This window comes from Tinamus guttatus, unplaced genomic scaffold (genome assembly GCF_059628265.1).
Source record: "Tinamus guttatus ecotype Peru unplaced genomic scaffold, ASM5962826v1 Tinamus_guttatus_pri_ptg000226l, whole genome shotgun sequence".
Lineage (NCBI taxonomy): Eukaryota > Metazoa > Chordata > Aves > Tinamiformes > Tinamidae > Tinamus > Tinamus guttatus.
The window spans coordinates 3,128,580-3,254,790 of NW_028288760.1; the positions used below are offsets into that span (position 1 = coordinate 3,128,580).

General features: G+C 47.7%; 4 protein-coding genes and 1 non-coding gene across 7 annotated transcripts; all 5 read left to right on the top strand.

The window, feature by feature from the left end:
- The first annotated feature begins 3,965 nt into the window (after positions 1-3,965).
- LOC104574200 (transmembrane protein 250) lies at positions 3,966-5,464 on the top strand. Its single transcript, XR_015913406.1, has 2 exons — positions 3,966-4,060; positions 5,267-5,464. It is a non-coding gene; the product is annotated as a transmembrane protein 250 (transcript).
- A 1,944-nt stretch (positions 5,465-7,408) lies between these two features.
- TMEM250 (transmembrane protein 250) lies at positions 7,409-8,157 on the top strand. Its single transcript, XM_088525347.1, has one exon. It carries the CDS (start codon positions 7,691-7,693, stop codon positions 8,108-8,110), a length of 420 nt encoding a protein of 139 aa, XP_088381473.1. The 5' UTR covers positions 7,409-7,690; the 3' UTR covers positions 8,111-8,157.
- Positions 8,158-20,943: 12,786 nt separating this feature from the next.
- NACC2 (NACC family member 2) lies at positions 20,944-56,176 on the top strand. Its single transcript, XM_088525349.1, has 6 exons — positions 20,944-20,959; positions 43,532-44,452; positions 51,107-51,274; positions 53,690-53,795; positions 54,044-54,141; positions 55,499-56,176. The coding sequence occupies exons 2-6, from the start codon at positions 43,594-43,596 to the stop codon at positions 55,996-55,998; spliced, it is 1,731 nt and encodes a 576-aa protein (XP_088381475.1). The 5' UTR covers positions 20,944-20,959; positions 43,532-43,593; the 3' UTR covers positions 55,999-56,176.
- Positions 56,177-70,225: 14,049 nt separating this feature from the next.
- UBAC1 (UBA domain containing 1) lies at positions 70,226-84,536 on the top strand. Of its 2 annotated transcripts, none has more exons than XM_088525351.1 (10): positions 70,226-70,420; positions 75,642-75,762; positions 77,156-77,229; positions 77,718-77,825; positions 79,040-79,157; positions 79,834-79,942; positions 80,712-80,943; positions 81,955-82,041; positions 82,951-83,089; positions 84,342-84,536. In XM_088525351.1, exons 1-10 carry the CDS (start codon positions 70,283-70,285, stop codon positions 84,455-84,457), a joined length of 1,242 nt encoding a protein of 413 aa, XP_088381477.1. In that variant the 5' UTR covers positions 70,226-70,282; the 3' UTR covers positions 84,458-84,536. The 2 variants fall into 2 exon arrangements, with proteins under 2 accessions (XP_088381477.1, XP_088381478.1); XM_088525352.1 differs by having other exon boundaries at positions 70,227-70,420; positions 79,055-79,157.
- A 12,566-nt stretch (positions 84,537-97,102) lies between these two features.
- Positions 97,103-121,154, top strand: CAMSAP1 (calmodulin regulated spectrin associated protein 1). 2 transcript variants are annotated; one of them, XM_088525353.1, is made up of 18 exons: positions 97,103-97,265; positions 104,651-104,913; positions 105,104-105,265; positions 105,856-105,936; positions 106,887-106,919; positions 110,437-110,578; positions 110,959-111,098; positions 111,189-111,285; positions 111,702-111,879; positions 112,573-112,667; positions 113,323-113,407; positions 113,797-116,230; positions 116,814-116,950; positions 117,033-117,241; positions 117,321-117,423; positions 117,727-117,842; positions 118,457-118,575; positions 119,011-121,154. In XM_088525353.1, the coding sequence occupies exons 1-18, from the start codon at positions 97,103-97,105 to the stop codon at positions 119,311-119,313; spliced, it is 4,860 nt and encodes a 1,619-aa protein (XP_088381479.1). In that variant the 3' UTR covers positions 119,314-121,154. The 2 variants fall into 2 exon arrangements, with proteins under 2 accessions (XP_088381479.1, XP_088381480.1); XM_088525354.1 differs by lacking the exon at positions 106,887-106,919.
- The last annotated feature ends 5,057 nt before the right edge of the window (positions 121,155-126,211 follow it).

The window sequence follows — 126,211 nt, forward strand, 5'->3', positions numbered from 1 at the left end:
AACAGCATGGCCATTCCGGGGAGTTTTTGTGGTTCATGTTCCCCGGCGGTGCTGATTTTTGCAGGTTCTCGGGTCTTATTTCCCCACTCCCTGCATTGATAGGATGATATTCCTGGTTGGCAGAGGTGCAGCACTGCCGTGGGGAGCTGCATTCTGCAGTTTGCATGTAACTGGAAAAAGCGGGATGTGCCCAGATCCGCAGGGAAAGCAGTGGAAGGGAGTGCAAGGGCTTTCCCTGGGTGTGCGAACAGACACCGCTGTTACACATGGATGTATCCTGGGACGTTTCATCCTACAGCTGCTCTGCTTCTTTCTGTCAGTCCCTTTTGCTGCTGAAACGATGCTGACGTGATGCCATCCCGTTCCTCGCGCTGGGAATTCTGCCCGGAAGCGGCGCCGGGCACGCGTGGATGCCGGGGGCTCCCTCTGCAGCTGCTGCCCTCTCAAACCCCTGTCCCCTGTTCCCGGCACGTCCGCCGGAGCATCCCGGCCTGGCATCCATGGGCAGGAGCCCCATGGGGTGACACCACACGGCCTGGTCCCCAGGGCTCCCTGGTGGCACCTTCCAGCCCATGGCACTGGTGGCCTGGGCACAACTCCCATCACCTGCTCTGGGGGACACAACGGGTGTCTGGGCGGGTTGGGGTGGCATTTACTCTCCTAATATTTTTCCTTGTTTTGTCTTTTTTTAAAAAAACCCTTACGGGAAGCTCCTGTGCAACATCCCGCGCAGCGTGGCGGATCCGTGATGCACTGAACCCCCTAGTGCCGAAAGCGCTGCCATGGCACCTCATCCCGGGAAGCGGCGGCTTCCCGGAGAAACTCGGGAAACACGGGCAGGTTGCTCCTTACAGCGGAAAACACCCTGCTGTGCCGCGCAGGGCCAAGCCGGCAAACCTCTCCCGCTCGCCTCGCACCAACCCTTTGGATCATTTATTGCTTTGGGAACTGCACACTGCTCTTTCCTTCCATTTCACGTAAAATACAGACATATATAAAAGCACTGCAGGAAGAGGAGGAAAAACACAGTCCGCCCTGTGCTGTGCCGCGCTGCCGTGCCCAGATGTGCAGCGACACTGTGTGTGTGTGTACCTATATATTTGATTAGTCTAATTTCCTGCATTATATTATTTACCCCATGCACATCTCTTCATACCAATAGAACTGACATTTAAGCCAAGAGTTGAGGTTTGGAAAGAAGTAATAAGGTAAAATTATTTCACGGGCTTTTACATTTTAGATTTGCAGAGAGGATTGATTAAATTTAAAATTTAAGGCCCAGACTTGACCTTAAATCTCCTTAAAGGAAAAGGGGAAGAATTAATTGCTCAATTTGTTATCATTTGGCTTTATAAACTGTGGCTCAGCAAAACCCAATGGACTTTGCAAAGGGCTCTGTTGGGTTTGAATGGTATTTTGGATACTACTGGTAGACAGCAATGAATGCTAGTCCAAAAATACCATATTATCAAATTTATTATCTTTAAGACCTTTAGAATTATGGCTTCCTATATGACTATAGACTTACTGCTCTAGTAGCTATTTCTGGTTCACTGAAGGAACCTTGCTACCTATTTTTCTGGGTATATTTCTTCAGCACATATATGTGTTATTTATTGATTTCTGCTAGTGCCCAAATAGTGGTAGGGGCTGTACGTTTATAAAGTGCAACCCATGCCAAACAAGAGAGGGCCAAAATGGTAAGTTAGCCTCTGGAAACTATATGTTGGTGAGAACGAGAGGAAGCAAGGAAAGGTGAGTCTTGCGGTAATGACTTGATTTCTGTAACAGCTATACAGGCACTTTTATTTCTTCTAAAGCAAATGTAGAAAGGTTAAATACCTAATAAGGGTCTGATTTTCACAAATCTGGTGTGTCAGAGGGCTGGATACCTCACAGCTTCCTTCACATGAGCCTGTAAGTGAGAACATATCCAAACAGTCATCTGTAGGACCCTGCTTGCACCTACAGACATCAGATGTTTAACTCTTTGCAAGGATCGGTATTGAAAGCTTTATCTATCTAACAGGGGTCAGGCCCGTTCGTTGTCAGTGCAGATCCATCCTAAGTACAAAAGGATTGAATTAAAGAACATCTGGATATTACAGACTTGTTACTCTGACTTCAGCCTCAGTGACCAAGGCCAAAGTGTGAATTGGTGCCAGAAAAAGGATTGGAATTTGCAATCCAACAAAATCAGCGAAAAAAAAAAATGCAGCGTAGCCACCAGCAGAGAACTGTTTCACTTTTTAATTCATGCCATATTGAAATGAGATGGGGACTACATGGGTTAACATGAAAGTCATGCATCCAAACAAGGTCTCTCCATGACAGGAGTCAAATTCTTTAGTGGAAAAAGTCTCCTAGCCCTTCCCTAGCCATCCAAATGGGAATAAAAATATATGTTTCCATTATAAAATGATTGTGACAACTCAGGCCCTCAGCCTGTGGAGCATTTCTTGCATTCTTGTCTCAACACACCACCTCAGCATCCCCTCATGTGCAGCACCAGAGTAATTCATCATTACCCAGTCTCCAAATTATTCTAGTGTTGATTAAATTAGTAAATGCAATCACAATCTGAAGCAAGTTAATTGAGAGAATTTATTTGCCCCTGACAGTTTTATGCATGTTTGATTAAGTATTATAAGGTTTGTTTTTGATTTTGCATAATTTAACTTTAAATCCTGCACTGGGGGGGCCCATCAACTATTAATGACCAAAATAAACTCTTTTAAGATGCATATATTTATGATTTATTTCTAAATGCAATATCTTCCAGATTTTTTTTATTCTGTTGCCAAAGTGACAAATACGTTTAAAGCAATATTTTGAGCCATTCGATTTATGCCGTAAATCTTGTGAAATGTATACAATTCATTAAAAGTTTTGAAAGAAGTACAAGTTAGCATTTATATTGCAACAAGTGACATATAAATGTGTATGTTTGTCTCCGAAGCGTGCCATAAAATATATCAGCCCTAGCTGGCTGCTCTGACTGGTACTAATGGCCCGCTCGCGGGGCTGATGATAAGTTTCGTCACAAATCTTCAATGCTGTCAACACAAAACTGTTCAATCAACAGGAATATGAGTTGTGTCTTTGGGAAAATTAGCAGGGGAGAGAAACGCAGCGGGCGCCACAGGGCCGCGTGGGCGGCACGAGGCGCCATGAGGGCTCCTCTCCCTTCCCGTGTCACGGCTGCAATTCCCGGCTGACCCCAGGACAAGGTATTTACTTATTTTTGCCCTTTTTTGCAGCAAAGCAGGCAAAGGATTTCAGGCAGAAAAGAAAACACTGCCATTGTGGAGGGTTTTGTCACTCTTGACCTAAGGAATTGTGGCTGTTTGTTGGCTCTGCGCCCGCACCCACGCGACTGGGTCAGGCTGCCCTGCCTGCAGCTGTTATTTAATATTTATTATTTTTTTTCACTGTGGCACACGGGGCAGGGGGCAATAACTGTGCATTCCTGTAATTAGGGAATGTAACTCCTAATCAAAACCAAGAGAAAATGATGGGATTTTTTTTTTCCTTTTGAACCACTTCTGATTTTTTGTCCTTTTTCCTTCATGAACTGGGGGCCCTGGGAGAGAGGCAGTGATGGGCCAGGTGACTTGTCACCCCCAGGCGTCTTTGCCTCCTCGGGGCAGTTTACAACCCGTTTATCACCACCGGGTTTATCGCCCCTGGACGCTGCAGCACCACGGGGCTCGGCTGGCGGCCCTGGGGCGGGACCGGGTGTCTGAAGGCACCGAGAGGCTCCGCGCTCGCTGCTGCCCACGGGCGGCGACGATGGCGACACCCGAGGGGGCGCCAAGGCCGCGCCGCCATGATGGAGCCCGCGCGTCGCCTAGCAACGCGCCCCCTTCTTCCCGCTTCCGCCCGCCGCGGGATGACGCCATCAGCGCGCGCCCCGGCGGCCGCTCCCTGCGCCGCCGCCACCGGAGCGCCGCCGGTCCCGCGCATGCGCGTCGCGGCGCTGGCCCGCAGGCCCGGGCCCTCCCTCCGCCCGGGCCCGGCGCGCCCGGCTCGGCGGCCGCCGGGGGCCATGGGCACCGCGGTGAGTGCGGGAGGGGGCGGGAGGGGGCGGCTGGGCCTCGCCGGAGAACATCCCCGTTATCCCGCGACCTGCGTGTCCCGGTGTCCCCAGCGCTTCCAGGCTCGGTTCGTCCCGGTGTCCGCGCCGATCCAGGCCCTGCGCAGCCCTAGGGCTTGTCCCGTTACCGGGCATCATCGCCTCACAACAGGCCCCTGAATCCCCTTTATTATTATTATTTTGGGGGGCATCTCCCCGCATTCCGCTCTGTCAGGGCGGGTAGCAGCGCGGTGACGGTACCGTCCGCCAGACCCGCTCAGGGCAACCGGGCCCTGTCCCGGGCAGCCTCCATGGGCTCCCCGCGTCCTGCCCTGCTCCCGGGGAACGTGCGGCGTCTGAGGGTCCCGTGGGATGCAGGAGGCGTTCGGGCTTCCCCCCTCGCGGTGCTCCCGTTCTGGTCCCTCCGCCCTCACCTCTGCTCGTCACTGCCCTCCCCGGCTCCCGCCGGGGCTCCGGGGGCCTCGTTGTGCCCCAGCGTTGCCGCCGTTGAGTCCTTCCTGCTCCGCCGTTTATCGCAGGAGCGAGCTGGGCATAAGGGAAAACGGCCCTGCCCTTGGGCAGCGTTCCCGTCCTAAGGAGCGTTTGTAAAGGAGAGGAGGTGGAAACTCACCCAAACGAGCAGTTCCAGCCTTAGCTTCTCCGTGAGACCTCGTCAGGGTGCCGTGATGCTCCCTGGAACAGCGGCCATAGCTGTAGGGATGCAGCCTGAGACAGGCCTGATCCAGCCTCACTAATGTTCTTCTAAAAAATAAAGGCCTAAAAGACCTCCAGGAGCAGGTGTCCAGCTCCATTTCAGGCATTTTGAGCCAATATACAGATTTAGAGGCCAACCATTAAGTACCTGCTTTAGAAACATTGGCTGTGTGTGCTCTCTCCCTTGTGTTTTGTATGCCCTGCATGAACAGCGGAGGTTCTCTAATTAAAGTAAGTGCCTGGCATGAGTTCTTTATATGTATTTTTTTTCTTTCCTCTTGGTATATGGCATGGAATACAAGCTAGCTGAATTTCTGGCATGTAGCAGTAAGATAAAATATATTTTGGAATGTTTGATTGTTTTTTGAAATTTTAATGGGATTAAAAGCTCGTGCTTGGGGAGTGCTCTTGTAAGTTTGAAGTTGATAATGAATAAAATTAGCAAATTGAATCTTAATCTCTCATTTTATTCTTTAGATCAACTCATACGTAGAATGTTGTGAGTCTATGAAGGACCTTAGCAGTCTCTTTCACTCTTCCTAGAAGGCCACGTGTCACAGGAAAACACCACGTTTCTGTTATTACAAGAATTAAGTGGCATCCTGGAAAGAAGATCGGAAAACCGACCTGCTGAGTGGATGGCAGCACCATTAAAAATGTAATATTTCAAATTTCTGTCTTAAATTCTCACAATGTCCCTGTGTTTGTGGCTGTTCCAGTGTTGGTATTTGAGCACAAACCCACTGAGGGTGTTTGTTTCTATGATGGGTGCCCTAAAAGGGAGCAATCTGCTCCGTCTCCTCAGCTGAGCTGTTTGGGCAGTTCTGCCTGATTCACCTCTTAATGATCTTGCCAGGATTACACCTCCCCTTTGCAACAAGGCAGAGGCGTGAAGCTGGTGTTGAGGTGTTTTTGTTTGGGGGTTTTTTGCCCCATCAAACTGCAGATTATGGGCAAAGCAGCTTCACACGTGGGGCCTGTGCTCTGCTCCTCAGTGTGGGCTTCTGGAGCCCTCTTGTAGTGCCCCAGCCCCGGTGTGGCTGCGCAGGGAGTCGGGCTAAGGGGAAGATGTAGGAGCTTCCTGGAAGGTTATTACATATCCATGCACTCCGTGCTCCGATAGAAGACGTTGTACAGACTGGCTGTAGCATGAGAAGTGAAAGGCTGTAAATTCAGACTATAAATTTTTGCTTAATTTGCCAATTTATTCCTCCAAAAATAACTCTGAAGACAAGCAGTGGGCGGTATGTGGCCAGCATGATCAGTCGCGTGCTTTAGATGCAAAACTGTCTGGGTTTTATGTAGTGTTGGTTTGTATCTAACCACTTGTATGTCTTGAAAAATACTATTCCTCTAAACTGCATAATATTTCCTCTTTATAGATAAGAAATGCTGGGAAAGAGGCATGCAAAATTGTGAGGGAGACCTTCATTAGCTGAGAACAGATCTCAGTTTCCTATATTCCTTAGTTGTGAGTTCACCTGTGCTCCTTTTTATTAGTTTCTGGTTTGAAGAGAGCAAAAAGATCACAGGCAAAATTCCTATCCTGAAGAGAAGGAATTAGATCCTGGGGCTGTACAGAAGAGGTCAGGATGGTTATTTCCAGTTACAGAAATAGGTTGAGGCAGGTAGCGGTGGAAAGACTTACTCAAAGACAGGAATTGTATCAGAAAATGTGTCTGATATCTGAATACAGTTTCCTGTAGCCTTATAGTTTACTCTGTAAATGCTTTTGGTACTAACAAAGTAAAAAATACTGGAGTTACTTTTAAAATATACTCAATATATGTCAATAGCAACAGTGTTTCTTGCTCAGCAGAGGAAAGATCTGCCCAGGTCTGAACGGCTGGGTGTGCGAGGAGGCTGGGGAAGTCCCTGTTGTTTTCTGGCATTATCTGATGAATCTATTGTCATTTCATAATTCCCGGAATTTGGCACATTACAAGCCTGGGGTGAAGCAGAGAGCAGCTAACGGGCTACTGCTCATCACTGTCAGATCACAACAATGAGTGCGTGGAAGGATGTTAAGATTATAAATCCTAAACACTCCTGAGGATCAAGATACTTCATTTATCTCTGTAGGTCACAAAGGGAGATATAAAATGGTAGGTACCTTTGAAACACTCTTTGCATTTGGATGCAGAGCTTGCGAGACTGCAAGGCTCGGCCAAGCCAGGGGAGGTACATCCTGTGGAGTGCAAAAAACATTATTGCCTCATTGTTCTTTCAAAACCTTCCATTATTTTCAGTTGTTTATTTGGTGAAGCTTTGCCAAGTTTTGAAGTGAGCAGCAGTCTAGAACCACCACTGTGTGTGGACTGTAGGATTCATTTGCAAAAGCACTTGGAGAGCTTCTTTTAATCAAACAAAGCCCAGTCAAATGCAAGCATGTGCATTGGTGTCACTGCCTGCATAGGGCAAGGATTTTTGCAGGCCTGTCTCCTGTTTGACTGAGGAGGCCCTCTGACTTAGCTGGGGCTGTTCCAGAACAAAGTTCTTGCTTTTCCTCCGTTAGTGGTGTAAGGGTCAACAGGTTGTGACTAGCTCTGGAATTGCATGCTAACAGGGCACTCTTTGGGTTCTGGTATAGTGAGGATGGGGAAAAAATGTATTTCTACATGTCTGCCTGGTAAATAGTACTTTGTAAAGGGGAGCTGAGTTCTATGAAGCAGCTATGAGTAGCCACCAAGCTGCAGAGTGTCCACCCTTCTTGTGTATCTCCCTGCTGGGGCTACTTAACTGTGTTTTCCTTCTCTGCCTTCCTGCAGGTCTCATCCCTCCTGGAAATCCTGCAGCGAGTCAGCGTTCCCGGGCCGCCGGATCTCTTCCGTGCTAAGGGCTGCTGTTTGATATGCGCCCCGTAAATCCTGCACTGGGACTCGGCGAGCGCTGGGCTGCCCGATGCCTGTGATCCCCATTCCCCGGCGGGTCCGCTCTTTCCACGGCCCCCACACGACCTGCCTGCACTCGGCCTGCGGCCCGGTAAGAACCACTCACTTGGTGCGCACCAAGTACAACAATTTTGACATCTATCTCAAATCCCGATGGATGTACGGATTCATTCGGTTCCTGCTGTACTTCAGCTGCAGCCTGTTTACCTCCATCCTCTGGGTGGCACTCTCTATCTTGTTTTGCCTTCAGTACCTTGGCATCCGGATCTTTCTGCGTTTCCAGTACAAACTCTCCATCATCCTCCTCTTACTGGGGCGAAGGCGCGTAGACTTCAGCCTCATGAATGAACTGCTCATCTATGGGATCCATGTGACCATGCTGCTAGTCGGGGGGCTGGGATGGTGCTTCATGGTATTTGTGGATATGTAAATAAAACAAGCGCATGTGGGCAGAGAAGTGATTCTTCTATCCCAAAACGTGTGAATATTCTCTTTTCCTTTTTTATATAAATTAATTTATTTATCAGTGCTACTTTTTATGGATAAATTAATGTACATGTCTCTGGAATTTGTAATATTTTTGAGGGTTTAGGTGCCATTTGGGTTATCAAAGTGCAAACCCAATTGGGTGGTTTGTTGTCTTTGCACAGTGAAACTTAACAGAAATGTCATTTAGTCCATAGGAGCCCGCCTTGCTGCCGCTCCTGTATTCCAGCGGGCTTGAAGAAGGCAGTGATTTATCCGGAGATTAGAATCCAGATAACTTTGCACCCTACCCTTTTAATCCATCTTCATCCCTTTTCCAAGAATGTTCCTCAATGTCCTAGGCATGTAGTAGTATCCCACCTCCCAGTGCCATCCCTTTTCTGTGTGGTTTGCATTTTGCATATCCTCTACAAAGAAAATGGGGCCAAATTCAACCACTTTTTTCCCTGGATTTGTGCAAGACGTGCATCCTAGCCACTGCATCGTTCCGTTCGCTCTGACGTGGCCATGCAGCTTTGAATGGCTTTGTCCTTTCCAGACAATTAGTGCTGAGTAATTGAGTTTTGCCCTAACAGAACAAGCCCACGGGAGCGAAGGGAGCCGAGCTCAGTGTCATGTGCCACTGAAATTCCAGTCGTAGCAAATAGGTCCTCTTGTCCTGGTGATTATGGGGAACCCAGTGCAGCGTCCTGGGATCTTGGCATTGGATTTTGACTCTTTGCTGAATTGATTTGTTCCTCTTTTTCCAGAGTTGCTTCGGTCTTGCCAGGCTCTGATGATGTGTTATCTAGGAGAGCTTGAAAGTGGAGCAGGATCTGAATGACAGTGTGTATTCCTTGGGATTATAGAAAACTGTAGCTCTCCTACCTTTCCAGGAGTAGGAGCAGGGTCATCAGAGAGCATTACTAATGGTCCAGGGAGAGAGGGTTAAGCACTAGGCTTGGTTTTACTGGTCTTGATCTCAGGCTGTTCCTCTGCAGTCAGTTATGTATCCCTTTATATAAGGAGTTCAGAACCTGTCCTAAAGTTTTCCTTGGTTCTGTCTTTCTTTCAATGCAATATTATCCCTCTCCCCATGTGCTTTAAAGAAATGTGCACTGATTTAAAAGAGGAAAAAAAAGCATTCAAAATGATAGAGCCTCTTTTTACCCTGAAATCACTGATGTTGGTAATCATGGTGGAATAACCGAGGCTGGTAATACATGACTCTTGTTATGATTTGTTTGATCCAAGATACGAATATGCTTGGGCTGTTCCCTTTTGCATCCAGATTCAGTAGTGCATATCAGGAAAAATTACATATCCTCATCAAATCATACAAAAAAACCTCAAACCGTTTACCAAGTCAAAAGGAGGAGAGAGCATGGAAAAGTTGCTTTGACACTGGAAAGTGATTTCCCCTTTTCTACAAATACTGCCAAAAGTCGACTGCCAGAATACCCTGAATCTTTACTTCAGTCTGCAATTCCAGATAGATCACTTGGAAATTGAGTAGTTGAGAAGTCTCATTCCTGGTCATCACTAGCACTTGGATACTCAGTGGTGCTCAGGTGGTGACATCCTACCAGTGTAACAGGGGAAACGAGGTCCCTTTGAAGTCATGCTGGCAAGGAAAAGGAATTAATGTTCAAATGATTTGGTTTAGGATGTAGTAATTTGAACATTTTAGCTCTATATGACTAGAGCAGTGCTTGGCACCTTTCTGGCACTTTTCGGAGCATTTTCCAGCAAGAGCTAATTAATACTCACAGCATTCCCAGGAGACTGCAAGATAACTAAAGTCTGGGTAATGATTCAGAGTTTAAATCCAATGCTTTTAAATTTAAGATTTTTTTTCGAAGATTTAAGGTCACTTTGCCAAAATATGTTTTTTCTCAAGCAGTTAAGATCTGAGAGGTTTCTTACAAGCTCAAGGGGAGCCAAGCCACAAAGGAGGGAAGGATGGAGAGACAGAATAAATGTTTCACTAAATATATGCCAAGAATAAGGTGTGATTTTTCTTCCTGTATACATTTTTTAATTGAAAAAAAATGGCATTTTATAATGGGGTGGGATGAAAGCAAGTTTGGCAGAATAGAACAAATAAGAAAACACAGACTCTTTTCAAGAGTTGAAACCTGACTTATGTTATTTGCTGGAAATATTTCATATTAAGCAGGTACTTGCAGGCTGTGCCCCCTGGGGAAGTTCATTTTCTTTAGGATTTGTTGCTCTTTCCAGATTTACCACTGCTTGAGGGGACAGGTCAGGCCCCAACATCTGCTGCGACTCTGCTGTCTTATTGTTGAGAAGGCCATAACTTTAAAATGTTTTGAAAAACCCGTTTTTAGCATTCTGCCGTGCTGGTTCCGCGCTGGACAATGAGAGCAGCTGGTTCGTTCCTTTTCATGGCTTTTTCTTTCTTGCCACGTTGGGGTTTTACTGCTGCAGTTAAACTTGGTGGCAGGTTAAAAATGGCCTCAAGAGTCATTAAGAAAAATGCTGGAAATGCCCATTGGGATGAACGTGTCCGTCCGGGATCCATGCAGGGTCTGGCCTGCCCCTTTGGAGAGCTTCCCCGGCGCTTCCCGCATGCTCCGAAGCTTCCCGGGCACTTCGGCCACCCCGGAGCTCCGGCCTCGCGTGGCCTTGGGATGGGGGTGGCCGTGTTGTGAGCGGTGGCAAAACTGCCCTGGCCTGCGTATGTACAAACAACACTGAAATTCTGGTGTTTCGACACAAAACAGCTGGTGTTTCGGGTGCCTGTTACGTTCTGTATGAAACACGCCACTTGCATTAAACTTATTTTTTTTAACATGTGGATGGCTTGATTGCTTATGAAGAAAAAGGAGCGATTTGGTCTTGTGGTGCTGCTGGATTTCGGGCCCGGCAGCCTGGACCCTCCTCTGCATCCCTTGGCACCGGTGCAAAGTTCCAGCAGAGGAAAACGGGGCCCGCAGCGGCACAGGCATCGCCGCGAGGTGAGGAAAACACCTCGGAGAGCTCCCAGAAGGGCCTTTTGGGCCGGAATTACCTGGAAAGGCCGGGATTCCGGGGCAGGTTCCTGATTCCCGGGCTCTGGTTCCAGTAAGTTGGCTGTGTCACCCGTCACGCGCGTCCGAGTGACTTGGGTTGTTGCTCCCTTCTGAGGTTTGTGTCAGTTAATTGGTTCAGTCCGTCTGTCCCACGGAGCCGTGTGTTGTTTTAGAGCCCAGTTGTGATGATTTGTTATCCCTGCAGGGAATAAAGAGGAATATTCCTGCTCCGAGGGACTTTGTAACTCCCATTGTTCGTACGTGCCAAGTCCCACAGTGATGTGCAGCAGCACAAACCCTGCCCAGCGTCTGCTTTGGGATTTCATCCTGCTCCGTGGTGCTTGGCGAGGCCGGAGCTGACGGAGGCCGGGCTTCAGGGAGCCGACACGGCCCGGCTGCATGGAAAAGTTACTGGGAAAGGACTTTGTATGTGCAAAATGCACATTCCATTACTGCTGTTGTTTTTAGGCGCATCTCTTGAACCTCTGCTGTCTCCCTGGGGAAGGAGGAACTTGTTTGCCTGATTCCTAGAGTGAATTTCTGCTGCTTCCTACCCCGGGGCACCGTTGGAAGCGGCTCTGGACCCAGGAATGAGCAGCTCCCTGGGGAAGCCTCTGGGCTCGATCCAAGCTGAGGTCCGAGCGGAGCCTTCCCCAGCACCCGCTCCCCAAGCTGAGCATTTTCCTTCCCTCCATCCAGCTTCAGCACCAGGATTTTTAGCACCAGGATTGCCCTTTTCTGTGAAAGCCAGTTCAGATGTTGACCTAATTCTATAGGTGTAATATATAGAGGCACTGCAAAAATTACCTTAGGAGAGCAGCCCCTTAGCAAAGGGGCTTCACCTGGCAGAAAAGCTCCTCTTAATCCCTCCCCAGTTTCTCCCGAGTCACCGATTTTGTACAGGTGCAAAGGGGCAAAAACGAGGCAAACTGAGCGGGGTCCCGGAGCTCTAAGCTGGCACCGCTGGAATGAAGACACGTTCCGTGTCCTGGGGGCTCTTCCCCTCGGGAAGGCAGCGATTCCTGCCGGAGCAGGGCAGCACATGGGCTTTCAGCAGGGGCCTTGGTCCTCGGCAGCTCCAGCACGGAGCTAGCTGCCATTCCGGGGAAGATGCAGCAGGAAAACATGAAGCTTTGTTACCTTTCAGCGTTTTTATTTAGCCAAACAAGGTTTGCGTAGCTCCTGGACAGCTCAGCTGCGGTGAGTCTCTCACTTCCTCCCCTGCCAACTTTCCACGTTAATTTTGCCTTCCTGCTTCAAAGCAGTCGTCATGCCCAGAAAAATGTCAGTTCAAAGCAAAGTTTTGTCCCGTCAGGAGCCGATGGAAGCTGCTAAGTGTGAGGTGGCTCCGTGCAGCCCCCAAAGCCGGGCCTGGGCGCGAGCAGAGCCGGGTCCTCGGGCTCCCTGCGCTGCGGCTGGACGTGGGGACGGCGCCGGGGCGATTCCAGGCTCATCCCGGTGGGCCCGTTATACCTAGGGACAGCTCTGAGCTAACAGAGGTGCAAGGAGCCCCCCTGCTCCCGTGAGCTGCGTTAGGGCACTGTAAATTGGGCCTTTTCTCTTTGGAGGACGCGTAGTGCGAATGGCTTTTGGAGTGGAGCCTCCAGAAGATTCAGGAAAATTAAAAAGAAAAAAAGGTGCAAACACAAAACACGGAGAAGAGACCTGGGCTTGGTGCAGCAACTTGGTGTTGTGTAAAATCTACGCGCTCGGTCGGCTGGGGAGCCCGTGCTCAGAAATGAGGGATTTTCCCCCAAATGTGAGAGCGGGTGAAGGGCGCCTGTGTCCCCGCCAGCGCGGCCTGAAGCATCACTGTGACCTTGGAGCCCCAGGCCTGCAGTAAATCAGCCTCCTGCACATCCCCAAGCCAGCTTTCCCTGCATGGAGAATACCAAATAACACACCAAGAGACGAATACCAAAGTCCTTAGCTGGTTCTTATAAGAAAATAAATCTCCCGTTGGCCCTAGTGAGAGTTTTGCCTGAGTAAGGCCGTCAAGATTGTGCATGCTAATTAAATGAACCACCCATCCCTTCAGCTTCTCCTCTCCGCTGGGAATTCCCCACTGAGTAATTTGCTCCCAGTGAGGAAAGAAGTTGCATGAAGAATTTCCCAGATGGTCAATCCGTTAGAGAAAATCACAATCTGTTTGTGGCTTTTGCAAACAAAAAAGAGCACAGGAGACGCTGTGCAATAAATTTGTTGTTGCAAACCATTTGCTCAGTAATGGGGAGAATTTAGATGGGCAAAGAGGCTTTTTTTGGGTTATGTTTGTTTGTTTTTCCATAGGAGTCTTATCTCTGTGTCCCTAAGGTGGAGCCATGGCTTAAAAAATAAATGACCCTGGTTGCAGCACAGGCGGTGTCAGCTGGGGACTGATCCTAGAGCCTGCAAAGAGCCCCCTGCAAGAGGGGCCAAATCCAACCCGGGCAGACGGAGAGGTTCGGAGGGGAGAGGAGGGTGGTCCCAAGGGGAAATGATCCTGAGGGATGATGGAGATGGTCCTGAGGGATGATGGAGATGGTCCCAAGGGGTGATGGAAATGGTCCCAAGGGATGATGGAGATGGTCCTGAGGGATGGAGATGGTCCCAAGGGAGATGGAGATGGTCCCAAGGGATGATGAAGATGGTCCTGAGGGAGATGATCCCGAAGGGTGATGGAGATGGTCCCGAAGGAGATGGAGATGGTCCCAAGGGATGATGGAGATGGTCCCAAGGGATGATGGAGATGGTCCCGAGGGAGATGGTCCCAAGGGATGATGGAGATGGTCCTGAGGGATGGAGATGATCCCGAAGGGTGATGGAGTTGTTCTTCAGCTGGGCAAAGGCACCTGGGGCCGCTCTACTAGACACGGCCAAGGCTGGAGGCGGCCTCATCGCTGTCCCCCTGGCTGCAAGGATGTCCCCATCCCCGTGAGGGACAGGGCAGGGACCTCTGCTTCATCCCTCGGAGCCCTCACCACCAGAGCTCGGCTTTGCTGCATCACTGCTGTCGCCTAATCGCATTCCGCTCAAAATCTGAATTTCATACGAAGCTCCGAGCCAAGAAAATTCTTCCAAGGTTTGCTTTTCTTCTTCTTTTCTTTTTTTTTTTTTTTTTTTTTCATTTAAACTTCAAATGAAAACTGCTTAATAGTTTCTTGGAATCACATTTGCTTGCAGTTATGTGCAATCTACATGCTGCCGCTTCCTTCTTTTCCATGGGAAGCTGGCTGCAAGCTGTCTTGAAGCAAACATGAAACTGGGGATTGTGCAACGCGGCAGGGCCGGGGTGAACGCAGCGCACGCAATTAAATGTGCTGCATTTTGGCAGCCTGAGGTTTTTTTAGCAAAGCAGGTAGAAATTCTTGAATATACATGGATTTAATCATAGAACGTCCTTGTCATAATGTGATCTTTATTGCTACGAGTTATATGAACGAATATTCTCTGTTTTGACAGGTTTGGCTTAAGAGAGTTATGTGCCTTTGGGACTGGAGTAACATGCTGAGCTTTAAGGACGGAGGGTGAGTTATGGGGGGACTTGCACAGCAGCTTCTTTTGCTCTGGACTTTCCTGACAAAACAGGCTGCCAGGGCTGACATGACAACAGATTTCCCATTTACTGTTCACCAGAGCATCAGTTGTGACAAATAAACAGGAGAAGGCAGCGTTTCCCTGAAAGCGTTTTATGCGCTGATTAAGACACAATACAAAGAGCTCCTCCGGGTGCATGCGAAGGCTGGGTACCAAAGCAGATATTGCTGCGCTTAAGGAGGCTGCTATTCCGGGCTTAACAGCGCGAGCCGGGTTTGAACTGCGGCCGTGGCATTAAGCAACATATTTCTGAAATGTGGCTGTCCAAAGCCAGTGGGATGCGCTTTTCTTTGCAGTAGTAGGAGGTCGGTTTCCACCGAGATTGTTTGAGTTGTGCCTATATTCCCGCATTATGAAAACCTTCAGGAAGGGATGAATGTGGTGCCTGAGTCTGACAAAACGCTGGGTAATTTCTGTGATCAGTAACAACACGATAGCGACGCGCTGCAACAAGGGCAAACGAATTTCCTGCTTCAAAGGCTGTGACTGCTTATGGAGGGGTTGCGGAGGGACTCGTGGCTCTTTTCCCCTTCAGTGGAAATGGGAGGCAGGCTTAAAAGGGCGACGGGGTTATTGGTGCTTTCCTCTGAAGCATCCAGCATCCACAAAGAACTGAAGCAGGAACCAAGACCTGTAACCCAATTATAGCTCTGGATGAGTCTGGATCTGCTGGGGTCGATGCAAACCCTCCACGCTCTCCGCGAGGTCAGACACTCACCTTGCCTCCTCTCAAACAAAACCGCCTCTTCTCAGCGAAATAAATAACGCGCTGCAAAGTGGTGCTCGGAAGGCCACGGTGCAACGCGCGCGCGCAGGAGAGGTGCATTGACTCGGGCCTCTGTGTCGCACAAGAAATATGAGGCTAAATCCTCAAGTCTCTCATTTCGGGCCACCCCTGGTTGCAAGGAGTGGTTGCCCAGGCTGAATTTGCTGCTGTTTTAACATGTAATTTATGGCTATGCTTCCGCTTTCCATCAAAAATATGTGGCAGTGTTTGAGAGCAGTGTGTTTATGGGATGCTCAAGGGGAAGGTGATTCCGTGCGTGCTCGTGTTTGGCCGTGGGGTGCAAGGTGCCGCTCCAGAGCAGCACCCAAAATCCAGGAGCAGAAGCAGCATTCCAGGAGCTCCGGCCCTTCCGAGAAATGGCTCCTGGGCGCTCCGTGGTGCCCTTGCAGATCCGGGGGAGCAGGGAGGGCCGGGGGAGGTGGCGCCGGCCTGGAACGTTTGTTCAGCAATTGCTGCAAAGAGAGAAAAAACTTGCCTCGATCTGCAGAGATGCCAACTGAATTTTGTTTTGTTTGGGTACTTTGGAGGCAAGCCAAAAGCAGGATGTTGTGAAGTCTTCAGCAGCTACTGCCTGCTTGTTCCATACCAAGCATAACTTTGTATATATTTTTATCGGCAAACTCGGTCCCACGCATCTCGCTGTGCAAACAAGAGCCCTGGCTGCAGAGCTGCTCTCCCAGAGAGCACAGCCATTTTCCTCGGCTCTTTTGAGCCGCTTTAAGTCACGTTCTACAGAGCTGGCCTGCAAAGGGGGTCTCTTTTTCCCTGCCAGCTGCTGGGAATAGCAAGGGGTTAATCTGACTGGAGAGGGAAGGAAAAACAAGCTTGGTACCCACTGGGTGCAGCTTCCCAGGACGGGCAGGTTTTGGTGCAGCAGGAATCTGAGAAGCATCCTGCAAATCCAGGTGCGTTTGGACACTATAAGCAGCCTGCATTGGGATGGACACAGAGTCCGGGTCACCCCAAACCTGTGTCCTGCGTCCTCCTTTGTCACAAAAAGCACCGAAGTGGCTCTGGATGCCTTTTTTACATGTACGGAGTCACATTATCCATCAGATGCATATTTACAATCATTCATTAAATTAGGATGTACGTTTCATTCTTCTTTCTTGGAATATTAATGCCTACTCCTGGCTGAAATGCCATATGAATATTCATTAAAAAATCAATCAATTCCCGTGCCAGGAATGATGTCATCTGAGCAATAACTGAAGCAGTAATCGAGCACGCTATGAAAAAACGATGAATGCCATCAGATCTAATGTTTATTGAACTCCGTGTGGGTAAATCACGGTAGGGTTTTTTCCATGCTTTTGTTTGCAGAAGCTGGTGCTCTCATTCCAAATTCCTTCCAGCACACTCCCACCTCAACTGGGGCGGGAATAGCGATGGATGGGGCCGGAGCTGGATAGGATGTTGTCTGGCTGCAGAGCTGCCGATGAAGAGCGGGTTGGAAGTTCATCTTGGAAGAACCGGGATCAAAATCTCCCAGAATGGTTGTGGGGAAAGAATGGACCAAAGTTTCCTCGTGAATAGACTTCAAGGTGTAGCGCGTTGTCCAGGGAGATGCTCCGTGCCGCCTGTTCCCCCGTTGTCCCCTCCGTGTGGAGCAGGGCAGCCGTCGGGGTGTGCGGGCCGTGGTGCACCCGGGCAGCACCGTTACGGCTCCGGGTTTTCCCAAATCCAGACTTTCTGCGCAACAAGGAGCGGTGCCCACTCTGTTTTCGTGGAAAACGTTGGGAGTTTTGGTGTGAGCTGAGCAGCAGAGCCCTCCTGGGGCTCTTCGGTGTGCGATACCCTCATGCAGTGAGAGGTCAGCGTTCGGATTTGCTTTTTACCTTGGCTGACATATAAAAATGCTCCATTATCCCTGCAAAAAGGGCAACGTGGAGCATTTATCTTGGGGTGAACTGGGTGCACGTTGCTCACACTCGGCCGCGGTCTTCTTGGGACGTTCTCACACTGCGCTGGAGTGAAATATTTAGGAATTTTCACAGTCATAAGACATTAAAATTCTTATCATGAAGTTATCCCTTAGTCATTCGAAAGAGCTGCTCCAAATAGCAATCCCGGCTCTTCTCCCATCCAGCAGAAATATTTAAAGCAATGCCTGGGTCAAGCTGGAGCCGTAGGGGAGCCCGGCAGCGCGTGAGGCTCCGGGCTGCTTTCCAGGAGGAGAAGGGAGAGGATGAGGGTGTCATCGGTGGTGACCATGTCCCGCACGGCCGAGCAGCCCATAAAGACTAAGCCAGGAAGCGGAGAAGGGGGGAAGAAGGGAAGCTCAATGCTTCTCATTTAAGTGGAAAGAGGGCTGAGAAGAGGACTGGTGTTTGCACATGGAAAACACACAGCCAAGGGGTTTGGGTCTCCTGAAGAAGGACAAGTGACTCCTTCCAGCGTCAGAGCCCGGGACATTCAGTGAAGCCAAGAAACGCTGGCACGTGAATTCACCTGGCCAAAGGGAAAATGCCTCCAGGACTGTTTTTTCTCTCCTGTTTTCCCAGTCATTGCACAATTATGTGATAAATAACTCCTTAAACTCACCAGTGACACCCTGGGTTTGCTGCCAGGCCCTCCTCTCGCAGGAGGGCAATGGTGCGGTTCTCACGGCAGGTTCTCAAGGACTTTCAGCTAAGACGGCGCAGCCTTCTCAGAGACGCCCACGTTGCTGTTTATTTTCACTTATTCCTGACCATTTTAGTGTAAACTGAAGTACACCTGGCTGTAGTCGAAATAACTCGCACTTGCAGCGTGTTTGCTGTATGGCACAGAGGTGCCTGAGCCACCCCAGAGGTCTGGATTTGAACGCTGGAGAATTTACTGACTTTGCTGACTTAATCTATAATAAAATTAATAAAAATCAGCAACTATTACAATGCGACTTGCCCATCCTGGTTGGTGCTGAGCGGTGTCCTACTCCATAACATCTTTGCTGTGTTAATAGTGACATTCGTGTAGGAAAGCCTACGTAGAGGAGCAAGATAGGGAAAAGTCTGCGGTCCATTTTCTAATTATGGGTTTACGGTTGGACTTGATGCTCTTAAGGGTCTTTTCCAACCATAGTGACTGGATGATCTCGGGGGTTTGTCCCCATTACAGGGTGGCTGAGGTGGCCGTGCTGGGCCCGGGTCACTGTCCAGGGAGCTGAGACACCATCCGAACTTGCAGCTTGGGAGCCCAGGAGGCTCCTGGAAGGCGACGTGGAAACACTCGTGTGCTGCAGCGAGGCCCTCGCTGACCCCGGAGAGATTTACAGCCGCGGGGTTAAGGCTTTCCCAGTGAAATGCATCCAGAGAGGCTCCCCAATGGGAGCAGAGCATCATTCCAGGGTGGGAAGTGAAACGAAGCCCCCGTGGAGGAGCAGACCAACCGGGCAGAGCAATCAGTGAATCCCTGTCACGGCCACGGCTTGTGTTTAACCTCTCTGCAAGTGCAGGCTGCGAATACATCTCACTTTGTCCCTTGCTCAGGAGGGGACAGCAGTCCCCAAGGAGCCGCTATGGATGTGCTGCAGGTGCCGTGGCCTCTGCTCTCTCCCATCCAGGCCGGCGATGCCGAAATCTGAGCAAAAAGCCCAGGTTTCTGCTGGGGGGCGAGTTCCTCAACCAAAGCACCAGGCCGGGGGCACAGAAGTCTCTTCTGCTTCACAGAGCTGCTGCTCGGATGAGAAAAGAGACGTCGGCTTCTGCCACGAGAGCACAAGCGACGATTTTAGCTGGTGATTTCTTCAGCCCCCGAGCTGTTCTTCAATTTGAAATGCTAGATTAAAGAAAAAATAAATAAAAAAGCGAGGAAAAGAGAGAGAAAGAAAGCACTTTCGTCAGAAGCACCGAACGTTACTGCTAATGTGGCCCATTTGCTTTCCGCTCCTCTCTGAACCACTCTTTTGCATTAAACTCGGGGTAGTAGTAAATAAACATGTTTTCTCTCGCCCCGGAGCCATTCGGAAACCTCAGCTGGTGCTTAGGAAATGCTGCTTTCTGCAGCACGGAGCCTGGCTTAAATGGCTGGGAGTAGCATGAGGGCTTCATCTCGCCCTGTGCTTTGGGGACAAATTCCTCCAGCATCGCTTCTAAAAAGTGATTTTTTTTTCTCTTGAATGCCAAAGAAAATGTGTTGGCCCTGACCCGACACTGTGGGTTTTTTTTAAAGTGTCAAGTGCTAATGAAATTCCTCAGCCCGGAGCAGTGCTAAGCACCAAATGTGGATTATTTTATAAATATAGCGATACTTTGCTGCAGATTTAAAATCAGCCTTGAAATGATAAATGTTTGGGAGCACAAGAGGGAAGAAACTTCCAGATTCAGAGAAGTCTCCCAGCTAAGGCTTGGAAATCATGGTCTGCGTTTTAAGCCATGTAAAACAGTTCCGGATAAACCAGGGACATTTTCACAGAAAATGGGCGCTTTGCTGTGGCGAACGGGCTGCATTTGTGCTGTCGCGGTGAATTTTGCAATTTTCTCAATCTCCGTTTTTGCATCGCAGCTGAAGCGCGGACACCAGCTCCCCCTAATCAGGATAGTGGCACAAGAGGTTCCCTTTGAATGTGGGAGCACCCCCTGCCGCGACGCTTTTCCTGTGATGCTGCTCTTGAAATTCATATGCAGGACATGTATATATATTTTTTAATTGTTATTTTTATTTTAGGAAAAGGGCAAAAATTATTGACATTATAAGAGACCCTTAGAGCATGAATCCCCAAAATCGCGTGTGCGTCGCATTCAGCCTAACACGTCCCTGCCCCCCCGTCGACTTTTTTTACCCCCGTTTCAGCCCCTCAAACCAGGGACAGGGGTGGAATTAACGGAGCGGGGTGGGGGGGGAGCATCCCGCGGCCCTGGGGGGACAAAAATTAATGGTAGTGAAGGAATAATATGGGAAAAATAATAATAATAGTGAGGGAATAATGGGGGGGGGCGCTAATAATTAGCGGATAATAGGGGGAAATCAGGGGAAATGATGGGAAAATGTGGGGAAATAAGGGGAAATGCGGGAAAATAAGGGGAAATGTCGGGAAAATAAGGGGAAATGCGGGAAAATAACGGGAAATGCGGGAAAATAAGGGGCAATGCGGGAAAATAAGGGGCAATGCGGGGCAATGCGGGGGAGCCGCCGGGGCCGCCGCGGCGCGGGGGGGGGGGCAGGCGGAGGCCCCGCCCGCGGCTCCCCCCCCGGCGGGGCCGGGCCCGGCGGGGCCGCCCGTCTGCGGCGCTGGGCGAGGTCAGGGAAAGTCCATGTGAGGAGCCGCTGGAATCACTTCCTGCCGCCGCCGCCGCCGCCGCCGCCGCTGCCGCGCCGGGCAGGGCCGGGCCGGGCCGGGCCGGGCTGGGCTGGGCCGGGCTGGGCAGAGCCGCCGGGAGCGGCGCCGGGGCCGCTCCGCTCCGCTCCGCGCGTCCATGGGGCTGCGCGCCCGCAGGTGAGCGCGCGTGGGGCCCCGCGCGCCGGCCCCCTCCCTGCGCCGCGCGTTCCCACGGCCGCGGCCCCCCCCCCAACTCCCCTTTTCCAACCCCCTCCTTCCAGCCCCTCCTTTCCAGCCCCCTCCTGCCAACCCCCCTTGCACCCCTTCCCTCCCCCCTTCCAACCCTCTCCGCACCCACCCCCTTACACCCCCCCCTTCCAACCTTCCCTTTCACCCCCTCCCTTCTCCCTCCCCCCGATCTCCTTTTTCCACCCCTCACCCGTCTTTTTCCAACCGCCCCCCCCCTCCTTCCAGCTCCGCTCCCAGCCCTCCCCATCCCAACTGGAACCTCCCCCCCCTGCAATGCACCGCGCCGCCGCCGCCCCCTTCCCGGGACGGCCCCCCCGGCAGCTCCCGGGACGGGACGAGACGGGTCGGGACCCTGGGGGGGACCCGGGGCAGGGGGGGACCCGGCTGGGGTTGAGGTCTCAGCCCTGCACCCCTCGCTCGGCTCCCCGGCCGCCCCGGGATGTTTCTGGGGCTCCCAGAGGTGCCTTTGCGTGGTGAGAGGGACAGGCCCGGGTCGTTACTGGCGCTGCCTCCCTGGAGAGGCCGCAGAGCTCCTGGGTTCTTTATTTTGTTTATTTTATTTTTTGAAGGCTGGCCGCGTCCCCGGCTTGGGCTTTCTCTCCCTTTCCCTGCTGAAAGGGCAGATCAGCCCTTAAAGAGCAGCCGCGCACACGCCAAAAACCCAACTAAATGCCCAAATTCAGAGTTCGGAGGGCTCTGCAGAGCGGCTGGGGGCCGCAGGCCGGGCGCCCGCTCCGCGTCCCCGTCCGGAGGCGCAGGGTGCCCTGAGAGGGCTGGCGGAGCCGGGGCGCATTGGCGGCGCGCGCTGCTGCGGCATGCGGAGCGCCGCCGCCGCGTCCCTCCGCTCAAGGACTTCTGCAAAGAGCCTCGCGGTGACAGCGGCCCCGCGCGCTCGCCGTGAGCCCGCGCTCCGGCAGGCACCGCTCCGCTGGGCTCCGCGCTCGCGAGGCCGCCGCGCGCCCGGCTGGCCCCGCTCCGGAGCCCTAATGGATGCTCTGGCACGGGCTTCGCCTCCGCAGGCTGCAATATTGAACAGGAGCAGGAGCCGGAGGCGGTAAACAAACCTGGGGATCGCTGCCCGCTCCGGCTGCCCGGCGCTGGTGCTGGCACGCGGCGGGGAGCCGAGGGCGCCGGGAGCGCGCGGCGGGACGCGCGTCCTCGCGGGCCGCGCGCCGGCCGGACGGGCTGCGCCGAGCCGGGCAGGCGCCCTTGGGATCTGCCGTGGCCTCCGTTAAATCCAGCTTCCCAGCGGGAAAGGGGGAAGCGGCACCTGCGCCGCGTTATCCTGCTCGCGTGGTAACGGCCCCGGCCGTGGGCTGAGCCCTGGCAATCCCTGAGCGCAACGTAACTAGGGATATTGTCCTTATCCCAGGATGAGCTGTCGCTCCATAGTGCCCCAAAGATGGATATAACTGTCAAATGTCTCTTTTTCTGAGGATGTTTTTATAGTTAAGGCTCCAAGGAGGGAGAGTTGTGGCCTTTTAACATCAAAGGGAAAGAACGGGTTGGTTCTATAAGAACCTCAAATTCTCCCCTTTGCCGTGCAGACCCTTCCAGGTCTCTGCAGTCTCTGCCCTGATGTTGGTGCTTCCTTCCCGGTGGGTTCCAGCAAGGCTTCCCACAGGATGCAGGAATGTCCCCTGCGGAGAAGGTCCCGGCCCAGGTGAGGCGAGCCAGGCTCTGGAGCAGCCTCCAGAGCTGTGGGCACTTCTCTGGCTTGGGATCCTTGCAAAGGAAATATTTATTTTAGACCCCCTTATTACAGAGCCCGTTTTCCCGTTGGGCCTCCCGCGCCTCCGCAGAGCGGGGCCGTGTCGATGGTGCCGGCGTCGCGGTGCGGTCAGAGCCGATGGCACCGCTGGATTGGGAATGAACGCGGCAAAGCAGCCGGGCAGGATGATGCTGCAGCCGTGCCGGTGGCTCCCGCCCCGCGATGCCCGCGTTTAAAAACACCCAGGCCTGACAAAATGGGGTTAGGAAGAGGCCTTGGTGTTTTCCCAGGTTTTATGAGCCAAAACGGCTCATTTTTCCATCGGAAAAATGGGTCCCGGAGCGCTCTTGTGATGCTGAAGCAGAAGGGGGACAGAGGCGGTTAAAGGGAAGGCTGCACTTCAGTTGCGCTTTGATGCTATTTATTTTTATTTTTGTGCATTTCTTAGGATTTATTTGGATGCAATTAGAGAAATGAAATGTAAGCAATCGAGTGGAGGGAATTCAAGGAAATCCCCAGCTTCCTGGGGCACCTCGAGGCCCGCGAGCCCGTTACCTGTGGCCACAACTCGTGCTCAACCAGCACGGAGGGGAGCCCCTAAAGGGGATGCCTGGATGGGGTTCGCTCCCTATTTATGAATTTATTTCATTTTGCTGGGGCCTGCAGCGAAGCGGAGAGCTGGGCCGAGGGCGCTGGCCCTGCCCGCGCGAGGTGGCAGCCCGTTTTGACAGGCTTTGTGTCTTTTTTAGCAAATCAAGTGTCATGCCAGGTTTGCCCGTGGATGAGATCATTTGCAAAATATGTTTCCCAGCTTGCTCCAGGCATAATTCATTGTGTCAACTGCAATTGCTCATTTGCTAGGAGCTGTGATTCATTAGCCAAATCTTTTATTTATTTATTTATTTAAGTTCAGCCTTTTTTTTTTTCTTTTTTTTTTTCCCCTAAGCAAATGTTTGGGGGCGGAAGGGAGATTTAACGTGACGCTAACCCTGGCCGTGCGCGTCGGGGCCGTGATTCCCGCAGCCAAGACGGCCCCGTGCGCTCGCGGGCACCGGGATTTGCCTGGGCTCTTCCAAGGCCTTGGATGGAGCTTTTTATTTATTTATTTTTAAGGCGCATGCCGGGTGCATTTCATGTGCTGCATTTCCCATCGAGACAAACCTCTCGGTGCCTTTTCCCCTAGGATAGGGAGGGGGAATTGCTGATCCTGAGCAGCAGCTTGGCACAGGGGGCTGGATCCCGATGTGAGGGGCTGAATAAACAGGGATATTTGTTGGGGAAAGAAAGATGGATATTTCAACTTCTAAGCGAGTATGAACTGTGCATTTAAACGTAAGTAGCTGGATGGGCTTGTATGCCTTTTCTCTCTTGCTCCTCCCTGTGCAGTGATTATCCATAAAGTCATTTTAAATTACTATTATTATTATTATGATCTCGTGTGCTGCTGTCGCCTTCCCTGGACGCGGAGGCGGCCGCCCGGCACGGTGGCCGTGTATAGACACATCCCGGCACGGGGCCCGGGCGATCCCGGCGCCGCAGCGGAGCCCGGGGGCAGCGGGGCCAGATGTTCCCACACCTGGAGACGCTGCTCGGTCGCTGCAGCGCCGGGACGTGCGCCGAGCGTGCCGGTCCTCAGCGCCGTCGGACGCTGCTGCTCCGGCTCCGCGGAGCGTTAGGGATCGGGAGCGGGGCCGGGCGCTGCTTGAGCGCGGTCAAGTGCCCCTCGCGTTCCCAGCCTGGGTCTCGGCACCCACCTGCCGGGTTTCGTTTGCTCCAACTCGCTCTTGTCCCTTCGGACAAGTTTTGTGGAGGCTGCGGGATGAAACTCGGAGGTTTTTGCATCGTTTCGGCAGCTCCAGCCTGGCCTGGAGGCCAGGGAAGGTATCCGGGTCACTTGGTCATTTGTACAAATGAGGCAGTTCGGGTGATGCTTCCTCGTCCTTTCGTTAACCGCTGTGCAAAGCTTCATCTTGCTCATTATAGCCACATTTTTCACACACGCGAGTGGTATTACAGCTGCAGTGTATTAGGCTGCAGAACAATCACAAAATCTTTAACATTCTCCCATAAACAGGGCCTGATGATCGTGGCAGGAGCCTCCTGCTTTAATTCCCACTTTATGGTCCGTGGGGACGTGCACCCGCTAAGGGCTCCGGCTCATTCCCGGGACGTCCGGACGAGCTGCTCCCGCTGCACCGGGGCTCTCCCGCCTCCCCTTCGCCCCCAGCACCACTCGCTCCCCCCGCTTCATTTTCATACATTGGTATTTTTGTTGTCAGCAGTTTTTTTTTTCCCCTATTTTCTTTTTGAAGCGTATAAAACCGTCAGCGTGGAAGGAGATTAAAAAGATACGTTACAATTAAAATGTTAATGCAATCAGCATCGTACAACTCGGGAGACCATTTAGGCATTCATCTTTTTCTTCCTTTTTTCTTTTTTTTGGCCATTGTGCCCATTAACTCGGGCAGTTCTTATTCCGCACTGACCCCTGCCGCGAGCAGAGGGGGGATGAGAGGAGAGCGGGAAGCAGCTCCGGAGCGGGAAGCGGAGCGGGAAGCAGCTCCGGAGCGGGAAGCGGAGCGGGAAGCAGCTCCGGAGCCGGAGCGGGGCCGCCGGCCGGAGCGGAGCCCCCGGTGGCTCCGTGAGGGCCGTGTCCCTGGCGGCGCCGTTCCCGGCGCTGTGTCCCACGCTGCCGCCCGTGACCTTGGGCAGCACCGGGAGCACCGTGTAAGGCGACCCGGCCGTGCGGGGCCGGAGCAGCCACGGGGATTCACCCTTTGCGCTTCCCCTGCTCCCCAGGGAGCGTTTCTGGAGCCAAAGTGATATTTTTTATTTCCTTTTATTTTTTTTTCCTTTTTTTTCCCTGCAGTTTGTGCAAGATTTGGGCTTGGGCGTCCCCCTTCCTCCCCGGTAGCCAATACAGGCCCCCTTGTCTGGGGGCACCACTGAAGCAAGTGGATGCCGAGTGCCCAAGTTGCAGGATGTTTTCTTGGCTATTGCAAGGAAATTTGGGACGTTTCCCCCCTTAGCAGCTTGGGGACGTTGAGGAGAAGGTTGGGGACTTTGAGGAGAAGGTTGGGGACTTTGAGGAGAAGGGGACTTTGAGGAGAAGGTGTCTCTGTGCGTGGCCCGGAGGGAGGGGGCTGCCCTGCTTTCTCCCCCCGCTCTGGGCAAAGCCGCCTTGCGGAAGCAGGACGGGAGCTTTGGAAAAGCCCTGGATCCCTTGCCAAGGGGACAAGTGCTTGAAAAGGCAGCGTGGCTCTTTGCCTTGGCCACAGGAAGATGGGGAACATCATCTCCAGGGGGTTTGGTGGCACCAGGGCCTTCATCTCCAGGGGGTTTGATGGCACCGGGGCCTTCATCTCCAGGGGGTTTGGTGGCACCGGGGCCTTCATCTCCGGGGGGTTTGATGGCACCGGTGCCATGTGGCCGGGCTCAGCAGCCTGCGTGAGGGGTCGTCTCCTGCCGCATCCTTGCGCTCGGAGCTGCGCTCATCCAAACACCATGTTGGCTTCGGCTCTCGCTGCCTGGTGCCCTGAGAACCTCTTCCCTCTTCCACGGTTTTATTCCAGTTTGGAGTTAGTTCAGTTTTTACCCTCTGCTTGGAGTTGCTGGGCCTTGGTGGCACCTTAAGCACCCAGCACCAAGCGCGTTGGCTTCCCACCCGTGTGCCCCTTTGGATGCAAGTTGAGGGTCACCCGTGTGAGCATCCCCTTCCTGAGCCCTCCTCGGTGGGAGCTCCCAACCCAGGGGCAGAGCCGCGTGTGAGATCCCATAGGAATGGGCCAGCATCGATCCCTTGGGAAGGATTTGCTGCAAGGGATGGGCCAGCATCGATCCCTTGGGAAGGGTTTGCTGCAAGGGATGGGCCAGCATCGATCCCTTGGGAAGGGTTTGCTGCAGGGTTTTGCAGCGTGCCGCTCGCTTGGGGACGACCACGGGCGCCAGCACCCGATGGCCGCACAAGGGACCATCCATGGGGCGCCCCATTTCGCCCCGCTCCGTCTCGGCGTCCCAAGGTTTGCTCAACGCGCGGGGCTCTTGTGAAAGCCCCCGGCGGGCGCAGGAAGGGGCTCGTGGTGTAAGATTGCAGAAATGTCGCAACGCGCAACAGTAGAATAGTGGGAAGCCGGTCAGGTGGTTCTGGGGACTTCAACAGACAGATTTCATGTCTGTGTGTTTTTGCAACACCTTTCTATAAAGGGAAACATAATTTAAAATATGATTACTTAGTGTTGTAACAGTCTTCTCAAACGTTTTTGCATTATGCAGAGATCATTATCAGAGGCTGATATTAACTTGCAAAGAATATTATGCAAATCACTCTCCTGTTCTTCTAAAAAGAAATTTCCTTCATAATGCAAAGCGTGACATAAAAAAATTGTGCAGAAGCTTTTGGCAAAATTACATTCAGAAGATGTAACAGTTTTTCTGCTTACTAGCACAATCCATTTGTGCCTTTCTGCTGGATTTTCTCGACTCGAGCTGATAAAGTATGAATTTTAAACTAAGGCTGGGGCGGGGGGATGTTGTACCCCCGGGTGGGGGAACAGGCAGGGAGACGTTTCATTTTTTTTGGATCGTTTTTCCCAATCTGTGCCGGTTGTCACCATGAGATGTGTTTAAAGTCCATCCCTCTTTGCAGAGATCTGGTGGTTTCCTATCAGGCGGGTGTCCTTGCAGCATCATACCAATGTGCAGCACTTTGTCCCCCTTAAAATATATATATATATATATATATATATATATATATAAAATATATACACGCACACATATACATATATATATATATACATACACACTAATTTTATCAATTCAGAGTTGTTCCGTCTTCTAATGTGGCAACCAAACCCTGCTAAAATCAAGGGCGTCGCTTTAGGTCTCAGACACTTTGCTCTTTTATAGATAGATGGACAAAGGTAGACTTTAGTAAATATTGTAACCAGGTTAAATTACTAAAATATTAACTGGCCACGGATTACAGTGGGAGTCAGAAAGGCTCCTCCTCTGCAGAACTCATTTTTTTTAGGCACTTAGGACTGTTTTGAGGAACTGTAGCCTTTGTGCTGGAATTTCTTTAGGCATTTTGCAATGTGAATTATGATTGGGAAAGGTCAGGGATACTCGGATACGGAGCTGTATATTGAATTCTAGCATCGTATGAAGAAAGAGACAGTCTGAAAACAGCCTGTGCTAATGGAAGCTGTTTTTGGGCAGAGTCATCTGTGTGATGAGAGCAGCAGGGCTCAGCCAGGGGCCCCCGTTCCCACCTCGTGCCGGTGCACAATACATATTGCATATTTTGGTGGCATGGAAGAGAGTTTTTTTATTTATTATTTATTTATTTATTTTAACCCCCAAAATGGCCCTGGGATGGGGATGTGACATTGGCCTTGGTGAGTGGTGCTGGCTCTGCTCCGCTTGGCGTCGTCGCGTGTGCGTTCACCCTGGAGCCTACTGACTGCACTGCAGAGAGCGGGTGAATTAAAGCGTTGTAACTAAGGTGCTTTTGGGGAACCCGGTGATGCCTTGGGACTCTGCAGTGCATCCGCGCTCTGCACTGCAGTCGCAGCCTCTTTCCTTGGAAAATCGCCCCAAATTAAAGACCCAGCTCGAGCCCAAAGAAACAAAAGCGGCTCTTGCAACCTTGAAGGATCTCGTCTAGCTTAGAAGATTTTAATTAAAATTCTGGCTTGGTTGAGGGCATTTTGTTTTAGTATGAATGTCTTCATTTCTTTGGGGAGGAAAAAAAAATAAATGAAACCCTTGGTATGTCTGTATTTTTTTTTAATTTTTATTTCTGCATATTTATTCTTGAACTTGAAGCGTTAGAAAATAATTGAGTAAAACAAAATCCACAAGGCTTCAAATTACCTCTAGCTTAATGTTTTATTTAAAAGGTTTGCTAACTGACATCCTTTATAATGAATTGGGTCACGCCGCGCCGAAGCGAGCGGTGGGTTGTCTTTTTTTTTTAATTTATTTTATTTTATTTTGTTGCGCTTGCGCCGGCGGCTGCCGGGGCCGCGCTCCGGCCGGGTCTGTGCGCACGGAGCTTCCCAATGTCCCGGCTTGGGAATCTGGCCCTGGTTATTCTCAAGCGCTCGGAGTTTGGAGGAGCGGAGCGGGTTGTCATGGCGATGCCGGGAGGTCGGGAGCGACGATCCCGATCCCGTTCACGGCCTCTCCCGGGAGCTCCGGGATTGGGTGGGTTTGTGGAATAACAAAAACGTAATTTTGGCCTCTACCTCCGGCCCCCAAAGCGGCCAGAGCACAACGGGTGCAGTGCTCAAAAGCGACCAAACCCCAAGTTTGAATCAAAGCTAAACTTTTTCCCCCGAATCATTGCAGAAGTTGTCCAAGATGAGTTTATTTTGTTTAATACCTTGTACGCAACCCTTCAGCACTAGCAACAGCAGCGACTTCAAACTGCCGTTTTGCAGTAGGACAAATTAACTAATTAAAATGGTCTCTTAGCAAATCTTCATTCAAGTAATCCATGTAATCGTGACCGTCTCGTGTTCCAAGTTCCTTTCGTAAAGAGAAGATGGCCGATTCTTCGCAGCAGAGGATGAACTAAAGCACGCTGATTTGCTGCTAAATACGTATTAAAGCTGGAATTCCTTTGCTAGCCCTACAGGGTTATTTATATATCTATTTATCGGAGGTGTTTTGAAGGCTTCTCTCCTTGCTCAGATGTTTAACCCCTTGTGCCATGACAGGACTGCGGTCTCAGGAGGTTCCGAAGACGGGACGGAGCCTTTGGTGGCAGCAAAAGAATTAATGGCAACTCCTGGCACTTCTCCACTGCTTTGAGTGGCTCAAGTTGTTCCCGGTGTTGTCTTTTGCTGCTCATTTGGTTGACTAATATGTTCCTTTCTGCTTTAGTGAAAATAACATGTGAGTAAGCAGAATACCCGAATTTCTGAGCGATGTCTTGTGGCGATTTCTTAATTTCCTGAGTGTGCACAGGGTTCTTGGGGCTTCGCTCCTGTGCCAGAGAGACTATCTGCTCATGCAAAGTTCTTCATTGTAATAGGGGAAAAAATCAATTTGATTACTTTCATGTCAGCATGCATGTCTAATGGCTTAGAAGTTATTGCAGCCATAAAATATACAGTATCATTTCTCTCTCACTCTGAAATTTGACAGGATTAATATAGTCAGCATGAAATCTTAGTCATAAAGTCGACCATAAGTGATGGTAAAATTAGCTGCTGAAATCGCCTGCTTATGGAAAGCATCTTCTGTTTTTCCTTCTGGGAAAAAATATCAAGGGAATGGCCTCTGAATTGGCATGGTCGTTTTCTGCATTTCAGACGCTGCTGCGAGCACGGGCGTTTCATCAGGAAGATCACGAGCGCTTTAAAGCGCCGTGATGGGCAGCGTTCCTGCATGGATGGAGCTGCCGAGGGTTGGCCCCGGAAGGAGCAGGGCTGGCAGGGCCGGATTCCAGCGGAATTCTGCTGCATGGAGCACCGTGGATCCGCCAGGACCCCGATTGCTCCGCGTGCCACCCGTCCCCTGCAAAGTGCTCTCTGCAGGAGCCTAAGTGAGGTCAGCAGGCAAAACTGCACTGTGTAAGGAGGGTAGTGCTGGTGGGTTGGTTTGATGTTGCCTCCACTGGGCTGCGTCGTGCAAGGAGCCCCAGGGTTCATTTTTCTGCTACGAAGCTGGTTTTGGAAAAAAGGGAGAAGCTGCTGTTGGCATCTTCACTATCAACGCTAAGGGCAGAACAAGGACAGTGTCTCGTCCCAGTGTGTCTTGCTCACTTGGTGTGCCCACCCCAGCTCCTGGACCGCGTTGTCCCCGATGTTCTCCAGAGGTCCTTCCAGCCTCCATCGGTCCGGGGTCTCCTGGTCCAGCAGATGCAGGATGTCCCTGCGCCCCGGCCCGCAGCGCGTGCTCGTCGCAGCGTCTCTCTCGTCCGTGCGGTTTCACGTATTCGTCCTCCCTTGGCAGCCGGTTGTTAGAAGTTAATATCTGGTCACTGGTCTTTGCTGCATCTCCAAGGTAACTTCATTCATCCGCTGGCAGCTCTTGTTCACTCGTGCCAATCCAGACTTGCCTGGGTGACTAACGCCCTTCTCCTCTTTCTTACCCCAGAATTGCTGTTAACTCATTCAGTGCACATAGGTCGGGATACAACCGTGGATGGGCAAGTGGAGCAACCACCTCTCTTTAAACCGTAGGAAGCATCAACCCTGTGCGTGCCCCATCACTCCATCTGCAGCCAGGCAATTCCCAGAGCCCCATCCAACCTTGAGGAATCTCCTTGCTGCTTGAGATCCTTCAAGTGGAGAAAGGTCAAGCTAAGAATGTTCCATCTGGGAATGGTTACGCTTTGTGATCCTTCCTTTTGGGCAGAGCTTTGCCTTTGGGATCTGAATTTACCTAGAAATTCCGTTTAAAAAATAATGTTGCGCCATAATAGCAATGCGCTTTAAAACACATCTGAAGTTGGATTTGGGGTTGCATGGGAACCCGGACACGAGCAGTGCTGGGAAAGCAGTATCAGAACGATCCTATTAGAAGAGCAATGCCAGATCCAAAGCTTTATGGCCTTCCTAAAGGCCAAGGAGCGACGTGGTGGCCCTGGTGACAATGTTTTGGGTGGCCTGTCCTTAGGAGGAACCACAGCTGGTCCTGGAGGCTGCAGAGGGGTCAGCAGGCAGGATGTGCAACACGCTGCAGCGCTCGCCCCGAGTGCTGCTTCACCCGTTTTAACGAAGGAAAACTGCAGTGGGGCTGTTAGACATATAGCGCCTACATTTCCTAAATTTTAATAATAGATTACCATTAGTATCGGCCTTATATAATGCACACCTCATTATTGCTTACTTGGAATAATTTCACAGCCTCCTTACAGAACCTTGGAACTTTATTTGCTGAGTATAAAATATGCAGAAATGCATGAATAGTTTTAAGACTTGGTACCCTAAACTAATACCGTGTGCTTTCTTTTTTCTCTCTTTTTTTTTTCTCCTTCTGAACCGTGATTGAAGTCAAATTAACATATTTACCTTCAGTGCTCCCAGGAGCAGCATTAAAAAATTCAGGAGGTGATTCAGGATAGTCTCCCATTTACTAGGTCTCGAGCAGGATTTCGCTCCTCAATAAAACCCTGCAGCACTCGACTCCCTTTCAGGTCCACAGGTGGTTTCCTCCCCATGCTGGGACTGAGCAGCCCCCGGGAGCTGCGTTACTACCACTGCGTTCCCCAAAAGAAGCTTTTGGGTTTAGTTTATTATTTTCCAGAGGGGGGAAATCAGGGGGGATTTTTAAGGGGGGAATTTCCAGGGGGGGAATCAGGGGCAGAGAGTGAGAAAGGGAAGGAATTATAGTAAATAACAACAACAACAAAAAGTAGCTGCTTCGTAAATTGGAGAAATGGGAAATACCAAAACTCTTGCTGAGGGTGACCTGGGAAGCTTGTGTTTTTTCTTCTTCTTTGCTTTTTTTTGCGAGTGAAGGGTTGTATTTTGACATCTTCCCAGGAAAAAAAATGTTGTGCAAGTGCAGGTAGGAGCTGCCCTCTGGTTCCTGAGAAGGAACCAAGTGCCCTGTCGTGTTGCCCTGTGCTTTCCCTATCCCTCCTGGCCACGGCCCAGGAGCCGGGATGCCCGGGAGCCGGAGGAGCCTTCCCGATCCTCAAGTCTTGCCCAAGCCACGTCCAGCCCTGCAAATTCATGCCCTGCAGCTCCGATGACTCCTACCACTGTCTTCTCCATAGGCTTCTCCAGGGAAGCTCCATCGCTTGGGGCTATCGGAGCTGCTGCCCAAGCACGTGGCGACTCCCGGGAAAGCTGCACAGTGCTGGGATTCCCAACGGGATGATTTTCCGCCTAGAAGGGCAGCTAGGAGTTTGTTTGCGGGTGCTGCAGATGCAGCAGTGGCTTTTTTTTTCCCTTTTCATACCCGCTCCTAGATTAGGAAGTTGTTTCAGCAGATGCTGTTTCCTAAGAAATGGGTTAATGCTTGGTGGTTAGGATGGTGTGGCGAAAAGAAAAGCTTATTTGTGTGAGGTTTTCTGGCTAATTGCCCTGTAAGTATTACAGAGTGTTGCAGCAAATTTCCTGGATTTCGCAACGTGATGGTTCTTGTCTAACTGGCCAGGAAGACTTACAAAAAATATAAAATAAAATAAATGGAGAAAAAAAAAAAAAGAGGAGGCAAATCACTTATTGCTGCAAAAAGCAGAAGGATTTTGTTTCTGTGGTGAAGAGGCTCCAGGTGTCCAAGTGAGGCCTCCCTTAATCCAATAATGTATCTGCAACTTGTGCAAAACATTAGGATGTTTTCCTAGATTAAAAGTCACACTGTAAGTGGCAGGATCAGGGATGCTCCTGTGATATTATTGTTAATATTATTGTTAATCATATCACTGTCGCAAAGGCTCTTCTTGGGCTTATAAAGTTCTGTCTGTTTGGCTGGGGGTGCTGCAAGCTGCTTGTTGAGTCTTTCCCATGGTCCAGCAGCTCCCACGATCCCACTTCCAGGCTCAGATCCCGCTCCAGCCGCACCTGGGCCCCCTTCGCTGTGGACACACATTGGGGACCCTGGTTCTTATTCTGCTGTTTAACCAGGCTGCAATCAGGCTTCTTCCAAGAAGCTGCACAAACCAGGAATAAACGGCCTTGACTCCACCGGCTTCGCGTTTAAATATTTTCCCAGGCAGGAAAAAAACATTTGCTTTTCATGCAAAACATATAAATCTTGGAGGAGTTCCCAAAGTTGCGTGTTTTGCTGCTCAGAGCGGTGCGCTCACAGAATAGGAGAGCTGTTTGTTCCCCGGCGTGGTTATTTTTCCCTTTAGAAGGAAGCTGCCATGGGGAGGACGCGCTGAGCGCGCGCGGGGTCCGGCCTCGCGTGCCGGGCGCGATGCTGGAGAGGCAGCACCAGCTCTGCACATCCCCTCCTGCAAGCACTGACCACAACTGCTGCTTTGACTGCTCTTTCTGGGGCATTTCCCGCTTGTTTTGTGAATTTTATTGAAATGCATTTTTTTTAATCCTATCAAGATTTAATGGTTTTTATTGGAATTTAGTCAGTGTGCTGGTGTCTCTGCATGGTTAAATTTCCAGGCTCTGCATTACAGCACACGCTCTCCCCTTCCTTCCCAGCGCAATAGTGCAAAAGATGCTGCAGCCAAAGCCTCTGTTTAATACGTTACAGCAATTCAGCCCTGCAGGGACAAGTGCAATGAGCTTGGTGGCCTCGTGGAGGATGATGTGTCCGAGCAAGACACCGTTGGGGACAATTCCCTGCATTTCCCTTGATGCTGGGGCGAGCTGGGAGTGGGACGGATGGAAGAGAGCGCTGTCCGCTTGCGTTTGGGAAGGAAGCGGGAATTAAAAACCCCCGTTTCCCCAAGCACTTCCCACGTGTGTGGCTGGCATTAGTAATAACCATTCGAGGACTAACGATGTCTAATTAATCTGTGTTCTCTTGCCCCTTGCTGTTTCCCAGCAGCGATCGCCCTGCGCTGCTGCGGTGGCCGCCACCGCTCCTTGTAATCCGGGCACAAATCAAGGCAACTTTTTTTACAAAACAAGATTCTCTTGCTGTTGCAAAAGAGCTTTGGGGAAATCTGGGTTTTGTGGTTAAGGATCTTACCCTGATGCACAAGGAAAATTATGTGTAGCTTTTATTTGGCCCAAAGGATTCTTACAACATTATCCGTATTTCCTTTAATTTGTGGGATTTCTAGTAAATGGGCTTAAAAATAGGTCTGGGCAAAATGCCAGGGTACATATGAACTGCAAAAAAGCCTTGCACACTCGGAGCAGCTTTCACTTCTCTCCCTGCACAGCCTGCGTTAACCGGGAGAAAGGGAGTAAGCGCTCACCTTTCGGAGTTAAACTTAATTACTTTTCTGGAGCTCTTTGAAGGTAGGTATTGCAGAAAAACTCCTTAATAGAGCCGATGCTGTTTGGACAACATTGGTGTTGAACTGGGGAAAAGTCCCAAAAGGAAGAAATTTAGGGATAGTTGAATTGCAAGAGCTTGGAGGAACCCAAAGGGAAAAATGTGGAAGAAGCTGGTGTAGTTTTAAGACACTGGTAACTCATTGTGCTAATAGGAGCAGACCAGGGTGATGAGATAGACATACATAGGTAGTTTATTATTATTATTATTGTTTTTCCTCTTAGCTGCTCATTCTCAGACTTGTCTTTAAGCCTTTCCCAAGGCAGGCCAGTCTAATAGGGCAGGATCTATTGCTCAGGCTGGGTGTGCGCGCGTTGCCGGCTCCCCTTGGTAATATTTGGATGTGGTTCAAGCGGCTGAAAATCGCCCTTTTCCCCATGGGCAGTGTCCGGGGCCAAGTCGCTTCTGCTGCTTCCAGAAACGTGCTGCGGTGGAAGCCGCTTTTGTCCTACTTCCCCAAATTTAGTTAAATTGGCTTTAATTAAAATCTTTGCACAGCAATCTGTAAAATGCTGTTTTGAGGACCCAGGATGGCAGCTCTGCTGCCGCCAGCAGCCCCTGGGGCACGTTGAGGAGGGAGGCTTGGGGCCCCATCCCGGCATCCAAGGGTCGCATCCGTAAGGAATCCAGCAGCCTGCACCAGTGCCCCGATAACCCCCATTTCAACTGAGGATGTTGATCTGCTTCCCACGTGTTAAGTCTCCCAATGGTCTTCCTATAAAATGCCTATTTTTAAAAACTTTAGCATATGTGTGAGAGACTCCCCCAGGGAGACCCTGCTCAGTATCCCCCACCCTCGAGTTTTCCCAGTGGGATGGCCGTTTTCCCTGGACCTGGTGGGCTCAAGTGCCACCTCGGAGGCTGGAGCAGCAGCAGAGTCTCCTCCAAGCCGATGGTCCAAACCCAAGGCTCGAGGCTCCCTCTATTTCTCCAAACCCCAGGCTGAGTCTGCAGCAGCAGCTCCAACTTTGCCCCTGGAAACCCTTTTCCCAAGGAAATGCAGCAGCAGGAGCAGCTAATAACGGAGTCCGGGCGCGTTGTGCCGGGATTGTGGCTCAGACCTGCCCAAGCCTCTCTTAGTATCAGCCCTGCTGTACATGCAGATGAGCCCCTTTGATTTTTGTCTTTAAAAAATAATTGGTTTGGGTTATTTTTTTTCCCTTTAAGATTTTTTAACTGAGAGACAGCAAATTTAATATTTTCCGTGTCTTGGATGTGTTGTGATTTACATTTGATTTTAGGCATAATTAGAAATGCAAGTGGAGCGCTTTGTGTTTTACCTCTGCTTCAACTATTTATGGCATGCTATGCAAATGAAGCTGGCTATGAATATTAAAGATTAGAGTATGTTACAAAGTATCACTGTCTTTAATGAGTTCGGTAATGGGCACAGGCTTTGCACGCACGCTAATATGGACATGTTTTATGTCGTGCTGCAGCGATTCAGCCCGCGTTTGGTCGCATCCCAGGAGAGTGGGGCCGTTGTTTAAACCGTATCGAGCCCCGGATCGGCTGCAGGAGGTAGGAGCCGTTTCCAAATGTGCCGGATGCGGCTGGGGATGGATCAATGTGCAGAGCCCGGTCCAGTTCTGGTGCGGGTCAATCCGCATGGATGGAGCTGAGGATGGGGAAGTGTTCGCCAGCCTTTCAGGGTGTTTTGCAGTGCTGGGAGGAATCTTGAGCATGGGTTTTGCATCGGTATGGAGTTTTATTGGCTTTATTGAGGCATCCAGAGTCATTCGATGGAGGATCTTCTCTGCTGGTGGCTGCAGGAAGGGGATGGCAGTGCCCAGGCTTGGCTTGCTCAGGCCGCAGGGATCTGGGCAGCCCCACTCACCTGCTTTTCTCCCCAAACCAGTGTCGCTGTTGTCGCAGAAATGCAATTTTTGGGGTGCTGCAATGTGGAGGGCGATGGGAAGCACTGATCGAAGGAACAATTTTCAAGGTGTTTCTGCATTAGGTGTCTTGGCCCTTCTTGCAACGGCTGCCCCGAGGCTGGGGAAGAATTCGGGACACGGGTCAGATGCTGGTGGGAAGGGGGATCCGCAGGCCCTGGGGAGCTGTGCTTTGCCCTGGAGATATTTAAATCGGATTCCGAGCAGTGCCGGATTCCTTTGGAGCGTCGTGGAGCTGCCGCAGGGGCTGCTGGTGCATGTGGACATGGCTTGGGAGTCGCTGCTTGGGGGTTTTCTCCCATGAAAACGGGATTCATCTGTACGCGAGTGCCCTGCTCTCCTCGGAGAAGCCGGCAGTGGCGGAGCGGAGCCGGGAAGGTGCCGGGCCGGCCCTGCCCTGGCCAGGGAAGGAGCATGAAGAGCTAGTTATGCTTAATATTAAAACTGGGAATTTTATCGTGGTGGTTGTTTGCTGCCCCTGAAGCGAACGGAGACGTAGGCCGTGCCGGTGATGTTGGGACCCCCTTGCAACGCGTTGCGCCCTCGCCACGCGCTGCATTGAGCTCTGAAGAGACCGAGGGCAAGGCGGGTGCTCCGGGGCGCTGCTGCAAGAGAGCAGGAGTCGGGGATGCCCTGGGCGCTCCGCAAGGTGCCATCCACGGGGGCGAGCGCCAAGAGCCCTTGCACCGCTCGCGGCAGCTCCGGAGGCTCCGTTCCCGCCGTTATCCCTTACGTAAAGGATAACACGGGCACCGTGGAGGTGCTGAGGGGTCTCCCAAAACCTGGCACAGCTTCTCCCCAACACCGGAGCCTCATCCCTGGCTTTGCTGCCTGCCCAGGAATGCAGAGCTGGAGCCGTGGGGTTAATTCCCGTCTGCGGGAACGCGTCCGCGTGCGGCTCCCATTCCCAGCAGGAGCGAGCCGGGCCACGGCCTCGCTCTATGGAGCGCTCAACGCCGAGTGCCTCCCTTCGCCAGAACTTCTTGGCAGCAGTGCTCTTGCGTGCTGAAATTCCCACAGAAAAAGTGGAGATCTTCATGGAAAATGGCCCTTGAAGGGTTAATTCTGGTATGCCTACTTCTATTTTATTTTTCTTTTGAAGCAGAGAGAATAAACTGTAGCCAAAAGCAAGAAGTCATTAATTTTAGGACAGAGATGTAAGCAAAGTTTCCTTCTTCTATGCAGCTCGGTAGCGGCAGGCTATGCAGTAATTGAAAAGTAAAGGCAATTGAATTGCAGGCTGCTGTCCAAAGCCGCGCGAGGGATTTTTTTCCCTTTTTTTTTTTTTTTTACAACCTCCATTGCATCAGAACTAGGAAGGATTCCTGATGTTCTCATGTGTGTTAATGCTGACTCACAGACGAACTTGCACAAGAAAAAAAAAAAAAAGCCGGCGCGCGCAGCCGGGCAGCTCCTCCATACTAGGTAATGCGCCCCAGCGAGGAGCCGCGGCCGCCGCTCCGTAAGCGACTGCCCCTGCCCTCCCGCCGGGGCCGGTTGCGGCTTCTCCGGCACCGGGGCCGCGCGGGGAGCCCCGGGCCGGGGAGCGGGGAGGAGGCGCCGCGGCTCCGCGCGCCCTTCCCGTGCGCTCGGGATGCGGATGAGCGGAATGCGGGAGCGGCGGGGTGAGGGGCTGCGGGGCACCGGCCGCCGGTGCTTTTGTGGGACCGTGAGGATTAAGTCGTGGAAAAGAAGGGTCTTTTATGTCCCGAGAGCTCCGTCTCTCCTTTACGCTTTTTTATTTTTATTTTTTCTTGTAGCTATCTGCAAAAAAAAATCCAGCGCGGCGTTCCCTGCGCGTGTCCTTGCTCTGACAGCTCTTGAAAGCGGCGGCGGATTGGGAAGCAGAAATCACGGATCGGTGATGGGCGCGCGGGGCTGCTCCTGGGGCCGCGTCCCGAGCCGGCTGCTGATCCCGATCCGGGCCAGCGGCTCTGCCTGCTCCCGGGAGCCCCGGCGATCCCGGGGGAAAAGCTGCTGGCGCCGGGCACTTGGCTGCCTCAGCACCGCTCATTTCATCGGGTTTTCCAGCTTTTCCCCGGTTCCCCCCGGGCAGCGTGTGCATCTCCGATGCTTTGGCTAACTTTCCCGGTCGCCAGCCCAGCGTGCTGCGCTCGGATGCTACTTATTAATATTTGCAGATTCCGTCCTGAGTATCTCAGTAAGGCCAGACTAATCATATTCAGCACTTGCCACTGGCTGCTGCACTAAAAATAGGGTGTCTCAGCATTGCTCACTGCTTGCCACTTGCAGCATTAAGGGAGGGGAAAAAAAAAATACTTTGGAGCCAGGGAAACAAATGCTGCAGAAGGAAAACGGAGCCTCCGTGGGGCTGCCATTTGATTACCAAACTTAACCTTGTCCTGCTGCTCCTGCCAGAGCCTGGCGTTGGATGTGCAGGCATCCGCGGCGTCTCGCGTTCGCGATCCCATCCTTTCCCCTTCCCAACCACTGGGACTTTGCCCCGCGCGGGACCTCTCCTGCATGCAGAGGGCATGCTCCGCCGCTGGCTTTTTTTTCCCTTTTTCCTCCCTTTTTTCCCTTTCTGGCAGGCGGAGTTTCCCTCCCCCCCGCAGCGTGTCCTTTGCAGACCTTTAGCCGGGTGCGAACCTCCCCGTTCCAGCGCCGGCAGCGCTCGGATGCGGGAAGGGCCGGCGCTTCCCTGGCCCTGGGGAGGCTGCTGCTCGTCCCCCCCTGTCCCCAGCAGCGATGCCACTTTGCTCTGAGCACTGGGGGCTGCCACCGCCACTTTCGTCCCCAGGCGCCAACCTGGCACACGCAGCAAACTTACAGCAGGGACCAGCTTAGATTTTTTCCTTTATTCTTCTTATATTTTTTCTCCAAGTCACTGAGCCTCTCTGTGTTGGCGAAGGAAAGGACAATTTAAATAAATTATCTAATTATTTCTGATTACTCCCGTGGGAGCCGGGACGCCAGCGCCTTATCCTAAGCTGATGCCTGTTTTTTTTCTTCTTTGTCACTGTCTAGCCCAGACCTTTGACGCGTTTGCGCAGAGAAACAGTGGAGCAAAAAGCAAAGCTACATTTTCTTTTTTCCCCAAAGCATATGGACACAAAAACTGGAGATTCTCAAACCCTCCTTATGCTCTGACAGTTGTCTCAAATACTAGCTGAATTTTTTACTGGCATGCAGGGACCAAGGCTGTGACTTTTCCCCAAATCTGCATAAATGTATGAATTGTCCTAATTTGCCTGCAAGTTCAGGAGAGCAGCTTTTTTGAGAAAAGAGAAGGAGGATCTGAGAAAAGGAGGATTTTTTTTGCCTTGCCCTGTATCTGCCATAATTAGTGGAGTTTTATTTTTTGTTTGATTTTGAATTTTTTTAGCCTGCTTTTGCTGGGCACTAGGAGTTGGGGCTGAGCATCCCGCAGGCACCGGCAGCCAAGCGGGATGGATGGAGCCAGGTGGAGGTTTGGGACACCCGGATGGGGACAGGCTTCCAAACCCTGACGTCCACCCGCACGGTGGCTCTTCCTGCAGGATGGTGGTTTTTCCCACCCCTCCGAGGCCCCGGAGCATTTGGGACCCCTCGGAGGAGCTGGGTGCTGTGGTTAGAGCCGTGCACGTGCCGGAGGAGCCTCCAGCATGGGACGTAGCGCGGGTTGGTGCCGGCAGCGAGGTGCTGCTGTTGTTTTGAAGGGCGTGAGGTCTCTTGGTGAACAGGTTCTCCCTGTCTTTCAGGACTACCTTATTTTACCTCTCAGCCTTTTTCTTTTTGTTTCTGGGCTCTTAAAATAAGAAAAGAACTCTTGGCTGCTTTAAGAAAAACTCTTGGCTTAAAGTTTCCTGGAAGAGCTTGTGCTTTGGAGGTCTCCCCGGTGCGGATTTGGTTGCGTTTCTCGGTTGGGTTTGTAGAGCAGAACCTTCTCGGGCATCCTGGGCATTATGGTCACTCTTGTCACTCCTGCTGCTCTTCATGGGACCCTTATTCCTCCTGAAAAGCTCGCGGTTGGAGCCGTCTCGCAGTGAAACGCAAGTTGCGGGCAGCAGCTGCCGACACCTGCGGGAATTGGGGAAACCAGGGCTGGGAGCGATGCCCTTCCAGGGCTGGATCCCGGGAGCGCCGTGGCAGGGCCAGGCTCTCCAAGCCCTGTGATGCCCATTGCAGTGAGCAGGGACCCTCGCGGGTGCCCCCCGGTCCCTGCTGCCGGCCGCGGCCCTGCCTGGCCGCGCTTGTTTACAGAGCGGATTCTGAGCGTGTTCGCAACGCGCTGCTATTTTGGGTTGGTTTGTTCTGCGCTGCCAGGCCGGGCTCTGCGGAGCCGCCCGGGGAGGTGGCACCGGGTGCCGCGGGGCTCGTGGCCCTCCTGCTTGGGGCGCTTTGGAGCCGGGCTCAAACCCTGTGCAAAAGAGGGAATAGTCTGGGGCCTCCAGGGATGTGATGAGAGCAGAAAGTGCAGGATACGGGGTGTTTTTTCCCTGAGATTTTCAGGGGAGATGGAGTAAAGCTCTGTGTGCCCCACAAGGCTCCTCTCCTCTCGAGATGGAGGTGGCGAAGCCAAGGGCTCGTCGCTCATGTTGCCACCTCGAACCTCCTACAGAAATGCCTTTGGAGCCCGGCTTCCTCCCAGGCTGCAGAGAGAGCCTCTTCCTCCTCCTCCTCCTCCTCGTGCTGGGCCCAACGTTCCCAACCGGCCCCGGGATGCCGGCGCGCGAGGAAGGGGCCGGGATGTATCCAGCCCCGGAGCCGCCTGCGCCGCGTCCTGCGGCGTCCGGCTTAATGCACCCAACAGATAAGGAAAGACGGAGGCGCAGGGAGCGGGGCAGCTCCTGGGCCATGCGTGGAAATGAATAAGAAGCTTCTGGGCAAGAGCAAAGCAAAGCAAGGCCCCCTTCCCACCACCAAAACCCCGAATAGCCGCAGACGCGGTGCCTGCGAGCGCGGTGCTTAAGCAAATGGATTTGCTTTTAGTGCATTCAGCCACCGCCTGCGAGAAGCTGTTCCCCAAGGGGTAAACACTTATCTAGCCATCCATTTATGTATTTATTTCCCCCCTTTCCAAGGTTTGGAGAGGAGTTTCGCGGGGTGGCAGGGGCAGCCCGGTCCCGCAGGAGCCGGGATGGGGGGGGTCGGTGCCACGCCGACTTCCGACCCGCTCGGAATAGTTGGGATGCTTGGACACCGGGCTGGCAGGGGCGGCCGCTGCACGGCGTCATTCAGATGCAAAAAGCGGGCGATAAATTTAAAAGCTGTCGCAGTTGCCGTGGCTCCCCGAAGCGCTCGGGCCGCGCACAGTACAGTATTTCTGCCATCTTTGTTTGCATTGCAGTGACTCATCAAAAGTCTGTCTTGTACCAACACTGGGAGCATTCCTCTGGCACTGATATTCCTCTGTTTTTAAAGCTTCGCTCCGAAACTGGCATTTACTTCAGGTCCCTAATCAAAGGGCTCTATTCATTGCCGCGAGCAGCCTGAATGTTAATCTGCATCCGCCTATTCATTTAGATGCTATGCACCGCCGGGGAGATTTGACTTGGTAAAAGCTTGAGCTACAGCAGATACAAACGCGGGGCTTGATACTATTTTTTTTTTCCTTTTTTCTTTTTTTTTCTTCTGCTCCTTTGCTCCTCGCGCTGCCCGGCGCTGCGGCGGCCGCGCGCATCCTGCGGCGGGCTCTGCGGCGGCCGCGCTCGAGGTACGTCCGCCCCCGGCCGCGGGGCCCTCGAGTCCTCGCGCCCGCGGTGCCTTTTCCCTTTTTCTCTCTTTTTTTCACCCTTTTCCCTCCCCTCCTCCAGCGGGCAGCGCTCGCTTTGCTTCCTCCTAGCCCATGGCCTTGCAGATAGGGCATTTTTTTTCCTCTCCTTTCCCCCCCTGCCCTGGGAACAGAGCAGCTCTTTGTGGCTTATTTTCTTTTCAGAGGAGCTTTTTTTCTTCCCCTAATCATCCTCAGATAAACTTCTTTGCTATTCCGTTCCGATGCGCCCTCGGTGCTACTTTAGGAACTAGTTTTTATTCAGTCGTGCTGCAGGCAAGCGAGGCTGGAAACCTCCTGGATTTGCGGTGTGGGGCGGCGGGGGGGTTGGCTGCGGCTGCCGTTTCGGGGAAGCGCCGGGATTCGCTTCGCCGGAGTTGCGGTGTGCCCGGAGCGCGCTCAGCCCGCGCAGGATTGGTGCTATCGCTCTGCTCCAGAGCCCTCTTTTTAATGAATTTACCTTAATTCTTTGATTTTCTGGTGGTCGGGAGGCGCGTGGGAGCGGGAGCGGCGCTCGGGGCGGGAAGGTGCATGTGCCCTTAACGCGTCCGGGCGCCGTAACCCGATGCGAGGGCAAGGGGGGCGATGCTGCGGCGCGGGGCTGCTGTCCCCTCACCCCAACGTGGCCTCGCTTTGCGCGGTGGGGAGTCACTTGGCACCTCAGGACAACTCGTCCTGCAGCCCAGGGGCGTCTGGCTCAATTCGGAGCGGTGGAGAAGGGGTTTAACTCTTGCAGCGCTGCCTCCTTGCGCCCCCGCGCAGGCTCCTTGCAAAAAAAAAAAAAAAAAAAGCCTTTTTGCAGGAGCTCAGGCACAATTCTGTGTTTATTTCGGGCAGAGCAGCACGTTGCTTTATACAGATGCCTCTTCTGCAGTCGCGCCGGGGCTGCGCCGTCCCTTATATAACGCTGCGCGGCTGCCGCACGCGTGCCTTGCCGTCCCCCGCGCCGCTCGGATTTTTCTGCTTAAAGTAAACCCGGGGGGAATAAATCAGTGGTGTTTATTTAAACAAACCACAACTTTAAGAAAATATTTGAATTTTGAAATACCCTTTGCCCTCCACCGATGGCGTTTTTCCTTCCCCCCCGTTGTTTAGAAACATCGATAAGTAATTTCATAAGCAACTGCTGTCCTGCGTCGGCCGGCGGGTCCGGCCGCTGACGTTCCCGCTCGCGCGCCCCGTTTTGTTCCCGTGCGTTTCCGTGGCTTGCTTAAAAATGCTCTCGCTCTCTCCCTGCCTTCTCCGCCTTGCAGATGTGCCCTCCTCCGGCTCTGCCTGCGTTGAATGCGTGAGGAGCTCCCGGCGCCCGCGAGCCATGTCGCAGCTGCTGCACATAGAGATCCCCAACTTTGGGAACACCGTCCTGGGCTGCCTCAACGAGCAGCGGCTGCTGGGGCTCTACTGCGACGTCTCCATCGTGGTCAAGGGCCAGGCGTTCAAGGCGCACCGGGCCGTGCTGGCCGCCAGCAGCCTCTATTTCCGCGACCTCTTCAGCGGCAACAGCAAGAATGCGTTCGAGCTGCCGGGGACGGTGCCGCCGGCGTGTTTCCAGCAGATCCTCTCCTTCTGCTACACCGGCAAGCTCACCATGGCGGCCAGCGAGCAGCTCGTGGTCATGTACACGGCCGGCTTCCTGCAGATCCAGCACATCGTGGAGAAGGGCACGGACCTCATGTTCAAAGTGAGCTCGCCGCACTGCGACTCGCAGACGGCCACCATGGAGGAGCCCGGCTCGGAGCCGCAGAGCCCGTGCGCGCCGCTGCAGCCGGCCGCGGCGCCCTACGGCGTGGCGCCCTCCGTGCCCATCCCGCTGCTGGCGCGCGTCAAGCACGAGAGCCTGGAGCTGCAGGCGGCCGCCGGGCTGCCCGGCAAGCGGCCGCTGGAGGTGGGCGCCCGCGAGGCCGCCAACGCGGCCGGCCCCGCCGCCGGCGCCCTCAAGCTGTCGCGCGTCTCCTACTACGGCGTGCCCAACCTGGCCACCCTGCTGCCCGGCGTGCCGCCCGTGACGTACGCGCAGGGCGAGCGCACGAGCCCCGGCGCCAGCAGCCTGCCCACCACCGACAGCCCCACCTCCTACCACAACGAGGAGGACGACGAGGACGACGAGGCCTACGACACCATGGTGGAGGAGCAGTACGGGCAGATGTACATCAAGTCCTCGGGAGAATACTCCGGTAACGCGCCCGCGCGGCCTCCCCCTTGGCTCCTCTGCCCTCCCCGAGGGGTTTCGCTTGGTGCTTCCTCACCCAACGGCGTTGGTTTGGGGCAGTTCCTGGGGTTTTGGTCTCCTGGGATGCTCTTTGGTGGCTGGGCATGGTTGGGTGCTCTGAGGGTTGCATGATGCCAGCTGGGTGCTGGTGGCCACGGTTGCATCCAGCCCGTGGCCCTTGTGCCATTGCTTGCACACCCAAGCAGAGATTCCTCCATAGGCGGCAGAGCCCCATCCTAGGCCACCATGTCCGAAGAGCTTATCTCTCCTTTTTTCATGGCCTTTCTGAAGAAAAAAAACCTATGTCCATGTATGTTTCTCTCTCTCCCTCCAAATATCACCAAATCATTTCCATAGAAGGTACCGTTTAGGAGCCTCTGCAAAAAGCACGTGTATTTTTGTGCCTGCTCATTCCGTGTAACGCCGCTGTGCTCGTCTCCTCCGGCACGTCTAGAGGGGGAAGCGCTTTGGGGGCCTCTTTGCTGCTTGTGGCTTTTATGGCAGAGCCACCGTGTCCCCCAGCTCGTGCCCTGTGCCCAGCAGTGGATGGTGCTGCTTTCAGTGGTCCTTACTAGCCCAATTCCTGCCAATTTTGCCTCCCGTTTGTGGAAGCGCCGCCTTGGCCGCCCTCCGAGCGGCTCCGAGGCCGCGGTGGCTTCGTCCCCGCGCTGCCCAGTGGCCCTGCCTGCACCTCCCCTTTGGGACAAGGCAGCGTCCTGCTCTGAATAACCCAGCTAGAGCACGGCCCTTCCAGGAAAACAGGGCGCACACATGCACAAAAAGAGATTTTTTAACAACAACAAAAAAGCAAAACCGAAGCTACTGCATGGCAGCTTGGGCTTGCACAGCTAACCGTGCTTTAATTAGTGGGGATAAACTGTACCCTCGGAAGGTGCAGAATAATACAGGCGTAAGATGGCAGAGGGAAGGAGCTAATCCCGCCGCTGGCACGCCGGGCTCTCCCGGGTGGACAAAAGCCCGGGGAGGGGAGGCGGTTAAAATAGTGATTGCCAAGGTTTCCAAGAGCCCCGCTCACGAAAACAAAAACAAAGCGCAGAGTGGCGCCGGTGCCCGGTTCCAAGGAGGGGGGTGCTTTTTTTCCTGCTTTTTTTCTCTCTTTTTTTTTTTTTTTTTATATTTTTCTCCTTCTCCCTCCCGGGCCGTGGGCTCTTGCTGTGGTCCCTGTGTCCGGCCGGAGCAGGACGCCGGTCGCTGATGCTCCCGCAGGATGCAGATGGCAGGTTCCGGAGGCGTTTCCAGCGGGCCACGGAGCTTCCTTTAATTTTGTGTTTTATAAACCCTTCTGGGAGGAAAAAAATAAATAAAATAAGATCCAAAGGCTGCCGAAGGGCTGGAGCTGGGCCTAGCTCAGAGGCACCCGCTTGGCATGAGTGAGCTCGGCCAAGGCTTGCAGGGACGCAGGGCTTTGCTGCCTGTCCACCTTTTGGGAATCCGGTTCCATGTGCCGGGTTCGGATGCGCTTACGGGTGCTCGGCGTCTCCCAGCTCGCCGCTGAGCAGATGCCTTTAATTTAATTTTGTCAGGCACAAGTGAAGTTGCACAAGGCGCGTCTTCCTCCGTGCCGACAGCGCGATGGATCCCGGGAGGAGGAGGGAAAAGGGGGGGGAAAAACACCCTTTCTGCAGTAAATTGCTGGCAGAGAAAGGCTGGGCCTGAAAGTTAGGAAATACCAAAGTGAGAAGAGCACGCTTCATTAAAAATTCATCTAAAATAGCCATTATAGAGGAGTCGTGGTAATTAGCTGTGAGAAGAGTTTTCTCTGCCGGCTGCGGATTCCTGGCGGGAAGGAGCGGGACGGGAAGGCACCGGAATCGCGACAGCCCCAGCGGTGCCCAGGGACCTCAGCGAGCAGCGAAGTCCCCGGTAGCTCTTGGGAGCTGGATCGTTGCAACCGTGACACGTGGCAGGTCCAACTGCAGAAAAGCTCTGCTGCACCCGTGGCTACTGCAAGGTCTGCGGCTGCAGACAACACATGCAACTAAAAATTAGTCCTTTTTGGAGCAAATTAAATACCGGTTCGGCCGAGTGTGCGTGAGCACCATCCGGAGGGGGTTTCCTTGGTGGATGGAGCCGGTCTCAAGCGGTGCCCGCAGGTGATGCCCGGCGCCGCGCGGGCCCGGTGCCGGTGTCACCCATGCCTGGCCTTTTTTGGCGTTAAAACGCCTCGTCCCTCTTCCCTCGCAGTGAAACACAGATGTTTAATTTTAGACTGGCAGATGTTTCACTCCTGGCTGAGATCTGAAGCAAAGGCAAGATAGGGGTATTTATAAACCAGTAATATTTTTCCTGTACTAATTCCAGATTACCTCCGTGTATAAATAGGTCACAAATCAAATCTCTGCGTTTCGGTACATTGTTATAAACGTACTATTCCAATGTAAACTCTCCTCGCCGGGCTCGGTGCGCGCGGGTCGTGTGCGGTCCGCGCTCGGCTCCCGGCTCGGCCCGCGGCAGCTCCATAGCAAGCGGAAAAGAGCTTAATGGGATAGAAACGCTGTTGAAATGCTGACGTTGGAGCTGAACCGCTGCTGTCGTGGCAGGTGGAGATGCTCTTGCTGTCCTATGAGCGCCTGGTGACTTCTCGGTTCACGCTGTGGCCCTGCAAAGATGTGTTTTGTGTTGCGAGTCAGTTGCTTGAGTCCTGCTGTGTTCTAATTCCCCTTTCCAAACCCAAACCAGCCTTTCCTTACCTGGAGTCTGACGGCCAGGAGGTATTGAAGGAGACGCAGGCAAAGTGAGTCGCGTGGCCATGGCTTTGGTAGCCCAAAACCTAGGCCCTTGCCCATTGCAAAGCAGTTGTTGCAAGCTACAGTGTCCCTATACATTTCAGATCAAAGCGGATCCTTGAATAAATAAAATACATCAGTGTTTGACTTGTAGCTATCTTAGCTTGCTTTTTAATGGTTTCCTGCCAGTCTCTCTGGTAGCTGGTAGGCTCCGTTCTTCGCCGGGAACAAAACTGCGTTAAACAATACTTCCCATTGTGGGCCCTGGTGTTCAAAGGAAAGGAGCTGCTGCCCTCCGAAGATACAAATTAATTAGAAGCGAATACTATCCTGTTCTTTAGAGCATAAAGGCCAAACAGACTTGCTTTCTCTGGAAACATGGGAGCAGAGTGTCTCTTTGCTGCTGCTGCCTTACGTAACCGTCCCTTGTGCGGTGATTAATGGCCGTGGAGTTGCCGTAGCACTGGAAGGCCCAAAGCTCTGGTCATTTTGGAGCTGTATCGTTGCGTTTGCTACTGGTGTTTTAATCAAAACAAATTCCAAAAATGATTCGTGCCCACATTTAATGAGAGATTTGTAAACAGCAAGGCCATTGGGAGAGAGGTAACCGAAATAGAGTAGTAGATTCGATTAGGCTTGGTCTTTTTTAGACAGAATTTTAACTTGTCTTGTGAAGTATTTGGCTTCAGAGATCAAATGCTAACTTCTATATGGCCTCCCATGTGCAAAAAGCAATGTCTTCAAAAGCACTGAATTTTTTCCAGGTGGAATTGTTCCTGGCTTTTCTCAATGCAGGGTGCAGGACGTTAGTGTTGTTTTCCTGGAAAGCTGCTTTTCTTTCAGGAAATGGGCTTGACACCACATTCTTTGAAATTAGCTAGGAAGTTAGCTTTAAATCAGTAGTTCTGCTCTTTTTCTTGCAGGCTTCATTATTGCTGCATCAGGATCTGTTTGGCCCCAAATTTGGGCTTCATTGAGTGCTTGTGTGTGACAAGCAGTAAAGCAGTGAGATTCGTCCTTGTTTCGTGGCTGCTTGGGTGCTGTGGAGGTTTCATGTTTTCAGTTCCAGTCGTTTTGATATAGAAGTGGATGGGGTGCGGATGTGGCTGAGGGTTGAGGCAGGGCCACCTTAACCCTATTGCTAAGTCTGCAGTTTTGGGCTAGAAAATGTCCCTCAGCCTCTTGAAGTTGCTTAGCTTGTTTGCAAGGTACCCTTACACCTGAGGCTGGAAAACTCATTGCGAGTGTGAAGAATAATGCAGCTCTTACTAGGACTGTGTGGGGTCCGCCTTGGCTTTGCCTCCTTTGGATACTGCTTTTTTGTCCTGCAAAACCACCTGAAGATACGTGTGTGTGATCAGAGCAGTGACTAATCTCCCTTTTGGTCTCAGAATATATAAATATTGGACAAGGAGCAGCACGGACCTGTCGCTTTTACTGTGACGAGGATCCTTTAGTGTAGTGGTTTCTACTGCTCTGTGGTGCTTTCCCTGGAGACATACAACATTCCCACCTTCAAAAAGGGAATAACTGGAGACCTTTGAAATAACTTGCTGAGTATCATTGCTTGTGTGCCCTCCTCATCCTCTCCTAACAGCTGAAGATCTGCCCTGGTGATGGACAGTGTTTCCCCTGCCACCCTTGCCTGCAATTAGCCCAGGCCTTATGAAGTAATTGCAGCCTAATCTCAACCTCTGCCCATGACCTGTTAGTTCAGAATTGGGCATTTAGACCAAAACCAGGTGCCAGGTGTTGGCAGCGTGGATTGCCATCCTTCCATTGCCTCCAATGAAGACCTTGGACATCCCAGCCTCGTGTCTGTGACTGATGGGCAGAGCAAGAGGTTGTGCCCAGCCTGTGTAATTTTAACTTTTCGGTCTATATGCAACTGAGAAGCAGGTGGAGGGGGACCCTAGCTGGGTGCTTCATGAGGTGTCCTCCAAGAGCTCCAGCTGCTGCTTCCCACCCAAGGCTTGCACTGGTTTTGCGAGGGTCTTGGTACCCTGGTAGCCTGCTTTGGTGAGAGTGTTTTGCCAAAACCAAGAGTGGAGTGGGCTGTTGTTTGTCTAGTATTAAAGGGTTTTAATGCCCTTTTGAGCACCCCTCTGCTTTTGATGAGCTTACGGTGGAAAATATTAGTAACATAACGGGTCTTTCAGGTGCCTTGGCTGTGTGAGCACAAGGTTCCCAGCCCCAAACACAGAGATCTGTGTGCTTGGAAGCGCTTCCTGGAAGAGCTATTAAATGGGGAAATATTTCAACTGATGAAAAATTGTGTATGTAAATGGGGCTCCATCAGCACTCCAAAGCACTCCCACTTTGCATAGATAATCGGGCTACGAGGGCGAGAGAAATTAGTTGTAAAACATCGTGCAAAGTGTTCTGTCACTGCTGCTCCTTACCCATCCAGGACCGCGCCGGGGCATCCGCGCGCCGGTTTTCCTAGGGAAGAGGCATCCCGAGGCCACGACGACTTTCCGGCACCGTTTGCTTTAAGAAGCCCCGTGCCTCGCTGCAGACTATCAGTATGCAGAGCAGCTCCAACTTTGGAGGGAAGGAGGGGAGCGAGGAGGGTGGGGATGTTTCCAGCCTTGTGCCTTGCAATGCGGAGTCGCCCAACAATGCAATATTGCAGGACATGTCCTAGTTAGAACACTAATCCCTTTGTGGAAGAGGCATTTCCGCTCGGTTACTGCAGCAACAAGTTTGCAAAACTTGTTATTTTATCTAGGCAATTGAAAAAAAAAAAGGCCTCCAGATTATCAGAATAACCGCAATAAAAGACACCCTTTAAATAGGGTACATTTTGAATTCAGAAACTCTAATTGCTGTTTTTTCCTATTTTCCTATGTCTGCACTCATACAGAGTGAGGCATTGAGCTAGATTTGATTTCACACGTAGCACTTGCCACATTATCAGACCTTTTTGGGGGGGAAGAAAGATCATCACACAGCTGGGATGCAGTTCAGGAGCTGCACAATATGCACTAGTGCAATGGAGTCGATACACACCTGTGTCAGGCCTGTTTTGCTGTGATTTGTAATTTTAAGCATGTAAGTGGATTGTAAATGTGCTTTAGAAAGCTAATCCTCTGTACGCTCACGTAACCCAGAATTGTGCAGTGCTAGGAGTAAAACTCAGTTGTTTTAGCTTTTCAACGTTACCGTTTGCTAATAGGCAGTGGCAGGCCCCATTAATGGGATGTAAGGGAATGTTTTAAGTGAAATCGCAGCTGTGTCCTGGTGGCTCAGTGTAATTTGGTTTGGAGGCCGCAGCTTAATGAAATTTTTTGGTCGGTTGGTTGGGATATTTCTTGTTATTGAGACAAAACGCTGGCCTCAGAAAGGCATCAATTAAGCGGAGGCTTTTCGGGAGACGCGGTGCAGCTCAGGGGTGGTGACTGGTGGAGAGCGAGTTGCCCCTGTTGACTTTTCTGGGTGTAGCATTTACTGCAAAGCCCGGATTTTAGCTTCAGCAGGAAAAAAAAGTCAGGAAGAGAAGTTGCTATGGTATTAAAGCAGTTATTTATCAAATCTGGCTAATTTATTCAAAGTTGAGTAAGCCTGATGCCTCTTCAGGTGTTTGGAGGAGACTAGTTCTGCTCCATGCATGATATCCAGCGTGCAGAGCTGCCCGTTTTCAAAAGTGGTGAAATTGGGAAAAGCTGAAGTGGGATTAGGTTCCGCGGGTGCCCCTGGCAGAGTGGGAGCAGGAAGGCGCCGTGTGCCCAGCGCGCACGTCCTCGCCGCCGGGCATCCTGCCTCGGCGCCGAGCCGTTCCCGGAGCAACGCGCAGGGCTGGAAACACGAGCTGCTCTTGCATGATAAGCTGTTTTAATGTTGTTTTTTTTTTTTTCTTATTTTTTTTCAAGTTGCTCAAGAAAAGCCAGAGCAGATCCCGCTGGAGAATCGCTCCTGCGTCCTCATCCGGCGGGATCTGGTCGCGCTCCCAGCCAGTCTCATCAGTCAAATCGGATACCGCTGTCACCCAAAACTCTACTCGGAGGGAGATCCTGGAGAAAAACTAGAGCTCGTCGCAGGTACTAACGGGTTAACGTGTTCTTTGCTTGAGGATGACTGGGGAAGGCTGATATTTTCCTTCTTGAAATGTGTCCTTCCTCTCGCGTGCGCCATTGTCACAGTCGTACATATTGTATGCCCTTGCGATGTCATTTTGTATTATTCATCACTAATTATCTTATAAAAAAAGGAACTTAAATTTCCTTTAATTTGCTGATAGAAAAACGTGTCATTAACAGGATTTATTCAATTGAATTAATTTAGCATTTTAATTGAATTCCTCAGCTTGTATTCTTCCCGATTGGTGTGGGCAGCATCACAATTGTATTTTGATTTAGATGCACAGATTAAAAAAAAAAAAAAAGTCCTCATATTATAAGACTTAACCCAGCAGTGGGTATAAAATTAGTGTCAGTGAAGAAGCTTTGGAAAAGCTTTAAAAGTTTTCTGAAAACTGGGGGTGTTATTAAACTGTCAAAAATTTCCGTAGGAAGGCAAAGAAGGAATCAGTTTGGATTGGTCCTTTCTTCTGGGGGTATTTTTTTCCATTTGGGGGGGAATTTACAATTGGTGTTGGAAGGACGAGCGGGACAGGAAAGAACAACAGCGGGATCTCTTGTCCTTCCTTGTGGTCGTTGATCTCTCATTGAGCAGCATTGAGTGGATTTTCTTTGCAGTCTCTAGAAGGGCTCTTAATTTCAAGAAATACCCAGAGAGGTTTCTGTGTGATCAAGGACAGCTTTCTTCAACGGAAGGTAGAAATAAAACGCACGCACAGCACCACAGCAGAAAGGCACGAGTATTTATTTTATCTGGAATATTCATTTTATACCCATTTACATTTTATGTGAGACTTCTTCAAAAACATCAAGTGGTGCGGGTTATTTTCACAGCGCGAGCTGCAAATTGGCTTGAGGCATCTCTGCTTGATTTACATTTTTCAATCTGGGGGAAAAAAAAAAGTAGATTAATATCTCTAACTGATAGTAGCTGCTTGGGTTATTCTTTATTTATTAAAGCGGCGCCTGCCTCTCTTGCTGGTGGTTCTCTCCTAAAACGAGCTGCTCATTAAAGGCTCGGTCGCTAATGACCGTCTCGGACGTGGCACAGTTGGACCCGGTGGCACAGCTGGATGTTGATGAGAGAAGCCAATTTCTGTGAAAGTCCCGTAAACTCCGTATTCTGGATTCTCCTTTTGTCTCGGATTTTTCGTGCTGTAATCGATTCGGCAAACTGCGGCGGCTTCCCTTAGGAAGGCCTGAAAGGAGCCTTGAAACGGTCCTGGGAGGCGATGGACGGGTGCACGGAGCAGAGCGCGGTGCTAAGGGGGAGCTCTGCGACCCGGAGCGATCCGGAGCGATCCGCGCCCTCCGGCACGAGGGAGCTAATGGTCACGGGGTGGAACCCGGACCCGGTGACGCCCCCAAGCCAAGGGGGCTCTTGGTGTCATCATCCCCCAACCAGATGTTCTTGAGCAATCCCGTTATCCTCCAGCTTAAGAACAACGAGCCAGAGGCTTTCTTGGACATTCAGCAGGTGATTTTATTCCTCCAATAGATTTTTTTTTTCTTTTTTTTTTTTTTAATCTTCAAGACAGTGTGTTCTGCATCCAGATATGACCCAGTATTTAATCTTAATTAAAAGCAAACATCAAAACCCCTTACAACTCTCCTACAACGGTACGCTATAAAAATGGAATAACCTCCCTGTGCAAGCAGATTCAGAGGCAAAGAGTGGTTTGTTTTTGTAATCTGTGTGCGAAGCAGAAGTGTTTGATAAGGAAAGGATAAGAGACCTGCTATATAGCACTGAGGATCTGCTTCCAAACCTCTGGACACACCAAGCTGCTTTGGCAGGATTCCTTTTTCTTCCCAAGAACATCCTTAAAGCCCATATATTTCAAAGTCAGCAGTTCCTATGCAATAGAAGCAAAATTCCCAGCTCAACAGAACTATCAGGAGGTTACAGGGCAGGGTTTTTGGAAGTGGTTAGATCTGTAGCATAAGTATGTACCTTTTCTGGGGTAGGCAGGGGTTTTCTTTCTTCTTAGTCTGAAGTCTTTCACTTAGGAAAAGGACAGGTGGATTGGGATTTTCATAAAGAACAAATAATCTGGTATGTGTATATAAAATCATAGAAGAGAGCCCTGTGCTTCTTGCCTTTATAAAAAACAAATCTCTCATCTGATTTCCATAGACATCCATGCTATATGGGTAAAATTAGGGGTTTATTGGTGCCTGGGGCTTCCCAGGACCCTGCGGAGTTGGAATAGCAGCACTCATGGGGCTTCTCCAAAAATCCCGTTGGCCTTTTGGGGCTTTTTTAGCCCCAAAGAACATGTTCTCTGCTGCCGTGACGAGGCGGCGAAGCAGGAGGAGCCGGTTCGAGGGTCACAGGGGATTTAATGCCGCTTTCTGCATCTTGGCCCCGTGCAGGTTCGGGCGTTTACATCACTCGGGGCCAGCTCATGAACTGCCACCTGTGTGCAGGGGTCAAGCACAAGGTTCTCCTGAGACGTCTCCTGGCCACCTTCTTTGATCGGTACGTCCCCTTGCCGCGCGCGCTGTCTCGGGGGGGTCCCTTTGCAGCTATTTTATGTTAATGCATAGTGTATATGTGAATGTACATCCTGCACATGCGCTTTGCTTCTATCTCTGCTTTTTTATGAATTGGTGCATAAACCGGCGATTCCTCCGTAAGAAATGAAAGGGAAGAGGATGGTGTCCCCGGGCTGGGCTGGGGACGGTGGCCGGCCCCGGCCTCAGGCTCTTCCCGTGCCTTTCTTGCAGGAACACGCTCGCCAACAGCTGCGGCACCGGGATCCGGTCGTCCACGAGCGATCCCAGCCGGAAGCCGCTGGACAGCAGGGTCCTCAACGCCGTGAAACGTAAGCGGGGGTTCGGGCCGCTCCGCCGGAGCCGCGTGCCGAGAGCCGGGCCGGGATGCGAGCGGGAGCCCCGGCACCGACTGACACGGCCGGGACGTGCAGCTCAAATCCACGTCCCAGCCGTGTCCTCTGGGCATCTCCTGCTGCTCCGGCCATCCCCGAGGTGCCCGGGGCTTTCCTTGCTCTTAAATAGTAAATGGGCCTCTGAGAGCCAAGCGTTTTGCTGGCTGCTTCAAACTTCTGCTCTTGGGATTTCGCCGTCCACGTTTAGCTTTCGAGTCCATTTCCCTGAATGCGTTTTATAAACTTCTTTTTAATAAGTAAAATGGGAGCCTTGCTGCAAGAAATCTTGCATGTTCTTTTTAAAGAGATCCTTTAAAAAGCCAGAGCAGCTTTTGCGTTTCTCATTTGAGCTCTGCACAAAGTTCTGCTTCTTACCTAGAGGTTCATCTAGTCTGATCCCAGAGCGCCTGAGCTCTGCTTTAGGGCTGATGCTTTGCCAAACTCAGCTGGTTTAAACCCAGCAGCCCTCCTGCTGTCCTGCAGGTAAGACTCCTGGTGGTTTTTTTTTTTTTAAATGATTAAATGGCACTCTTAAATTTAGCAAGGTCGGGGGCGTATAGGACCAGCTGACGGATGACCCTTCACTTTGGAAATCTGTGCACAATGATGAGTGTCTACAAAGAGTATTTTGTTGCTTCCATGATGATAGCTAGTCTCTGTATCAGGCACAAGAGAGCAAATGGTTGAATATTTGGCTATTGTGGTTGCTTTTTGGAACACAAGGAGTGTGTTATAGGGCAAAGGGGCTTGTTCATGGCCATGAGGGGCCGCTAGTCCTGGCTCGTGCTGAGTTGTGGAAGATGCTCAACATCCTCCCCTGCTTCCGTAGGACGTGGGCTTCCTTGTCCAAGGCTGGCACAGTTGTGCTCCAGGACACCAGGCCATGCTCACTCTGAATTTTATAGAGCAATGTCCTGCAGACACGCTTTGGTTAATGACTATCCATGGGTGCTGACCCTCAATGAGAAAATATTGCAGCAGAGGCTTTGCTGGGCCAGGACGGAGGTCTGTGATGCCTGGCTCTGCAGTGGGCAATACAAGCAGTGGGACATGCAGGGTACTGTCTTGACCAGGCAGGGTCAGTCCCTCAGGTGCAATCTCCAGCTCCTGGCCACCACCTTTGCCCTAGGTCTGTTTCTGAGGGAGCTCCACCACGCTGGTGACCCTGTGCTTGATGGCACCTGCATGCAGAAGTGGTGGCTTGTTTCTAGGATGGCACGAAGGCTGCGAGCGCCCGGCCTTCCCCGTATTGCTTTCTCCGAGTCCTCAGTTGTGATTATCCCTGTCTTTGCAGTGTATTGTCAGAATTTTGCCCCAAGCTTTAAGGAAAGCGAGATGAATGTTATAGCAGCCGATATGTGCACCAACGCCCGCCGCGTCCGCAAGCGCTGGCTCCCGAAGATTAAGTCCATGCTGCCCGAAGGGATGGAGATGTACCGCACGGTGATGGGCTCCAGCACAAACAGTGTCCCCCTGGACGCCGAGTTCCAGCCCAACACTGCTCAGGTCTTCGAGCAGCGCATCTATGCAGAACGGAGGAGCGAGTCGGGGACTATAGTAGCCCTGAGAACTAACACGGTAAACGTAGATCTAAGCAACGGCTCCAACCCGTCCTTTGAACAGAGCGAGGATGCCGAAGGCGCTGGCTCTGTTATACAAGAGGCAGCTGCCACGGATGCGCTGGCATCGGATACCCAAAGCACTCCACAACCTTTCGAGCAAGGCTCGGGCTCCACTAGCCGGCCAGAAACTCCCGTGAGGAGACAGGATGGTACCTACGGAGGGACTTTATAAAGAGAGCAAACATTTTGTGATCTATAAGGGATCTGTAATACTAAAGCTGCTTGCATGCATTACTAATACGAAACAAAAAAATGTGATCAAGCCACTTACCTACTGAACTGCTACTGTTGCCTGAAAAAAATGTGATTTTTATTCTGCTTGTATTTAAAATTTATGAAGGAAATAATCGCATTCGTTATACTGTAAACGACTAGGTCTGTGGCGACCTACTTAGAAAAAAAAAAAAGAAAAAAAAGAAATATTGGGCTCCTTTTTTGATATTCCTGAGGTTAGTCTATAAGATTGTAGCTTTTTCGTTTTTTCTTTCTTTTTCCTTTTTTCTTTTCCTTTTTTCTTTTCTTTTTTTTAAGAAGGGGAGGAGAAAAGCTAGCCACCCCCCCAACCACCCCCACCCTGTCATCACCACCCCATGCATCGCTCAGCTCAGAATAAAGCCATCGTTGGCCTTTTCCTCTAGGGAAGGTGTCACCGTCGCGGGACAGGAAGGCGAGGGGTGTCCTTAGGGCTTCTCCCGGCAGCGGCTGCTCCGCGCGGACGGCTCGAGCCAAGTGCCGTAGGGTTTGGAGAGACTCGTAGGATGCTCGTGGTGTCGGCAGCGGGGAGGAAGAGCCGGAGCGAGGCGGGATGCCGGAGCCCCGGGCTCGGCGCTGAGGACGGGATCGAGTGTTTTGCGTTGAGGGTTCCCTGGAGCAGAGGGGCTCGCTCGGGATCGGGATCGGGGTGTGCACGAGGGCCGCGGAGCCGCCTCGGGCATCGCCTGTGCCGGCCGTGGCTCCCGCTTGGAGCGTTGCCGATGGAAAACCCCCAAGTTTTAGCGTTTCTGGGAAGAGTCGTGTGGGAGGAGGAAGGCTTGGGGCGCTCATCCTCCGGGCGGGCTCTTTGGAGCGCGGAACATCCCGTGGGGAACCTGTGGGTGCTGGAAAGGGATGGACCTTTGGGACCGGGCCGAGGTTTTGCTGCTCCCGGGGCCGTTTTTTGGGCGCATTCGCGAGGTTTGCAAGGCTGGAGGCTGCGCTGCAGGCCGGGCGATGCCCCCCCTGGGCCATGGGGGCAGCCCGGGAAAGCCAAATGTGGCTTGAGTTTTCTGTTGTTGTTATTTCAGTTATTACTTTAACTGTGATAAAAATGCCTGCTTTAAAGACATTTATGGTGTGTTCTTTTGGAGGTTTGGAACTATGAACAAGCGCAAAGTGCACAGAGTTGCTCGGAGGCGACCGTGGCTGGTCCCTTTGGGGCTCCTTTCTGTTGTTTTCGTTCCCCCCTTTCCTGGTTCCCGAGTTCAGCGCTTTGCTCAGGGTTTTCTTCCTTCTTTGTATTTAAATTTAAAGAGAATTAAAGTGTGTGTTGTGGGGGGAAGGGGCAAGAGACGACCCCGACTTCTGGCCATTAGTTTTGTTGTCTTCGATACTTGAAGCCGATGGCACCTGGTGACAGCGAAGCCTCCGGGGTGGCCCCGCGTGCCGGGGTCCGGGACACCGATGCAAGGGGGGCCGGGGCCGCGGCGCCCGCGGGCGACACTTGCACTTTACCCGCGGGCGCCAGCAAAACTCGGGTCTCGCCCCAAGGCCTCCTGCGCGCGGGGGCCTGGTGGCATCTCGGGGGCTTCGCGGTGGGTTGGTGTCCCCCATGGCTGCTCGGTGCCATCCCGGACCCCCCGGTCCGGCAGAGCCGCCCCCATGGGCTCCCCAAGGGTCTGGCCACCGAGCCGGGGGCTGCACCAGCCTCTGTGCTGTAGATGTGGGTGATGGAGCCCAGCAGGACCTTCCTCCTCCTCCTCCTCCTCCTCCGGGGCGCTCGGGAGGGCTTGGGGACGGTGCTGGACCAAACCACCCCCCAGGGATGTCCCTGTGTCCAGGGGGGACGGGGCGGCAGTGGCAGCAGTACTTGAATGACGTGGAGCGGCTTAGGGCAGAGTCTGAAGAGAGTCGAGTTGCACAGTGAAAAAATATATTTTTATACCTAGCACAACTTCCTGTATAGTTTTTTTTTCTTTCTTTCTTTCTTTTCTTTCTCTCCTTTTTTTTTTTATTTGGGTTTGTTCGTTTTATTAATTGTTATTATTATTAGGAAGGCAAACTTCTAAAATGTGAAGGGCGTTGGGTTTTTCCTTATCTGGTAGATGAGGGCAAGCATTTTGCACTAATGTTTCCTGTGTGTGGAGGATTAATGATATGTTTGAAGATGTTATGTGGATAATGATTGTATTCTTCCGAGAAAAAAAAAATAACCCCTATAAAATACTGAATGTAAAGTGAGAACAGAGCAGTCCATCGATTGTATGCGGCTTTCCTGAGTGCCTTAGAATTTTTTGATCTTTTTTTTTTAATTATTTTTTTTCTTTTCCAAGGAAAACGGATCGAGCAAAATCAGATCATAACCAACTCCTTCCTTCCTCTTTGTTTACGACACTATTTTAAATTATAGAACTTGGGGCTGCTTTATAATGTGAATAGGGAAACTGCAATCATCTAGGTCTGGTAGTATTAAAAAAAAAAATCAAAGCATCAGTATTTATGGTATGTCTGCACCTTTATTCTTATGCTTGACTATTAGCAATATTACATGTATATTATATATCTAAAGTTATACCAAGCACCTTTAAAGAGAACGGCGCGTAAGCATACGAGTTACATGCAGCTGCCATATAGCGTAGAGCTCGGACCCCCGCGATGCTGCTTGGCAGGGGGCTGCACATCCTGCCTCCCTCCACGCGTGAGCGCCAAAACTAGCAGTTCTGCCCCCAAAACTGCAGCGGACGCCTGGGGCCGGCGGCTCCCGGACGGACCGCGGCAGCTCCGAGTGGCACAAATGGCTCCTCCAAGCCCCTTTTGCAGAACTGCGTCCCTTTTTGCGGAATTGCATCCCTTTAGCAGAACTGCATCCCTTTTATGGAATCGCATCCCTGTTTGCGGAATCGCATCCCTTTTGCGGGATCGCATCCCTTTGTGGAATCGCATCCCTTTCGTGGAATCGCCCCGCGGTGCCGGCGATGCCCCTGGGTCACCACGATGGTTGATCCCCCTTTCTCAGCCACGGCAAAGCTGGAGCTGCTCAGGGCTTCCCGCTGGCTCCTGAGACCGGTTTTCCGTGGCCGTTTTTCCTGCAAAGGATTTGTTCGGGTCGCTTATTTTCCCGGGAATCGCTTGCTGCGAGCGGAGAAGGTGCCCAGCAGCAAATCCGAGAGGCAAAATCGAGCGTTCAGAGCTGTCTCGGGCTAAAACTACTGTTCCAGAGTTGTTTCTGCTGTATAAATTTGTCACCGCGGCGGTGACGCCAGGTGAGAGCCGGGGTCTGGAGCCAGACAGACAGACAAAACCCCCTGCCAGGAGCCCCTCCGGCATCTAAAGCACTCGAATCGGAAACCCCTCCTCGTTTCTTCCACTGTTGAGCATTTTGCACACACACAATTGTGATTTTTATGTCAAAAAAAAAAAAAAGCCAAAACTTGCAATACTATTTTTAGCAGACAAAAATAAGTAAATAAGAAAACAACTAAGTATAAATGTATAAATATTTTTGACTTGAACATTTGGACGGCACTTGATTCAAATAGAACATTAATCCTTTGGACAGAATGTTTGGGAAAAAAGGACTTAAAGTACAAGGTTGTTTTTAAAAGCGTCTTCATAGGGTATTAAGTAGTACTGTAATTCATGACTGTTAAAAATACTTTCTGTGCTGTAAGGAGAATCTCACAGTACCACTGAATTATGTTTCTCAACTGTCTCAGCCACGAACGATGCTAGCTTTTTTTTATCGTGCATTATTCACTAGTATTTATGTGCTCTTACTCTGTATAGTTAAGACTGTTATTTTGTAGCCATGGCTGACAATATATCGGTAACTAAAAAAAAGAAAAAAAAAAATTAAGGACCCCCCCCAGTTGGAACTGTGCTCATAGCTGTTTTCATATGATGAAAAATCCATTAAAAAAGAAAACAAAACCCAATGTGATCATTAATTGTAAAACGCTTTGTAAAATTCACATTTACAAAATAATAAAGTAAATTACAATTAAAAGCTCTGCGTTGCTCCGTTTCCTTTGGGTGCGGAGGCTGGGGGAGGCGGGTGCCCAGCCCTGCTCTTGCTTTGCTCTTTATTTTCCTTTTTTCTAGGTATTATTTTTTCTAGTTAATTCGGCTCCCAAACGGCTGCCAGACCCTTCATAGACCCCCGCGATGCTCCCGCCTGCGCCCGCTCCTCAGACCAAGCTAAGTGTGTTCCCCCAAGGACAAAATTACGGGTTTTTCCCCCAATACGGGCGCATGAGTGGCCCTTGTGGGGCTGCAACCAGCCCCGAGGCCACGGGGAGACCCCCGGGGACAGGATGGGACAGGATGGGACAGGCGGCACCTTCGCCCTCCGGTCCCAGCCGTGACACGAGCCGGGACTCGGAGCAGCCACCGCCGGGGACCCACATGGGACATGAGTTTGTGGGGCCTCTGCTTGGGTCGGGGGAGCCGGGGCTGGAAACATCCCCGGTGCCGGCAAGGGGAGCTATGGGATGAGCCCCCCCCGCTGCATCCGTTTGCTCCGATCCCGCCGGATCCCGGCCCGGAGCCGGGATGAGCAGGATGGCGGCAGGGCTCCAATGCTGCTCACTCTCATTTCGGCCTTTCTTTTTTTTTTTTTTTCCAACGCAATTGGCCATAAAATTGCTGAGAAGCTGCATTTCCCCCGCTTGTCAAAAGGAGGGAAAAAAAATAAAAGTGCCCAAACTGTGAGCGTTTGGGGTTTCATTTAATCTCATCTCGCTGAAAGGAGGAAAAAAAAAAAAAGGCACAGAAACTTGGATCCTCATGTACAACACATACCGCTGTGTTATATAAACCATTTCAAACTGATTTATTCTAAATGAGTTGTTATAATCAGAATTTTCCTTGTGAGCAGCTTTCTTGCAAACGTCAGTATTTCAGGGGAAAAAAAAAAAAGAAAAAACCATCATGCGACTGCTCCAATATTTCAAACTGATTACTTATAAACACCATTGCTAAAATTAGGTCTTTGGTGTGCGGCATTGTCAGAGCGGGGGTATTATGAGCTGCAGAGAGTATAAGAAGATAAATGAGTTATTTAACGGAGCGAACGGCGTCGCCGGAGCCGGGCGGGAAGGGGGAGCGGGGGCGGTTGGGCCGGCGATGGAGCCGCGGTTGGAAAATCCCCTTGGAGAGCCCGTGCGGGGCCTTTCCATGGGTTTTCACTGGCTGCGGCAGCAGCGGTGGCTTCGGCTCTTCCATAAGCGGAGCCCCGGTGTCCAGCTTTTCCTTGGAGCCTCCCCAGGTGATCCCGGGATCCCCCGCGTGGTGCTTTGGGATGAGCCCGTGTGTGCCGGGCGCCAGGGCAGCTCTGGCCGAGCACATCCCATCCCCAGGTAGATCCCGTGGAAAGATCCCTGTGGGGCTGCTCGGCTGGCCGGATCGGCACGGAGGAGCCGGGAGCGCCCGGGAGCCTCCGCATTCCCAGGAAAAAAATCACCTCCTGCTTCTGCACTCCCGGCAGCGCCTGAGGGTCATTGCAGGCTGCAGCAGAGCTTAAGAGGAATAAAAATAGTAATAATAGCAATAATAATGATAATAGTGACAATGCTGGGGCTCAGCGCAGCCAGTGGAGGGAGGAAGGGGACGGGGTCTGCACCGGGACTCTGCTCCCGGCAGGGGAGATTCAATGAGGCTGATCCAGTGCAAGGACAAACCTGGAAAAGCAGCAGCAGGAATGCAGAGCCACAGAGCAGGACGGATAAATCCGGGAGGGAGGGCGGAATCGCACTCGCTGGGCCCCACCAGAAGTTGCAAGACATAAATTATTGCACCTAAAAGCTCCCATAATTTAACTTGTATTTGATTCACCGTGAAGCCCCGCGCTGGCCCCTGCATCTTGCCGTTTGATTATACGTTTGTACCAAGACACAGCTTATGCTTAAAATAACATTACTGGAACAGAGACGGACAAGAGAATTCATTTGAATGGAAATCAATTTGATTAGAGAAGTAAATTGCCCAGAGTATATGAGCAGCATATTGCGGTTCGGAATAAGAATAATAATAATAAAAGAAAAAAAAACAATGGTAGGAAAGGGCCTTCGATGTGTCCATGAAGCAGGCGGCAGCAGGGCTCACCAAGGGCTGTGTTGGTGGCCAAAGGGGACACACGTGGCTGTCGGTGGCCAAAGGGGACGTCGGTGGTTGCCCAAGCCAAAGGGTTGTGCACGGCTGCGTTTGGCTGAAGGACCCTGCGGTTGTAGGTGGCCGAAGGGGACACGTGCGGTTGTACGTGTCCCCAGGGGGGACGTGTGCGGCTGTAGGTGCCTGAAGAGGAGCAGTGTGACTGTACCTGGCCTAAGGGTTGTGACAGGACTGATAGGGTTGCGCATGGTTGGAGGTGCCCAGGGGGTTGTGCGAGGCTGCAGGTACCACGTCCCGGTCCATAAATCCCCACCGGAGCCCGAGGGCGCCCTGGCTCCGTATCCATCCCGGTGCCTTAGGAGGGCTGAGCCGCGCAGTTTGCTGAGCTGTGATATTTTATAAATAATCAATTGGTATTTAATCCCCATGTGATAACTGTCTTATTAAATCTGAATTTAATGTGTATTTGGGAAACCCTAATTTAAAGTGTTACTGCACGCACCATCTGGTGTGCTCTCTAAATACAAATGCAATAACATAATTCAGAATTACATCATAAAAGTAAGTTATAAGAGATTAAAATGCACAACTCTGTTCCTCAGTCAAGGCAGTTTTTATGCTTTTCCCTCTGCTTTAGACACAAATCACACCCAGAACATCTCTACCCTGATTAAGTGATTTTCTGTAGGGATTTTTTCTTTTTTTAATGGCGAACAGGAATGCACAAGAAGGAGGTGGGAGGGCGATCGGCATCGGTCTCTGCTGATGGAAACAGGAAACCTCAAATGATGGAAACCTGAAAATCCTGGATTTGCCGGGTGCAGGGATGCGACGGGAGATGCTGGTCAAAACCCACTCAGACCCAAACCAGGTGGGTGCATCAACGGTCACTTCTCGTGGCTCTAAGTCTAATACCTTTGCACAAAAAAAAAAACCCTATTTTCACTTTAGTTTGAATGAAACATGAGATTCCTTAATAGAGAAGGAAATTAAAATCTAGTTTTATTGCAGTTCCTGTAACTGGTATCTAAGCTATTAATAATCAATCCATTCTTGCTTAAAAGCTAACATTTATCATGGCAGCTAAGATGAGCTGACGGGCACTGGGGGGAAAATACAATTGACTGCAATTACACTTTGAAAAATGTTATCTGTGCCACTGACCACTGGGGATAAATGATGAGATTTCATTTGTTTCTTCGAGAAGGAAGCCTGAGAGGCCTTTTTTTCCCATTTTTTCCCCTTTTTTGACAATAGATGGTTTCAGTGCTGAGTTAGTCGCCTGGGGGAGCAAAGGCCTCCGTGTCCCCTCCAAGGGCATCACACACAGGGACATTGCTCCTTCCTTGTCCCTTCTGGGGACACCACACCTAGGGCCATGGCACCTTCCTCATTCCTCACAGGGACATCATGTCTTCCTCTTCCCCACCTAGGGACGTCACACATCTCGCCTGTCCATGAAGGGACATTGCGTCTACAGCCACCACCTTCCTCATCCTCACTGTGCCTAGACCCATCACGCCTTCCTCGCCCCCCTAGGGCCATCATCCCCACCTCGGCACCTGACGCCTTCCTCATCCTCACCTAGGGCCACAGCACCCATGTGCTTGACACCTCCTAAGGCCATCGCACCTTCTTGTCCCCTCCGTTGGCCATCGCGCCCAGGTCCATCGCACCATCCCAGACATGGCCAAGATGCCCAGACGGGTCCCCACATTCCCAAAGTCCCCGACCCAGCACCCAAGTCCCAGCCAGTGCCTTCATTTCTCCATTTTACAACAGGAGGAAGAGGCTGGTGGAGGAATTGATTTGCCTGATTTACTGGCATTAATAAAAAGCCGCCCCGTAGATCTCCCGCAGCAATATTGCGCTGCCCGCAATAACTCTCCAGGCTCCAAACTTTTCAAATGAGTTTTTGCAATTTAAAATTAATAATTGTTCTGTCTAGAACAAGGATAATTAAATGCCTGTTCATCCTCATTATTGCCAGCCTTGTGATTTGTTGTTTTCTCCGTAACAAAATTAACCGGTTTAACTAATGGGTGCCAAAACTTGATAATTAAAGCCGAGCAAATAATTTGCAACAAATAACGTGCCCGCTGGATTTGGCCGGGCTGCGCGGCGCGGGGACGGAGCAAACCCTGGCCGAGGGCTCTGTTCCAAGAAAAGCGGAAAAAGGAGGAAAACTTTAAAGGCATTTAAGCTGCCAAAGGCAGCAAGGGGCAGCCGGCACCCAACAACAGCCATGGTTGTCTTGGAATGCTCCCCCATGCTGTGTGTGTGCATATATATATTTATATATATATTTATATATTTTATTTATATATATATTTATATATATATAAAGGTTTATATATATATATATATATATATATATATATAATATATATATATATATATAAACCTTTCTAAGAAAAGAGATTCCTATAACGGTACTTTGCAGGGACAAACCATCACTCCTAAGTAACTCCCGGAGGTGACCTGGGGGTATCCCGAGAACAGCAAATCTCCAAGGAAGACGAGGAACAAAATTGAAGAGCCAACAAAGGAAACGTGCCCAGAGTCGGGCCCCAACACGAGGGGACTGTAAAATTACGGTTATTAGCCAGGTCTCATCGCAGAAGCAGTTAAAGAAGCTTTAGAAGGTGGCGCAATTAATTTTTAAGTTTATATTACACATTATAGCGCAGAGGGCCATTAACAAGGCGGAGGAGCTAAATTTAATGTACTTGGCAAATCGGGGCTGGTCTCTCCCTCCCACGCGGCTCCCGGAGGCCGAGCCGGGAGACCCCGTGATCCAGGGGATGGAGAGGCCATGGATAAACGCTGGGATTGGGACCGGGATCCGACTCCCTGCGTTCTCCTGCCCCTTTGCATTGAGCGACGCCGGAAAGCCAAGTTTTCACCCCAATTCTGCAGCTCAGCCAACGAGCCTCAGACAGATCTGAGGAGACTGGGAAATGTCTCATACCTATAACTTTAAATTAAAAAAGCAATGCTCCGTTTATCGGTTCTTCCGAGTGTCTCCGGAGCGGCGGGCTCATAAAGATCATATTACAGTACAAGCCATTATGCAAAGAGTTTACTATATATACATTTCTAAAGGCTTCAGCAAACAGCAGCCTACTTACGAGCAGAGAAGGATAACTGGTTCGTTTGGGGTAACAAATGATCCTTGATTTGATTTTAAATGCAATGACAGCAAAATTTATTTCTTATTTAATCACTTGCCAGAGCTGTTGAGGATGGGATGGTATTAAACTGCACAATGCAGCATATGACTACTGAATCAGTTGAAATAGGCATAAGAATATATTATGTTTATAGGAGAGAAAGAGATTGTACAGCAATGCATATAACTAGAATGGGTATTTTTGTCATTTATACAGTAGCTTATATCATTATTTCTTCCCGCTTCCAATTTTTCAGTAATAAAAATACAGGAGATGTGATTCTCTTTGCATTACAGATAAACCATCTTGATTCTTTATTAAATATTTTTATTAATCTGAAGTACTACAAAGCATTTGAGCAGATAAATCAGGCTCCGAATAGTCATTTCCTCTGTGCTATGGCTCTATAAAGTGGATTCATTTATGAGTGCGCAATACCAGAAAAGAAGGTTTCCATATTCATTAATGTGCTCCCTTACGGGCCCGTTTTTACATCCCTGATGCCGGCGCGAGCGGATTGCTCAGCCTCCCCGGAATGAAAGCGGCCTCGGGAAGCCGTTCCCTAATCCCTTCCCGGCCTCGCAGCCCATTTGATGCGCGATTCCCGACGCGGGATTGTTGGGAGAGCCGCTTCCTTGCGGCACCGTGGCCTTCCCGGGCCCTGCGGAGCGGCGGGATGGAATTCCAGCCCCTCGCAGTGGGTGAGCACCGGGACACGCTGGCACCCGCCCGGGAAAAGCGGGAGGCCGGGGCGTCCGGCGGCCTCGCGGCGGGAATTGAGACGGATCACGGGGCGCGCGCGGAATACGAAGCGCCGCGCTCTGCAGATCGCCTGAATTATTAATGCCCGGGAATGATTTCATATTTAATCTAAAGACTATTAATTACACCGCACAGCAGTCGCCCGCCAGCCCCTCTCGCCACCGGGATAATCGACGCTGCTCCATCTTTTAGCTCCACGTTGCCGCGGGGTGTCCGTCCGTCCGTGCGTCCGTCCGGGACGGAGCGGCATTCCCGGGAGCCTGGCGCCCCGCGCGCTAGTGCCAAAGACAGATGTTTCTTTGCCCAGGATTATTTGCTGACGGCTGCTCGGGCGCCGCGCTGATCGTTAATGAGGGAAATGGGCTGTTTAATGGCGCCTTACGAGGGTGCTTAGGCACGAGCCCAATTAAGAGCCCGCAGGGTCGCCCCGTTAAACGCACCGGGACGCGGCGCTACCCCGGCGCCACGAAACCCTCGTGTGCCCCTCATGCCACCCACGATTAGTTCTGCTAAAACGTCCCGGGAAAGTGGAAAAGCCTCCTGGAAAAGCAGCTGGAGAGAGGCAGGCGCCTCGCGGTGCCTCCGGCCGCCCGGACGCCCAGGGGATGGTCGCGGCACCGGGTGCATCCTGGCCGGGATGCTCTGCACCTCCGCAGGGGGAAAGCAATTCTTTATTGCTTTAATTTAAACAAATAAGTACTTGACAACTACACAAACTTCACCCTGCAACTCTGAACCCAAGCGCTAGCCCAAGCTTGAGTGCTGGCCATAATAAAATGCTAATTGCGATTCATAAATTATATTGGCATGCCTGGGACTGTTGAAGATCCTGGATGAAGTGTAGGGTTCAATTTATCCTGTGCGTGTTGCCGACAGTGCTGCCAGCCTCCTCCTTGTCCCCGTGTGTTGTTTTGTCATCTCTGCACTATCGCCAATTCATCACAAAGGCAACTGAACTCTCCCATGTCCACCCACCAGGTGACTTTGTCTTCGCCACTCTATGACTTCTAAATTAAATTGTCAAAACACATTACCGGGAAAAATATCGCGAAGGGAAAGTCCTTTACCCTTTTATCCCATCTCAGGAAAGAATCGGTTTGATTTGAGGAAAACATGTCTGCTTCATTATCCTTCCCGCGATCATATTTCTTCCCTCGGCAGCATGAGGGAAGGAGTCAATACGGGAGCCTCGGTGACATGATGTAGCATCCCCCAGGAGTTGTCTCCATAAATCCTGCGAGTGCCCAGGCAACGGAGCAGGGGAGGGGGGGATTTTCACTGCCTTCCCTTCCTCCCACTCTCAATTTAAAGGAGATTAGGGCTCCTTGGGCCTGCAGGGGCTCCTGGAAGCACCTGCTACAAGAGGTCGGCCCAGAGAAGGTCCATGTGGAGGAGCCCTTGGACGTGCGACCTCCCTAAGGGGGAGCTTGTAGGGCTAGGAGTAGCCCCCAAAATGGCTCTAATTCAGACCAGGTGCTCAAAGGAGGGCAGAGGGACCGCAGGCTGCTCCCCTCCATCTCCCCTCTGCTGCTTCTGCCCCCAGTCACCAGCCTCGTGTCCACACTAGCCTGGAAATGCAGGGTAGCCCTCGGGCCACCGCCTGCAAACATTAAATCAAGGGCAGTATTGCAGCCTCGTTCAGCGGGACTTGTATCACTCCGGCTAATCCGGGAGATCCCTGCTGAGAGATGCAATCACGTACAATAATTCCACTGGAGGCATAAAACAACAGACGCCGTTTCTCAGCGGAAAAGAGATGCCAATTTCCACCTTTTCTCACACGTTGGATTCTGGGCATAATGCACCAGTCATAAAAAGCGAGTGGCACATTGTGCTCTGCTGCTTTTGGCTTCGGACAATATTAACATAATAAACGTGTGTTGTTTATTTATTCTGCTATAGTGCAAGTAAAGCAGGCAATGCCCCGCGTTTAAATGGGGTGTTTTTAAACGCTCGCATTTCCTTAGCTGTTATGATGCATTAGCCATCAGTAGCCAAATTGCCTTGTATTTGCAGTTTTATGGGTACATTTTATCAAGCACACAGGAGCTGCACTGAAACCACGGAAATAAAGTATTCCACTTGTGTTAGGCAAGTACTATTTAGATGCAAGATATGGCTGGCCAGGAGAAATCTCTTTTTTTTTTTTTTTTTTTTTTTTTTCTGCTGCAGCAGTTCCAAATTCATCTCCAAATATTGCTTCTCCTCACAGTAAGGGCTGCCAAGAGGCCGCTTTATGGCCACGTAGCATCCATGCATCCTCCGCGCACTGAGAGCTCACGTCTGAACCCTGCCTGCCTCGGGAACCACCTGAGTGTTTCTTTGCTGTTTTAAAATATCAAAATGTTTTTGCTGTTCTCCTCACCGAGACGGCGGCTGCCGGGGGCGCAGTGATGTCTCCCCAGCAAAGCAGTAAAAGCCCCATTGAACAAATATGGCCAGTGGAAGGGATAAACGTGAGACGGAGGGTTGTTTGGGGAGCTGGGCATCTCGCTGGCTGTCACAGCGGATCTGCAAGGACTGCAGAGCAGCCACGCACAGGGCTGAGGAGACCGCTCCGTGTCACGGGAAGGCCACCGGGTGGGTGTCACCCTGGTGTCCCCGGGTGGACGGGGAGTGACACCAGGGCTGCTTCTGTCCCATGCCGTGGGGCCGTCCCGGCAAAGTCGCCTTCCAGCAGCCAAGGCCACCGCCAGGCTCCGCAGCAGGGACGTGTGTTGGTGACAGCAGATCCGTGGAGGGGAAATTTGCTCCCTCTCGTGGTCCCCAAGCAGCTGCCGGGGTTGTGACACACACAAGGCGCAGGAAGGGACATCTGCCCTCCGGTCTGTGTCACCATGAGCAGGGATGATAATTTCTCATTTCTTACGACACCTGAAGCTAAATCGGCTTTTTGGTGGGGACTGTCTTTCAATTCTCTGGAGCTCCTGGTTCCTTTTCACGTATTGCCTCCAATGTCTGTTGGCCTTCTAATTTTATCTGGATTTATTTCTCCCAGAGAGTTTTATCTGCCTTTCAACCAACTCCAGGCTGAGTGTGTAACATGAATATTACAGCGCTCACTCAGAGATGAAACGATGACACATTCCTCATATTTCTAGCCAAGTACAGCCCTGTTTAATACATACATAAATAAACAGCAGCTATATCTGCAATGCCCTTTTTTTTCAAGCTTCAAGTACATTGAAGGGAAAAAAATCACAGATTCAGGCAAAAATGTGGGAAGCCAAAACAGGCCAATATTGACTCAAAATACACGGAGTGTGTGGAGCACCTGCGACCCCCGCTTTGTTATCGATTAGGCTGGAACTAATTGGCAGGGGCAGGAGCTGCCCGCGGGGGTCCCCACCGCGGCGCGCGACATGGCGGCTCTCACGGCGGCCGAGCGTCATGGCGCCCGCGGGGCAGGCGTCATGGCGGGCCCAGGCCGCGGCGCCGCCGCCCCGCCGCGCCCGCCCGCTGCGGGAGCGCCCGGCTCGGCTCGGCTCGGCTCGGCCCGGCCCGGCCGAGGGCTTCGTGCCTCGAGTGTAGCTCGGCGCCCCCCTCTAGAGGCCGCGTGGGGAATGGCGTCCTGCCCCTCTTGAACTACAACTCCCGGCGTGCCCCGCGGCGCGGGGACTACAGCTCCCGGCGTGCCCCGTGGCAGCCCCGTCCCGCGGTGCGCCAGGAAGTTTTTTATTAAAAATTATTTTATTTTATTTCGTTTTATTTTATTTTATTTTATTTTATTTTATTTTATTTTATTGCATTTCATTGCATTTCATTGCATTTTTTGTTTTCTTTTTCTAAATTGAATTTAATAGACTTTCATTTAAATTTATTTTAACTTATTTTAATTTAATTATATATTATATATATTAATTTAATTATATATTATATATCTCGCCCGTCCACACCGCTGGGGATAAAAAACCACTCAGCGGCCCTCGCGGCCTTCCCTTCCGGTGCGCCGCTGTAGGAGACTACAACTCCCGGCATGCCGCGCGCCCCCGGTGCGTCCTTCCGCTTCCGTCCGCCGTGCCGCGTCCGCCCCGCTGCTGAGGAGGCGCCGCGGGGCCGGGGCCGGGAGCGGGGCCGGGGCCGGGGACGGCGCGGGGCGGCCGGCGCTGCTGCTGCTCCCCATCCCCGCGGGGCCCGTACGGGCTCCCCGCCGCCCGGCCGCGGGTCACCTTCATGGGCGGGCGGTAGCGCGGGGCGCCGCGCCGGGGCCCCGGGGCCATGTTCGTGCAGGAGGAGAAGATCTTCGCGGGGAAGGTGCTGCGGCTGCACGTGTGCACCGTGGAGGGCGCCGAGTGGCTCGAGGAGGTGGCGGAGGACACCACGGTGGAGAAGCTCAAGGAGCGCTGCCTCAAGCACGTAAGCTCTGGGGGGAACGCGGCCTCGTAAACACCCCCTCTTGTTTATTTGTTTTAATATCCTTTTACTAAATAACCAGGCGAAAACCAAATGTTTCCGTGCTCCTGCTCCTCGCCTGGCACTCTCGATCCCCTCCCCCTGGCCCTGCGAACAACTCCTGTATCAAAAGCAAGGGCTATTTTGAGACTGCGTGTTGGCAAATGCTGGGGTTTGGTGGAAATCGCCCTGCAGGCTCTAGGTGCAGAATTCAGGGGCCTGGGGGCAGCAGCAGCATCTGGCCCTTGTGCGTCTTAAGCCCTTAATATCCTGGTGACCGTTCCTTGGCACTGGCTCCTGATTTCCCAACAGAGACTAGAGCCCATACTGATTTCAGCCTTTACTTTAAGAACAAACAATGAGAGTGATGACTACGAGGGAAAGCTTACATTTTTTTTGTCGTTGTTGTGCTTTTTTTGTTTTTTTTGTTTGTTTTGTTTTGTTTTTATTTTAAAAAAATCATAGTACTCTGTCCTGTGTGGGCACTTGGGTGGGTTTCCGTGGGGTGGTAATGGACTCTTCTAATGCTCTCCCAGTGCTCTGAGGATTGAGGTCTTCATGAGCATGTTCATAGAGTAAACTTCTAATCACTGTCTTAAATAAAATGGTTAGGAAATACATAGCTGTGTTCTGTGGAAGCTGAGCTGGAAAATGAGGTCTTTTTGTATTTGCTGAGTTGCTTGCTTGTATGTTTGTGGCTGTTGAACATCGAAACCAGCGATTATAAAACTATTGGATTGAATTTCCAAGAGTTGGTGTAACTCTGCTTTATCTTAAAGCAAAGATGTGATTGAGGAGAACAGTGTTATAAGATGTGATCCCTGTGCAGGGCTGTTCTGAAGATGGACACCAAAAGCTTGAGTCAAAAGCAGTGGAAATTCTTGCTGAGGGGCTTAGTGAAACCCGCTTCCCTTTCAGGTGAAAGGGGCCAGGACTTCTCTGGCCTCTGAGAAGGACTGCAGATCCTAAAGTGTTTTCATCTTCAAAGTGCTTCAGAGATGTTAAGAAATCTTGCAGTTATTAATAACTCCAGGTTGCAGTATGAGAACATCCTCCAAGCTGTGGCTAGCTAATCACATCTTGCGGTAACTTCAGGTTGTGGTAGGTTATTTAGATTGCTTCGTTCCCCAGTGAGCACGAGGGAGAACAAGGATGGGCAGCAGCCCAGGGGCTCTCTGCAGTGAGCACTGGAGTTGCTTGTTTTTAACCAGAACCCCTGGAAAGCGCAGGGGACAGCACATGTTGTTTTGTGTTGGCCCTTGGTCTGCACGGGTGCTTCTGGATTCGGAGATGAGAACAGCTACACCTGGGTTTGCTCTATCTGAGGTTGGCTGTGACCTTTTTTGAGGCCAAAAGAAGTTGTATTACTGAAGGGAATGGCTGAAGGGCTGTCTTGGTGTCCATGGAAGAGCCAAATAGGGTGGAGTGATGGTCACACACATGTGTGGAGCCCTGGAATGCCCCTAATGCTCGGGAAGCTTAATTGCATTGACACTCGCATGCAGTGAGAGCCAGGGCAGAAGATAATTGATACTGTGATGGGGATGTTTGATTTCTGCTCTCTGCTGCTTTATGCTAATGGTGTGGATTTGCATAACCATTATCCATAATATATAGCTTTATGGAGGGGAAAATAACCAATGGGAAAATCATGAGTGGTGATCGTGGGGTTGTTGCAATAGATCTTGAAAATGCCTTGAAATAATTTATCCAGCCACCTCTTCTACTGATGCTGATGATATAAGCACCAAAGTTGTTGAAATTGTCCTTGCAGGAAGCGAAGGAAGATGGCATTGGTTAGGGTGCCCAAATTAGGGAGGTGGGCACTTTCTCCCTCCATAACATTAAAATGCTTATTAATCTCTGAAGAGTCATTTTTGATATTTTTCTTAAGCTTTATGTATGTATATATTTTTATACATAAATCTTCTGCTTACAGATCAAGCAAAATTACTTCTCAGTTTTATCTGTTGACCTGTAACAATTCAGTGATGATGACATGTTTTTAAACTGCTAGCTTCAGTAATGTTACATACCTAGTCTGTGGAGGGAAAAAATAAACTGTTTTTTTTTCCTAGATATTTTTAAGCTCAAGCTTTACCATTAAAGCTTTCTTTCAGAACTGTTGCTGTCCCATGTCAGCAGGAGCCCCAGGGGCTTTGGAGATTTCTGTAATAGGAGTCTGCTCACCTGGGCCTGGGGAGGCTCAGTGAAGGCCAGAACCCAGTCCAAGCTTGGGTATTCTCATCATCCATAATTGTTGTGCCCACACTGACGTTTCAGACTAACGTGCTGTGTGCGTGTAAACTGCCTCACCCTGCTAAGCAAAGTGCAGGGAGAAGCTTTTAATGTTTTGGGTTTTGTTAACGTGCTGCAGTGGCACTCGCCTGGTTTCAAGGAGGGAGCATCTGCAGAACAGAGGTGCAAGGTGCAGCACATGAGGATAAGGTGGGTTCGTGCCCCTACATATGTTTTAGATCCTTTTAAGAGGTGGTTTAACCACCCAGGCCTAGTACTAGGGAGTGTCAGCACTATTTTAAAATGTTTCTGTTAATGAAAGCAAACAAACAACAAAACCCGTTTCATATTTAAAAGCAAACAAACAGGCAGCTTTGTGGTTTATCGAGATTCCAAGTACTGAAAATAGTATCCAGTGTCAGCAGGACTTGCAAGTTCAGTGGTTGCTCAGGCATCTGTGAACAAAAGCTTGCTGGAAACTCCAGTGTTAGAAAGAAATGCAAATATTTATGCTGCAAGCAACAGTGTAAAACACAGAGCAGGTTCCGTCCTTGTCCTTTTGTGCACAGAGGTGCAAGGGCTTCTCTTCCAGGGAGTTGTGTCCCTGTCTGCACACAGGGCAATGCAGGTTGACACTGGGCTCCAGGGGCTCCCTGCTTTCTTGGCTTCCCTTGGCTTGTGTGACTGGTCCTCTTCCCTATATAGGGAATTCTTCTTCCTGGGAATTACCAGGATTCTTCCTCCTGTGGGCAGAAAGATGTAGAAGTAAGGTGTCCATAGGACGTCTGCTTTATAACAGCTTTACTGGGAGAAAGTCTGAAAAATGTTGCCTTGAATCCATGGGTTGCTGAGAGTGAATAAGTGATTACCTGCAATTTTTAGATTTTCACTTGCACTTTCATGTTATTAGTAAATATTATGATCGTGTATGTGCACAACTTGATATGTGCAAGGGAAAAATAACATTGGCAAGTGCTCCAAGTGTGATTACTTGCAACAGGTCTCCTTACTCCTGGATCATATATTCAAATTCTTCTCTTCTGGGGTCTGATCTAAAGATTTCTGAAATTAATGTTGAGCTTTTTCAGACATAGGATGTTCTGTTGTTGTCCTCTTATGCATTTTGGATAACTTACTGGATCAATTATAGGAGCTGCTCCCAATTGCTGCTAGACTTTAATGCGTTCTTTGGCCTTGGTTCAGCAGTTAATATACTGAAGGATTAGTAAGAAGTTATACAAAGCAGGGCCGAAACACTCTCACTTCAGTCCTGCTGAGGACTGTGCAGAAGTTCAAATGAAGAACTGAAGATCTGTGATTGAAAACAAGTGAAAAGAGCAAGCGCTTGAGTTCTCCAGCTGCTGCAGTCAAGACAAAGTGGTGATGGACTCTATCGGTCTCCGTCAAAGGAATTCTTTTAATACATATTAGCAGGCCTAAATGCTGCCTCTAAGTGAAGCAAATGGGAACTCTAACCCTATGGTAAAGATGCAGTAGGGCACAAACACCGTGGGATCCAAACTGATTGATATCTGTTGTGATAAAGAGCGTGAGGTCTCAACTTCTGGTTTTCTAGAAGCCTCAATCAAAAGGGGAGTCTTTTGTATAACTGGTGGGTAGCCCCGGTCCGTCAGTCTTGATGGCACTGTCAGCTTATGCCAGCAGAGCAAGTGAGCCATAGTCAGCTCACATTTGGCTCTTGGAAGGACTTCTGTATAGTCTATTCAGACTCTGTATCAAGAAAACTCTTCCTTTGTGTCTAGGTGTGTAGATACATGAGTGTTTCTTGGTACTGTTAAACCAGTGGTAAGTCTTACACTGCAAGCCTTCAGGATTCAAAGCGGGTTTCACAGTGAAGGAATTAATATGCAATTTTTAGAGTATTAGTAGGATATTAAGCTGTGTGTGGGGGGAAATTAACTGAATATTTCTGATTGAGAAGAGCTGTGAGCATACCTCTTGTTCACCACTTTGAGCAGGAACCAAGGTTATGACTCTGGCAGCCAAGTCTATTGGTTCCATTAAACAACTTGAAACCAGGTGCAGAAACTGCTTCCTTCTACAGTAGGGTCAGGCTTACCAAAATTGCAGCTGACAGTTGTATAGCCTAATAGTGTATGTGTAGATATTAGATTAAGTAGAGTCCCTTCTATTTTCTCACTTGGCTATATAGGAGAAACATGTTGGTGTTATTACAGCCTTCCCTTTTGCAAGAACACTGAATGCTCTGTAGGTTTTTATTAATTTTTTGTACTAATTGTTACCTCCAGACCTCTCGGACATCTATTGCAAAACTGGATTAACTGTGGGTCCTCAAGAGTACTTGTCTTGCTCCAAATTGCACTTAATTGTAAGTATTTGGAGCTATACTCAGATCTAGGGTCACTTAGAGACCAACTTTAAGAAAAATTTTACTTCAGGGGCACTGACCAATCTGAGTGAGTTTGTATTTTGCCCTTCAGTGCATCTCTTTCATACTCAATTCTGAGTACTTGGTCCTATTCCTGCCTGCTTGCAGTGATTGGCCTGTAAGACTAGGTCTTTGAAATGCTTAAAGAAATTTAAGAGCATCATAATTAATTGAAACTTAGGTGTTCTTTTTGCTAACTATTGATTTCAAGCTAACAATGATGGAGGGCTAGAATCCTTCCCAATTTTGATTATTCCTTCCTGGGCAGGGACTCGGATATACAAGGGAGAAACCTATTTTCCTGTTCGCTCCTGCGATTGGAGCATCTTTACAGCACAACTCAAACCTTGGTTCCTTTAATAAAATGCATTCTGTGTACTGGCCTCTAGCATATTTCACCATTACTTAAGCTATTAAGATTCACCACATACAAACTGTGCCATCATTTAGTAGTCTCTGAAGTGCAGAGTGCAGTGATTCATGCAGCAGCCTTATTATTGCTGTCTTCTCATCTGCAATATTTATTATCTTCTGCAGTGTGTACCTGGGAGCTTGGAGGATCCAAAAGCCGTGACACATCATAAGTTGATACATGCTACTTCTGAGAAGGTGCTGACAGACACAAAAACAGTGTTAGAGGAGAACATTCAAGATAGAGGTAAAATTCTTCCCCCCTCAACCCTCCCCTTTTATCCTACCAGCCTGGCAACATGAAACTATTTTATTATTTGTCAAGGTGCAAGCTGTGACCTTTTAGTATCCACTCTCAGCTTCGGCATGAGGAAGCTAATAAGATGGCAAAAAGGGAAGAGGAAAAATACTTCTCCAGGGAGGGAGAGGAAACAGCATTAACTGCTTGGTCATAGCAAGCTGTTGGCAAGTGCCTCTCTGCCTCTCTCCCTGCAGCAGCCCTGCTGCTGTCAGGGAGGTGAGACAGCAGTCGACAGCTGAGATCACTGAGCTGCCTGGTTGAACAGTTCTAGCTGACTCTCTTGCTGCTTCGTGTGGCAGCCAAAAGCCTGTCTGTTGATCCCTTTGCATTCTGGCCAGCTGGACAAATGAGGGTTAACAGCCTTCACCAACCATCTGTTGGTCTTGGCTGTTATATATGGATCCAGGCCTAGGACACTTGTTGCAGAAAGCATGATTTGTTTGCTTTTTACTTGCTTAACGTGACAGACTAAAAAAACCTGCATGTCCTGCTGTATCTGGCTGAAAGATGCAGGTGCTGCCCAGGACAGGGCTGATTTGGCCCTCAGCAGTGTGTGTGCATCTCTGCACCCTTAAAATACCTCTGGTAATAAGTGAGGGGCTTTAAAAATATGCCTTGTAAAGGGAAAGTATTATCTTTAAAAGATTGAATGAAGTGTGTGGCATTTGGTCTGGCAGGGCAGAGCCTTGCGATTTGCCTGTGTGGTGCCCAGTGATGCACCCTGCTGCACACAGTGACGATGGCTCTGCTGCCACTTGTGTGCAAAGGGGAGTGAGGCTCAGCCTGGTGCCAGGAGCTGTCACAGAAGCTTTGGGTTTGACTCACTATGTTGAAGGCCTCAGGTGGAAAGAAAAGAAACCCCAAGCAACACACAGCCTTTCTGCACTGCTGCCTCCTCCGTGGAAGTGCTGCTGTGCCCTTATTATAATGGGCTAATTACTGTGTTCACACAGCCACGCAGGACGTGGGGAGCCTGTAGTATTCTCCAAGGGTGTTGTGTGAGGAGAGAAACCAGTGATAATGAAAATGTAGCTGCTGATGGATCATGTTCTGAACTCCGGTGCTACCATCACACGAGTACGTCTGTTCTAACTGGTGTCAGGCCCTGGCTTCATGTCCAGTCCTTTGCCATGTATCTGTGCAGCACATTCCTCGTAGCAGTGTGTGACTGCAGACATGGAAGGGGAATGTGTATACCCAAACCGGCTTCCAGGGTGAGAAGAGTGATGTTTTAGTACAGTTAAAACTTGTCTAAAGGAAAAATTGAAGCTGTAAAGTATTTCACAGGAGTTACTTTCACTTTATTTTCTAACATGTTTCACTATCATTGTATTTTTAGATGTCTTGCTCTTAATAAAGAAGCGTGTACCCCCTCCACTCCCCAAAATGGCAGATGTATCAGCAGAGGAGAAAGTGAGTTTGGAAGAGTTCTTGACTATCCTGGCTTGATTAACAGCCTTATTGAGTTTCAGAAGGATTTCTGGGCTGTGCTCCTTGTTTAGAGGCAAATGCACCAGCTAAATCCTGTGGAAACTATTTCACCTCCTAAACTTCTAAAGGAAACTAATTTGCATTTTAAATTCTGAGAGCACATTTGCCTTAGAATAACAGATGCAGATATGCTTTGTGGAAGTAATGTAGATGTGGTCTTTGAATAAATGTCTAGTAACTATGTGAAGCAGGGCCATGCAGCAGCTTCAGTTCTGCCCTACAATCCCAAAATGGCATTGGTGCTATTAATCCTTTGTATTGCTGGGCTACTGCTTCTCAGTTGCCAGCTACAGAGCACTGCCTGGTGCCCTGGTGAAGGATATAAAATTCCCACCAGCCGTGTTCTTTGCTGTGTTCTTTGTCCTGTGGATAATGGGTTATGAAACCTGATCATGTCTCCTATCTTTTAGAGGAAACAGGAGCAGAAAGCTCCTGATAAGGAAGCTATTCTCAAAGCAACTGCAAATCTGCCTTCTCGCAATGTCGATCGCACTGTGGCCCATCACAACATGAGGGATGTAAGTATTAAGACTTTTTTTTTAACCTCGTGCACTGACACCCAAGCAGGCTTTTTTCTTGCATAAGCTTTTCTATGCCCTGTGAATATGATTAGTCTTTTTTCCGTAATAGAAATTCAGGTATAAAAATATGTATCAAACTCACTTGTATGACCTGAATCCAAATCTTCTTAAGCTATTCAGTGATTAGGAGGAAAAAAAGTCTCCAAACTCTCTGTACTGAATTGTGATTTAAAATGTTGTTCATGCATAGGAGAGCTTCAGTAATGATTTTCAAGATCTGGAAAATGCGAAGTCAGTTAAGTGATAATGTATAAGCTCTGCATTCTCTAGTGTATGAGTACTGTTATGTGTTCAAATGGGCATTTTTTAACTATAGAATACTTAAGTGATCAGTCACTGTAGCAATTAAGAATAATATTTTATTCAGTCTAAAATAGCTTGGATGTTTTCAGTGTCTCTTTCCTATTCCATGGTTTTGAAAAGAGAAATTTTTAAACTTTGACTTCAGTAGCTGAATGCCCATGAAGCCTATGCAGCTCCTGTGTCTTCAGCAGAATGTGGCTACTGTCCCTTTCATACCATTAGGTATCATTCTACTTCATGGCTATGAAGTAGCAAATGTGCCTATGCACTGCAGGGGGTTAAAATGTCCTGCTAACCTAAAAAGGACAACTGGCATTTTAGTTATTTAATGGCTAATGTGACCTTTTGGGTGGATTTTTTTTTAAAATAAATGCCCAAGTGAAAAGGATGTGTGATGCTTCGGTTTAGAAAATAGTCTTGGTTTAGGTTGCTCAAATTCAGGTTACTAGAAAGCAAAGGGTTCATAACTAAGAACTTGCCTCACAGAAGTGAAGGTCTCTACTTGCTAAAAGCAAGTCACAGTAGCTCTGCACCAGTGCTATCTTCTTACAGCCCTTTGGAAGGTGGGAGTCATGTTTCTGTGGAGCAGGGAGTTTTCCTGGATGCTTTACTGCTTGTGGTGCTGAGCAGGGGACTGTGGAAGAAATAGAAGGACCTTTCTGCCTGCTGCATCTTGTTACTTGGAGCATTTCAAAGGAAGCACCCAGTGTTTGAGTCTAAACCACAAAGAAATGAAGCCCAACTAAAACAACCTTCTCTGAAGGGGGCAGATGTTAGTGGAGATGCTAACAATAGACATATTAAGATTTAATGATATCTGATAACTTGCTATCTAAATGTTTTGACAGTTTCCTTTCTTGCAGTTCCAGACAGAGCTCCGGAAGATCTTAGTTTCTCTCATAGAAGTTGCACAGAAATTGCTAGCACTGAACCCAGATGCAGTTGAGCTATTTAAGAAGGCAAATGGTATGAATATATCTTTATGGTTACTAATTTCCTCCCAGGAACTCGCGTGCTTCCACAGCAGGAGAAGAGGCTTGCTGAGTGAAGCATCAAACTTACAGAAATATCAGAGCTGTAATAATTTTGAGGCAAAGATTTCATCTTGTGCTATAGGTTGCATAAAATTTTAAGTCTTTTGGGATAGATTAAAAGTTCCATTTAAAACTAAAAGATGTTAATAGTAAAATAACCGAAAAACTTGACTTGCACCTTGATGGGGGTAAAGAATTGTTTAGAATTCACAAGGAAAGAGTTAAATGAGGAAAAACTGTAGCTGTTGATGTACTGCTCTTCATCTGGTAGGACCTGGCCTCAGTTATTTTTTTAGGTAACTAATAAATATGTAAGAGGTTCACAAAGTTTGTTCCCTGATGTGGACATCCCATGGTGACGTGGGAGTTTGTTGTCAGCAACTGTGAATGCACACAGACGAAGTTTTTTGTCCTGCAGGAAGCTATCTGAATCAGATCAAGCTGAGTGCAACAAACTAAATGGTGAGATAGCGAATTTGGTGCAGAAACAAAAGCGGGGATTTGAAGAGGAGAATGGGGTTTGAACTTAACATGTCCCTTTCCATTGAGGAAGGGGTTTATTTAAGCTCAAAGTGCATTTGAACATGGTTCTTTTTGTGTGTATGTAGCCATGCTGGATGAGGATGAGGAAGACAGAGTGGATGAGATAGCTCTGCGACAGCTTACAGAGATGGGGTTTCCAGAGAGCCGAGCTGTCAAAGCCCTTCGATTAAATCAGTAAGTGTGCTCAGCAAACCGGCTGTAAATTATTTGGTATGATTAAAAAAGTGTTTATTTTTTCTCCAAAGTCTCCTTATGTGGGTCACGTAAAATTAGTTTGGAGAAAACACTAGCACAGAAAAGCAGTGCTGCCTCTGGCGTTGCACAGACGCAGGTGCTTCAGGGAAGGGGAAGCAGTGCTCTGCCTGTTCTCCTTGGTCTGTGCTTTGCAAGGCTCTCAGGCTGGCACTGCTCCTAGGTGTCGAGGTAGCACTTGTGCTTAGAAACTCAGGTTTTATGAAGAAAAAAGCATAGCCCATCCAGAGTGGTTGTTAAGCTGTAGGAATATACTTCATGCTGTTCTTGTCTTTCCTTGGTCACAAAGTGTCTGAGATCTCTATAAAGAGCAACAAAGCAGCTTATGTCTGCCATGTGGTTCCACTCAGGCCTGGAAAATGCTTTGCTGTTTTCTCAGTGGTTGCAAATGGGCAGTGATTGATGTAAAATAAAGCTGATGGTGTGGAGAATAAGGTGACTCCCTCACAAATGTCTTTTACAACTTGATTGTCAAAGTTGGACTTTGCTGCTCTGTCAAAGATGATTGTGGTGTCTCGAGTGCATCAAGAACAGAGGTGCTCTGAGAATTGCTTCCAAACTGTGTGTGTGAATTCTCATACTAAGAAGCAAGCCCATATATGATGGGAATGAATGCAAAGAAAAATGTGCGTGGAACAGGACTGCTTTTCAGGAGTGTTCCTTATCCTTGTGGTTTTTATTTGCTTTTCAGTATGTCAGTGACACAGGCCATGGAGTGGTTGATAGAACATGCAGATGACCCTGCTGTGGATGCTCCCCTTCCTGGTCAGACTCCGTCAGAAGCTGCAGCTGAAGCTGGTGCATCCTCTGCTGAAGCAGCTGCAGGTCCTAGTTCAGAAGTTGGTGGGGAAGAGGCCAAGGATGAGCTGACAGAAATATTCAAGAAGATCCGGCGGAAAAGAGAGTTTCGCCCAGACCCACGAGTATGTGTGGTGTATCTCACTATTTATGTAACTATTAAAACCAAAAGGGACTGTGTGGGCACCATGGCACTCCAATAAATACTTAGTTAAGGAACATCTGTGTGCCTGTAAGTTGTACTGGCCAGACAGTATTTTAGTGGGAATCTTGAGCTGCTTAAATTCAGATGTCTGAAAGGAATATTACCTAATGTATTGCTGTCTCGGGTACCAATGTCTAAATTACTGGTGCTATTACTTTTATACCTGAAAATCAGCTGTTGTAACCTGAAATCAAGAACTGCTAGACTCTAGCGTTGCCTTTTGGTTGCCTTCAGAGAAGAAGGATGAAGGGCAAGAGTGGGTCCTTTGCTACAGAAAAGGACAGAATAGTATAATTCTATTTAGGGGTCATGGGAGAGTATCATCAGTAGATTAAAAGTTTCACAGCAAATCTAAGTTAGCCTTTCTTCAGAAAGATTCAAAGATATGAAGTAAAAATGCATGGTGTCATCACACTGAGAACTCACCAGGAGGTGCTCTTTAGAATCCAGCACTTTAACAGCTAGAGGTTTCTTGTTTACAGGTTCCAGCTGAAATCACAATGTAGTGATTGACCTAAATACAATTTCCAATAATTGAACATTCCCATAATGATATCAGGTACAAATACCTAAATACATAATGCTCACTAGCAATATATAGTAAACCCAGGAAGTAAAATGAAATCCAGTGACTAGAACTGCGGTGGATTGTATGGCCATGGAATGTGTATCTCGGTGAGACATGAGCAGAGCTTTGAGGTGAGAGAGGTTCTAAATTAATGGGCTTCTGTCCTGCTTCCATAAGACTTAGTCCATGTATGCAGCAGACATTTCTGATACCCACAAACTTCTCATCTGCTGTGTAAATCTACAAATGGAGACAGTTGTGCCTAGCCCTGCAAAAAGCTCCTGCCCAGAAGGTGAAAGGCTGTGATTGTTGTTGTTTTTGTGTTAAATGTTGTATTAATTAAACGGTGCAAATCCGATGTAGGCTGTCATTGCCCTGATGGAGATGGGATTTGATGAAAAAGAAGTGGTAGATGCACTGAGAGTAAACAACAACCAGCAAAATGCAGCTGTGAGTACACTGTTATTTCTGTTTCTTACTCCTATAGTTGTCTGCTCAGCCAATTTGTTTATTATTAATTGATTTTGATTGTACTGTAAAGCTGAAACATTGCTGAAATAGAAATAAATGCTTTCTGTGTCCCTTGCAGAATAGTTGCACAACTGGAATGCAATAAGTTTTAAATATCTTAAAAGAACTCAGCCTGCACAGGGTTAATGCTGATCTAGTGATATAGTGATATAGTGTATGGGGATTTTCAGAAGGCTTTTAAGAAGCTCCTTCACTGGGGATTGCAACTAAAGAAGTTATACTGTCATAGGGATAGATACTTCCCATAATTAATAACTGATGAAAGGTTAGGAATAAATGATGAGGCAGGAGATTCAAGCCATGCAGTGTATGAATTAACGTTCTGTATCAATGTATTCCACAACTTGGGGAGACCAAGATGTGAAGGCTTTCAAAGACTGACTAGTCCCCTGTCAGTGACTATATTAAGCAGAATGAGGTAGAAGCAGCTGATGGTGACGGAAGCTTCTTTTCTTAAGCATCTGGTGCTGGCTGCTGTCAGAGAAGGGATATTGGGCTGGGTAATTCTTCACTGACCTACTGTAGCCGTGCTGATGCAGTGCCTGCTCTGGGATAACTCTGTGGGATGACACCTCTTCCCTCAGCTTTGAAATGTCCAAAGCTACTGACCTTTTATTGCCATATGAGGCAATGCTGCTGTTTCTGTCGAAGCAAAGGTTGGGAACAAAACCCAAATGAATAGTAATTTACTGTGAAAATAAATACATCTTTAACTGCACATGAGAGGGAGAAAATCATCTTTAACATGCCACTTCATCACAGGTTTTGACAGACTTTCATTGCAACAGAACCAGCTGTGAATTTGTTGTACCTGGTGGTTTCTTTCAGTGTGAATGGCTGCTGGGAGACAGAAAACCTTCTCCAGAGGACTTAGATAAGGGAATTGACACCAATAGCCCTCTCTTCCAAGCCATCTTAGAAAACCCTGTGGTACAGTTAGGGCTAACAAACCCTAAAACTCTACTAGGTAAGTACTGTTTGGAACTGTATGGCAACATACAACTTGCTGTATGTTGGGGCCAGGTCACTGAAATGGAAAATAACACGTGTGAGTTACCAAACCAGGGCTTTGCCTTGCCAAAGTTGAGATAACGTAGGTGAAGGCATTTTCCCCAGCTTGAAGTTGAGCTCCATAGCAAAATTTGTGCCTTCTTGGTCAGAAGAGCTGTGGCTTTGGCAAGCACTGATTTTATAAGCCTCAAAGTGAAATGTAAATCTCTATTTTGATGGCCTTTACAGGGGAGGATGATGCAGAATGACCTTGTACCTGTGTTGTACACAAACTTTCCGTTTAGTCATTGTCCTCAAACTTTGAGGACTGGCTTTTAAAGGGTATATGCACAGCTCTTTGGAGAGTGTCTTTTAAAATACCTGCTTTAAATGTAATTAGCAGAGTTTGCAAGGCTTTAAATAATTCAAGAGCAGAATATTCTCACCTTGTTTTCTGAACAAATGTTCTCTTTGTTTCCAAGAGGGTTCCACACTGCAGCTCAGAATATAAATAGAAAATGAAATGCTATTATATGCACTTGTAATGCTTGGATGAGCATGAGAATATATTCCTAAATGATGCATCTGCAAATAGCTGATGTCACAGACTTTAATGAATGTTTGCATTTAATTAGATGCTTAAAGTTGATAAATCTTTGGTTTCAAACTCTTCAGTCTGTAAAGAAGTAATGGGAAAGTGGGGAAAGCTGAGATCTGTACTTTTATTTTGGGCTTTGCCAGAGGCATGCTGCATGGCCTTGAGCAAGGTATTTGTGGTAAGCCCTTCAGAGGTGCTGGGCACTTCCAGCTCCCACTAATGTCACTTAGAGCTGTGCATGCTCCAAAATGCTGACTTTGGTGTCAGGCTGCCAGGTTCTTACAAGACTGCCCTTTTGGTGACTTCTCAATAGGTCACGTCTTTTTGTCCCGTTCCATAATGATCCGAGGCTCTTAGTTTTTGGTTGTCCAGCTGAGTTTGGACATAAAGTTTAGATTATTGGCTGTCTTGTTCTTCTGCCATACTTGCAACATGATTTTTGCAGTAAATCTCCCCAATTCTTATGAATTTCTTCATCCTTCAAAATAAGTAACAGAATTAAAAAATTTACTGGTCCCAAAGCAAAGAATAGCTCTGCAGCAATGTCTTACTTTCCTGTTTAAGCATTTCAGCCCTTGAAGCCTTTGCTAAATGAAGGACTAAGTGTGTAACAACTTCCATCTCTTGGCAGCCTTCGAGGATATGCTTGAAAACCCCTTGAACAGCACTCAGTGGATGAACGATCCGGAAACGGGGCCCGTCATGCTGCAGATCTCCCGAATCTTCCAGACGCTGAACCGCACGTAGGGGGGTGCCGGGTCCCCGTGCCACCTCCTCCTGTCCCCGGCTGCACCTTCCCGGCGGGAGGGCACCTGGATTGCTGGGGAGGGGGGCACAAAGGCTCCCCCAAACAGGGGGGTCTCCAGGAGAGCGTATGTAGTTATGGCCAACCTAAATTTATTGCCTTGTGGATTTAGTGTTAGTGGAAGAGGTTTGAAGACTTATTTTTGTTTTGGGGTTTTAGGTTGAAAAAAATATATATATACAAATATAGGAAAAGGTTTTGTGAATGCAATTAAGAATCTGATTGGCGAGATACATGATGATATTGCTCGTGTTTTAAGCTCTGCGGTAAAAGGCCTGTGACAGTAGTTTACTAGCCAGTTTCACTAGTATCTGGCTAGAGTTTACAAGAGGTCACTGACCACTAGCATAGGATATTAATTCTCTCCATACAGTATTAACTTATCTCAAATTATAAAATGCTTTTTTAAATTGATTCTTAGGAAATGTTTTTTAAAAGCCCAAATGTTGGGAGAGCAAGCACATTTCTATCCAAACTTGTTTGTCTTGCATTATAATTTAAATGAAATAATTCATAGATGGAATTCCTTTAATAAATAGCATTACTTTCTCCTATTTATTTTCTGCTTTAGTGTTGTTCAAGTTCTGCAGGGTTTAGGCTCGTAGGTGATTGTCAGCTACATTAAAGATGCAGTATCTCTTTCATGACAGAACTTGCAACAACAACAACACTTGGGTTCTCAAGTGCTGCAATTCATAAGCTTACACTCTGCCATACCCCAGTGCAGGGAGGATGTGTTCACTCTGTGGTTTTTTCCATTTTGACATGCATGATTTTGGGAAGGGAGGCTTACGTTGAGTTTATTTTTCAGACTCTGTTTACAAAAAGATACTGATTTGCATGGGTTGAATGGTAATCTGCAAATAAGCAGAAATGCTTTTTATCTTGCTTAAGGTATTTAAAAGCACGCTTGAAATTACTGTCTCTGAGATAGAACTGTTTTTCCTTTTCTCTCACTGCTTTTTTAAATCCTGGAAGTACCAAGAATGTTAAGCTGTGTCTTTCCTAGTTTTATCAGAAGACCGACCTGAGCTTTTAATGAAAACTTCTGGTGAATATTCAGATAGATTTTGTTGTGGTGGGCTATGGTGGTGTTATTTTAATGGTCTAAAATGTTTTTTTTCCTTTCAACTTGGTGCCACATGATTGACATCTGTCATCATCTGTCAAGTCTTGCAATACGCAGCTTTTTCCTTCTGGAAAGGCAGGCTCTGCAAAACCTGCTTCTCCAAAATACAGAGCAACCAGAGGGAGGTCCTGTTTCAAACAGCACAAAGTGTCTGTCAGGGGGCTGTCCTGAGGACTATGCTCCGGTTAAGCGTGGGTTCTTCATTGCTGAGGTTTGTGTGTGTGTTAGGGCTGTTTTTCTTTTTCCAAAAAGAAAAATGCAGCAGGATGTAACCCGAAACCCCACAACAAGTTTTGGCCTGAACTTGGTATCTGATCTCTGTTATTATGCAGCCAAGGCTCTGAAGTTGCCAATTTCACATAATTAATACAAAGGGTGGGGAAGTCAAAACAGCACGAGATTTTATCTTGGCTTACTATCCCAGTGTTTTTTATTTTTGTTTTTCGTAGTTTCGTATTAAGCTTGCACTTCAAGAGTGCTAGAACTTTTGCATCTGAAAATTCAGAGCTTTATAGAAATTTATCTTCTATTCACATTGGCCAGTAAGACTGTGTTTTCAGACTCCTGTTAAGAACAGGTTGACAGCATAGCATGACATAGCTTTTCTGTAGCTATAAAAGTCAAGAACCTGCTCTCGGAACCCTGAGTGTTTGGTGCAACTGCTCACGAGTAGCTGTGACTAAAGGTTGTGGCATTATTATGATCTGTGGGTTTTTTGTTTATTTTCCTCATTCCCTGCAGTTCTTGGTGTGTAATACTACCAGAGGACACTGTTGTTTGAAACTAAGTCTCTTTCCCTATTCAATCAGGGTAAACTGTCACTATTCCTGTAGTGATTCTTTCTAGAAGATGAAGGTGAGAAGAGAAAAACTAATCTGAAATATTTTCTGGCTTTTGTGTAAACAAGTGCAGCTTCAGACTTGCTGAACAGATACTTTGGTAGCAGTCATGGCCTTTAACGAGCCTTTAATGAGCTTTTCCCTTCTCCAAAGACCATTTCCATGCCTCTGTTATTTCAATGATCCTTAATTGGACTCTTGAGTAGATGTAAAGAGCTTCCAGGCTGACCAGGCAAGGATCATCTTGCAATTTTAGATTCATCTAAAAGTTTGTTCTCTGGTTTGCTCAAGACAGAACCTGGCTGTGATCTGGCAAGAACAAGCAACCGGCCTCACCTGTGCTAAGAGGAGAGCAGGGATGGTGGTAACTTGAACCAGCTCCTCATCTGGCTGGAGCTGGGTGGATTCCCCGTGTAGAGGGTCCCACCAGCTTCGGAGGAGCAGAGTGGTGAAGAGGGAAGTTCTGCTGCTTGTGCATCTCTGCATTAACCCCACAGCAAAGGGACAGCTCAGAGCGATGCTGCCAGTGCCCATTACTAACCTATGCATCATCCTCAGTGCTGGTTTTGAGCAGGATGATAAGAGTTATCAGAGCTGTGTCCCTCTGCATGCCAAAGCAGGAGCGGTGCCACAGATACTTCTAATAAAACCAGAAAGAAGCATCAGGAGAGCATAATCACATATCAGATGGAGGTAGGAATGCCCAGCCTCACTGACATAACCAAATGCTGCAACTGCAGTTAGAAACCTTTTGGATTAAAGGCATACTGCATCTTTAAAATACTTGAAAGCTTGAGAATGTCGTTATTTCTGGCTTTCCTTCCAGAGCTCAAAAGCTGCGCAGCTTCTGATTTGCCAAAGTTTGTTTCTTGGTTTTAGCAAAGTCTTGCTTGTCTGAGAACCTAAGTTTTCAGTAGTGGAAAAAGGCCAGAACTTAACAAGGTGTGATGTTCCCAGCAAGGACTAGGAGTTTGTTTAAAACAAACTCCCCTCTAGGTTAAGTTAGTATTCAAGGAATTGATGACACTGGTGTTGTCTTTTGGGTATGAATTAGTGCTAGGCTATGGAGTTGTATCTCCCATGGCACCTGGGTATTGCTACTTCATCATGGTTGAGGGATTAAGTCTTTGTGCTTGCAAAGTATTATGTTTTCTCCCCACTCCCTCAAAAATCACTGTTTGAGTTGGCACGTGCAGAGACAGGTCTCCAGGTGCAAGGAGGGGGTAGCGAGGCCACTGCCTGGGGACAAACTGTGTCTGAAGGGTGCACATGTTGTGGCTCTGGTCTGGAAGGCAGTGAGAGGTCCCTAGGCTCTGTGAGGAAAAACTCCTCATAGGAATAAGGATTTGCACATTTGCATCCTGTGCTTGTATCTGTTCAACTTACGAAGAGCAAAGACATGTCACAGTTGGGTGTCTCCTGACATGGTCAAGGAAACCTTTGGAAGACCCATGAAATCAAGAAGTGAGGGAGTGACGTGGTAGGTGACTCATCCGATGCAGTATCTATTTCCTGCAGTTCTTCTGACTCTGTCCCGTGGGTTGATATGGACAATCTTCTACCTTTTGATATTACATGACTCTTGAAAGCTAGCTAGCTATTTATTAAATAAAATGTAACTTATAATTTTTGTCATCAAAGCTTTGATATTTTTAATAGAAATGTACTATATGGAAGTTTGTTCTCAGGGCTTCATATTTATACTCTGTTCACAAGGGCGGTTCATTTAAAGGATTGTATTTGGGGTAAAATGCTGTTGGCCACTTGGAGCTTGGGCCTTGCTTGGTCGTGACCTGTGAGACAGAGCTAGCGTGATTCTTCTGATAAACTTGTCGCCTTAGGGACAGCCCAAAGAATCTGCTGTTCTTTCCTGTCCCTGGGGGCAGTGGCACGAGCCTTCCTCTGCACTTGCTGCATCGTTACAGCAGGATGGTCACACGAGACTGCCCAGCCACGTCACTGATCTTTACGCTGTGGCAAGGACACTTCGTGTCTCCAAGCAGCTGGAAAATTAACTTGAGCTCTTCCTAGTACATTCATTAATAACTGCTGTTCTAGGAAGGCTCAAGGTTCCCTTTGTGGAGCTCCTAAACCTCCTGCTAATTGCATCTCCTTGGCTGCTCGCAGCCTGTGTGTGGCCCAGAACCTTGGCCCCCGTTTATTCCCCTCACTCTCACAGCAACAAACGTGTCTGTGAAGACCAATCCCCCCAAGACAAGAAGTACTGAGGTGGTTACTGGAATCCTTTGGAGTTGGGACAGTTATTCTGGTGAGGCTGAGTCTGTAACACGCGTTGCAAGTCGCTTCCATAAGCGTTGCACCAGGTGAATGTATTGGAGCTCTGTCAGCAGACGCTGCCGTGGAACCGGCACGGAGGTTTGCAGTGATCTCAACTTCAGTGGCAGCTTTCCAAAAGCAGTGTGCATGGGATAGTATCTCATCCAAAGTAAAAGCCCCATTTTTCTACTTTTAATAAATGGCATTTTTACTATCTGGTAGAATAGCATCATTTGCAGCAAGGTGTTACCAGCTGGTTGTAAGTCCTTCTGCTTAGAGGTATGAGCAGGACTTAATCCCGAGTCCTCTTCCCTGGGCCGGTGGGTCTCCTGAGGAGCTTGTGCTGGTGGCTCTCGGAGCTGGGACAGGGCATTAGCTTGGCCAGCGTCTCTGTCCCTGTGATCCTGCAGAGGGAAGGCAAGTTGTGTAGAGGGAGTCTGCAGGAACGTGGCATCGTCGTGGTGGCTGTCACCTGCACCCTGATATCGAGGTACAGCCAAAGGTTTGGTAAGAACCTCTTGCCCTAGACTTAAAGATCTTCAACGCAGAACCTGTTTGCAGCGTGTGATTTTTTTTCAATAAGTGTAAGTGCATTAAGTTCTTGCTGAATTTGCATATAGCTTTATATCATGTTTTGGGGAGAAGAAAGCAATTGGATCATGTTTTTAAACTAAGCCCCACAAAACCAAGTGTCTCATTACAGCAGGTGAGAGGCCTGTAGAGTGCTTTTAATTTGTGCATTTTTATCCTAGTTTAAGGAACTGTACAGGAGTGTGATTTGCTATCTGGCACTTACCACACAGCAGCACTAGTGAGATGATTTTGCAAGGTACTGACCAGTTTTCATTTCACCTGTGTATAAAACAGCTAGGTCCAGGATATGGAAACTTTTACAGGAAAGTGGCACTGACGTGTGGCATGCAGTGCTGCTTCGGGTGGGATGTTACTTCATGAAGCTCAGCTAGGGCCAGCATCCCTGAGCCCGTGGAGATCAGGGTTCATTCTAGATGTGCCAGAGTGGGTCCCTGACCTCTCCTGCTTTGAGAGCGCAGCCCTCCAGGCAAAATCAAGAAATTGCTACTAATCTGTTAACATTTTAAAGCGTTCTCTGCTGAAATCTACTGCTAGAAGTTGCAGGGTTGTTGGCCAAGCCAGACCTGTTCAAACTGAACCGCGTTACCAACCTTCAGCGCGTGGCGGTGGGACCCACGAGCGAGGCTAGAATGAATGCTGAGTCTTTAAACCTGCTCTCACACACACTAAAGACACTGATGTTGTGTTGTAAATTTATAATATATCTTAAAAAATAAAGTTTTTTGATTTATTACAGGCTGTTCTGGAACGTCATTTTGAAGAATAGTAACAGTTATGAATTCACGCGGTTTGGTGTTGCTTGTAGGGACAGAGTAACGGAAAATAAGGTATTTTTATAGCTCGTCAACCACCTAGAAAGTAATTTGGAGAGCAAATCCTGGTTTGGGACATGCTTCTGCAACTAGAAAAGGTCTTGCTTGGCTTTCCAGAAACACTTGCTTTGCTAAGCTTCCTCTTTGAGGGCTGTGCGAGGGGTATTTGGGGCTCCCCTGTGACGAAGTAGTGCCAGATAACGGGGATTTCTCTTGGCTGGGGAACTGCCAGCGCCTTCTCCGCCAGCAAGGGAACCCGCGGGAGGGAGAAGGGAGCCGCCGTGAGCACGAGGACACCCGGGTGCCCTTCGGCTTGCGCGGCGCCCGCGCTGCCGCCGGCGCTTCGGCACGGAGCCGGGAAGCGCCTCCGAGCGCTGCCCGCGGAAGGGTGCGGATGTGCGCGCTGGCTTCCCTGGAGAACAGGAGCGGCGAGCAGCGTTCCTGCCCCGTGCAGGGCAAGGAGGAGCACCCGCAACAGGCGTGTTAGGGCAGCACGTGGAGAGCCTGGAGAAACCTTCATGGCATTTGTGCCATGAGGGCTGCACCGAGACCTCTAAACGCTTCTTGTTGCTGCAGACTTTAAATTGTGGTATAGACTGCAGACATTTTTGGTCTTGAATGGCCCCTAATTTAGATTTCTTTAAATGCACAAATTAGCAGCAGGATGCAGGACAGATCAAAGACCCATCTTTGCAGTAATTCAGATTTTTTTTTTTTTTAAACCTACCAGCAATTTGCAGTATATCATTTAGCTAATGGTGCTTCTGAACCTGAACTGGTACAGCAGGTCTGTGCAGAAATCCACACCTTGAAAATGCAGAAGTGGCTGCCTGTGAGAGTGACAAAGCGTGTCGCAATGGCCCCGGTGTTTGCGGGCGCTGCGGGGCCGGGACGGGTAACCGCTGCCCAGGGCTGCTCTGCAGGGACAGGCTGAGCAAATTCCACTCGTTAGGAGCCCCGTCAATGCCACCACACTGGCGTGGCTGGAGAGCTCCCGTTTCCTCAAGGGGTGGTTGACCAGCCGGCTCTTTGGGCTTCCAGGGTTTCTTGCTCCTCTCCCTGGAATTGCAGGTTATTAGTAGCACTAACACCCAGCACTGATTCCACCAAGGGAAAAGGCAGCGGAATGGCAGGAAACTCCCCACCGGCTCCGCTAGCGGAGCTGCCTGGACTCGGTTCCAGCCTGAACAGAAGGCGGTGGCAGATGCTGCCCCGCGAGTTCCTGCAGCCCGGTGTTCTCCTTGGACAGATCAAGGCTGCGGTCTCCTCTGCGATCAACAAATATTCTGTCCTGAATTTGATCTTGCTCCTTTTCCAACAGTGATTGGAAGGGACAGGGAAGAACTGGCCGAAAGCAGCTGCTCCGGAAGGTGGACGCTCCGCTACAGCAAAAGTGGGTGCTAGGGTGGAATCAAGGGTGTTAATTCGCTTGGCCCGCACTCCTCAAAAGCCTGAACTTGAACTGCATAAATTTAACTCGTGACCCTGACCGTGGCTCTTGGGGGGTTGGAGAGAGGCCTGCGAACGGGGCAGTCCCCAGGGTAGATGTGACGGAGCCGGCCAGGGAGCGTGACCCGAGAAGCGATGCCTGAGCCCTCGCGTATCATGTGTCACCAGGAGCCCTGTCCCCTGCAGCCCTCGGGGACGGACACGCAGTAACTCGAGCTGTGCCGGACCTGACCCACGGACCAAAATAAACCTGGAGAGACAAGGAGCTCCCCAAGCCAAAGGTCTAAGGTGGACGTGCGGGAGGAGCTGGTGCCCAAGCACGGGCAGGATCCTGCCCCCGGACGCCGCCGTGGGGAAGAGCTCCAGCTCCCAAACCGGTTTTGGTGCGTGGAGCCACCTTGGAGGTGACCTCAGCAGCGCGGGGCCGAGCCCGCCCGCGTGCGGCGGCGTGCACGGAGCCGCCGGCTCCTCGGAATGGTTGAACGCGGCGTCTCCGGCGCGGGGAGAGCGGCTGCTGCGGCCGGCTCGTCCCCGGTGTCGGTGCTCGCGGCGCGCTCGGGGTTGTCTCCTCTGTGCTGGCACCCTCTGGGGAAAGCTGCACCCCCAGGCTTGGCACCCAGCACTGCTCGGGTTCCCTGGCTTTCCTGGGCTGATAGAGCTGGCCGAGCCACCGTTCGCCCTTGCAGCAAGGGTCAGCTCTGGCCTCCTTGGCACCGGGCCCTCGGGTTTTGGTTTTGCTCCATCTCCTGCATGAGCCACGTGGAGGGGCAGCGGTGCAGCTCTGCTGAGGAATGTGCAAAGAGAGGGAGAAAAAAAACCCATTTGACCCCCTCCAAATGGTCCTTAAAAGGCCACCAGCCACCTCTTCTGCTGCTGCTGGCTCGTCCCCAGCGTCTGCCCTCCCCATGAGCTTGGTACCAGGGCGCTCACGGGCTTCGCCCAGGGGCTGCCCAGCAAAACACTCCTGAAATGGGGAGAATCTTCCACTCCCACCTCTTTCCTCCGGCAGGAAGCACGTTAATCCGTGGTTCTGTCCAGAGGGACTAAGCAGGGGGATATGAACATTTGGGGCTTTGGGCTTTTTGTCCAGCCCTGCTGCCTGTCCTGGGCTGCTCAGCAGAACGGGACACGGTCCCCATGTCACCGTGAGGGCTGCGTTTGCTGCTGGCTCCGAGCGCGGGACACTCCTGTTCTCGCCATCCCCCGGGCACGGCTCTGTCGGGCTTTGTGGGTTACCCCGTCCGTATTTATAGCAGCGTGTGCTAAAAATAAAAGCTTTGGGCGCTCGGATGGCTGCAAAGAGGGCGGCCCAGAGCCCCTGGGAAGGCGGCTGCTTGTGGAGACATGGGTGACACCAGGCACCACTGTGCCAGGCGCCTGTGAGACGTCGAGGCAACGGGGTCTTTCTTGGCTTTTAGCTCCTGTTGCTGCAGCGTTGCCGTCCCCTCCGGAGCGCGGAGCCTCGTGCCGCGTGCCCTAAAAATACCCCTGTCCCTCATCCGCGCCTGCATCAAACGGAGCCTGGAGCGAGAGATGCCGCAGCCTGGCTGCTCCGGGAGCGTCCGGCGGCGCCGGGCAGATCCTGGCGGGATCCAGGGCGGGAGAGCTCCGTAGGAGCGTGCCGGGGTGGCGGGACACGCTGCGGGATGCCGGGAGCACGAGGAGCTTCCCGCTGCTGCACGGATGGGACAAGGGAGGAAACGGGCATTAACTATCGAATGGCAGCAGCACAGCAGCTAATGAGCACAGAAGGACTGTAAGTTTGACTGCATGAGGTTCGCTGCTGCTTATCTGTGCTTAAATGTGTTCTGTTCTCTGTATTGACATGAAAAGCGCTGCCTGGTGCCCGTGGTTCTGCAGAGCGAGGCTGCTGCGTGTTCTCCATGCAGGTGGCTGCGTCCCGCCTGGAAACCTGTCCTGGCATTGCTGGAATTCACCCTCTAACAACTGCCCTCCTATTGCTAGGGCTAATATTCTGCTCTCGCTTCCTGCTTGGAGCACAAGGAGCTGTCGTAGGAAACTGTTTTGTGCAAGGGAGAAAAAGACACTTTAAGACCGCTATGAAACAACTGAATCTGCTTCTTTGCTGCTTCCATATCCGTGTTGTGCCATGGGGGCAGTGCAGCAGGTTCAGGTCTCTGCCCGGGGTGTCATCCGCAGCGGTGGCACCAAGTTTGGCCCCGCACGGTGGCCACAAGAAGCCCCCAGGCGCTAAGTCAACGTCAAGGGCGGCCGAGGCGCCGGGGAGGCCGCAGCCTTTCCGACCACCGCGAAACCTTGCAAGGAAAATACCAGGGAAAAAGCGTGTGTGCGCCTTTGTGGTGCTGCCCGAGGGAAGACGTGCCTTTTCCGCTAGTAACAGCGCTATTCCCACGGAAGGGAAGAAAGGGAGTGAAAAGTGGGAAGTTACTAGCCCTTGGAAAGCATGGCGAGTCCTGAGGAAAGCAAGCCAAGCGCAATGAGGCTGCCTGGGTGTCCCGACGCAGCCCCGGCCCCGCTGGCTTTGCTGCTTTTAGCACTAAGAGCATTACCTGCCCGCAGGGACGCTGCCCACAGCACCGTCTCCCTGATCCCGAGGGGCTTTTCCGGGCGCTGCGGGAGAGCCCCGGCCCTGGCGCCCTTCCGAGCTGCTCCCCAGCGCCAGCCCCTGCTCCCTCCGCACATTCCCCCAAACATCATCATATAGGGACTCCCTTTCTGATGCCATTAGGTATCTCGGTGGGATTTCAGAGCCACTGGCCATGGGGTGACGAGGGACCAACCTACACCTTCTACCTATATGCTCTCATACTGGTAAATAAAACGGGGTGGGAGAAACGGGAAATCTGAGGCAAGGATTTCCAGCGAGGTAGAAATGAAGCACCCGCATTTACTTTTGCAAGATGTCGTGTCGGGCTGTGGCTTCGCGTCCTGGTCGGGGAACGCCAGAGCTGCTGGCCGAGAAGGTGCGTGGAATTTGTCACGGTGTGTGTGTGCCCGCTCTGAACGGTGCAGGAAGCCAGGAGAACAGGAAAACTGTGTTCTATAACAAAGCAAGGTAGGAACGTTTTCCACAAGAAGAGCATGAAAGGATGTTTTACAGCAGAGTACAGGAAAGAGGCAAGGGGTATGTGAATTAAACATGGATTTGCTGCCACTGAGCATGAGAGTCGTTAATTTTCTCGTGGGAAAAGCAAACACATTCAGTCATTCGCCGACGACCCTCCCATTTTAAATGTTTTATCTCCAGGATGGTTTTGAGGGCTCTGGCGTTAGCTCCTTGCTGAGCCCTTCCAGCAGCAGCCGAGACGTTTCCTGGATCCTCCGCTTAAGGACACGCAAAACGGCCGAGCCCTGCGGTTCCCGGAGACTCGCAGGGAGCCGCGGCACATCCCGGAGCAGGCCTGGAGGACAGGGATGCACAGACAGAGCTGCAGGATAACGGTGCAAGAAGGAAGAGGTAACGCGAAGGTCAGCGATGTTCCCCTAAGGATCTCTCTCTGTTTACAATAAAGTGTGCCCATGTCCCAACAACTGCCTTGACAAAATCTCCTTTCTTAAGTTGTGCAGTAACTTGTACAAACATAATTTTCTTCTCACCACTTGGCTCTTCCCCTGTTCATTTTTCTTCAGTTAAAGTTTCCAAAATTTTATTTAGAGAGTTTTCAGGGCTCTGGTTTATACTGACACATACTGACTGGTGTAACCTGCCAGCCTCTTGAACCACATTTTGTTTCACGTTTTCTAAGTGATTCTGGCAAGTTTAGCAATTAGATCCATTCTTTACGAACAGCTAAGACACGTTGCATGCAAAACTAGGCCGCTTTTCTTGGGACACGGCCTTGTCCCTCCAGCCGGGTCACCGCTGTCACTGTCCCCGTCTGTTCCTGGGGCACATTTCGTGCCTGGGCCGCGGGCTGAACAAAAACATTCTTCTGGTGTTTAAAGGGATTTGGATTGGGCCTTTAATACTTAATCTAGAAACAAAGCAGCTTGTTACAACAATAAAGCCACAAAATTACAGTGTGTGAAGCCTGCAGAGCAACCTCAGCTCTTCCAGCACAGGCTGGAGGACGAGGAGGGAGCTCCTGGCGCAGGATTCCCGCTCTCCTTGTTTGTGATCCCGCGTGCGGAGGCACGGCAGCCGCTGCCGCAACCTTTGAACGTCAGGTCGTTGTTCGTGGTGACGTGAAATAAAACACCCGACGCCTGGAGAAGGCCACGTGTCTTGGGCCTGCCCGGGGTTTCTGGGGGAAAACAAAAGGAAACCAGGTAAACGGTGAAGCAGGTGATGAAATTCCCCGTTTGCCAGGAACGGCGCACGCTGCTGAGGCCAGGCCACCCGCTGCTGCAACCTGTGACATTTCAGGGTGGCGTGTGCTGAATAAATGCTCTTTGGGACTAGCGTGGGCGGAAACACTCGTGGTTTTTCACGTGTGGGGCCGGATTGTCAAGGCCCGGGTCCGGCCGCGTGTTTGCGCGAGGCTGGGGGGAACCAGGACTCCCTCAGGGAGGGAAAACGGGGGGTCCCGCAGTCCCGGGGGGGGCCGCGCGGGCCTCCCCACGCGCGGCCTCCCCGCCACGCGCGGGCCGGCAACGGTTGCCCGGGCAACGGTTGCCGCGGCGACGGCCGCGCGCGTGCGCACTGCGGGCGCGGCCTCCTCCCGGCGGGCGGGCGAGCGCGCGGGCGCGCGGCCCGTGGGTGCGCGCGCGCATGCGCGCGGGCACGAGCGCAGCCAGCCCCGGCCCGGCGGCGGCGGCGGCGGCGGCGGCGGCGGCGGCGGCGGCGGCGGCGGCGGCTGCTCCCGCTCCCTCCTTCCCTCCCTCCCTCCCGCCCCGCCGGCGAGCGGGACCGGGCGGCGGGGCCCCGCCGCCCCCGCCGCCCCCCGGCCCCGCGGCGATGCGGCCCTGAGGGCGCGCGAAGGTGAGCGGGAGGCGGCGGCGGCGGGGCCTGCAGGCCGCGGCGGGGCGGGCTGCGCCCCCTCTCCCTCCGCCCCCGCCGCGGGCTGGGGGCGGCGCGGGGGGACCCCCCCTTCCGCGCCCCGCCGCGGCGCGCCCCGCTCCGCGGCCGCCATGGGGGTGCGCGCGCGGAGCCTCTGCTGCTGCCCGCGGGCGCGGCCGCAGGTGCGGGGCGGCGGGGGGGGGCCACGCGGCCCTTTCTTTATTTCTTTCTTTATTTCTTTCTTTATTTCTCTATTTATCTCTTTCATTTACCTCATTATTTATCCCCGCGCAGGTGATGGGCAGCGACACCCCCCCTCCATCCCCCTCCCATTCCGCTTAATGCCAGCCTGAAAAAACCTTAAAAAAAATCAAAAATACCCCCCCCCCACCAAATCCCACTTTAAAAATAATAATAAAAAATAATATGCCCGCCCTCGAGCTGTCATTTTTCGGTGTTCCTCCATTGCTGCCTTCCGCCCCCGGGGGATGCTGAGGGCCCCCCCGGCGCCGCGCGGTGACACGGGGGGCACCGGTGCCACCGTCGGCCTTTTGTTGTCCTCGCAGATGGTGGATGCTGATGCCTGCGCGGGCGGCGAGGGCGCCCGGAGGAAGATGGATGCCCTGGCCGACGGCGCCCTCGAGATCGTCCCTTTGGAGCTCTATGATTCAGCCCGAGCGAAAATAGCTGCTAATCTGCAATGGATCTGCGCGAAAGCCTACGGAATAGGTAAGGCCGCGGCACGGGCGGGCGGCCGCGCTCCTCGCCTCGCGCCTGCCGCCTCCGCGCCGAAATTTGCCCGAAATTGCCTTTGTTTGAAGCATCCACGGTCATGCCAGCCTACCCTCTTGTCACGCTGCGGCGTTTCCCGGTGCCGTCGGCAGGAATAGCGAAGCGGCGTGAACTGCTGCGTGCCAGCAGGCCTGGTGGTGGACGCCCACAGGGAGTTATTCCGAGTTATTCTCTCCCTCGAAATGTCTGAATCTTCCTTTTAGCGGGTGGCACCGGAGCGGGTGCCCCTGGAGCCCCTGCAGGCTGCTGAGGCCTTAACGTGCTCCCTGGGCTGCTCACCGTGGCCCGCTGATGCTCCGGCCTCGCGCTCTTTGTATGCTGGAGCTTGGGCTTTGTTTTGTTTCTTCTATTTTTCCCCCCTTTTGTTTTTTCATTCGTCAGATTTCGGCATTTGCTTGAAAACGAAGCAGAAGAAATCCATCGGCAAAATGCTTTTATGTCGTAAAAAAACCCCACCCCGTTGGCTTGAATAGATAAAAGGTATCTGTGCTGTGTGATGTAAAACAGCAGGTTGTGATGAATAGAAGGGTTTCCTTCCTTTATGTTTTTGGAACCGTTACAGTCAAATGTGGAAAATGAAGATTTGCTGGATATTACTTATATTTTCCTAGCATCCTTTGTGAAGGGCTAGATTTTGAGCTAGACCTATCTATTCTGAACCTTGATTGCTGGGTACTCGCAGAGTTTTAAGTGGCTTCGTTCTGTAGAAATGTGACAGAGTAGTTGTTTATCCAGAACAAAACATAATATGTACAAAACGTGTACAAAATCTTGTTTTGGAAAATGAGATAGCCCTATTAATCTAAGTCTGATTTGCCAAACTCATAATATGCTTAGTGGATTAACACTAGCTCGCTTTGTGGCAAGGCTGAAGCAAAGCAGTCCATTCCTACAGTTAAATAACACAGAGGAAATACTTCCCCAAGGATGACATTTTTTTTTGTGTTAATATTTCCAGCACTGTCAGTGTCTTCTTCACCTTCAGGATTGTGCTGAAAGCAGAAAGGAAGTAATAGTTTTATAATGTTTGAACGGAAATTAAAAAAGAAAAAGTGGGAATTTTGAGAGAGTTATCGTATAATGTTGATGGCTTACAAGAACTAAACAGGCATTTTCTCATGTAAATATTTTTCAATTGCTGGAATTGTTTATAACGTTCACTGAAGACTTCTTAGTGGCCAGAGATAAAACGTATATTCCTGACATGGAGACACTAGTTAATATTTTGACTTTATTTCAAAAGAACACTAATTCCAAATAGCATGGATCATGCACCACAAGGAAAGCTGTAGGGTCTCGTGTTTCTCTGCTAGTGGCTCCATTATGGACCAGGATTGGTTAAGTATGTTTTTCATTGGGAAAAAGCCCAAATCTTTCCTAGTTTCCTTTAGTCTCTGCAGTAGTGCCAGTGATGAGATCTGCAGTGTAGAGAAGGTTGCATTTGCCAGGATTTTGAGCTGTTTTTTAGGCTCATTCAGCTCACGTGCTTTAGGAATTAAATGCCAGGAACAGTAGGAAGAATTTATTTTTGCTGGGGATTTTGGCACGGCCGTTCTTGGTGAGCTCCAGTGAGCGGGGTCTTCTGGCCATGAGTATCTTTGTAGCACCATGGCCTGTGGAAATTTAGTGTGATTTTTGAAATGGCTCCTGCAGGCGTTGTCACACAGTAAACATTACTTCTAGAATAGCATTGCAAAATGCTTGGAAACATTTAAGCCTCTTTAATTCATAGATGGATTAAAAAAATGATGATTTTGAATAATGTTTGAACTTAACGTTACTCATTGTCTCTGAGTCTTTCTTTTTTTTTCTCTTTTTTTAAAAAAAATATATTGATGTCATTCACTAAGTCTTGGACAGCTACAAAGCAATGGAGAGGGTTTTGTTTTGTTTTTTGAAGCTTTTTGTTATTTTAGGCTTCTTAGTCTTGGACAATTTTATAAAAAAAAAGATGTTTCTCTCTCTATACTATCAAAACAGTATCTTATGTTCTGCACAGTAATTCTTATCTGTAGGCTTTCCATAACTGTCCTCAAGTGTCCACTAAAGAGTATTTTTCTGAAATGCTGGATTTGGAATAGACATAGATGATTGCACATAATGTTGTGCCCCAGCCTTGCACATGCTAGTGCATTTTGTGGATCTCATTTTCACCTGAGTAAGGCAAAGCTCAGACTTAGGGGTGAGAATGGTCAACAACAAAAACTTGATTCAGATATAGACTGTTACTTCCAGCCACTTACCACTGTTGGTTTATCTGAAGCCATGGTTTCTCGTTAATATTGCAAGATATTGGGACTTTCCACATCTGAGCTTGCTGTGCTTGTGAAAAATGCTGCTCCTTTCCTTTTTCCTTTTCTTTCGCCCAAGAGGAGCTGTTGAAGGCATGCAGGCCTGGCCTGGGCTCTGCCTCATTTGCTGAGGCGTTCTGTCTTTTCCACAAATCCTAAAAAGAGGATTTTGGTAGCCAAGCGAGCGACCTTCCCTCCTGGGCACAAATCCTGCTAGCGAGCATCCTGCTCCTCGCCTTTTTTTCCTGGGAATTGGGCCTGCTGTTTGTGGAGCAGAGAGCTCCTCCTGGAGCCGCCTGGTAGGCACAGATGGGCTCCGGAGGGAGCTTTTACGACTGTTTGTCTCAATTCCAGAGTGGAGAGGAATGGTGTTTTGAAGGAAGGTGTTCCCCCGTTCGGAGCCTGCTCCCTCCCTCTCCCCAAACAAATCTGGGAGCGCTTGCATCTCTGTGAAGGGCTATGGACAAACATCCAGGAGCCTCTGTACACCTGGAAGATACAAAGTCTGTTTGGCTGAGACAGTAGTTCAAGGGAATGGAATTCGATAAGAACAAAATTATTTTTTTAATATCAGTGAACCTTGATTACATGTGGTCTAAATGTGCATGTAAAGAGTTCTGAGGAATTCTAATAGCAGCTTGAAAATAAAATTGTGCCTTGTTAGGTGGCTTAGAAGGAAAGTTGCTGTTGACTTTTTGTGGGACTTTAGTTCACAGGATGCTTAAATCCCTTTGCAAAATCATCCTGACCTTTCAGAAGAGAGTTATGGGAGGTTTAGATAAGCTTGGCAAGTCATCCGTGAGAGATGCTGCTTTTTCACAGTCATTAGAATAAACCAGATTTCCAAATAATAATAGGACCACACACTGGAAAAAGCTGAGCAGAGTGAAATGGACCTGATCTTTCAGTGTACTGGTCCCCTCAGGCTCTGACAAAAGTGGTCAGTTTTCATTTATTACAACTTGAAAAAATGTACAACGACAGTGAAAAATTTCATTATCTCAGCAGATTTAGCTAGTACAGCATTAATTTATGTGTAGGAATTACACTTTCCATTGTCATGGCTATAGAATTGAAATTTAGATATCCAAGGAATATATGGGAGATTTCTATGTTCCAGCTTGCTCTCAGCTAGTGTCTTGTTCAGATCCTTTTCCATAATAAATGCTGCTGCTTTTTAAAAATAGTTTTTAAAATTCAGACTGGTCAAATTGAACTGGGTGGCTTATACCTACTTACTTGGGCTAGGAGCTTTGCATGGATTCCAGGCTTATCCCTGACATTAACCTGAGACCTTTGGTAAGATACTGGCAGGAAAGCTACACATTAACTTAATGCACAGCAGAGGGAATTCAAGCAGTGCTTTTTTATTTTTGAAGTAAGTAGGTAACATTTACCTGTTAAATAAGGCTTACAGGATTGGCTAGCTACCCATAGGCAGCAATCATTGGTGCGGTCAGTGTAAAAATATTTCCTGGGCTAAACTGACTGCTTAAGTAGACCTCTGGGTTCCTTATTTCTGTGTGTGCAGCTATTTTTGTAATCTTTTAAATTGCTGTACACAAAATTATACTTAATACTGATTTTTTTTGAGAGAATAGAACTCATTGACATGAAGGACTACAGCAAAATAGCTTCATGAGAAATTGTGCTGGCTTGTTTTTGAGTTCCCTTGAGCTTCCTCTCCTTTAGAGGAGAGGTTGGTAGAGGTTATCTTTCTGCCATACTTATTGAGGCAGGAGCACTTACAATTTTTTTTTGCTGTGCTACATGAAAAATATATTATTAGCTTGTTAAGTGTAGATGGTAGAAGTGAGTGTCTTTGTTCTGTGACGAGCTCTCTGCTTGCAGCTGCCAACTGACATCATGTAAAATTTATATAATATCAGTGTGCAAAAGAGAACCAGTCAGGTCTGATCCTAAGCTTAGTCCTCAGACATATCCTTGGACTATTCTTGATAGAAAACTTAGGACAAAGTGAATAGTCAGGAGTGTGCTCTGCTTTCACTAAAGATGCTTGCAAGCCTTTCAGTAATGTGCAATAGTAACATAAAAGTGGCTTACTTTTGGAATCAAGAGGTTATCTTAAGATGGTGTTAAGACTGTATTTGCTTATTGTAAACAAACCGGGACATAGTTTAGATGTTTTTGCTTTGCAATTTTGCACAATTTGCTAAATTCAGTCCAACCAGAAATTTTGTAGAAACAGCTTGGAAGTGAATTGCTCTGGTGTCAGGTTTTGTTTGTTTTCCAGAAGTCCAAAGTACTCATCTGTAAAAATACAGGATTTAAAACTGATTTTTTTTTTTTTTACAACAGCTAAATACAGTTACAGGTCATGAAAGTAAAGTGTTGAACAAGATGCCTCTAGAAACTGAGACTTGAAAAGATTGGCCTTTTTCTGTGGAAAGAGCATCGATATTTTAGGTACTAAGGCAAGCTAAAAGCATATGGTGTGTTTGGAGTTGATCTAGACTTAAAAAATGCTGAGGAAAAGGTGGATACTTGTGTGTCGGTATGATATAATTGTAGATTAAATTAATGTTGTTTAATTCTGGCGGTGTTTAATTGCTCTAAATCTGATGGCTCGTTTCTGATGTTTTGGCCATGTGGGAATCTTGACATTTGTAAGTGGATTTTGGCAAACGGGCAGGTCTGTGTGCTGCAGCTGGTTGTTTTATGTGGCATTATACCATAGATAAAAACAATTAGCAGAGATGTGGAAGGTAAATACGTCTTCTAGGTTGTACTTGCAGATATGGATTTCAAATATTGAAGATAATACTATGATGTGGCTGACTGGAAAGACTTATCTCAAATTTGAGGTAATTACATTGTATAATAGGTAGCTACAATATGTTGTGTGGATGTTTCCCAGCCTATACGTTCAGGCTTCTTGAGCATCCTTTTCACATTAGTTTTTCCTGCTATTTGTTTCTTTTTTTGTTTCTTTCGTGCTGCTGTGTGGACAGGAAAGTGATGTCCACAAGAAAAATATGAAGCAGCCTTGAATCATATAGTAAAGCCCTAGTATTTACTGCACCTGAGCGTTGGGATGGTCTCTGTATCTTCAAGTTTCAGCAATCCTTTAGCTGTGACATCACATCGCTTAAAACATCGTGCCTTTCTATAGCAGATAGTCTCTGGTCTCAATTCAGCGGGCAGAAGTGTTGCAAACACTAAAAATACAAAAAATAAAACAGGGCAAGTGTTTACAGTGAGATAAGTTGCAAGCAGCAGAAAATGGGTATTTAGGAATAACTTATTATCATGCTGTTAAAATACAATTTGGCATCTCTGTTGTAATCTGGGTACAGAAATGCATGACATTCAATTCTTCGGAACAAGAATGAGCTATGGAGCAGATTAGTCAGGATACTAGAAGTTATTTTCTTCTTCCCTGTACCTTTAATCCTGATCTAATCTGTTCAGTCTGTAAGCAATTATATGGAGACAAGAAACATGAAATTAGAAGGTTCTTCAACATAAAAGACGACCATTTCAGATCTCTCTACTGGAAATGCCAATCAGAGAACAGCATCCAAAATAGGAGGTACTTAGGGATATTTGTCTGTCTCTTTTTTTAGTGAGAGTCTTAAGTATATTGATTTTTGTGTCAGCAAATCGCATTGCCAAGAAGTAGATTGACGATTTTATTTGCTAGGAAAGACCTAAAAAAGAATCTTTAAAATATTGCTATTTTAAACAATAATCGGTTTGGGGATGCCTTCCTGTCTGAGTTACACAGCAAGCTAAGACTCATGTTCTGACAGTTCTGATTTACATGTTCTGGATTTTGCTCAGCTTGGTCAAAGACTAATAATGTGAAAGCCTGGTGAGGAAGGAATGAGAATGCCAGTATATTTACCTGCCCCGTTTTACTCTATTTTTTTGTCCAGTTTCTGACAGTAATCTTAGATACTCTGTACTGTGCTTGGCTACTCTGTGCTGCGGTGCTGTGGAATTGGTGGAAGGCATTTTTTAGCAAAAACATCATGCTAAGGAAATGCTTCAGATTTCAGATGCTTTGAATAGGCCTGCTTTTGTATTAAAAAAATCCTTTTAAACATTGGAATAAAGTTAATGCTCTTACCAGCGATGTACTTCATCACAGATGTTTCTGAGTATCAGCTAGCATGCTGTTATTTCCAACTATTTAAAAAGCAATGTATCTTAGGTTGTTTAAGGGGCAGGTGCTTGTAACAAAGCTGAAGTGTTGAGTAATACGGACTGCTTTAGAGTTGGGTTTTGGTTCCTTTCTCAGTCATTGGGAATGGAAGCTGTCAATCTCCTTCTGGAGCTGGAAATAACTGTTAAATACAGTTACAGCTCCACAGCCCCTGGGGGCAAACCAGTTTGAATAATGTTAAGAATAGTGCTATGGTTGCGATGAAGGAAAAGCCCCTTGGGGAGTGGGCATGGGAAGGCTGTGGGATGAAGTGTTGCCAGCTGGGAAGCTCTGCTCTCGGGAGCAGATGTGCTCTAAGTCTGCATGAGGCGCAGGGAAGAAGCGCTGTGCAGGGATCAAAGCTCCTGTTCTGTTAATTTTATGTTGCATGTGAATTACTACATTCAGGACCTGTGTTCAGTTCCATAAAATTATAAGACAACATATGGAAATAGTATCATTTCAAAGTGAATCAACTGATGGTTAAAAATCCAAATTGAATAAATCTGCATCTTAGGCTTTAATTTATTTATTTATTTATTTTTGTCTGTGTTGAAGTGCTTCCTTGAGTTGGGGCCTTAGTAATCTGAGAAAGCTGACGATAACCTGCAGGTTACTTACTGAGGTGTGTGTGAGCAGGGAGCTAATTATGTATACTTCTATTTAATGAAAATGTAAACACAAAGACCTGCCAAAAAACATTTGCAATACGAAACTATATTTTTTTATATTCAATATCTTTTAGTTTGCATGTTCACTCCACTGTTTTGCTTTTCCACAGGCCGCCTTTGAATTCAAGTGTATTTTCTTGTTTATAATAGTTGCCACTTACAGATGCCTCTTGTTGAAACACTTTGTTTCAGATAATGTCCCGGAAGAGCTGAAGGACCCGTTCTACATAGACCAGTACGAGCAGGAGCACATTAAACCACCCGTGATCAAGCTGCTGCTGTCCAGCGAGCTCTACTGTCGTGTCTGCAGCCTCATTCTGAAGGGGGATCAGGTGGCTGCTCTGCAGGGACACCAGTCCGTGATCCAGGCTCTGTCTCGGAAAGGGATTTACGTCATGGAGAGCGATGATACACCTGTGTCTGAATCCGATCTGGGCTGCGCACCAATCAAAATGGTTAGCTTAATTAAATCCACCTAATGATCTTTTTTTATTTAACACTATTTAAAATGGTTAATGGAATGAAGAGCTCTTAATTTCTAGGTTGCTAAGCTGGGAAATTTTTCATTGTAAATACAGCTGGAATATTTAAAGACTCCTCCTTAAAGGATGTTGTTTTGCAATAGCCTTTGCTTTCCTCTTCTAGAGTTCTCATATGGCAATGATCGATGCTCTGATGATGGCCTATACTGTAGAAATGATCAGCATTGAGAAGGTGGTCGCCAGCGTCAAGCGTTTCTCTACGTTCAGTGCCTCAAAAGAACTACCCTATGATCTGGAGGATGCAATGGTTTTCTGGATTAACAAGGTAAAATTTATCTTGAGAAAAGTGTGCCTGTTTTTTGTCATCACTTTCAAATGTTGTTTCTCGAACTTAGGTGCCCAGAAGAACACATTTTTTTATGTATCATATAATAATGAGATGTACATTGGAAGATAGGCTGAGTTTGTTCATAAATTTGCATTTTTTATGGAAATATGCTTCCCTTTGGAGAACTATAAATAAATGCTTAATTGCACTTGTATTGCTATCAACCTTTTTTTTAACCTAAGCTTTTCCACAACCTTAGAAGGAAAATCGTTGTAATTAAAGCCACTGCTTTATGGTTGATCTTGAAAACTAACATTATTTATATGTCCATACATCTTACATGGGTCTAAGGATTCTTGTGATTGAGGGCGACCCATGTGAAATCAAAAGCAGACCTATGTTTCTATGATAAATTCTCTCCATTTAAAGTGAAAATGCGTGCAAGATTCCTCTTTTTCTGTTCTACATTATTGTATAAACTTTTAATATTTTTAGAATAGATTGACTGTTGACTGGGGAAAAAAAAACACAGCTAGTGGAAAAACATATTCAGATGTATTTTAAGATCTTTCTGGTGCTTTTTTTAGGTGAACCTTAAAATGAGAGAGATAACAGAGAAAGAGATAAAATTAAAACAGCAGTTAATGGAAAGTCCGGGACACCAAAAGGTAAAATAAATTTGTTTTAATGTGAAGTATTGACAACAGATTTAAGCAAAATATCTCAATATTTTCTTTGTTGGATTATTGTGAGGCATCCAGGTGTTGAAGCTTCTGAGGTTTTGTGCATGCAATTCCTGTGTGTATCATCAGTGCCCTTAACTACCTTTAGTCTCAGTAGTATCTGTCAACTTCCCTTTTAAGTTCCAGATAGACTAACTTGCTCAACCTTTGAATGTTATGATCTGGATAAGCGTAATTCTGTTTTTAAAGTGCAAAATACATAACAGATTTTGAAAGCTTTTGGGCATTTTCATTTTGCATGGGTTAATTATCTAATACAAATTCAGGGCTTAATCAAATTCTATCTGGTAAGCGTATTCTTGGCATTCAAATGTTACGTGTGTGTGCGTGCAATTTTTTCCACCTTTTTCCCTTGAAACTCACAATGCACTAACATTGCAAATATATACTACACTTTCATTTCTGGAGAACGTAAAATGAATTTTTCTCAAATAGAATGTATATTGGCTGTATGTGCTCTCAATTTATGATTTACTGAAACCTGAAAAATAATCTCTGCTCATTCCTCAAATTGACTTTGCTATGCAAAGGGGATAAAATTGTGACATGAGCTAGACACAATTGTTTTACTTTGATATAGAGGGCAAAGGTTTCCTCACATGCCTTTTATGTAAACTAATATCCTTGACTGATAAGGGATTTAAGAGCTGTTTAATTTACATGTTGGTGTGTGATCTGAAGGATCCTGTTAACTATTTGGCTGTTAAAGACTATTGGATCTCATTTTAATATTTTTAATTCAAACTTCCATGCCAAGATGACTCTAAAATATGAAAGTGTTTATTGCTTAAGTGCATTTAAATACTGCTACGTTTAACTTGCATCGCTGATGTTCCTTTCCTGTTCCTACGTTCCTTTCCTTGCTTCCTGAGCAGTCTCCTTCCAAATGGTATTGGAAATTAGTACCTGTAAGTGAACTACTTTTACACCAGTTGTCATCCACAAAACCATGGCTTTGGGAATTTCTTCAGAGTGTTTGCTTCCATCATGATGCTTCTTAGATAATCATTTCTAAAACTGTCTTTTGGTTTTGGTTCATCAGGCTTAGTTTTCATGACTTTTTTTTTGCATACTGTACAGCATATAGCATAATCACTTCACAGCACTTCAAAATTGTTGCCATAGGAGTGAGGGATGTGGAGTAGCAGCGAAAAAACTCAGAAAATTAACAGTGGTTGAAACTATTGCATTTGCTGTGCTTGTTGCAAGGATGCAATTGTCTGCCACACTAAGGTGATATGAAAGCTGGTCAGATTAAATGGTTGCTTCATTTTAACTGGATAGTTAAGATATTCTAGGTGGTAAGAGTAATTTGTTAAGTAATGCTTTTGCATTCTCTTTTATAGATACATGGATACATTTATATATATATATATGTATATATAAATATATATAGTATATGTAAGTATATATATATATTATATATATGTATATATTTATATATATATAAAACCACAGTGTAGCTCTGGCTTTTCTGTAAAATAAAATACTTACTTCTCCATTTATTCAACCACATGTTTAAATATAAGTAAGAGAAAGCTAGCTATTCCTAAAAGCTAGCCCCCTAGCTTTTACTAGGTTTATAAATCAAAACCAGAACCATTTAGGACCCATTATTACAATTATTGAAATTAAATGGTAAATTAAAAGAGACTGAAGCTGACACAGTGGGAGAAAAGACAGAATTAACACCCTACATATCAAAAAAAGAAGGATTTATTTTATTTTTTGATAAATGAAACGTGAAAATGGATGTGGTTTTGTTTTAGTGGAATGTTCTAACAGCCTGCTTGCTCTTGGCTGAGCTTCCAGGTGTTATTTGAACTTGTGGAGCTCTCCCGTTATTCCTGTGTTTTCCTTGGCCGTGCTGCCCTTTCTCCTCTGCTCGCCGGGTCTGTTGCCGTTCGTTTTTCTGTCCGGGCCGAGGAGAGCTGTTCCCCAGCTCCTGGTTCAGCTGGGAAAGGCAGGAGCCTCCTGTCCCCACAACCTCCTGCCTTGGCACTGAGAGCTCAGTCCACCCTTCTGGCCCACATCTTTCATTGGGTTCAAATAAACGAATGGACATTGGAATGGAAATACATTTCTGAAATAAAGGAAATTAAAATGAGGACCTGCAGGCTGGTAAAACGTGGGATAGAGCCCCATCTCCCAGCCTTATGTCATGATTTGAGGCAGCATATAATGAAATATTGACCCCTGGCGCTTACCACGTATGTTCCCTGCGTGCTTAAAGATGCCAGTTGTGTTTGGGGCTGCATGGACAGCGTTTCTAAGAAGCTGAAGCTGTTTATAATATAAAGAGGCATCTGGGGGGGAGTAGAAAAAACAGATACAGAAAGGGATTGGACTTGCCTGACAGCATTGAGCAAGTCTGGGGTAGAGGAAGAAGTTTGACTGAAATCATCTCACTGCTAGTCCAGTACCCCTCGTTTTATACTGCTTTGCTAACATATTCCTTGCAGTCTCCACACTGTTTCTCACGTTGTGTCTCTTCTCCCTATTTCTTTATTTCTTTTGGGATTTGGAGGCTATCAAAGGCACTTGTCTTCACTGAAGTCATGCTTTTTCATTTTTTACTGCATACAGTTAACTCATTTTTGAGTCCCGTAGCACCCATTTGTGCACTTTAATGCAAACAAATAGGTTATGTATTTAAAAAAAAAAGAAAAGAACAAAACAAAGCTTAGAGTATAACAAAGAATGACAGTTTTCATTATAAAAGAAGGAATGGTTAAGAGAGGAAAAGTTGGGGAAAATGTAAGGAGTTAAATGGAGAAGTCCATAAAAACATCACCAGTGATGGATGCGTGTATTTTTCACCAAAGTTAAAAAAAGAGGGTCTTACATATTTGATTTCCCAGTATTGGCTGTGATAGGTCTAAATTCCCATTAAACCTGTTGCAAAGAAAATACGTGTAGCTACTTAAAATTTAGTAGTAACAAAAACGTAAAAAGGAAATTCTGAATTTGTCTTTAATGTGTTTAATTGGACTAAGTGGGTCAATAACGAACCTTTTAAGCTAACCAGATCACCTTAGTGTATGCGCTTATTTTGTCGGGCTTGGTGGCCACATTTGCAGTGCATAATGGATGTTGCTGATGCCTTTGATTTGTCGCGTGTCTCCATAATGACCATGCTGTGTCTCGCCGTTTCTTTCTGCGTGAGCCCGATCTGCTGCATGCCATCTCGCACTGCATGCGGGAGCCACTGGAGTATGCTCGTGTGGTACAGTATGATTCCCGTTCCGTTCCGTGTTTGTGGAGTGCCCCAGGCTGGGGAAAAATAACATTTACACCTGGTAAAAGGAAAGAAAAAATAGCATTAGTGTGTAGCCATAGCTTTTAGAATTGCCTGCTTTGCCAGGAGGACCTAGAGTAGCTTGTTTTGTATTTGTGCCCTATAGGCGAATAAATAAATTATTCTTCTTCTTGCTCTGATTGTAAGTGACCTTCATTCTTTTTAAACAGATTTTTTCTCAGCCTGTGCCATCCTAAATTGACACAGATGAGTGTGTGTGTGTACGTTTATAGAGACAGCTTTTTAAAGCTGTCTTGGAAAGTGTATGATGCCATTGGTAAAATCTGACTTTTTTATTGCTGTGTTTTTTGTGTTCTCTGATTATATCTATTAAGGCAAGCGCATCAGTCAAGATTCATGCGAGATTCCAAGTTACATTTATGCACTTAATGTATAAAAGAAATCATTTCGAACACTAAAAAAAAAAATATTTCTGCCAGGTTCCCAAATGTGTTGTTCCTCTTGGTGGTGGATCATTGTTGCTGGAGTTTAGATACAGCCTACTAATCTAATCTAACATGCAGACCCTTAATGAATAGCAAGGCTAAAACTGCTCTTACCAAAATTGCATGGAGCGATGTTGGTTTAGTTTTATTCTTTAATGCGTTGCCTTCAGTTACGCATTAGCCACCCTCCAGATTTTGAGGGGATGGGAAAGTTTGATTTATAGTGAAGTCAAGGAGGCCTTTGCCATTGATTTCCGTTGCCTACTTCCTCCTGCTGCTGACCATTTTTGGGAAAAGTCCATCACAAGTGTCTTTTTTTTTTTTTTTTTTTGCTGGTCTTTTTCTTTCAAGAAAATATTTAGTCTGTCTTTATTGGTTTGGATCTGCTACATTCAGAAATCTGTGTGGAAGGATTTTGACTTACGTTGCTTGTCGTAAGTTAAAGTGTGGGGAGGAAGGCTGCAATTCAGGAGTGTGGGTTGTGTTCACATGCGAGGAAGATGAGTAAAGAGCAAGTACAGCTTTCTTCTGAACTGGCTTCCGTTGAGAAGTGTGTTACCTTGTAAACTGTTTTTCAGTTAGATAAAATGTTCTAAAGAATCTACCATAAAGAGTTTTCAATGCTTAAGAAAAAACTCCTTTCTCCCTGGCGCTGTGTGAGCCCTTCTTTTCTCTTGGTAGGTGCGTTACCGAAGAGACCATCTTTCAAGCAGGCAGTTGCCTTACTTTCCTTTGCTTGAAGATTTGATGAAGGATGGGAGTGATGGTGCTGCTCTTTTAGCTGTGATACACTATTATTGCCCAGAGCACATGAAACTAGATGGTATGTAATTAGGGTTTCTAAAAAAAATACCAATAAAACATATTCGATCATAAAAGTTAAACTAGAAATAAAAGTTCAAAGATAAGTGCAGTGCATCCAACAGGTGGTAGTCTATAACAAACAAGAGTACTGTCGTATATGAAATATACATAAGACCAATGCATTTTAAAAGCAGACCCTTTAAAAAAAATAATGTATTTAGAATCTGCTCTGCTTTTTCTAAACCCTAATAGAGTTTATAGATCTTTACCTAGATCTTTTGTAGATCTAGGTAATGTGTAACAGTCTGTGAAGCTTTTGTATGTCATGTTTCTGTTCTTTGTGGTTGAAGCTTTAATTTGTTAGTGCCATAATGGATTCATGCGCTTTCACCTTTCTAGATATTTGCTTGAAGGAGGTAACTTCCATTGCAGACAGCCTCTATAATATTCAACTTTTGAGAGAATTCTCAAATGAGTATCTAAACAAATGTTTTTACCTCACATTGGAGGACATGTTATACGCTCCTTTGGTCTTAAAGGTAAGAAACATAATGAAGGATATATTTTTAAATGTAGGTAAATCATTAACAATCTGTTTTGTTTATCATGCTTTTGTTTTCTATTTTTAGCCTAATGTCATGGTTTTCATTGCGGAACTCTTCTGGTGGTTTGAAAATGTCAAACCAGACTTTGTACAGCCGAGGGATATTCAGGAAATAAAAGATGGTAATTTTTTAAAATTTTGATTAAATATAAGTGCATTAAAACTAAAACCTTACAGTATAATGTACTGTAAGTTGGTTTTTTATTTCTACTGAAATAGTTTTATTTGGAGTTTTATTTCTACTGAAACTTCTTGCTCACTGGAGACCTTTGAGAGTGGTCAAGATGAAGAATATCTAGTTCTAGATCCATTGTGAGTTCACTCCTGACCCTGAGATAGGCAGGTAATTTCTAGCCCTGCTAAGCACTTGCTTAGTTTTCATTAAGCTCACAATAGAATAAATATTGTAAATAAAGACTGTTCCTTTAGGCTTCTTTTCAGTTTTATTTCACTGCACTCTACTGCAGTCTGAAAAACTCCATGTTTACCACTTGGGTGGTTGACATGCGTTGCATTAATCTTATAAATATATGTGCAGTTAAAACAGTGCTGCAGCAGAAGAGCAGTCGCCCGCCGGTTCCGATCTCCAACGCAACCAAACGGAGTTTCATGGCCAGCCCTGCTGGTGCAAACCCAGCAGAGCTGCAGTCTTCAGCTCAGGCAGGCCCTGAACCTTGCAATAGATATTACCTGCACCCCGAGGAGTCTGACTATCTGTAAGTCATTTTATCTTTTTTTCATGTTGTTAAGTGATTTTTTTTTTCTTCCAGCTGGTAACCTAGGAAATTCTAATGCTAAATTTTCTAATTTTACTACAAATAAAAGTGAATTTTGATCTATGTGCAGTGAGTCTCCAAACACATTTCAGCTCCCAAGCTTGAGGAAATACTTGGAACTGATATTTTTGGAATAAGCCTATATTCCTTACCATTTATTGTAACCATTGCATTATAGAGAAATTGCCTAATTTCTGTTTTGGAGAAAAAGTAAAACATGAGAACTGATCACACATCTCATCTTTACTGCCTGTATTCTATGAATGGTAATAGGAAAACAAGCTTAAATAGGATCTACTGTACAAGAAATTTAGAAATAAGCTTTCTTGGTTGATATAAATTGGAGTACAACAAATAAGCCAGCTCAGTCATTGTCTCTAATGTAGTATTAAGAGTCATATTTTAAACCATCTCTGTGCAAAAGCTTAAAACATTTTGAATTCAGATAGCCTTTTATTCTTGTAATGTTACATCTGAAAACCTTTATTTCTCTTTAAGCAACATCAGCATGAAAACTAATTCTTTATTCTTGTGTTTTAAGAGAGGGCAGATTAACTATTATCAGCATATTTTGTTTCTCTCACTGTAGAAAAGCATTTCTTGTACTAATGGATGCTTGTTTTTCTGAATTAGTGGCAAAGGAGGAAGCCCTGCCTTTAGCCCTTCCCATCCACTGCTCCCTTTGAGACAAAAGCAACAAAAATCTTTACAGGGAGAAGACAGCCCTGGTAAGTCAATGTTGAATCTGGATTTCAGCAGGTGGTGACCATCCATTTCAATACAGTAATGAGTGAAAACCATTAGTTTCAGTAAATCCCTTTTAATGCAGATGAAGATGATTTTAAAAAGGATTTTAAAGATCTCTCGGTAAAGTTACTTACTTATTTTTGTCCACAGATGAGCTTATTTGTCAGAATCTGAAGAGCAAGAATTTAAGACTAATACTTTCAATTTTGTAAAAAGAAAGGAAAAAGGCCATTTGTCTTATGTGCATATGAGTGACGAAAGCCTTGGAAAATAGAAAAACATCCAGAATGATAAACTTGATACTTGATAGATAGTGCATTTCCAGTAAATTTTTTTGATTACTGAAGACCTAAGGCTTATATAAGGAAACTTAGAATTTATTTCCTTCTGTCAGCTAAATGCCAACCAAATCGCACTCTTGTGTTTGGAAACCCCAAAATCACATAGCGTATGTGGTCACATTGCATCATACTTTCCTGATTTTATTTCTCTTTCTTTCATGTATTATGTTTTAGCGAATGTATTTTCTGCTGCCATCTCTTGGTGAAATAGTTTATTGTGTTTGCTATTAAATAGAATTACAAGTGCTTATTTGAAGACCGTTTCTAAATTACTGACCTTTTAAAAATATTTCAGGTCATCGACATCGTTCTAACTCTCTGACCCGTGTTGATGGGCAACCACGAGGTTCAGTTCTTGCGTGGCCAGAAAAGAAACCCAGGTAACAGGTGCTTTAACGTGTTGAAATGCAGTTCAATGAATGGCTACTCAATACCATGATTGTAGGTGTGGTTTTTTTTTTTGTAGTAATGTGTTATCAGTTCCTTAGAACTGGGCCAAAAATTACTTGTTTTCTTTAAACAAAGAAAAGTGAGTCATCAGAGATTGCAAATTTTAGGCTTATAATTGAAAATGTCTTAAGCATGGTTTTCAGTGAGCATCTGAAAATGTAGCTGTTTGAAGCAGCCTTTTGGTATTACTGGTGACTTTCGTTATAGGTTATGTTTTTCGAAGGGAGCAAAAAATTTAGCTTTATATATCATAGTCTCAAGTTAATAAATGCTAACTTTTTGTACAAGAGCATCAGTAGACTGTTCTTATCTCTTTTAGGCCTCTGTCTCAGCCAACACCATTTGCTCTTCATCATTCTGCAAGCACTGACGTGGACCCTGGGTCTGGTGATAGCATTAGTCTGGCTAGATCGATCAGCAAAGACAGTCTTGCTTCTAACATTGTTAATGTGACTCCAAAAAACCAGGCCCATCCTCCGTCAGTGAAGACTAATGGGAAGAGCTTGCTGAACAATGTTGAAATTGAGGATGAAGATGAAGAGCTTATTGCAATAATCAGATCTGAAGAAAGGCCAAACCGTGGTGACCTCGAATTGCAGAATGCATCAGCCAGGGTGCCCAGCATCATCGCAACTGCGTGGTCTCCAAAAACGAACAGCGAGGCTGCCGAAAGCAAACCAGACAGCTTTTACCTGGAGCCCTTGATGCCTGCAGTTCTGAAACCAGCAAAGGAAAAACAGATCATCAATAAGGAGGATGAATGTGGGGAGGGAAAGCAAAGGAATTTTATAACAAGACGATTCAATGAGGGACACTTGCCTTTGGTCCGCAAGAAAACAAGTAGCTCTCATGGGGACCATGACCTCAGTAAGGCTTTTACTCCGATTTCTAGTTCTGATTTCGCTCCGGTTGCAGATCCTAGTCCTGCAGACTCAGTAACGCTATTGGAAGCAGGGTTAGAAGCTTCCAGACCTTTGGCTTGTAGCAGTTTAGATCCTTCATCTCAGGAGCAATCCACTGGGGGATTTTTTCTTCATACTGCTAAATCTGATGATGACATAGCTAGCAAAGTCAATTTAAGTTATGTGAAAAGTCTCAATTCGCATGTTGCAGATACTACATGGACTATGGTGAGACAGGACTCTGATTCAGATCTTTTGGACATAGATGATGCTGAACAGGATATGGTAGTCATAGATGACCATCCAATAGTCGCTAAATACATAGGTGAGGAAGAATCTGCAAAGTTGCAAGAAGATATGAAGGTGAAAGAACATGAAGATAAGGATGATGCCAGTGGACGTTCCAGTCCGTGCCTGAGTACAATTTCTCAAGTTAGTAGCGTGTCAATGGCGAGTGGGAGTGTCCGAATGACCAGTTTTGCAGAGCGAAAGCTCCAAAGGCTTAACAGCTATGAAACAAAGTCCAGCACAAGCAGTTCACAAAAGACCACACCAGATGGATCAGAAAGCTGCCCAGCCCCCCTGACCACCTGGAAACAGAAACGAGAGCAAAGCCCCAGCAGACAAAATAAAGATAATGTTAATCTTTTAGCTTCTGAATTGGTGCAGCTTCATATGCAGTTGGAAGAGAAGCGAAGAGCGATAGAAGCTCAGAAGAAGAAGATGGAAGCCTTATCAGCAAGGCAGCGACTAAAATTGGGCAAGGCTGCTTTCTTGCATGTTGTTAAAAAAGGTAAATCTCCTGATGTTCCACAGCCCCTGAAACCAGAACATTTTGCAAAAGAGTATCCTCGGCATAATGGGGAAGACTTAGATGAAGTTCTGAGCTCCAAGTCTGAGGAGTTTCTTGTGAAAGATGAGGAGAGAGAAGAAATGCTTAATGATTCTCCAGAAGTAACAAAAGTAAGAATGCAAGAAGGCTTAGCTTTTGCTGAACAACTTAAACCAAAAGACCCTGCTGCTATACATGAATTAGAAAAAACTAAGATTATTTCTGTTGCCCTTCTCGAAGACAATGTTGGCGAAGTCGATATTAATGAATGTGATCTCTCTATTGAAAAGCTAAATGAAACAATCAGTACCCTTCAGCAGGCTATATTAAAGATTTCTCAGCAGCAGGAGCTGCTTATGAAGTCTCCAACAGTGCCATCACCAGGTACCAGAAGTAACTCTCAGGACCAAAAGGTAAAACCATCAATTCATTTTATCGAGCCCCTATCTCCAACTGGAATGAATAATCTTCGTAAGCCACCTCGCTTTGCTCAAGGAAGAAATCCTCGATCGGGAAGACCAGCAGACCTGAAAGTCGGGAAAGACAGACAGCAAAATTCAGCACGTATTAAAACTCCAACCCCAAGCCTAGAAACCTTACCACATTTAAGAGCGTTTCCACCCAATAGCTTGTCAAGGACACCAACAGAAATTGGCCTGGAGAACAGTCCTGATCATGGAATTGTATCTCAAGAGAAATGTTTCTTTGATACCTATAGACTTCATGATGAGAGTAATCAACGGGCACTTGTTCTCTCAACGTCCAAGGATGCAAATATTATTTCTGAAATGAGCAAAGAAGTGAACAACAGCTTAAAAGAAACGGGATTGAATTGTTCTGATGGCTCAGGAAAAGAAAACGTCCCAGTGGATGAGCCATTGAGAAGCAAAGCTAATCTCATTGAAGTAGACTTATCTGATTTAAAAGCTCCAGAAGAAGGAGAACTTGAAAACCAGGATAGCTCTACAGACATAATTAGTGAAGGTGATCAGAAGTCTGGTGTGGGGTTTTTCTTCAAGGTAAGTGTGTCGACTTGGTATCTGGCTATTGCTACGTATTTGTCTGGCATTAGAACTTGCTTTTCCACTTAGTTCTTGAAGCCTCTGGTGCAAAGCAACACATTGTGATCACAGTATTATGTGTGTGGGTGTTTTTTTATTTGTTTTGTTTTCTTTTTTTTTTCTAACTGCATCTGTAATTGTAGTGTTTTTTAATTTAATTTTAATTAGGTTTTTAGTTTAATTCCAGGAGACCAGTATTTCACCCGTTTAGAGCTCTTTTCTGTTAAACTGTTGGGGAGCCAAGATTAATCTTGCTTTTCTTCCCTTCCCCTCAGTAAACACACACAAGCTATATATCTATATGGATATATGTGTGTGCATATATATATAGAGAGAGAAAGAGCACAGAGAATGTCAAGAAATTTTCCTCAAATGCACTAGCATTATAATGTTTTTCTAAGTTCAGTTCGAAGAAAGAAGTTTCCAAAAATAGTAGATTATGTTTTCCTTAATTCCTTCTGAATCTTCCAGCAATCATATAACGTCCAATTTAATATTTTCTTCTATTCCTTAAAGCTCTATATGAATTTGAATTTTGCAGGATGAGCAGAAAGCAGAAGATGAGCTGGCGAAAAAACGTGCAGCATTCCTGCTAAAACAGCAGCGCAAGGCTGAGGAGGCTCGGATTCGGAAACAGCAGTTGGAGGCTGAAGTGGAGCAGAAAAGAGATGAAGCCCGGTATTAGCATAAGTGGAAAGGGATATTTGGCCTTTAAAATAAGGGGAATTACTATATTTTGAACATTGTGTTTGCTTTTCAGTCGCAAAGCTGAGGAGGACCGAATACGGAAAGAAGAAGAAAAGGCTCGAAGAGAACTTATCAAGCAAGAATATTTAAGGAAAAAACAGCAGCAAATTTTGGAGGAGCAAGGTCTTGGAAAACCCAAATCCAAGCCCAAGAAACCCAGGCCGAAATCTGTCCATCGTGAAGAATCTTACAGTGATTCAGGGACAAAGTGTTCGTCCACACGTAAGGATTGTTTGTTCTCACTGAATTTGCAAATTTGCCTTAATAGCATGAGTTTCACACATTCTCTTTTATTTTGTAGCTGATAATTTAAGCAGTGCTCAGTCTGGTTCCAGTCTGTCTTTGGCCTCAGCAGCAACAACTGAACCTGAAAGTGTGCACTCGGGTGGCACTCCATCTCAGCGGTAAAAAAATAGTCTATGTTATGAAGTGGTGTTGGGATTCAGTGTCGTTTTTTTCAGTTATAAAGTTGCTGGTGCAGAGCCACAGTGATAATTAGTGAATTCAGCTTCTATTTTGCGTTGCTGGCAGTATTGACAGCCTATACAAACTTGAAATTCCTTTTATTTCCCAAAGGAATAATAGAATTTTGTGGGGAGAATCTGGTAATGTGGAGGAGGGAGAGGGACTGTTTGTTCAGTCAGAACAAACAACTGGTGAATTATTCAAGATCTGAGTGAAAAACAGCATATTTTTTTTCTCGATAGGGTTGAATCAATGGAGTCCTTGCCGATATTGAGTAGAAATCCTAGCAGGAACACAGAACGTGACTGGGAAAATGCGTCGACAGCATCTTCGATTGCTTCGGTGGCAGAGTACACAGGTGGATACTTTCATTTTAGTTTGGACATCTTTCAATAATAAAGGGTCAAAACATTTGTGGTTTATTTGGTATGATACAATTTTATTTTTGAGAAATCTTTCAGCCTATTTAACTTTGTTTAGTATCTTAAAAATGTTAATTATTGCAAGTGAAGCTTTTTTATGGTTTTACTGAATGAAGATGCTTCAGTGTTTCAGAACTAATATGGGAAGAATTTGAAATTATCATGTGCTGTGGTAGATTCGGCAAAGCCTTGTGGCCACATGCTAATTTATGTTATAGAAAAAAAAAGTTATTCGGATAATCTGTGAACTATTTTGGGAAGGGCTAAAAGATGAATGCGATTTTTGAAAGGGAAAACAGAAAACTATGCAGAACAGAACTGTTGAAAAAGAAGAGAGAACATAGTCTTTAATTCAAGATAGCCTCTCTTTTTGTACAAGAACTTTAAATCCTTAGTTCTTCTCTACCAAAGTCTAAGTTGTATCCAGTAAAGATGTACTTACTGTTTTGGAATTACTGCAGTTTACAGCTTTAATATAGCTAAAATCTATAGTCTTGATTAATGTTTATAAATGTGGGGTAAATAATTAATATTTATTTATCTTCTGTAGGTCCAAAATTATTTAAAGAACCCAGCAGCAAATCTAACAAACCAATTATTCACAATGCTATATCTCATTGCTGTCTTGCTGGAAAAGTAAACGAACCACATAAGAACTCAATATTGGAGGTAATCATTAAAATACCAAGTTATGAATACAAGTGCCATGGTGACTTATCTATAATGCTCATTTCATAATCTCATTAATACCTTCAAGTGAGTCCTGTTTCCTAGAATGTACATATGAAATAAGGAACGTTGTCAGTAACAGAACAAAAGGCTACTGCCTTTAAAGATAAAAGAGAAAATATCTGCACTGGGGCTCCTTTGCTTCTAGTGACTGTATGGACTTGTGGAAAACATGACCTTATGTTACACTCTCAACTCACAAGTTTATAAGAAGTTTATAAAAGGACTGGAAATACTTGTTACTGTCAGGTGTTTTAAAAAACTTTAAATGCTTATTTAGCTACATGAAAAAAATCTAAAGCTTGGCATAATTTGAGAATTTTTACTGTGGTCAAGCTGTATGCTTATACATTTACCTACTTATTTTTAATGCAGGAACTAGAGAAGTGTGATGCCAACCACTACATCATTTTGTTCCGTGATGCTGGCTGCCAGTTTAGAGCACTTTATTGCTACTATCCTGACACTGAAGAAATCTACAAGCTGACTGGAACAGGGCCAAAGAGCATCACCAAGAAAATGATTGACAAGCTTTATAAATACAGTTCAGACAGAAAACAGTTTAACGTGATTCCAGCCAAAACGATGTCTGTCAGTGTGGATGCTCTTACTATTCATAATCACTTGTGGCAAGCCAAGCGACCTGCAGTGCCAAAGAAGACTCAGACTCGTAAATGACACTGAGCTCTTGGGGAGAAGATTGCTGAGTGGGATTGCAATGAAAGAAGAAATGTTTACCATTTTCCTCCAGTTTGGTATGAAATGTGCAGAACCATAAACATTTTTTAAGAAGCTTCTAAACAGAAACGGTGGATGCAAGATAAGTATGAAGGAACAATGCCAGTGTTTTTTATGAATGATAGATCTGCTGTTACACCCAATGTTAACTACTGTGGTTTCAACTGATGAGGGACTGTGCATGTAGCAAGATCTTTAACAAGTGGATTTCCTTTTACTTGAAGCTTTTCATCGGTACAAATGGGGAATAATTTAGTTTTGTTTCCGCCTCATTCCCTTCTTTTTTCCTGACATTCTTAAAGTTGGCAAGCTCTGAACTCCAGTAAGAGGATTGAAAAGATCTTGGGTGAAGTGTTTTGGGTTTTGCTTTTGCTTTTTAAATGGTCTTTAGGGAAATCTTCCTTTCAGACTTTTTTGAGGAACTTTAATACATCAAATTGTTGTACTGTATCTACTGCCAACGTTAAGTCCAGCTCTCAGATTTCTGAAAAAGCCCCAACTTGTGCTGCTCAGAGCAGAGTTTACTTGCAGTATCGGTTTATGATAAGCGTTGCAAGGATTGCAAAAGTCAGCCTTTTTAAAAAATTGTTTGCAAATTTAAAGGATTTCTGGAATACAATCATGAAGAGGCATACAGGTGCTACTAGCTGGAATATGCCTGATTGAAACTTGAGGCAAGCTGAATGGAGCACAGTTATTACTGATTTCAGTTTCAGGTAGTGTCCTAAGAATTTGCTTTAATAAAGATGGATTCTGGTAGGTATAGAACATTTCCACTCTGAGCACGCTACTCCTGTATGATGGTGCACTTAAGGATCACAAATTTTAATGTTTTTATTACATCATGAAACGTAATTCTACTTTCTTTGTCCTGTCTTTATTCTGAATGAGCAGCATGCTCTAAAATGAAGAGTGTGTATGTTTTTTATTTTGGGTGATATATTAATATATATTGATTTGTTTTTCTCATTTAAAAGCAATTTTTAAACAGAGACATTTGCATTTGTTTCAAAACCCCAAATAAGTCGAACGGCTTGGATTTCTTTTCATGTTGAAATATTAAATCTTGAGTTATGACCTTAAAATCTTTGTGTTTCAGCAGATTACATTTTTGTCTGGGGCAACAGGGTATTATTGCAGTTCAGTTCCATTATTATTATTTTTTTAATATTATTATTTCCCAGTTTTGCCCATGCTAGACTTCTGAGTAGGTCCCTCCAGCTACTGCATAACTTAACCTATTAATAAGCTCCTGCTACATCTGGTTTTGACACTACTACGCAAAGATTACGTAGGTTTATAACTTTGGTTTGCACATGTTTACTTTTATTTGAAGTGTTACTTGAATATGTGTCTCTTAAGGCAGAAGGCACTACCCCATCCTAGAGATGAGCTAAAGCTCTATACAATGCAGTGTAATTATTAAACTTTAAGATAATGGACGTTACAGAGTTATGTACATAAGGGGAAAATAGGGTACGTGATAAAGTGCTCCCTAGATAGGGCAAAGTGAAGGTCTTCCATTGCGATCCCCCCATTTCTCCCCCTCCAGTCCTTCTTGACTAGGCTGCTGCAACTTTGTAAATTATGTTAGATAGTTTGCTGCTTGTAAATAATTAAAGGCTTTATGGTTTCTAAAGTGCTAAGTATTAAACACCGTCATGAGTGTAACTTTTCTGTTACCATGCTTTTCATGCTTGTGCTTTATTTCTCACTGTTTGATATTATATACCATATTTATTTTATGAAAGCACTGAAATTTAATAAAAATCATTAACTGATTTCCTTTTTTATTTCATGTGTACTTTTGTTGTTGTGACACTTCATCCTGTCAGAGAACTAATATGCTTTAAAGATGTGCTATTCTGTGCTTACGTTGCTCTCACAAAACGTGTAAGTAGCTGCAGTCACTTCACTGCGAGGGGTAGTTCTGATCTCCACTGCAATGTGCAAGAATCTGACCAAAAACTTTTCAGGAAAGCATAAGTAGGTCTTCAGCAACTTAGGTTCTTAAAATCTAACTTACTTCCCCAATATTGTCCCCTGTTTTTATTGAATAAATTATTTTTTTTAGAAAAGGAAAATATTCTCGATGCTGTTTTTCATACAAGTATTCTCTTTTAGATATTTCAAGAAGAAAAAAAAAAATGGGGATTCACTTGGGCTTTTTACAGATGATTTGTAGTTTTATTTCATACAGATTGAAATATGAAAGACTGGGCTAAACGAAGGCTTTGTCAGTGCTCCTGGATCCCCTGCCCGAGCTCGTGGCCCTGTTCTTTCTGCTGCAACGTAGCTGCATTTGCTGCTGGAGACAACGGGAGGCAACATCCGTGTGGAGAGGAGGTGGGACGTGTAGGCAACACGTCATTGTGGAGTGACAGTGACAGGTTCCAGGGGCTCTGGAAGCGACTTTGGTGCAGATGTGTCCAGGCAGAACAACCTGTAAGGCCTTGTGGCTGTCCCCACAGTTACTCACCATGTCCAATCCGAGCTATCCCATATACACAATAGCATGAATTTGGCTCTCTCTTGTGTCTGCTCTTCTGATTTCTTCCTAGTTTCTTAATAAATACAAGAATGTGCATCTTTAAAGTACTTAATGCAACATATTTTTCTCCAGTTTCATACATCAGTGTCTTGTGTGTTTACACATGCTGTTTTGCGTTTGTAGTTAATGTGTCATTGAATGTCCCATTTTCATTGTGCTCTCTGGTGGAATAAGGGTCCAAACAAGGAGGGTGTTTTGTAGGTACTGACTTTTTGGAGCGTCTCTGTACAGTGTAACGTGGTTGTGGGAGCACTAGAGCAAGCTGGAGCATGAGGGACTTTTCTCCCCATCACACTAAGAGAGGACTTAGCCTCATGAGCTGTGACCAAAGGTTTGGGAATGTAGTAAAGTAGGAGTAATATGAACGAATTCCCAGGACTTTCTAGTCATTCTGTTTCTCCCTAAGTCCATGAAACTCATCATTAGTGACAGTGTCAATATATTTGCACCTCTCCCTTTTTTCTTTCCAGTTCAGCAGCAATCCAGCCACATCTGCACTCTCCTGCCCTGGGAATTTGGTGCCTAATTTGTACTTTCTGACAGCAGCATCACAGCTGGTTTTGTTCCCTCCCGCAGTCTCGTGTTGCCATCTCCGCGGTTGTGGAGTGACCCGTTCTCCGTGCTGTGCTTATCCAATTTACTAGCTATCGGTTACGCAGGATTTCAAGTTTAATTCATTTTAAGCAGTTCAAGGAGGTGCAGGTGGTTGTGTTCATGGTGTGGTTGAAGGTGGTGGGGATGGATTATTGCAACGTCCTGTATCTGCGACTGGTTTTGTGGCCAAGATGATGACAGCCAAGCTCTGACTTCAGCCAAGGACCAGCTTTTCCACGGCACCACACGGCTCCAGAAAGCGACCTGCAGAGAACATTTTGGAAAGCTCGATTTTTGTACCCGTTTTTACTGCTCTGTTATATATGAAGAACTGGAGAAATCTGTTTAGTATGTTGTGGGGGAGGTGTTCTGTGTGTGCTTCTGACAAGTGAAAACTTTTATATAAATATTCTTCAGGACAGTTTGAAATAATTTGAGATACTTGTGTGCTTGACTTGAGTATATTTTTTAGATGTTTCAAAATACATCTTTCGATACATTAAAGCCCCCCCAAAAATTGAATTCTTGTTCTTGCTTATATTGATCAGATGTTATATTGTTTTGGTTATATATATATATGAAAACTGAATATTAAAATAGGAGGATAAAAAATGGAATTCATTTTACCTCTGATTTTTTTTGTATCATGTTTGTGATGACATAACTTTTATATCTACTGACCTCATGTGTCCTAGGGGGTTTGTGTGGGTAAATGTTGGCAGTCGCAACACGAAGGCAAGTTTAATCCACCTGGGTGATGTGCTTCAGAAACCATGCAATCGAAGTAATGAGTGCTGACCTTTTATATATATAAATATATATATATATATATATATATATATATATAAAACTACCACAGGTATTGCTCTATTCCTGTTTGATACAATCTCAGGAAAAAGCTGCCAGCCTCCCAGCAGGAAAAGTTAGTTTTGCTCTAAATTACAGGACAAATTTTCCCATTACACAAAGGTAAGTGCTGTAAAGGTGAATGCATGTGCTGCATTTAGAATTTTGTGGTTAATTTTGCATCACTGTTCAGATGATGGGCCACTGTATAATGTAGTAAATATCAGAATAAGTAAATTTGCACTAGAACATTTGCTGACACAACTTTGGTCACTGGGTTAGCTCCAATGAGATAATGGTTTTAAAGAGCTGGAGAATGATTTGACAAAGTGTGTATTATGAGAGCATAAACTAATACATGTCTCTTCTCTGTTGTTTTAAATTGACAGGTTGGTTGTCCAAAATTCGTAATATGAAACGGCCCAAGGAAAATTGGAGCCCAGGGAGCAGCAGGGCTTGTCCACCCGTCCCCATGGAAATCATCTCAATGCTGCACTTTGACTGCAGGGTTGCACATATCTGTGCAATAATTATTTATAGTGTGTGTGTGTGTGTGTGTATATACATATATAATAGTATAAAGTATTAGTCTACTACAGTAGACTGGTACACAGAAATTTTCACATGCCTATCACGATTTCCTTGCTAATCTTCATGTTTTTATTTTAGGCTCCTAATACAGTTTTCCGTGAACTTGCTTTGCAGCTAACGAGCCATTTAACAAGAAATACTTGTTCAGAAACAGCTGTTATGTGGGGCTGCTCTCTTGGAATGTTAAATCTTGTCCTTGCTACAGATTTTTGTACAAGCGAGGCCCGTTAATTGGTAGTGTTTGAAATTACCTCTGGACATCTGTTTTTCTTCCACGTTTCTTCACTGTAATTTAGCAGTGCTGGAAAACAGGAGGATATTTGCTCTCTGCAGATACTTGTTCAATAATGGCTAAAAATAATTTTACCAGGCTGCTTCTTGGACTTCTTAACTAGGATGAATTTGCAACAAAAAACCTTGGTAGCTTTCAACTTTCTCACACTTCTACAGTTTAATTTAATGCCCAGTGGTCTGTGTTTAAGTTGTATTATTTCTGTATCCAGATGGATGATTTTAAGTAGATATATTGTAAGTTTACACTATCTTCTTGGAATATCTAATAAAAATAATTACCATTTATTTGTGGCTTGTGTTCGATCTCAAAATTAAAGTCTATATTAAAGTGTAGAGAGAATAATATGTACAAGGAGGGGGCTGCATTCCATAAAACAACAGAGTAGCCCCCAGGAGCAGAGGAGAGGCTGCTTTGCTGACGGTTTGTTTAGGTTAAATTTCCTGATGTAACTAAACGTTTCTCACCATCCCACCAAAAAGTATAAATTGCTGCCGTAATTATCAGGGATTTTTTTGTCGTAACACCTGCAAATGGAGACCTTGGGGCTACTGGTTCCCCTCCAGAGGAATTGGGGGTTTGGGATTTCCTTTCCTAACCATATGATTCTTGCTAACATATACAGTTCAGCACTAACTATGCCCCTGCTGTGCGAGTGTCCTGTAAGCTTGAGCCATATGTGTTAAAAAAGGGGAAAATGAATATTGCCAAAGTCAAGGATTGCACTTTGGGTTAAAATAGGAGTCAAAACATTCCTGTTCGGGGCTTTGCCTGAGCTCTTTTGGGGCAACATTTGCAGTCTGTCACTCAGAGCTCCTTAGGCCATCTGCAATTCAGACCATGCACAGAATCAAGGCTGGGCCATATGGAGGGGCCTGTGCGTTCGCTGCAGGGTTTGATGCACAAATGCTGCAGAATGAATGGGAACCTTGGCCACAACATGCGGAAACATCTCCACTAGCAAGAGAAGGAAATAATCTAGCCTTAGGCCAATGGCTTTAGGAAAATTTGCCTCCTAAAATTAATTGAATGGCTCTTTAAAGCCAGTGGTTGAGATATGCAAGTGTTATAACAAATTTAATACCCCTATTCTGCACCTATGCCCAAAGGGTCCAGAAAGGTCTGAGTTTGCAAAAACAGTTGTCACATATCACAGCTTTGGATTTTCTTTTGACTTTTAAAATAAAATTTTGCTCCCATAACAGAACAAAGCAAAAAGGAACAAACAAACAAAAAAAGACCCGGCAGTCTCCGTTGTTGCTGCATGCAGCTCTTTTATTTTTAACTTTACATAAATGTGAAGCATCTTCACAATTCCGTCTCCGGGCGGCTGCCCACGGTGCGGCCTGGAAGATCCCGTCGCCGCGTTAGGCCTCTGCCCTTGCTGATAAAAATCCATGCACGAGGTGGCCTTGAGGGCCCTCCGGGAACATAAACCTGCTGTGCCCTATACACAGCAAAGTGAAAAAGGGGCTAATGGGGGCTGCGGACAACCTAGCGCGTGTTTGGCTTGTTGTTTTTACTTCAATGCCTGACAGAGGGATTTAGGCCCTATTTGAAGTATGACATGGTGACGTGTGTGTAAAGGAGGCAAAATGGGACCCTGGGTGTTTTTTTGGTTTTACCACAGCGGCACCTCGCCCAAGGGGGCCCTAGGGACGAGCCCTCGCTGAGGTGACACCGGCTGCATGGACACACGGTCACATCTGCCGCCTTAGGGCACCCAGCAGCGACGGGTGCCGCCGCTCGGCCCTTCCGAGCCCTTGGAAATGCCTGGGGCAGCCTGAGGATGTCCCTGCTCCCGCAGAGAGCCCTTGGCCAGCGCTATTGCAGCAAAAGCCTCCCTGCAACAGCAGCTAAATGGCCCGTAAAAGTAAAATTAAAATAAAAATAAAAACAATACAGCAAAAGACCAGGTGTGTGAGTTCCGCAGGGCCAGGCCTTACCCTTCTGCAGCAAGGGAC

Coding starts and splice junctions, on each gene's coding strand:
- TMEM250 (XM_088525347.1), top strand. CDS start 7,691: ATGCCTGTGATCCCCATTCCCCGGCGGGTCCGCTCTTTCCACGGCCCC.
- CAMSAP1 (XM_088525353.1), top strand. CDS start 97,103: ATGGTGGATGCTGATGCCTGCGCGGGCGGCGAGGGCGCCCGGAGGAAG. Junction 105,266..105,855: donor TGGTTTTCTGGATTAACAAG/GTAAAATTTATC, acceptor TGCTTTTTTTAG/GTGAACCTTAAAATGAGAGA. Junction 118,576..119,010: donor ATAAGAACTCAATATTGGAG/GTAATCATTAAA, acceptor TTTTTAATGCAG/GAACTAGAGAAGTGTGATGC.
- UBAC1 (XM_088525351.1), top strand. CDS start 70,283: ATGTTCGTGCAGGAGGAGAAGATCTTCGCGGGGAAGGTGCTGCGGCTG. Junction 70,421..75,641: donor AGGAGCGCTGCCTCAAGCAC/GTAAGCTCTGGG, acceptor TATCTTCTGCAG/TGTGTACCTGGGAGCTTGGA. Junction 82,042..82,950: donor ACAACCAGCAAAATGCAGCT/GTGAGTACACTG, acceptor GGTTTCTTTCAG/TGTGAATGGCTGCTGGGAGA.
- NACC2 (XM_088525349.1), top strand. CDS start 43,594: ATGTCGCAGCTGCTGCACATAGAGATCCCCAACTTTGGGAACACCGTC. Junction 51,275..53,689: donor AAAACTAGAGCTCGTCGCAG/GTACTAACGGGT, acceptor GGCCCCGTGCAG/GTTCGGGCGTTTACATCACT. Junction 54,142..55,498: donor GGTCCTCAACGCCGTGAAAC/GTAAGCGGGGGT, acceptor CTGTCTTTGCAG/TGTATTGTCAGAATTTTGCC.